The sequence below is a fragment of the Oncorhynchus gorbuscha genome, linkage group LG16 (assembly GCF_021184085.1).
Source record: "Oncorhynchus gorbuscha isolate QuinsamMale2020 ecotype Even-year linkage group LG16, OgorEven_v1.0, whole genome shotgun sequence".
Lineage (NCBI taxonomy): Eukaryota > Metazoa > Chordata > Actinopteri > Salmoniformes > Salmonidae > Oncorhynchus > Oncorhynchus gorbuscha.
Window position 1 is genome coordinate 70,592,457 of NC_060188.1, and position 144,179 is coordinate 70,736,635.

Below are 144,179 nucleotides of genomic sequence, written 5' to 3' on the forward strand. Positions count from 1 at the left end.
CCGGGCTGAGCTTCTTCAAAAAGAACACACAGGGGCAGAGTTTTGGTGGCGTACCCGAGTGCTGAGACAGCACAGCTCCTATCCCAGCATCGGACACGTCCACCTCTACTATGAACTATGAACGCTAAGGAGGGATCAGGATGAGCCAACACAGGAGCCGAGGTAAACAGAGCCTTCAGGTGACCAAAAGCCCTGTCCGCCCCAGCTGACCATTGCAGTCGCACTGGTCCCCCTTAAGCAAAGAGGTAATGGGAGCTGCTACCTGACCAAAGCCCAAGATAAACCTCCGGTAATAGTTGGCAAACCCTAAGAACCGCTGCACCTCCTTTACCATGGTTGGAGTCGGCCAATTACGCAAGGTTGAAATGCGATCATTCTCCATCTCCACCCCTGACAGGCGGTACTCTAGGAAGGAGATGGACTGTTGGAAGAACAGACATTTCTCAGGCTTAACTTACAGGTCATGCTCCAACAGTCGACCAAGCACCTTGTGCCCCGGCGCGTGTAGCGGAGTATATTACAATGTCTTCTATATACACCACTACACCCTGCCCGTGCAGGTCCCTGAAAATCTTGTCTACAAAGGATTGGAAGACGGATGGAGCATTCATCAATCCGACGGCATGACAAGGTACTCATAGTGCCAAGAGGTGGTACTAAATGCCGTCTTCCACTTATCCCTTTGGTGAAGAAGCGTGCACCATGCAATGACTCACACTGGCTATGAGAGGCAGCGGGTAACTATACTTCACCGTGATCTGATTCAAACCTCTATAAGGGAGTAAACCTCCATCCTTCTTCACAAAAAATAAACTTGAGGAGGCAGGTGAAGTGGAAGGCCGAATGTATCCCTGTCCCAGAGATTCGGTGACATATGTTTCCATATACGCCATCTCCTGGGAAGTGCTGTTTCTACCAGGAGATTTATCGCACAATCCCCCTGTCGATGGGGTGATAGTTGAGTCACCTTATTTTTACAGAGAGCCAAATCGGCATATTCGGGGGGGGGATGTGCATGGTGGAGACGTAGTTTGGACTCTCCACCGTAGTTTCACCTATGGAAACACCTATACACCTCTCTGAACACTGACGTGACCATCCCTTGAGAGCCCTGTTGCCACGAAATAGTGGGGTCATGAAGGGCCAACCAGGGAAACCCCAGCACCACAGGAAACGCAGGAGAATCGATTAGGAAGAGACTAAATCTCTCCTCATGACCCTCCTGCATTGTCATACATAGTGGAGTTGTGACCTCCCTAATCAGATGTACAGGGAAGGGCACATCAATAGGAACAATAGGGATCCCTAATCTACGAGCAAACGAACGGTCAATAAAGTTCCCAGCTGCGCCTGAATCTACTAGCGCCTTTTGCTGGGAAAGTGGGGAAAACTCAGGAAATTCTATAGGTACTGTATATGCATGTGCGCAACAGAAAGCTCTGGGTGAGTTGGGTGCATACTCACATGGGATGATCCACCAGTGCCCTGCCTGCTGCCTCGACTTCCTGGGGAACCTCTCCAGCACCGACCAGCAGTGTGTCTTCTGCGGCCAAAGGTAGTGCAGGAAACAACCCCCCCTCCGGTCACCCTTAGAGTAGCACCTCTGAGCTCCATAGGTGTAGGATCGGAGGTGCTGGGGAATAGAATGGACGGACCCCGATCCGGACGTACGCGGGTGGCCAACAGGTTATCCAGCTGGATGGATAAATCCACCAGCTGGTTGAGGGTGGTGTCCCTGCAGGCCAGCTCCCGACGAACGTCCTCACGTAGACAACATCGGTAATAGTCAATCGGGGCCCTCTCATTCCATCCTGCGCTGGCAGCCAGGGTCCTGAAGTCCAGTACAAATTCCTATGCGCTCCTCATCCCCTGTCTGTGATGGAACAAGCATTCCCCCGCCACTCTCTCCTCAGGTAGATGACCAAAGACCTCCCCATTGGCCCACTCAAGCGCCTTCCCCGACAGACTGGAGATGAGGGCGGACACGCTCTCGTATCCCGAGCGAGCCGGGTGGACGGTCGCCAGGTAGAGCTCCAACTAGAGCAGGAACCCCTGGCACCCGGCAGCCGTCTCATCATATGCGCTCGGGAGTGAGAGCCGAATCCCACTGGGTCCAGGTGAAGGAGGGGTGGATAGCAGTGTGGTTTGTGGTGTTGGTGTTGGTTGGAGTGAAGTTGATGGGGTTGTGGGAAATCCGCCTCTTTCCCATCGCTCCATGGTGAGCAGCACGCAATCCATGGCTGTGCCAAGATGTTTGAGCATCTTCGAGTGTTCCTCCGCTGCTGGACATGTTCCTCCACTGGTACCGGAGGACTGGGTGCACCTGCTAACTCCATTAAAAAGGTGCGTGATTCTGTCAAGTGTCAGTTGTGAAGAGGTGAGGACGGAGTCAGGCGCAGGAGACAGAACTGAGTAAAATAATGTAATTTACTCTGAAAAATAATCAGCCAATAAAACCACGCAGGTATAACAAACCCTAACACAAAAGACTAACACAAAACCAGGAACAATCGCGCACAAAACATAATGACAACCAGAGGGTTAAATAGGGAAATAATAATAATGTAATGGGAACCAGGTTTGTACAATCAAGACATAACAAATGGAAAAAGAAACGTGGATCGGTGGCAGCTAGAACATCACCGAACATTCGGACGGAAGTCCCTCCTGGCAGCTGCCCATGTCCTTTAATGCTTCTTGTTATTGACAAGAAGCACAGGATTCCTATTTGACTCAGCCGTGCCTCCTTGCCTGTCTAACATTTCCTCATCACACACCCCTTCTAATGTGACTAGCTCCGATGCTTTTCCACTGCCCCGCTACAGAGTCTTTCTCTGCAGGCAGTCACTGAGTCCGAGGTGCTAAAGGAGCTCCTTAAACTTGACCCCCAAAAAACATCTGGATCAGATGGTTTAGACCAGGCCTAGGCAACTATTTTTCATGGAGGGCCATATTAGAATATATTTTTGCCATCGCGAGCCAGAATTATATTACAGGATTATACATCATGTGTGTGACTGTGTTGACAGATCTATCTACTGTAAATCATATCCAGATACGCTACTTATTTAACTTTTTTAACATGAACAGAAATTAACCACATCCATGTTCCCCTTTTGGTAGGTATTTTCATTATTAAACATGCAATGAACTACACGGAGGCAAAGGTACGCTGTGCATTCAGCACCACGGACAGAACTCTTGTTACTGTATGCACAAAAACACAAGAAAGCGAGAGAGCTCAACATTACATTTAAACTACTCAATCAGTGTGAGGAGTGAAGTCTCTGATGGGTATTAATACATTATTTTTCATCCCCAACAATAACATAAACTTGGTTACAATTTAATAGAGACCACATGGAACCCTCACATAAAAATTACACTCAGTGTAGTCTAGAGCTCAGAACATGCTTCCGTTGGATGGGTTTTTCTCTCCATAATTATTGAAGTTCCCACAAATACCAGAGCCAACCTCTATTAGGCCTATCTGAAACTCCTCTAAGTCCTTGATGGGACTGAAGACCATTACCAACAGAACAGAGACGATATAGCAACTTCATTTATTTCCTATTACCATCTCACCTCCATTATTTAAGTCCACCAAAGCTTTAGAGGCATCTTTGGAAAAATAACTATCTTGGCCCAGGAGGCAACAGTTTGATGTTCTTGTAGAGGAGGAAAAGCCGGTAACATTGCCACTTCCCCTGAGTTGAGAGGTCAGGCTTAACTGCCAGCCTAGCAGACACCTTTTCTATGGTATCTGTCTATCACATCACCCTTTATGAATCTGTTATAACATCTTCAACAAACATTGTTCTAGAAATGTCCCTCAAGCTACACTGTTCTTTTTCTGAGTGTGCATTTACTGGTACAGGTCTGTTCAATTACCAATGAGCTTTTGTATTAGGCCTGTCTCTTATAGCAAGCAACACACATACACATTGTTTGTGTAATGAAAACAAAGACATGTAATGAATGCATGTAGTGCAGAAAAATGCATTGTCAAAAGGCACTGTGATGAATTCCAAGAGGACCTGAAAAATTCTAAGTATGACTGGCATGCAATCCCCACCAGGTCAAGTGTTTTCGCATAGATGGCAATGATTATATTGTTGCCATCCCCACAATATAGGAAAAATCCATTATTGTCATTGTTGACAGCTCGCCATTTATTCTGCATTATGTTTGTCATTCTGCAAGGTGCTTGCTTCTCTATGCATTTGCGATAGTGCCACAAGCAATACATGTGTGTTCTATATTCTGCATCTAGTCAAGAGTGAAAGACATCTGATTGAAGGCCATAAATCACCAGTCATTTCAAATTCAATCAAATGTATTTTATAAAGCACTTACTTCAGCAGTTGTCACATAGTGCTATACAATTCAAGGGTTCTATGAGGACTCTATGACATTGTAACCAAATTTATGTTATTGTTGTGGATAAAACACCAGATTATGCAGTCTTTGAGTTTTGTTGACTTAATACATTGGGAATCCATGAAAATACAAAATATTCAGACACTTGGAAGCCAAAGACACAATGTTGATCGGCATGCTTGCTCTCATCATGACAGGGCTGAATGACAATATTAATCAAGATATGTGTGCTATCCTGGTTAGTGGAACACACTGTATTGTATGTGAGATGGGGCATAGAAATATAACAATATTGGCCATTGTTCTGTTGTAACGCATCACACGGTGCGTGGGTATAGCATGGTTCCAGAGGACATTCCGTGGCCTTTGCACATTGGGACTTCAGTGCATTCTATATCAGTCAACAGTTGTTTATGTGTTCACTCGTCATTGAGGTTCGTAAAATTTTGTATTTTCCATTACTGGGGGCTGGGACGATTATGGTCTTAAATTGCTTAGAACTGTCATGAAATCCCTTCAGTAGTTCTGATACACGATGCTTCCCCTCCTGAACAACAGAGAGAGAGAGACAGATACTGCATGCCGAGCCCCGCCTAAGCTGCAGTGAATCCAGCCATCTATTGGTTTCAGAGCTACATTATACTGTATGCTGTTTTTTGAGGGGCCTTTTTTTTTCCAGTTCCATAGTCCAGTGCTTCAGCCATTGGTATGCATAAAGCATCCTTTGGATCAGGCTTGTGCTACTGCTGTGATTTACTGTCCCAAGCCCTGCCCACTTCCCTCAGCCTGCTTCTCAACATCCTGCCTCCCAGCTCCAGCTCCAACTACAGCGCTGGGCTGTGGTGGATACTGAACAGCCATGCAGGACCCAGCACCTTTGGCCGCCCTGTGACCTCGGATACAGGACCTGGGACCTTTCATAGGACACCTGAACATGGCCTTTTTCAGCTGTTTGTACTCATTGTTTGGAAGAGCAAAAGTAAGAACAAATTTTTTAATGTAAACAAACTTTTAAAAACTTTTAAATATTTTGGTATATTGTTTGAAATGTGTACCGGTAAAGATAAGAATGCATGTGATAAAGATAATCCTTTTTTAAATGTAGATTTAAGTGTTTATCATACTCCAACTGTGTTTTGGTCATGTATGGCTCAGTTGGTAGCTTGCAACGCCAAGATTGTGGGTTCAATTCCTAGGACCATCCATACGTAAAAATTCATGCCCGCAAGCCTGTAAGTTCCTTTGGATAAAAGCGTCTGTTAAATGACACATATTAATACTATATATTTTGTATTTAATGGGTTCCTCTGCTTTTTAAGAAGTCATTCTAACTCCTTGTAATAAGAAACACCTCACTTATTTTTTTAATAAACTACATATGTATATAGTTGTAGTTATATACTATTGTTCGGAAAGAAACGTTAAAATAGGAGAGTTCTCATAACTTGCTACAGTTTCATAGTAGTGGTCTGTTCAGCATGTGACTCCCAAAGTAACGGACATTCCAGGCAGTTGGGAGTGGGTGTAGGAATGGAGTGAAGGCTGGCTTGTTTTCAGTGAGCATGCTCTCAAGGAGGTGTTATCCCAGAGTTACCGCAGCAACGGGATTCAAATGTAGCCTTTCTCAAGCGTCCACTTGGAGCCAATAGTGCTCCTTTTAGAAAGTTCTGACATCATTGAAAATGTAAGATCATAATATACGGCTGGAACTACACAGAATAGTTGATTCTTTGTTGAATAAATGTCACAGTCTACTACATTTCTCAAGTCTTACTTAATTTATCTAATTTTACTTCAAGAATGTTGTGCCTATGACTCATATATAACAAAGTTGTAACTTAAATAATGTTTTCTAACAATGTATTGACAACACATTTCAAATACATATCATATGTTAGAAAATAAATAAAGTGTTAGTGCACTTGATGCTGCAAAACATTCCATGTATGGACATGACATGCTCTACTTTCCTTCTTTCAGGTGATGTCCTCATCATGGGGCTACAAGAGAGCAGGTAAGGATAAGAGACTGACTATCATTCAGAGAAAATTGATTTAAGAGCAAAGCGTTGAGAGCAAAATATGTGCATCTCTTTTGTTATTGTTGGTTAATCAAATTGTCTACTCTATCTAGAAGTGTATAACCATCAGCTGGTCTTCTCAAAGAAAAACATAGCCTGGTATTAAGTAAATTGCAAGTAGCAGCCAATGACTACTTGACTGACAGAGAACGCTGTTTTCAAGTCACCGCACCTCCATCTTGGCACTCCTCCCACTATTGTAAAAAATAGTTTGGATGCTATTGAAATGCATTTACAATTGTCTACATTTGTTTTTGCCATAAGTATTATATTACAGACAGCTTAATGCATACATTCAAATTATATTTGTAAGCTAAACAAAAAAACAAAAATATTATGTACAGTACTAGTCAAAAGTTTGGACACACCTACTCATTCAAGGGTTTTTCTTTATTTATACTATTTTAAACACTGTAGAATAATAGTGAAGACATCAAAACTATCAAAACAAATATTATATATTTGAGATTCTTCAAAGTAGCCACCGTTTGCCTTGATGACAGCTTTGCTAACTCTTGGCATTCTCTCAACCAGCTTCACCTGGAATGCTTTTATAAGTTTCCACATATGCTGAGCACTTGTTGGCTGCTTTTCCTTCACTCTGCAGTCCAACTCATCCCAAACCATCTCAATTGGGTTGAGGTTGGGTGATTGTGGAGGCCAGGTCATTTGAGGCAGCACTCCTTCTTGGTTAAATAGTCCTTACACAGCCTGGAGGTGTGTTGAGTTATTGTCCAGTTTAAGAACAAATGATAGTCCCACTAAGCGCAAACTAGATGGGATGGCGTAGATCATCCGTTCACCTACTCTGCATCTCACAAAGACAGGGTAGTTGGAACCCAAAATCTCAAGTTTGGACTCATCAGACCAAAGGACAGATTTCAACCCGGTCTAATGTCTCTTCTTATTATTGGTGTCCTTTAGTAGTAGTTTCTTCACAGCAATTCGACCATGAAGACCTGATTCACGCAGTCTTCTCTGAACAGTTGATGTTGAGATGTGTCTGTTACTTGTGAAGCATTTATTTGGGCTGCAACCCCCCCCAAAGGTGCGGACTCCCGGCCTCACACCTAAACCCATAGGCTCTGGCGCGGGACGTGGACCCCACTCCAACACAGTCTTAGTCCGCTTACTTAGCATCCCTTGAGTGGCGACCCTCGCCGCCGCCCTTGGCCTAGTAACCTTAACAAAGGGCCCCACTGGACTGAGGGGCAGCTCCGGACTGAGGGACAGCTCGGGACTGAGGGACAGCTCGGGACTGAGGGGTAGCTCAAGACTGAGGGGTAGCTGAAGACTGAGAGGTAGCTCAGGACTGAGAGGTAGCCCAAGACTAAAAGATAGCTCAGGCAGGTTGACGGCTCTGGTAGATCCTGGCTGAATGGCGGCTCTGTGGGATCCTGGCTGAATGGCGGCTCTGGCGTATCCTGGCTGAATGGTGGATCCTGGCAGACTGACGGATCTGGCAGATCCTGGCAGACTGGCGGCTTTGGTGGATCCTGGTAGACTGGCGGCTTTGGTGGATCCTGGCTGACTGGGGGCTTTGGCAGATCCTGGCTGACAGACGGGAGACTCCGGCGGCTCATGACAGACGCGAGACTCCGGCGGCTCATGACAGACGGGAGACTCTGGCGGCTCATGACAGACGGGGGACTCTGGCGGCTCATGACAGACGGGAGACTCTAGCAGCTCTGGACAGACGGGAGACTCTAGCAGCTCTGGACAGACGGGAGACTCTAGCACCTCTGGACAGACAGGCAGCTCAGGTGGCGCTAGGCAGACGGGCAGCTCAGGCAGCGCCGGACAGGCGAGGCGCACTGTAGGCCTGGTGCGTGGTGCTGGCACTGGTGGTACTGGGCCGAGGACACGCACCTCCGGGCGAGTGCAGGGAGCTGACACCGGAGGGCTGATACATGGAGGTGGTACTGGATAGACCGGACCGTGCAGGTGCTCTGGAGCTCTTGAGCACCGAGCCTGCCCAACCTTACCTGGTTGAATGCTCTCAGTCACCCTGCCAGTGCGGCAAGGTGGAATAGCCCGCACTGGGCTGTGCAGGCGAACTGGGGACACCATGCGCAAGGCTGGTGCCATGTACGCCGGCCCAAGGAGACGCACTGGAGACCAGATGCGTAGAGCCGGCTTCATGGCACTTGGCTCGATGCCCTCTCTAGCCCAGCCGATACGAGGAGCTGGTATGTAACGCACCGGGCTATGCACCCGCACTGGGGACACCGTGCGCTCCACAACATAACACGGTGCCTGCCCGGTCTCTCTCGCCCTCCGGTAAACACAGGAAGTTGGCACAGATCTCCTACCTGGCTTCGCCATACTCCCTGTGTGCCACCCCCCAATACATTTTTGGGGCTGACTCTCGGGCTTCCATCCACGCCGCCGTGCTGCCTCCTCATACCAACACCTCTCCACCTTCACTGCCTCCAGCTCTTCTTTGGGGCGGCGATATTCTCCTGGCTGTGCCCAGGGTCCTCTCCCGTCGAGGATTTCCTCCCATGTCCAAAAGTCCTGTGTCTTTGGCCGCTGTTGCTGCTGCCCGTTACCACGCTGCTTGGTCCTGTTGTGGTGGGTGGACAAAATACCCAAAGAATATGGCTGTCTAAATATGGTTCCCAATCAGAGACAATGATAAACACCTGCCTCTGATTGAGAACCACTTTAGGCAACCATAGACTTACCTAGACCACTACACTGAACACAACCCCATAAATCTAATAAACCCCTAGACAAGACGAGACACATAAATCACCCATGTCACACCCTGGCCTAACCAACATAATAAAGAAAAGACAGAATACTAAGACCAGGGCGTGACAGGTGGTCCTCATGAGAGCCAGTTTCATCATAGTTAATGGTTTTTGCGATGCACATAAAAAACGTTCAAGTTCTTGAAATTTCATGTCTTAAAGTAATGATGGACTGTCATTTATCTTTGCGTATTTGAGCTGTTCTTGCTACAATATGGATTTGATCTTTAACCAAATATTGTGTATACCCCCTACCTTGTCACAACACAACTGGTTGGCTCAAACTCATTAAGAAGGAAAGAAATTCCACAATTTAACTTTTAACAAGGCACACCTGTTAATTGAAATGCATTCCAGGTGACTACCTCATGAAGCTGGTTGATAGAATGCCAAGAGTGTGCAAAGCTGTCATCAAGGAAAAGGGTCGCGACTTTGAAGCATCTAAAATATTACATATTTGTCCACCCACCACAAGATAGTGGCTACTATCTTGTCTCCTCGCTACAACATTTACATTTACATTTAAGTCATTTAGCAGACGCTCTTATCCAGAGCGACTTACAACTCCCATACGGGCTCGGGAGAGACGAAGGTTGAAAGTCATGCGTCCTCCGATACACAACCCAACCAAGCCGCACCTTGGTTAGTGCGCACTTACTGGCCCGCCACAGGAGTCGCTGGTGCGCGAATGAGACAAGGATTTCCCTACCGGCCAAACCCTGCCTAACCCGGACGACGCTAGGCCAATTGTGGGTCGCCCCACGGATCTCCCGGTCACGGCCGGTTACGACAGAGCCTGGGCGCGAACCCAGAGTCTCTGGTGGTGCAGCTGGCGCTGCAGTACATTTGGCCGGAAAGTATTCAGACCCCTTGACTTTTTCCTCATTTTGTTACATTACAGCTTTATTCCAAAACGGATTAAATAAATAAAAAGGACAAAGTGAAAACAGGTTTTTAGAAATGTTTGCAAATGTTTTAAAAATAAAAACAGAAATACCTTATTTACATACGTTTTCAGACCCTTTGCTATGAGATTCGAAATTGATCTCAGGTGCATCCTGTTTCCATTAATCATCCTTGAGATGTTTCTACAACTTGATTGGAGTCCACCTGTGGTAAATTCCTCGTATTCTAAAATTGATTAAATAGCTTTTTTCCCCTCATCAATCCACACACAATACCATATAATGACAAAGCAAAAACGGGTTTTTAGAAATATTTGGAAATGTATAACAAATATAAAACTGAAATATCACATTTACATAGGTATTCAGACTTGAGTCTTGTTGGGTATGATGCTACAAGCTTGGCACACCTGTATTTGCGGAGTTTCTCCCAGTCCTCTCTGTAGAGCCTCTCAAGCTATGTCAGTTTGGATGGGGAGCATCAATTCACAGCTATTTTCAGGTCTCTCCAGAGATGTCCGATTAGGTTCAAGTCCGGGCTCTGGCTCGGCCACTCAAGTCCATTCAGAGACTTGTCCCGAAGCCACTCATGCGTTGCCTTGGCTGTGTGCATAGGGTCGTAGTCCTGTTGGAATGTGAACCATCACCCCAGTCTGAGGTCCTGAGTGCTCTGGAGCAGGTTTTCATCAATTACCTCTCTGTTCTTTGCTCCATTCATCTTTGCTTCCATCCTGACTAGTCTCCCCATCCCTGCCGCTGAAAATCATCCCCACAGCCTGATGCTGCCTCCACCGTAAGAATGGTGCCAGGTTTCCACCAGACGTGACAGTTAGTATTCAGGCCAAAGAGTTCAATCTTGGTTTCATCAGACTAGGAATCTTGTTTCTCATGGTTTGAGAGTCCTTTAGGTGCCTTTTGGCAAACTCCAAGCGGCCTGTCATGTGCCTTTTACTGAGGAGTGGCTTCCGTCTGGCCACTCTACCATAAAGGCTTGATTGATGTAGTGCTGCAGAGATGGTTGTCCTTCTGGAATGTTCTCCCATCTCCTCAGATGAACTCTGGTGCTCTGTCAGAGTGACCATTGTGTTCTTGTTTACCTCCCTGACCAAGGCCTTTCTCCCCCGATTGCTCATTTTGAGTGTGTATGATTTAGGTGGTTCCAAACTTCTTCCATGTAAGAATCATGGAGCCCACTATGTTGTTGGGGACCTTCAATGCTGCACATATTTTTTAGTACCCTACCCCAGATCTGTGCCTCAACACAATCATGTCTCGGAGCTCTATGGACAATTCCTTCGATCTCATGGCTTGGTTTTCACTCTGACATGCACTGTCAACTGTGGGACCTTATATAGACAGGTGTGTGCTTTTCCAAATCATGTCCAATCAATTGAATTTACCACAGGTGGACTCCAATCAAGTTGTAGAAACATCTCAAGGATGATTAATGGAAACAGCACGCACCGGAGTTAAATTTCGAGTCTCATAACAAAGGGTCTGAGTACTTATGTAAACAAGGTATTTCTGTTTTTCATTTTTAATGAAAATTCATTTTTAATCTGCAAAAATGTCTAAAACCCTGTTTTTGCTTTGTCATTATGGGGTATTGTGTGTAGATTGATGAGGACATTTTTTTCTTTAACCGATTTTAGAATAAGACTGTAACATAAGAAAGTTTGGAAAAAGGGAAGGGGTCTGAATACTTCCCAAATGCACTGGACAATTTATTGAATTCCAGACATTGGTTATATTAGCTTCTGACTGAACATCACTTGTTGTTCGTCTTCAAAGTAGAAGTCTACACTGCTATTTTAAATCCGCTATGCATCAGGATTTGAAGGACAATTATAGCCATGAACTTAATATCCCACACCACACCAGAGAGTTCTGTAGTAGTCTATGCATTGTGTTTCAAAAGTCAAAAGAATGTTACAACGGACAAGGGTTGCTACTGAGAATGGATAGTGAAACTTGTAATGGTTTTAAATCAAAGTCTCCAACTTTTCAAACTCAAGATTGCACGCATAAAACGAGGGCTTTATTGCAAAGGAATTTAGACCACCAACATGTTGCAGGTAAATTGTAAAAGTAGGCTATGCCTAAGTCTGTAATTGCTTAATCTATTAAATAGGCAACCACCGCAAAACATCAATTATGAGATTTTTTACTGCCAGGCTGTATTCACAGCTACACTTTCCACTCAATTAATGGCTGCAAATCCTGATCAACCTATTCATTTTAGTTTAGTTACTGGGAAAGGATTGCACATCAATTTAAGCTATGATATTGTCGCCTACAACAGAGTGCTGTTGAAGACAGAGCTAAAGGCTATATTAAAATAAGTTTAGGTAGGCTATGGATGCATCCAGATTATCATGTAATAGCTTTAGCTCTGTCTAAAGAAGGCTCACCTTTGATCGACAGCCTCCAAATAGGAAGCTACCCAGGGCACCCAGTCATAATGCAGCATTCACAACACAACTGTCTCTCATGAGCTTGCTGTGTTGTCATGTATGTATTTGCTAATAAACAGAAAGACATGCTTCTCATACTGTGAAATGCAACAAGATGAGCAGTCCCTTTTGTTTCACATTTTTTCATTATATTTGTAATTTCCTCTCATCTTTTTCCTTTGAGCCCATTTGAAATCAGTTCCATAGAAGAGATACGATAGGCTTAATAAAGCAACAGCTGCTCTCCAATCACAGGCTCAGGTTTAAAGGCCATGGTTTCCCTAGAGACAGCCCAGTGCCATTAATAACATGGTGAAGGTCTGAGGGTGGTGCTTTTTCTACTATAAAAGATTCTAGAGATTTAAAAAAAGCATAGATCTAGATGAGATTAGAATTGTCTCCTTTAAATAATACTTCAATGACCATAAAATAGCAATACTACTTTAGGGAAAAAGCTATATGGGTGGATTATGTCCTAGTCTCATGCATAGGACTTGATGTCAGAATGTAAATGTACTGCAAAGCAGGCCTACCTAGCTGTAATTGCAAGGGCTCTGTTCAGTGAACATTATAATTTAAACCTCTTATTTATGGTAATGCTCTTTCTCTGAAAGTTGCACAGGTGATTGCAATCATGTGGAAATGTTGTTGATCATTGTCTCTATTCTATATCCCTCTTGTGAAAGTGTTTCTCCTCTATAATATCACAGACAAAGCATGTTCCACCCTACCAGGCATTGCACAAATTGTCCTATACTATAGTAAGAGGTGGCATGATTCAGGAGTTAGGGCAGGTGATACACTCAGTAAAAAGGAAAAATCCAGTTGAGATGAAACAAGAATGAAAGGGTATATCTGACATATGCACACATGACTGTAAGTCGCTTTGGATAAAAGCGTCTGCTAAATGGCATATATTATTATTATTATTATTATATTATATATAATTTCTTCAGGTGATGAAAAGTTGTGTGGCATTGAGGCCAGCCATGTGTTGGGCACCAGTGCTTGACTTTGACAGAAATAGGAGAAGGTACTTATTTTGGATGCCGGTACTGTTTATTATTTAGGTGCAGGAGTTCCACAATACTTTTGAGCGGATATTCTATAAGAAGTGCAGGAACTCAAGCAGTAGAAGATTTGACGTGCTGGTACTCAGCTCCGGTGAGCTCTTACGCAAGTTAAGCACTAGGTGGGCACACAGCATCACGTGGACTACCCACTCTGAGGAATGACAATGGTGTGAGGTATTGGGCACATGTCATCCTGGTAGAGGAAGAGATATAAACAGTGTATGGTCTGTTATTTTTGATTGATTTATGATTGATTTGTAGTTACTCATTCTATTCCAAAATATACATTTGAGGAGCATGTGCAGGTTCATGACCCATGTGAGAAATGTGAGTGTTTGTCCATATTGAATGTTTGTGTGCTGGAATATTACAGTGGGGTATATACCATGTTTTTAGAACAATTTTCGAAAGTAAGGTTTAATTACACAAAGAAAAAGATCAGAGAAGCAGACTGGTGTTTAGGAAGATTGTGGCATTATGACATGTTCTAGTCTACCAGCCTCCTCTAACAACTCATTTCCTGAGAGGTCAGCTCTTCTGTACCACACCTTTTCCTTTTGCTGTCTGTGTTACATATTCACTGTAGTTTCCCAGAAGGCCATATCTCCCTCTGAACCCATCTGTCGGTATGCAAGGAAATGTCTGTCATGGATTAGTCATAGAAATGGAAAATGAAAAGAGAGAAAGTTCCAAACTGCTTCTGAACTTTGATCTGATCATGAATATCAGGCCCTAATGGCCTTTCCTCGGGTAGATTTAGCTTATCTGGAAATTGTTATGAAGAGTATGCCATCATATAGTGTGCTATTGCAAAGCTTTATGTGGAAGGTTGAAGGTTAAACTTGTGTTGCTCTACAATACGATAACAGCTAGGTCCGCTGGCCTTGAGCTTGACCTCTCAAATGGCAAAGATACTGTACAGACAGGGACAAATCAAGTAGAAGGAAATAGATGTGAAGAAGACCACAGACAGTATTTCAGTATGTCATTTAACCACACAAACACCACACAAACACCCCCAAGAGTGATGTCAAGTATTTGTATTTGTATTTATTATGGAACCCCATTAGCTGCTGCCAAAGCAGCAGATACTCTTTCTGGGGTCCAGCAAAATTAAGGCAGTTTATACAATTGTAAAACATTACAATACACTCACAACACACTATGTGCCCTCAGGCCCAGACTCCACCACTACCACATATCTACAGTACTAAATCCATGTGTATGTATAGTGCTTGTGTTTGTGTGTGTGTGTGTGTGTGTGTGTGTGTGTGTGTGTGTGTGTGTGTGTGTGTGTGTGTGTGTGTGTGTGTGTGTGTGTGTGTGTGTGTGTGTGTGTGTGTGTGTGTGTGTGTGTGTGTGTGTGTGTGTGTGTGTGTGTGTGTGTGTGTGTGTGTGTGTGTGTGTGTGTGTGTGCCTGTGCCTGTGCCTGTGTTGATGTTTGTGTTGCTTTACAGTTTTTTATTCTGTTTTTTTTCAATCAAATTTTACTGCAAATTTTCCTGCTTAGGTCAGTTGCTTGATGTGTAATTGAGTTCCCTGTAGTCATGGCTCTGTGTAGTACTGTGTGTCTCCCATAGTCTGTTCTGGACTCTGGACTGTGAAGAGACCTCTTGTGGCATGTCTTGTGGGGTATGCATGGGTGTCCGAGTTGTGTACCAGTAGTTTCGACAGACAGCTTGGTGCATTCAACATGTCAATACCTCTCATAAATAAAAGTAGTGATGAAGTCAATCTCTCCTCCACTTTCAGCCAGGAGTGATTGACATATTAATATTAGCTCTCGCTGTACACTACCGTTCAAAAGTTTGCGGTCACTTAGAAATGTCCATTCAAATAACATCAAATTGATCAGAAATACAGTGCAGACAATGTTAATGTTGTAAATGACTATTGTAGCTGGAAACGGCAGATTTTTTATGGAATATCTATATAGGCGTATGTAACGGATGTGAAACGGCTAGCTTAGTTAGCGGTGTGCGCTAAATAGCGTTTCAATCGGTTACGTCACTTGCTCTGAGACCTTGAAGTAGTGTTTCCCCTTGCTCTGCAAGGACCGCGGCTCTTGTGGAGCGATGGGTAACGATGCTTCGAGGGTGACTGTTGTCATTGTGCGCAGAAGGTCCCTGGTTCGCGCCCGGGTATGGGTGAGGGGACGGTTTAAAAGTATACTGTTGCATTGATGCTGTTGACCTGGATTACTGGTTGCTGCGGAAAAAGGAGGAAGGTCAAAAGGGGGGTGAGTGTAACGGATGTGAAACGGCTAGCTTAGTTAGCGGTGTGCGCTAAATAGCGTTTCAATCGGTTACGTCACTTGCTCTGAGACCTTGAAGTAGTGTTTCCCCTTGCTCTGTAAGGGCCGCGGATCTTGTGGAGCGATGGTAACGATGCTTCGAGGGTGACTGTTGTCGTTGTGTGCAGAAGGTCCCTGGTTCGCGCCCGGGTATGGGCGAGGGGACGGTTTAAAATTATACTGTTACACGTACAGAGGCCCATTATCAGCAACCATCACTCCTGTGTTCCAAAGGCTAATTGATCAATAGAAAACCCTTTTGCAATTATGTTAACACAGCTGACAACTGTTGTTCTAATTAAAGAAGCAATACAACTCGACTTCTTTAGACTTGTTGAGTATCTGGAGCATCAGCATTTGTGGGTTCGATTACATGCTCAAAATGACCAGAAACAAAGCACTTTCTTCTGAAACTCGTCAGTCTATTCTTGTTTTTAGAAATTAAGGTTATTCCATGCGAGAAATTGCCAAGAATCTAAATATCTCATACAATGGTGTGTACTACTCCCTTCATAGAACAGCGCAAAGTGGCTCTAACCAGAACAGTGGGAGGCCCTGGTAGTGGGAGGCCCCGGTGCACAACTGAGCAAGAGGACAAGTACATTAGAGTGTTTAGTTTAAGAAACAAATGCTTCACAAGTCCTCAACTGGCAGCTTCATTAAATAGTACCTACAAAACACCAGTCTCAACATCAACAGCGAAGAGGCAACTCCGGGAGTTGACCATCTTAATCTTTTATTTTTATTGTTCCAGTCTAAGATATGACTTTTTTTTTGGAACTCTTGTAAAAGGGTTTCCTAATGATCAATTAGCCTTTTAAAATTATAAACTTGGATTTATTACAATATTTAATTGAGGTTCAGGGTTTAGTGACAATGATTTAAATATTAGAAACATTTAGGGCTAACATTCCTTGTCACCCACTCTGAAACTAATTGCAGCTCTTTGTTGAGTGTTGCAGTCATTTTAGTCGCTGTAGTAGCTGACTTGTATGGTGTTGAGTCATCCGCATACATAGACACTCTGGCTTTACTCAAAGTCAGTGTCATGTCGTTAGTAAAAATTTTAAAAAGCAAGGGGCCCAAACAGCTACCCTGGGGAATTCCTGACTCTAACTGGATTGTATTTGAGAGGCTTCCATTAAAGAACACACCCTGTAAGTCTTTATCCACATTATAGCAATGGTTGTACAGCCATAACACATACATTTTTCCAGCAGCAGACTATGATCGATAATGTCAAAAGCTGCACTGAAGTCCAACAAGACAGCCCCCACAATAATTGTATCATCATCCTTTCTCTCAGCCAATCATCAGTCATTTGTGTAAGTGCTATGCTTGTTGAGTGTCCTTCCCTATAAGCACGCCAACATTCTGTTGTCAGTTTGTTTACTGTGAAATAGCACTGTATCTGGTCAAACACACATTTTTCCAGAAGTTTACTAAGGGTTGGTAACAGGCTGATTGGTCGGCTATTTGAGCCAGTAACGTGATGATACAAGTGCTGAAAGCACAATTTTGTCTTGAACAATAGTATGTGTATTTGGTCTTGGTCTTGGTTTTTGTGATTTCCAGATGTTTTCCCAGTCGTACATGACAGGGATGTACAGTGCCTTCAGAAAGTATCCACACCTCTTGAATTTTTCCACATTTTGTTGTGTTATAGCTTGAATTTAAAATTGATAGGGTATTGGCCTACACACAATACCCCATAATGTCAAAGTGGAATTGTGTTTTTGGACATTTTACAAATGAATAAGAAATGAAAAACTGAAATGTCTTGAGTCAACAAGTATTCAACACCATTGTTATGGCAAGCCTAAATATGTTCAGCAGTAAAAATGTACTTAACAGATCACATAGTAAGTTGCATGGACTCTGTGTGCAATAATAGTGTTTAACATGATTTTTGAATGACTACTTAATCTCTGTACACCACACATACTAATGTCTGTGATGGGAGAAAACTGAGGATGGATGAACAACATTGAAGTTACTCCACAATAATAACCTAATTGACAGAGTGAAAAGAACGAAGCCTGTACAGAATACAAATATTCCAAAACTTACATCCTGTTTGCCACAGGGCACTAAAGTAATACTCCTGAGTGGCTCCCGAGTGGCGCAGCAGTCTAAGGCACTGCATCTCAGTGCTTGAGGCGTCACTACAGACACCCTGGTTTGAATTCAGGCTGTATCACAACCGGCCGTGATTGGGAGTTTCATAGGGTGGCGCACAATTGGCCCAGCATCGTCTGAGTTTGGCCGGTGTAGGCCGTCATTGTAAATAAGAATTTGTTCTTAAACTGAATTGCCTAGTTAAAGAAAGGTGACTTTTTTTAAAATACTGCAAAAGAATGTGGGGCAAATACAATACAACACATTACTGAGTACCACACTCCATATTTTCAAGCATAGGTGTGGCTGCATCATGTTATGGGTATGCTTATAATCATTGAGGACTGGGGAGTATTTGAGGGGGAAAAAATACAGAGTGGATCTAAGCACATGCTTTCCACCAGACACTGGGAGATAAATTCACCTTTCAGCAAGACAATAACCTAAATCACAAGGCCAAATCTACACTGGAGTTGCTTACCAAGAATACAGTGAATGTTCCTCAGTGGCCGAGTTACAGGTTTGACTTAAATATACTATGGAACGCCCTAAAAATGGTTGTCTAGCAACAACCAATTTTCAACAACCAATTTGATAGAGCTTCAAGAATTTTGAAATTAAAAAAATAAAATAATGGGCAAATGTTGCACAATCCAGGTGTAGAAAGTTCTTAGAGACTTACAGCTGTAATCACTGCCAAAGATGCTTCTACAAAGTATTGACTCAGGGGTGTGAATAGTTATGTAAATGAGATATTTCTGTGTTTCATTTTCAATAAATGAGCAAAAATGTCTAAACTTGTTTTCACTTCGTCATTATGGGGTATTCTGTGTAGATTGGTGAGAAAATAATATTTAATCCATTTTGAATTCAAGCTGTAACACAACAAAATGTAGAATAAGTCAAGGGGTAGGAATGTTTTCTGAAGGCACTGTATATTGTTTCCTCTCCTCAGATCTGGCTTGTTGGCTTGTTTCAACAAGTCTGCTGTGTGAACAGAGATAGGCACCGACCGTTCTACCCCTTGGTTTGATAACATTTGTGACAGCTTCAGAGATATGTTTAAATAGTTGAAATAAATAACTATTTCAGAGGTGTCATAGATTTTAGAAGTTAAACAAGAAAGTTATTTACTGAAGCTCTGAAAGGACAGACAGGGAAACAGCTGTAGGCCTAAATTAGTTAAGGGTAGTTAAGTAAAAGGGTAGTTAAGTAAAAGTAATAAAACATATTATAATTGTGCAATCAGTTATAGTTTGAAAGGAAGAAATGTAATCATCTTTCTGTATTAAAGTTGTGGTTTTTAAGGCTGTGTTAGAGTTTGCGAAAGCCTGTAATTCACCCCCTCACTAGCTCAAATGGTATGGCCTTCCTGGAGGGGGGTGGGGTGTCTGAGGTGGGACAGTTGTTCAAGAGGAACCAGATGGTTTTCAGCATGAATGGGGTCATGAAGGGCAGGTTCTGTTAGGCTGGTACAGTTGTTCGCAAATAGAAAAGTAGTGATAACTGGAATCCCTGGCTTCAGTTCCCTTGCTTGGTTTCTTTTGCCTGCTTGAAACTGTTCTTCTTGGATTTGTGTAACTAACTCTCAATCATTTATGGAATCTGTAAAGTTTTGACCTCCACCACCAGGCTACTGTTGAGTGTTTTGGGCTTCAATGCCCTTTTTTATTTGTTAATGAGTGGTCGGACTAAGTTTCAGCAACTGCTCGGAAAAAATGGTGAGTATGAGACTTATCCTTTCTGAAAATATGATCTTATTTTTAGTTAGTTTATTTACATGTCAGTATATTATGGAGAACCATGGAGAGAAAAAGAGAGGGACAATTTAGGGCATATTATTGATTTCTTCTTATTAAAAAAAGTTCAGAAAGATCTATTAAGAGTTGACTGATTTAAGAATTAAAAACAGAATGAAAGGTATGATTTAGAAAGCATTATGATGTGCTTTGAAAAACATCACGTTCTGTCTTCTAAAGAAATGGTCTTTTTAGGGTCTTTATACAGCTGTATCTACTTCTAAATACATTCTGATTCATTTTTAAAGCCCATTGTAGTGAACAATTAAGCAGATTTGAACATTATGCTAATTACATATTATAATGTTATATGCCTAACCATAATGTTAAAGCCATCTACTGCGTCGAGAGAATGAGACCTTTGAACTCCTGATGTCACCACACATGCTCAATCCTGCTGGAATTTTAATCAAATGGAAATGTACAGTAAGACTTGTTGATCGTGTGGGCTTTGGACCCTTGGTGATCAATGGCTTGCATTGTGGTAGCTTAGCCGTCCATTGAAAAGTTGGGTATGAAACAATGGCAGCCTTACATCTCCTGCGAACAATACCAATTATTCAGTTTTGAAAGAGAAATGGAAATTCAGGGATTTGTGGTCACTGAGAGAATATCCCCTCTCTATCCTTGCACCACTATGTTTTTCTTGTGTTTATGGTATTGACAATAACATTTGCATTAATTCAGTGAATAATAAAAGTTGTTTGAAATCGAAAGAGATTTTTTTAAAGGTATAAAATGGTATTAAATATAAATGGTATGAAAAAAGGCACAAACATTTCATTCTTCTATTTGTAGATGTTTAGGTAATACATTGAAGAATGTGGACCTCGTACCACAGCAAGGCTTTCTAGGCCAATCACAATGTTGCCTAATTTATTTTCTGGTTTTAATAGTCCTCCGAAATTCCCCTGAGAAGTACAGCAGTCAGAGAAGAACATGATCATTAGATAGCACATAAACGATTGGTTATATAGTAATTGATGCCCTCAGCAGCACAGAGAACACACTATATTATAAAATATGCAGAGCCCCTTAGGACACTGTGGTATAAACGTCTCCCTTTGTGTCAACACTCCCTCCCAGTGCTGGGGATTTCCTGTCAGCCATTAGCCTCCCATCCACCCTACCCCAGTCTGCCCCGCATGGCTCTCTCTCTTCTCCGTGGTGTCAAACCATCTTCTCCTCAGATGAGGGGTTTAAACAGAAGCAACACCTCCACCACCAGAGGCAGACACCTGTACTGATCAATACTCTCTCCCCCAACCCAACCCAGAGATAGGCACAGACCGTTCTGCCCCTTTGCTCACCTCACACCCAGACAGGGAAACAACAGCTCGCTCTGTGGTTAACCTTCACTTCACTCTTGATAAAAAGGCAGCACTCTGCTCCCTCATAGAGAACCAGGTCTTCCCGTCTAACCTTCAAGTCAACTTGACAGGCAGGCAGGAGAAAGATAGGCAGGCAGCCCTTCTGCTCACCTCTCACCCCCAGAATGATAGTCCTCCCTTCTGTTCACCCCCAACCTCTGAAGAGACAGCCACATTTACATTCAGACACAACAGTCATCAAATCTAAAGAACGTGACTGGTCAAAACTCACAGTCTAATCAAGCATAGCAACAAGTCTCATAAAAATGCTTTGCTTTACCTTCTGGCCAACTTTCAAAGTGCTGATGAATGAAAAGACTGTTGTTGAAGTGTCTGTAATATGATTTACACGAATGCAGCAAATCCCCTTATTTGTTTGTAAACATCTGCTAGGAATTTAAGGAATTAAATCATCAATTGTAGAAATTCAGTATGGCATCCATATTATATACTTAATTAAGCTTGTTGATGGCGGCAGTGAAGTGCAGAAGTCAGAGGAGAACATGATCAGTGTTCCCTTGTAAGGAGCTCTGAATGACGACTTGTTAATTCTCCCCAAGTCTCAGCTGTTCAGGTATCTGATGGTGTCAATGCTCAGTGGGCGGCTTCAAGCCTCAGCATGAGGGAAGGGCTAGACTCCAATTGGCAGGCGGCTCAAATGAAAACCGTAGAGAAGGAAAACCAGATGGTAGCGCTGGTCAGGATGCTGCACTTTCCTCAAGGCAAATCTGTTTGAAGTTTCAACAGCTTTCCAGCTGCTTCTCTGACTGATTACAGGGAAGGGACAGTCGATCTTTAGAGATGAGAGGAAGGATATGGAATATTATACTATTTTTGCAGTGAAGGAGCTTTCTGACATACAGTACCAATGGGAGATTCCTCTAAACGTCAGTCACTGTAGTAGTTTCTTTGTTTTTCTTCTTGGGTGTCTTAGGTTTTGACTTTCCTGTTGGAAATGAATCATGTTGCTTACTGACCTCAAAGCAGAGAGGATTCTGCTGGTTTGGCTTAAATACGTAATAGAAACCCATGAACTAAGAAGGCATGAGGCTAACCAAGTCTCAATGGTAGAAGTGTATGTCATGTAGCTATTTTAGTTTCAGTGGGTGGCTTGTACTGTTTCAGTATGTATTCAATGAGTAATCCCAATGAGTCTGCATATAGGCTACAACTGGCCTTTTCCTGGAGCCAGTTTGCTGTAGGGTAGGGCAGTTAGGGAGGAGATATCTGCATGGGAAGGAAGCATGGCTTCCCTGGGGACCCGCACAGCTCACTCTACAGGTCTTTCAGCTTGGAACTCATGAATTAACGAGAGGTTGCTTACAATTATACTCATCATTTCAATGATGATATAGGCCACACAGATTTAGTTCATGTTCCTTTGATATCAATTGTGATGTTCTGAATAACTGAGTAGACTGGTAATTTGGCAATTGTTCAGATACTGCTTTATACCTTCTGAAAATTGGTGTTGCGAAGACCTATTTCACAAATTCTCTTTTACTGCTGGAGTTTCAGGCTTTCCCTGGTGGATAGCACAGTGCTTGAGAACACAGGCCTCAGTTATGATATCCAGTCGGAGCTCTGGGTGTATGGGAGTTAAGGAATGTCATAAGGAGGTGGAGTCTCCCGGAGAGGAAAAGAGAGGGACAATTTAGACATGAGTCAAACATACAGTAGTCTATAGTACAGTAAACTGATGCAAGAGGTCTTTGTGTGAAAGGCTGACTGGTTATTGTATGTCCATTCATTACCTTTTAGATAAACTATCAATTGTCTCTCCATTAAAAATCCAATGCTGTAGGCTACGAGTTAAATATTTACTAAGCAGGATCTTAACCATTTTCAGAATTTTCAAAGCATGGGTTGAATTTCATGATGGGCTTCATTAGTAACCTTCCGAGGATATGCTCTTCACATATTAGAATTTTGTGTTCAGACCTCATAAATATGTTCTATTTACCTCGTATGTCGCCGTGTGGTTATCTGAACCAACCATATTGCTAAAAGACCACATTGACAATCTACCGGAGGCAGTAATGTCAGTGCATCCACATATCCCACCCAGATGAGGTCTTACAGACGTGTTTAGTTTCTATGAATTTTTGCCAGTCATGCCAATGTCATGCACCAGTAGTGATAGTATTGTTAAAGTGTGGAAAGTTGTAAAGCCAAATAAAGTGATAAACCAACTTGATAGATAAGCCTCTGCTTTTCCTCTGTGCATTGGGGTCTTTCATTTGGCCATTATCATTGCCTTCTATCAGGCTCTCCGAATCTGGTTGGAGGAATATGTATAGTGAAACTATTGCGGAACCTGTGGCTTTATGTAACAAGTTAAATCATAGCAACCACCTACATTTTCATTTAGAAGACTTTTTCCTGTGTAGCTCAGTTGGTAGAGCATGGCGCTTGTAACGCCAGGGTAGTGGGTTCGATCCCCGGGACCACCCATACGTATAATGTATGCACACATGACTGTAAGTCGCTTTGGATAAAAGCGTCTGCTAAATGGCATATATTATATTATTATTATTATTATTATATTATTATTATTATTATATCATTATTTATATTTTTATTATTATTATTATTATTATTATTATTATATTATTATTATTATTATTCTTATTATTATTATTATTATTATTATATTATTATTATTATATTATATTATATTATTATTATTTATTATTATTATTATTATTATATTATTATTATTATTATTATTATTACTTAGGTTGTAACTGTAGTACAATACATGTGTCTGTGTATCTTTATGCATTTTATTTTTTCCTTTTCAGAACTGGAGGCTAAAGAAGCTTGTAATTGGCTGCGGGCTGCTGGATTTCCGCAATATGCCCAGCTCTACGAAGGTAATCAATAGATGTCCCTGTGGTTTATGGACTCTAGACTCTATAATGGTCAACCAAGTTAATATGACTACTATGATCCAGAGAGACTCGTTGTGTTTGGTTAGCTCCTACAGTACAGACAGGTTTGCATCCATGAACTTCTAGCTCATCAATGAATGCACAGTCCTATAGTACAATGAAACAAATCACATTTGCTGCTATATACACAATGTAATCATCTCCCATCACCAATTACTGTACTGTGTTAGAGGATGTTAGAGCCAAATTTGGGCACCAAAATATACTTGATTGTAGGCTACATGTCACTTATGATGTAGAAAATGTCAATGAGCAGTGTTATTTGCCTCCACTCAACAGTCTTCTCATCAAGCTATCCCCATGTCTAGCAAACATGATCATTTAACATGCTGCTTTCATCAGGTTGTAAGCTAATTTACAGTGGGTTGCAAAAGTATTCACCCCCCTTAGCATTTTTCCTATTTTGTTGCATTACAACCTGGAATTAAAATGGATTTTATTTGTATAATTTGATTTACACAACATGCCTACCACTTTGAAGATGCTAAATATTTTTTCTTGTGAAACAAACAACAAATAAGAAAACTTAAGCTTACATAACTATTCACCCCCCCCCAAAGTCAATACCTTATAGAGCCACCTTTTGCAGCAATTACAGCTGCAAGTCTCTTGGGGTATGTTTCTATACGCTTGGCACATTAAGACACTGGGATTTTTGCCCATTCTTCAAGGCAAAACTGCTCCAGCTCCTTCAAGTTGGATGGGTTCTGCTGATGTACAGTAATCTTTAAGTTATACCACAGATTCTCAATTGGATTGAGGTCTGGGCTTTGACTAGGCCATTCCAAGACATTTAAATGTTTCCCCTTAAACCACTCAAAGGTGTTGCTTTAGCAGTATACTTAGGGTCATTTTCCTGCTGGAAGGTGAACCTCCGTCCCAGTCTCAAATCTCTGGATGACTGAAACAGGTTTCCCTCATGTATTTCCCTGTATTTAGCGTCATCCTTCAATTCTGACCAGTTTCCCTGTCCCTGCCAATGAAAAACATCCCCACAGAATGATGCTGCCACCGCCATGCTTCACTGTGGGGATGGTACTCTCGGGGTGATGAAAGGTGTTGGGTTTGCTCCAGACATAGCATTTTCCTTGATGGCCAAAAAGCTCAATTATAGTCTCATCTGACCAGAGTACCTTCTTCCATATGTTTGGGGAGTCTCCTACATGCCTTTTGGCGAACACCAACATGTTTGCTTATTTTTTCTTTAAGTAATGTTTTTTTTCTGGACACTCTTCCGTAAAGCCCAGCTCTGTGGAGTGTATGGCTTAAAGTGGTCCTATGGTCCTACAGATACTCCAATCTCCGCTGTGGAGCTTTGCAGCTCCTTCAGGGTTATCGTTGGTCTCTTTGCCTGGTCTGTGAGTTTTGGTGGGCGGCCTTCTCTTGGTAGGTTTGTTGTGGTGCCACAATCTTTCGATTTCTTTTATAATGGATTTAATGGTGCTCTGTGGGATGTTCAAAGTTTCTGATATTTTTTTAGAACCCAACCCTGATCCGTACTTCTCCACAACTTTGTCCCTGACCTGTTTGGAGAGCTCCTTGGTCTTCATGGTGCCGCTTGCTTGGTGGTGTTGCAGACTCTGGGGCCTTTCAGAACGGGTGTATATATACTGAGATCATTTGACAGATCATGTGACACTTAGATTTTACACAGGTGGACTTTATTTAACTAATTATATGACTTCTGAAGGTAATTGGTTGCACCAGACCTTATTTAGGGGCTTCATAGTAAAGGGGTCAATACATATGCACCCACCACTTTTCTGTTTCTATTTTTTTTAGAATTGCTTTGAAACAAGTTGTTTTATTCATTTCACTTTACCAATTTGAACTATTTTGTGCATATCCATTACATGAAATCCAATTAGAAATCTATTTAAATTACCGGTTGTAATGCAATAAAATAGGAAAAACTCCAAGGCGGATGAATACTTTTGCAAGGCACTGTAATTGCAATACCCAATTATTATTGAACGAATCGCATTCTCTCAAGTTGTTGGTTGTGCAATGCATATTCTATGGAGAATGAACTCCACAGGTAAATCATAGATCAAAGTCTGACAAATTTGAATTGCCCAAAGTTCAATGCTGATAATTCACATGAATTAGACATGAAGGAAATGCACCACTGCCAGTCAGAATAAGCTGTAGTGAAAGACAAGAGTGAAAGCATTATGACTAAACTTTGTTTATGCTTGCAGTTGGTTGGTGGTACTGTATATGTTAACAAATAATCTCCTTATTCTCAGCCTTAATATAAACTATCTTAATTGTTTATCAACTTTGTTCTAAATGTAGGAGGTTGTTCTCATCAGATGTAAGGAAAGCACCCTCTCCTAACAGTGTAGCCTCTGCAAAAGGGAAGTAGAGAGAAACAAAAGCTGGAAATGAGAAGCCTCTGGAATGTTGTGTGACGAACAGTTTTCTTTCTCTAATATCCCTACGCACACAAAAATAGCCCCTCGTAAAGCCACAGACTTTTTAACCACTTTTTACAGTTTTAATCAAACTGTTGTAATAAATCCAGGAGATTTGGAGATTAGTCCATAGCATTCAGTCATTGATCAGTAATGTAAAGGCTTGTCAAACAGTACAATTTTGCTGATTTAATCACGAATACATAATACTGTATAAATTGCAAGGACTGCAGGCAGCATGTCTCAAAATAAATGTCTGCACATGCCCGGTTGGCATGAATTCTATATCATAGACATTTACATTTTAGTCATTTAGCAGACACTCTTATCCAGAGCGACTTACAGTCGTGAGTGCATACATTTTGATACTTTTTTCGTACTGGTCCCGCATGGAAATCGAACCCAGGACCCTGCCATTGCAAGCACCATGCTCTACCAACTGAGCTTGGTCATGTTTTCCTAGAACCTGACCAAATCACCCAACAGTATAACCTACCCGCAAAACGTACATTCATACATTTCATGTGGCCATATGCTGTTATTCTGGTGTCTTTGGTGCCGAGAGAGTAAAGTTCCCGTAAATAAAAAGTCTAAACACATCTATTAACATATTCACCTCTCTTGATCTGCAGCGGGACAGTTTCCTTTAGACATCTCCTCTGTGAAAAAAGACCATGGGTTTCTGGACCAGGATTCACTTAAGTCACTATGCAGGTAAGACATTCACATTTCCATTACCTTTCACGTCTGCATCCAAGTCTCATACTATGAGGTATGCTATGCATTGTTGGTAATGATTTTGCAATTCTTAAAAATTAAGTTGAATTAAAATGATTTGTACTTGTTTTCTGGGGAGTATAGGAATCCCACTATAATGATGTGCATGTTATCGTTGCTATTATAAATACAATAGTTTATTTTAAACTTTTTGTTAAGAATATTTACAATAAATATTCATACCCGTACACATATTTTGAGGTGTGATGAAGAGGGTTTTCACTGCTGGTCATTAACTCAAACATCAGTTGCACAAATCTATAAAAACAATTAACTCTGTTGAACAGCGTTCTGGTTGGTGGCAAACTATAACTTGAGTTGATACTTGTGTGTGTGTGTGTGTGTGTGTGTGTGTGTGTGTGTGTGTGTGTGTGTGTGTGTGTGTGTGTGTGTGTGTGTGTGTGTGTGTGTGTGTGTGTGTGTGTGTGTGTGTGTGTGTGCGTGCGTGTGTGCGTGTGTGCGTGTGTGTGTGTGTGTGTGTGTGTGTGTGTGTGTGGGGGGGGGTTCTGTGTGTGTGTGTTTCTGTGTGTGTATTTGTATGTGTAAGAGCTGTAGAGACATGGTGACTGAATTTCGAATCAAATCCCAATAAATCACCTGAGCTCCCAGAGTCACCATGCTGCCAGGTTGTCCTCAGAGGAGTAGCTATGAATCTATGCTCTCAGAATACAAATATACACTTCAAAAAAATCTAGGAAAGCTGGGCATTCCAATAAATATGTAATTGAGAACATGGCACATATGACTAATCAAATGTTTCTCAAGATAGCCCATTTGTTATGAAAAGAAAATCATTGAGTGATATTGTTAAATTGATTAGCCTGAATCAGTGATATGTTTAAGATCAGTCTTTTTTCTCATTAATTATTGGAAAAATATCGTCAATGTCTTAGTTTGTCTTCAACACCAGAATAAATAATGAAGGCAGAGAGAGGCCTTTCGATATGATACGATACGATACAATAATGATGAAGACAAACTTTTTTACTGTCTACCAAGTTCCAACTATGGAAACTTTGAGCTGTAAGAGAAAAGTTGAACTGATGTCTGTCTTCAGAAAAAGGACATGAATCAAGCATAAAATTAAATGTGTTAAAGTTCACTGTAGACTTTCTGACTCTTGAAATTTATGAAATATAATTTGACACATTTTTCCTAAATAAACCTGTTAGTGAAATGCCTCACATACAGACTCATTTAAATCTGTGGTGTAGCAATTGACATGGTGTGAAATTCAGTCTGGGGTGGCGTGATGTAAAAATAAAACAGCCTGGCTCATGGCCTACATATCTGCATACTCTTGCTCTGAAAAAGTAATGCATTTTGAGCTATCAACGATGTGTGAGCCTTCTTGAATTTCATTTTTTCTGGGGCGGGGGGGACGGAGGTTGGCATATGTGTTTTCATTCACTATCAAGTCGTGTGGGACCTAAAATAACCCCTTAAAAATATAAACTAATGCATGAGATGCAAACTGATCTGGAACACAATTATTAAGGGGAGCCATGGGAGTAGATTGAAAATTGAAAATTTTACACATTGACACATTGACATTGACACATTGAAAATATTACACATTGACATGAAAAACAGAATGTTTTGTTTTTGTGAATACTGACAATTCTATTTCTTATCAACTAACAAGCTAAGCAACCTATCTAAACAACAACATGACCCTATTTTTTAATTATTGGTAAGAAATTTGAAACAGAGAATACTGATATTGTCAGATAATTTATAGATAGCTATCTACACTGAACAAAAATATAAACGCAACAGTGTTGTAAAGCTTAACATGTAAAGCTTAATTAAAATATCCAAGAAATGTTCCATATGCACAAAAAAAAAATATTTCTCAAAAATTGTGTGCACAAATTTGTTTACATCCGTGTTAGTGAGAATTTATATTTTGCCAAGATACCAGGTGTGGCATATCAAGAAGCTGATTAAACAGCATGATCATTACACAGGTGCACTTTGTGCTGGGGACAATAAAAGGCCACTCTAAAATGTGCAGTTTTGTCACACATCACAATGCCACATATGTCTCAAGTTTTGAAGGAGAATGCAATTGGCATGCTGACTGCAGGAATATCCACCAAAGCTGTTGCCAGATAATTTAATGTTTATTTCTCTACCATAAACTGCCTGGAACGCCATTTTATAGAATTTGGCAGAACGTCCATCTGGCCTCACAACCGCAGACCACGTGTAACCACGTCAGACCAGGACCTCCACATCTAGCTTCTTCACCTGCGGGATCGTCTTAGACCAGCCACCCGGACACCAGCCACCCGGCTGATGAAACTGTGGAATTGCGCAACCAAAGAATATCTGCACAAACTGTCAGAAACCATCTCAGGGAAGCTCATCTGCATGATTGTCGTTCTCACCAGGGTCTTGACCTGTCTGCAGTTCGGCGTCGTAACTAACTTCAGTGGGAAAATGCTCACCTTCGATGCATATCTAGCAACTTCACACAGCCATTGAAGGGGAATGGGACAACATTCCACAGGCCACAATCAACAGCCTGATCAACTCTATGGAAAGGAGATGTCACGCTGCATGAAGAAAACAATGGTCACTGACTGGTTCTCTGATCCACGCCCCTACCTTTTTTTAAGGTATCCGTGGCCAACAGATGCATATCTGTATTCCCAGTTATGAAATCCATAGATTAGGGCCTCATTTATTTATTTACATTGACTGATTTCCTTATGTGAACTGTAACTCAGTCAAATCTTTGAAATTGTTGCACGTTGCGTTCATATTTTTGTTCAGTGTAATTTGAATTGGCAAATCAAATATTTGGATATTTCCTGTGTTTTTTCATTTGATCTCTTTCATTTCCATGTAGGAGGCTGTCAACCTTGAACAAGTGTGCCTCCATGAGACTGGAGGTCCATTTTCAGTGCAAACAGGTGAGTAGACCTGCACATAAGATCTGTCTGTCTCAAAGTTTGTTGTGTATAGGCCAGCCACTAGATCCACTGCTATAGCTTGTTACATGTCTCTCTGACTTTCACAGTATATCTGAGTTTGCTTGACAGCCTTGTATATTACAATTGTTTTATTTTCCATTGTACATGCACAAATAAGTATATATTTGCTTTGCACTTAGACATAGCCCTTGTCAATGCAAATGATCCTTCCATAACCATGTTATAAAATGGTCTCTAATTTGTCTATCATCTGATGCAGAGTGAAGACTCTGAGGAGGATGACCTGTGTGCCATCAGTGACCGCTGGGCATTCCAGCGAGAGAGTAAGACATGGTCCCGACTGCGTACACTCTCCCCACACGTCTCCACCACCCTGCACCCTTTGAGGGCCTCTGCCAGTAGTGAGAGCATCCTGAGTGACTTCAGCAACCTGGAGGTCACCTCCACCCACAGCAGTAGCAGCCTGAGTGTGAAGAGTGACAGAGGTACCACTTCCAGCAACCCCTCCAGTCAAGTCACCAGCACGGCAGAGCCCTACACCCTTACCTCCCACCATGACTCCCATGGTTCCCACTCTCCCAATGGATCCGCCTGTGAGGACCAGCCTGTGTCTCCAAAAGACCTGCTTACTGTTCCTGTCAGCAGAGAGAAGACCAAGAGGTGTTCCAATACCTTCCTGAAGAGAATGGAGTCGTTCAAGAAAAAGGATAAAGAGAGGGAAGTGACAGATGGCCAAGCTGTGACCTCTCCACTGCAGTTCCCTCTAACCCCTGGCAGTTTGCATTGCACTTCCAATGAAAGTCTACCTGGTTTAAAAAACAACACTACAGAAAAGAGCAGTGTAAATTACAGCAGAAAAGCTCATACTATCTGTCGTACAGGCCGTAGGTCCCCAGTTGTGGACAGAGCTAATGCGAAGAGCAGTTGGCTCTATCTAGAGGACTATGACATGGCAGGGTGGAAGGGGGCTAAACAGGTTATTCAGAAGAGTGGCTATAAAAATGGACTGGATTGTCTGGTTCATCTGCCAATGGACCACAAGCCAGGCACGTTCCCCAAGTCCCTATCCATCGAGAGCCTGTGCACTACTTCCACCTCTCATGAGCTGCGTGAATGGCAGATGGAGGACGTAAACCTCTCCCTGGGCAGCAGTCACGAGTCCCAGGAATTCAACATGTTTCCTATAAGAAGAAACTCGTGTTCCTCAGTGGGGAGCATCTATGACAATGTAAATGAGGCTAGTGGCAGTTCCGACGAGTTGAGAGAGAAGGTCTTTGAGCACCTGGATGATATCCTTCAACATGTCCATGGCCTTCAGCAGAATATAGACCAGTGGTCCAAGAAGGTGTGTCAGGAGCTCAGTGACAAGCATGAGGAAGAGGAGGACACTGACGAGACCAGAGAAACAACATTCTCCTCCAGCCTCCATTTTGAGGAGCAGTCTATGTCAGATGTAGGCACGATGGCCAGTGACTACGACAGCACAGGAAACTCTTTGAATGAGGTGGAGGATGTTGAGACAAGAGAACGAAGGGACTCAGGAGTGGGTGCTTCCTTAACCAGGCCAAGCAGGTAAACATACATTGTTATATATAAAGATGATAACATGTTCAGGTTCATCAATATTTCACCGAATGTCAAATAGCTCTTGACATTTAGACAGTATAATAGTAAAAACACATAAATTAATTGATTTAATCACCTTTAAGATATACCACAAATGGACACTCATAGCATTGCTATAGATCAAAACATTGACCTTTATTCCCAATACATTTCCCCTCTATCTAGGAAGCTACGGTGGCATAGTTTCCAGAACTCCCACAGGCCGAGCCTGACTTCAGCCTCCCAGGAAATTAACCGCCAGTCAGCTGCTCAGCTCAACCTTCTGCAAAAGTTCTCTCTGCTCCGGCTCACTGCTATAATGGAGAAATACTGCGAACCCAACAAACATGGCTGGAGCTGGTGAGTGGAGGGCCCTTGGGTGTGGAGAGTGGAGATTGAAATATAGATAAAAGGCAGAGACGTAGGGAAGTGCACTCCATTATACTGTCCTTTTCATATGCATTTAGTCAGGGCAGTGAGTATTGTATTGTGGTAAGGATATTGCTTTTTAAAAGGCATTGTAAACATTCTTCCATATGGCAAGGCCTTTGATCTGCATTTATGCAGCTAATGTATAGTAGTATAAAAGGAAAACATGTTTTCCATAAAGAAAGCTGTTAAGAAGTTAGATTTGTAAAATTTCGCAACATTCTTATTCAGCCTCGTATTTCTCATGCGGATGACTCTTGCTTCTCAAGAATGAATCACATCATACACAAAGAAACCATTATCTAGAATTGCAGTGGCCATTTTAGCACACGATCAGTTAGCAGGTTTTATTCTCCATCCTAAAAGGTTCAAACTTTCATTTCTCTTGAATAATCAGCCATGTGCTGTCACCCAATTAGGCTTCATCAGACACAATTGAAACCGTTTTGTTCCAATATAGACTGATTAGGATTTGGCAATAGACCAAACAGTTTTCATCCAGAAAAGACATCAGGTGTCCAAGGAGAATATCTAATGTTATCTGTGGTGCTGTTTGGATAGTTTCTGCCTTTTTTCCACTCAGTGGAATGACTACCAATTCACCCACAACTCATCCAAACAGATTTCATCCAAACAGTTCAAACAGTTTTCATCCAAAAAAGACATCAGATGTCCAAGGAAAATATATAATGTTACCTGTGCTGCTGTTTGCATGGTTTCTACCCTTTCCCCACTCTGTTTAGACTACCAAATAACCCACAACACACCCAATTTGACAAGATTACATGTATTTCAGGTAACAAACTTTATGGTGATATCTAAATGAAAAGATTGAATCTAGTCCTCCTTTTCCTCTGTATTGGCAGGTCTATTCCTAAGTTTATGAAGAGGAGTAAGGTCCCTGACTACAGGGACAAACAGGTTTTTGGTGTTCCACCAATAATCAATGTCCAAAGGAGTGGGCAACCCCTACCCCAGAGCATCCAGCAGGCCATGCGCTACCTCCGCAGCCAATGTCTGGAAAAGGTAGTCACTCTCATCCCCTCAACGTGAACGTGTTCCCTCATGCTACAGTGTGTGTATAACCTTATGATTTTAGTATGTGTTCCACTCCAGATATGTTATGTTACTGTATTTCTATTGTAGTGAGATTTCATGTACTTGGTGATACATTATATATGATAATGCATTGAAGTTTATGAATAATGCTAATACACCAATGACAGTATCAACTGTTTTTCACTCCTATTCCTGTCAAGGTTGGCATTTTCCGTAAGTCTGGGGTGAAGTCTCGGATCCAGACTCTGCGGCAGCTGAATGAAAATTCCCCAGACCACGTGAGGTACCAGGGCCAATCAGCCTACGATGTGGCCGACCTGCTGAAACAGTACTTCAGAGACCTGCCTGAGCCTGTCCTCACCACCAAGCTCACTGAAACCTTCCTGCAGATCTACCAATGTGAGTCAGTGGCTCTAAGTGTTCCCCTCTCATCCACTCTGGGAAGCTCTGAACCCGTGTCTGGTTTAAATTGCCCTTCAGCATACACTTATCAGATTGAAATCATTGACTAGATAAAGTCTCCTTTGAGAAGTCAATCAACTAATTGATAGGCACAGTAATCATACTGTACTCTATGATGTCCTCCAGCTTGGATTTTACAGCTAAAGTTAGGGTTTATCAAGGTTTTACAAACATGGCATTAAGTTACTGTCTGTATTTGATGTCTGGTTATGATATACATGGAATGTCTATACTGCTATAATTACCGGGTGCATTCAAATGTCATCAGTTTCGTCCTCAGTATCATGCTAAGATCTTAAAACCAACATAGCAATTCACATTCAGATGTATCTGTCATGTGTGTTTCCCAGGTGTCCCGAAGGACATGCGTCTTCAGGCAGCCCAGGCTGCAGTCATCCTTCTGCCTGACGAGAACCGGGAGGTACTGCAGACCCTGCTCTACTTCCTCAGTGACATCGCCTCTGCCGAGGAGAACCAGATGACAGCTGGGAACCTGGCTGTGTGCCTGGCCCCCTCCATCCTACACCTCAACATCTCCAAGAAAGAGGGCACCTCCCCCAGGTATGTACTGGTATTCGTGTTTCTGTGTATGTTTTCATCATGGCATGTTTTGATTTGTTTTGGCATGTGTTGCCTGGCACTTAGGGGCAGATTCAGACTTAGGACAGTTACACTTTTCCTAGACATGCCTTTCCTATGCACTTCTCAGTAGTTGGTATTCAGACTTACCTATTGCAGACGCAAAATGCGCTCTACAGGTGTGGCTACCTTGCTCACACTAAATAACTGTAAATCAACTCTCTGAAAACCCTCCCACTTGCTGGCCAACAGTTTTTCTCGTGGAGTTTTCATTCAATAGGGTTTTCAGTAAATTGATCTTAAGCCATCCCTTTAATCGTTTTTTCAGTAAATTGATCTTAAGCCTTTAAATATGGTGCAGCTTTAATAAGAATTCTGTAGACAAACTCACTAGAATACATAGAGAGAACAAATTCTGAACATATGGATCGATGAAAGAAAGTGGTCTAAATACAGTATTAAATCAAATTTCACATCAAATCAAATGTATTTATATAGCCCTTCTTAGATCAGCTGATATCTCAAAGTGCTGTACAGAAACCCAGCCTAAAACCCCAAACAGCAAGCAATGCAGGTGTAGAAGCACGGTGGTTAGGAAAAACTCCCGAGAAAGGCCAAAACCTAGGAATAAACCTCGAGAGGAACCAGGCTATGGGGGGTGGCCAGTCCTCTTCTGGCCATGCCGGGTGGAGATTATGACAGAACATGGCCAAGATGTTCAAATGTTCATAAATGACCAGCATGGTCAAATAATAATAATCACAGTAGTTGTCTCTAGAGAGTTGAAAACAGCAGGTTTGGGACAGGTAGCACGTTCCGGTGAACAGGTCAGAGTTCCATAGCTGCAAGCAGAACAGTTGAAACTGGAGCAGCAGCACGGCCAGGTGGACTGGGGACAGCAAGGAGTCATCATGCCAGGTAGTACTGAGGCATGGTCCTAGGGCTCAGGTCCTCCGAGAGAGAGCGAGAGAGAGAATTAGAGAAAGCATACTTAAATTCACACAGGACATTGGATAAGACAGGAGAAATACTCCAGATATAACAGACTGACCTTAGCCCCCCGACACAAACTACTGCAGCATAAATACTTGGGGCTGAGACAGGAGGGGTCAGGAGACACTGTACCAGTCAAAGGTTTGGACACACCTACTCATTCAAGGGTTTTTCTTTATTTTTACTATTTTCTACATTGTAGAATAATAGTGAAGACATCAAAACTATGAAATAACACATATGGCTACTTTGCAGAATGAATACACCACAATCACACGCGAACAGTTCACTTTCATAGCAGCCACATAAAAACAGCATGAACATTTTGCTCATGTCTATATAATTTCTTCTCGCAACTATCTACACGCTCTCCTCCTCTCACCTCTTCCCTTCGCTTGTAGACTTCAGTGCACAACACATCAGCTGTCTGTGACCAGGCAAATAAAACTTCCCATGACAGCTAAATGCTACACACAGCCTACATCGTTGTCAAGTCATAGTCAACTAGAACTGACGTGTTAGTAAACCCACTACAATCATGCAGTACAGTGTAATGTCAAAAAAATGGTTTAGCAGTTACACAGGTGGCAAGAAATTAATTAAACCAAAAGCTTGCATTGACTTGGAAGAGTTCCAGTGTTGGATAGCCATAGCCAGCTGGCTAATATAGCATCCCTCTCTGTTTGAGCCTGGTGTACACTAAACTTGCTAGCTGCATTGGCTAGCTAATTGAACGTTTTAAAAAAATACAACCAAATACAGCTAGCTCTCTCTCTCTCTTGCTTCTCCTAAATTTTGGAAGAAATGAATTTGTACAAAACTGTTCAACTCTTGTCTTTCTCTCTCTTTGACTCAACTACTCACCACATGTCATGCACTGCAGTGGTCGCTAGCTGTAGCTTTCAGTACTAGATGAATTCAGATATGAATTATCTGATCCTTTGATTGGGTGGACAACATGTCAGTTTATGCTGCAAGAGGTCTGATAGGTTGGAGGACATCCTCCGGAAGTTGTCATAATTACTGTGTATATCACGTTTCAGGTAAGACCCAAATGCAGACTGTGTTGAAGTAACAGTGTTTATTACAGTAACAGGGGCAGGCAAACGACAGGTCAAGGCAGGCAGGGGTCGATAATCCAGAGAATGGGCAAAGGCACAGGATGGCAGGCAGGCAGGCTCAGGTTAGGCAGAGGTCGGTAATCCAGAGAATGCACAGAGAAGGCAGGCTCAGGGGCAGGCAGCGTGGTCAGGCAGGCGGGCTCAGAGTCAGGACAGGCAAAGGTCAAAACCAGGAGAGAGAGAAAAAGAGAGACTGGGGAAAAGCATGCAAATACAGTATGTCTTGACAATTAACTCAGTGTAAAGCACCAAGTTCCTGACATCTATCACCACTTTCACTGTAAATTCAAATCCCTCAGAGAGTGATAATTATTCCTTCAAAATTTTGATTTTCAATTGCAGTCATTACCTCGAAATTAAGATTAAGAATGATAATAATCATACAGTATCAAAATACATATATTGCATAGATGTGTATTCCTAAATGTAGGCCTATATATTTTTATATGCATTTTTGTAATGATCTACTTTGTTATTTGACTTCAGGACCAACAGTGGAGGGACATTTCCTTAAATCTTTTTACCCTAAATGGGTTTTGAACTCAACAACTGTCTTATGGTAGTTGGGTGAAAAAAATGCTAACTCTTGACAAGACTACCATCGTCTTTGATTTCGTTTTACGATGCATGTAGCTACAGTGGGGAGAACAAGTATTTGAAACACTGCCGATTTTGCAGGTTTTCCTACTTACAAAGCATGTAGAGGTTTGTAATTGTTTATCATAGGTACACTTCAACTGTGAGAGAGTCTGTTTGATTGAGTGTGTGGACAGGTGTCATTTATACAGGTAACGAGTTCAAACAGGTGTAGTTAATACAGGTAATGAGTGGAGAACAGGAGGGCTTCTTAAAGAAAAACTAACAGGTCTGTGAGAGCCGGAATTCTTACTGGTTGGTAGGTGATCAAATACTTACGTCATGCAATAAAATGCAAATTAATTACTTAAAAATCATACAATGTGATTTTCTGGATTTTTGTTTTAGATTCCGTCTCTCGCAGTTGAAGTGTACCTATGATAAAAATTACAGACATCTACATGCTTTGTAAGTAGGAAAACCTGCAAAATCGGCAGTGTATCAAATACTTGTTCTCCCCACTGTACGTATAATCCTTGTAGATGTTATTTTTTTGTAAAAGCACATAGATGTGTACGAAACGGTAAGCAAAAACATGGAATTCTGTCATATATCCAGAAATGTGTCTTACGGACTTTTGAATTTTGTGTAACATCATTAGCATTGTCAAGGAAGCATCATGCAAAATTAGGGCTGCCAAACAGTTAACATAATTAATCGAGTTAATGATGATATTATGGTTTGTTTCCATATGACTGGTTTCACATTCATCTCTGGGGATCATCTAAAACAATTGCTATGTGTATTTAGAATCCCCTTCTCCAAACGGATTACTCATTTACCTAGCTCTTATCAATAGCTCATCAATTTGAATGTTTTTCATGCAATTTTCTCGATAAACAACACAAAAGTCACTGTAACATACATCTATTAATGCTCCCAATGTTTAAGTAGGCCTACTTCCTCTGATCAATGTTCTTGAAGTTAAACACTTGCGTGCAAACACACACACACACACACACACACACACACACACACACACACACACACACACACACACACACACACACACACACACACACACACACACACACACACACACACACACACACACACACACACACACACACACACACACACACACACACACACACACACACAGACAGTACGTCCAACCGGCCTCACAACTGCAGACCACATGTAACCACACCAGCCCAGGACCTCCACATCCAGCTTTTTCACCTGCGGGATTGTCTTAGAACAGCCACCTCGAAAACTGAGGAGTATTTCTGCCTGTAATAAAGCCCTTTTGTGGGGAAAAACTCAATCTGATTGGCTGGGCAGGGGTGCAGCAATGCCCAGCCAATCAGATTGAGTTTTTCCCCATTGCTGCGCCCCTGGCCAGTCAAGTGAAATCCATAGATTAGAGCTTAATGAATTTATTAGAATTGACTTATTTCCTTATATATACTGTAACTCAGTAAAATTGTTTAAATTGTTGCATGTCACGTTTATATTCTTGTTCAGAATGTTATGAATTCCATAGAAGATATTAACAACAGACCAGCCAGGTCTGAGTTCATGTAAAATATAATAGCTACAGCTTTTAGATCTAGCCTTGGCTACTTATCCATGTTCTTCAACTTGAACTAGTCACAAGCTGCTACTTCTACAATTGGGATAATTTGGTAAATTTTTTGATCTGAGAACTAAAAGTTTTTCTTCAAAATTGTTCTTCAAAATTTGCACTCATCGGGAACCAAAATAGACTAACAGCACTACCTGAAAAGGTATCTATCACTGCCTAAAGGTTTCCACTAGTCACCTAACGGTTTCCACTAGACAAAATTGGCTATATCAAGAGAGAAAATGGGGGAAAAAACGTGCTTTTTGGTCTTAATTTAAGGTTAGGCATAAGGTCAACAGTGTGGTTAAGGTTATATGTAAAAATCTGTTTAGAAGATAATTGGTTTTTAAAATGGGGCTTCTGACTTTGTGGCTGCGGTAACTACTGACGACCCCTCTAACGCCGAGAAAGCCCAGATTCAAACTCACCAGCTCTGCAACCGTTATAATGCCAAAATACGTTCTTTGATCACAAAATATATGTAGTTTCGGTGCGCAACTATCTTAATTTAGTCCCATGACGGACGGTATGTACTTCCAAAATACTGTATGAGCTGAATAGTCATTTCGTTCGGTTGCTTGTAAAAATAAATGTACACCTTTTTTGCAAGTACATACCGGCCGCAACGGGAGTAAATTAAGGTAGTTGCTCACCGAAACTACATATTTGGTGATCAACGAAAGTATTTGACATTATAAAGCTTGCAGAGCAGGTGAAGAGATTGAATCTGAGATTGTGGCGCGTTAGAGAAGGCGTTTTGTGCATTCGAGAAGTCTACTAGATACGTTTAGCGCTACCGAGCCTGTCATGTGCTGTGTTTAAAAGGGTCCGTGCGGAAACACGTGCGCTTAAAAGGGTCAGTGCAACCCGCAATTCGGGGGACACCCCCCCCCAAGGGCAACAAGAACCCCCCCCCCCCCCCAAGGGCAACATCTTCATGCTTGTGTGACACTTTTGATATTCTGTATTTCCCCCGATTGTGTGATTAAAATGTGGGTAAAAAATTGAAATAAAACTATTATCAGAATTGTTTCAGGGACAAATGACACTGTCTACCGCTGTACTAGCTAGCTACCACTGTTGCCCCCAGCTCCTGTGTACCGGAGTCCTTTTTGCTAGTTAGATAGCTAGAACAGTGTCGCCCCCGCCTGCTTTGTAACGGAGACCTCCTACTAGCTTGCTAACCCATAGTGTCTTTCGCTCCTGCCTGGCGAACATCTGCCCTCGCCGTCTTTACCAGAACTGCAGGAATACAGTGCCAGAAAGGCGAAAGCGATGAACACTGCCTACTGGTTTACTAGCTAGAGAGCTACCTCTTCTTTTGTGGGGTTTATCGGCAGTTGGCATCCAACGTTATAGTCCAATCCACCACCTACCGTACTGGAGAGGGGGGGTGCACCGGAGTCTTAGCTTAAAAATTGAAAGGTGTAAAGAGGGGTTCCTGCAGATGCAGAAATGCCCACATGCAGGAACGCCCTGGTTTGCGGGCCGCAGTTACACCCTTCTCATCAATGGCATCCCAAAAAATCCGCCATTAAAAATGTTGCGTGTTATTAACGCGTTAACTTTGACAGCCCTATTCAAAATATATCGGCACACTCCAGCACATTCCACTTATCAAGACCATTGGTAGCAAACTATTCCAAGCAGTTGGATGGTTTAACATTCTCCCCCCTGGTGGCCAAATTGACCTTTAACAAATGCAATCTATGATGGCTCTACCGTTTAAAGTATATGATAGGTTAATTAATTATTTAGTTACCAGATTTAATTTTTCCTATGAGAAAAGCTAGCAGCTATCCATTTAAGTCCAATGGCTTAAACCAATGGTTTTAGCAAAAGCGTTGGACCAGTGGTTTTCCTCTGGGCTAAATAAATGTAGGAACTGCTGCATATTAACATCCTCATGGATGTATCATGTCAAAATAAAGCCCAAACAAAACTACAGAGGACTGACAGTGTTAGACCATTTAATTTCCTATTGACTATTTCCTCATCGAAATGCTGCATACGAACAACATTGTACTGCTGTTGAACTCAAAGCTGAGAGAACGATTGTGATGTGTGTTGACTATGTTCCACCCTTGTGGAAGATTAATCCACCGAAGGGGGGCAGGGGGGGAAACCGGACCACAAGGACCTGAGTGAGAACATGGCTGCCACTCAAGGACTCAGCCACATGATTGTGGAGTGCAAGAAATTATTCCAGGTATTATACATAATATATGCACAGTCCTTGACCTATTTTCTGAATAGAATGATCCCTCAGAACAATGAATCTGTAACGAAACACCACCCACATGCATTGACTATTTATTGTCCAAACAATGTGAGCCATTTGAAGAGTGGTTTATTTTTTAGAAAGCATTTATTTAAGAATAAATGAAATAGACATGGTTTCACAGTTTACAGTGTATAGAGTAAATGCCATGTCGGATATGAACTTGATGTACATTCACAGAGGAATTCAGTAGGCTGCTCTATATGCACTGTACATGACAACTGATATGTATGTATTTTTATTAATAAAAAAAGAACCCAGTTGACCTCTAATTTGGTGCGACAGATCCCTCATGAGATGATGCTGCAGTCGCGGAACTCCTATGTCGCAGCAGATGCCCAGCCACTCCCTCTCCACGGCTTGGGCCTGAACATGAAGGGCGAGCCTGTGGATTACAGAGCCTACCTGGAGGATAATATCCAGGCTCTACTGAGGGAGTCCACAGAGAAGAGCAAAGGATGGCACAGTGCCCTGGGCCCAGAAAACACAGAGCTGACATACAAGAAGGTACTGCTCAGTGACACTGCTGCATACTGATACTATGCTGTCTGTTATCAAACAAAACCAGAATGTACTGCTCAATAACATACTAGTGCAGAGGTCGGCAACAGACAGTAAGCCAAAACCGGCCTGCAAGTAATTTGTTTGGCCTCCAAAATTTGTAGCTATGAGTTTAGTTTTTGGACAACATTTATTTTTCTTTAGGAAGTCTGATCCCAAATATTTCCACAAAAAAAGAGACATATGTGATCATGTTTCAATGTAATCAAGGTATGACATTATTGTTATTTTCAAATACAATCTCTCTTTGGGCTTAGTTGTTGTCAATTTTCAGTGTACAAATGTTATAATTTACCCCCCAGACCATTTGCTCCGACAACAATCAGTCCGCGGCTGGATCTAGTTGCCTGTCCCTGCACTAGTGCATACTAATGTTAGTGTTGTCTGCAGGTCATTCAATCACAGGTCCATGTTTGTCAATGTTGTTATATTGAAGATACATTTTACTTTGATTTTGCCCTCCATTGTCACAACAGTATGGCCTTCAATCATTGTATGATTGGAAAAGGTTCAATTCCCTTTTTCCCTTAAGCCTTCATGGATAATTAAATTTATCATTTGGCATAGCTTCTTTGGCTGTTAGAATGAAGTAAATTCTGTCCATTTGAAGAGTGATGGCATGTTAAAGCTTGTTAAAGCTACAGTATACTTTTCAGTCCTGAGCCACAATCTCACAATCCATTTGTTCTATTCAGGTAGGGGATGGCCATCCCATCCGTCTTTGGAAAGTGACCACCGAGATCGAGGCCCCGCCCCAGACAGTGTTGCACAGAGTTCTGCGTGAGCGCCACCTGTGGGATGATGACCTGCTCCACAGCCGTGTAATCGAGGCTCTTGAGAACAACACAGAGGTGTATCACTATGTGACAGACAGCATGGCACCTCATCCCCGCAGGGACTTCGTAGTGCTTAGGTACACATGGATGACAAGATTAGCTCATCAATAATTGTCTGTCTTGCCTGAGGCTCTATCCAAGGCTTCATTTGGAGACATGGGTGGAAAGGCAGAGTGGCCAGAAGCCGATCATACATATGTCTGCCCTTTTCGCAGGGGTAGTCAAGTTGTCAGTTCAGTAAGGTGTGGTGTTAAAGGCCCAGTGCAGTCAAAAATGGTTGGAATAATACTGTGAAATTGTGAAAATTAGTGTAAGATCTGTGAAAAGACTGCCTCACACTTCTGCCAGTTTTGTTGGGATGGAGTTTTGGTCTTCCATGGGGATATCACTATGTTGTAAAATAGTTAATACACCAAAAGGAAAGAGAGTTCCAAACCTCTCTGCCAATAACAGCAAATGTTTTGTTTTGCCTTTCCCACTCAGACCACTCCTAGAGAGTTCATGGCATTTTCACCATAAACAACACAAAAGTCACTGTAACATACAGCTATTAATGCTGCCAATGTTTAAGGAGGCCTACTTCCTCTGATCAATGTTCTTGAAGTTAAACACTTGTGTGCACACGCGCACACACATTCTCAAGTACTGTTAAAGCTTCAGGCATTCTAAATGAGTGTTCTCCTAATTTCTGATTGGAGGGTTGACTTTAAGAAAAAACAACTGTCTCTTGTTTGAGAAATTGCCCTTTGCTAAGAATCTATTTAGTTTATTTTATTACCATTTTAACTGAAAACAATCACAGTAAGGCACTTAATTGTAACCAAGAAATGATTTCATATTGAGATGAAAACTGCTGCATTGGACCTTTACGTCTTGCCTCAGGCTGTTGATTTAAACCAAAGATGACAGTAATGACCCTTGCTGTATTTTCCTCCTGCTTAGGCGGTGGTGTAGTGACCTTCCTCAGGGCCTGTGTCTGCTGGTGTCCTCCTCTGTGGACCATGACAATGTGCACCTGGAGGCAGGGCTACGGGCAGTGCTGCTCACCTCACGGGTCCTGATTGAGCCCTCAGGGATGGGCCGGTCCAGGCTGACGCATTACTGCAGAGCAGACGTCAGGTAGGGATCCAACTTCTCATCTATGCATTCATTTCCATTGGACTGGACTCATGTATTTCAATGATGATTTAAATGGCTAATTGATTAACTGCCTCTGAACATAGTCTGTGCATAGTTCATCTGTAAATAGGCCACCCAATCTACCTACCTCATCCTCATATTGTTTTTATTTACTTTTCTGCTCTTTTGCACACCAGTATCTCTACTTGCACATCATCATCTACTCATTTATCACTCCAGTGTTAATCTGCTAAATTGTAATTACTTCGCTACTATGGCCTATTTATTGCCTACCTCTTCACGCCACATTCACACACTGTATATAGACTTTAGTTTTTGCTATTGTGTTATTGACTGTACGCTTGTTTATTCCATGTGTAACTCTGTGTTGTTGTTTCTGTCACACTGCTTTGCTTTATCTTGGTCAGGTCGCAGTTGTAAATGAGAAATTGTTCTCAACTAGCCTACCTGGTTAAATTAAGGTGAAAAAAAAACAAAAAACATGCAATTATGCAATTAATTTGGAAGTTTCAAACATTGGCATAATTACCATTCAAATAAGTATGCAACATAAACATGTTGTGTGAAAGAAACTCTAATTGCATTGAAATATCCTTCTGAGGAGTGGGGGTACCTCCCCTGCTATTGAATTGTGTAACTGGATGCGAATTTCTTATTTGACCTTTTGTTGTAATTTTTCAGGGGACGATCACCTGAGTGGTACAACAAAGTGTTTGGCCATCTCTGTGCGGTGGAGGTTGCTAGGATACGGGGCTCCTTCCCTGTGCTGACAGTGAAAGGAACCGAGACAAAGCTTTGAACTTTGAGATGGACCGTCGGCCCACTTGAGACACATGCTGCCTACAGCACACAATGACTCAAATGAAGGGTGCCTATCTGTAGCATTATATTACATCTGCCTGATAAACTCTCCAGTGTCATCAACAGGGTACTGTCAGGATGTGGACTCTCACTCAGATTGCACTGATGCCCCATGAGGAGCCACTGAGGGAATGTCAGTTATATTTACAAATCTAAACCAGCCTATGCATTAACTGACCATAAAACATTAAAACGTACCTTGAAAGAAAGAAAATAGACCGTTTCTTTATGCAAAAGCCATTCTTTTGAAAGATTTATGAGTCCCACCGCGACATCCGTGCAATTTGGACTTCTTACCCGTTTAACATCTTGTGTTTGAGCTACAGATTTCTGGGTTGTACTATTGGATTCATCTTCTGCATCTGTGTGATTAACGGGGCTAAGCTAGAGCGGAGTCTGTGAGACTGGTGGATCCCGAAAGGGCCCGGGGCCGGATCTTTTCACAAAGTAAGAGAGAGTCCGAATGGTTTGAGCTACACTATTAAAAGCTATCTATGAAAAGCTGGGATTCTCACAAATACACACATGTAACATGTTTTACTTTATGACAGACAAGCTACACAACAGGTGTTAGAAGGTAAGGGGTTCTTCTACATAGAAGATCATAGGAAATCCCAGGACATAGTGTCTATAAAACTGTAAGGGGTTCTTCTACATAGAAGATCATAGGGAATCCCAGGACATAGTGTCTATAAAACTATAAGGGGTTCTTCTACATAGAAGATCATAGGAAATCCCAGAACATAGCGTCTATAATGCTGTAATAAGCACACATAGTTGTTGTCACAAACTCCAAACTCCACAAAGTTGTCACTGACTAGTTGGATATTAATTTCCCACTGAGCAAACCATTTCTGTGCTTACAGCATTCATATCAATATCGGTTTTTGCTTTGGCTTTAATTTTTTATTGACTTTTGACAATAAAACACATGAATGCAACTGTTTATGTCACATTGTTGCCTTGGTTGCCCTGAAAATAAAATGGTTAAACACTTATTTGTGAAGCTAAATATAAGGGCTGGACATGCAGATAAATGAAAGCAAAGATACAGTGCCTTGCGAAAGTATTCGGCCCCCTTGAACTTTGCGACCTTTTGTCACATTTCAGGCTTCAAACATAAATATATAAAACTGTATTTTTTTGTGAAGAATCAATAACAAGTGGGACACAATCATGAAATGGAACGACATATATTGCATATGTCAAACTTTTTTAACAAATCAAAAACTGAAAAATTGGGCGTGCAAAATTATTCAGCCCCTTTACTTTCAGTGCAGCAAACTCTCTCCAGAAGTTCAGTGAGGATCTCTGAATGATCAAATGTTGACCTAAATGACTAATGATGATAAATACAATCCACCTGTGTGTAATCAAGTCTCTGTATAAATGCACCTGCACTGTGATAGTCTCAGAGGTCCGTTAAAAGCGCAGAGAGCATCATGAAGAACAAGGAACACACCAGTCAGGTCCGAGATACTGTTGTGAAGAAGTTTAAAGCCGGATTTGGATACAAAAAGATTTCCCAAGCTTTAAACATCCCAAGGAGCACAGTGCAAGCGATAATATTGAAATGGAAGGAGTATCAGACCACTGCAAATCTACCAAGACCTGGCCGTCCCTCTAAACTTTCAGCTCATACAAGGAGAAGACTGATCAGAGATGCAGCCAAGAGGCCCATGCAGAGATCTAGAGCTGAGGTGGGAGACTCTGTCCATAGGACAACAATCCGTCGTATATTGCACAAATCTGGCCTTTATGGAAGAGTGGCAAGAAGAAAGCCATTTCTTAAAGATATCCATAAAAATTGTTGTTTAAAGTTTGCCACAAGCCACCTGGGAGACACACCAAACATGTGGAAGAAGGTGCTCTGGTCAGATGAAACCAAAATTGAACTTTTTGGCAACAATGCAAAACGTTATGTTTGGCATAAAAGCAACACAGCTCATCACCCTGAACACACCATCTCCACTGTCAAACATGGTGGTGGCAACATCATGGTTTGGGCCTGCTTTTCTTCAGCAGGGACAGGGAAGATGGTTAAAATTGATGGGAAGATGGATGGAGCCAAATACAGGACCATTCTGGAAGAAAACCTGATGGAGTCTGCAAAAGACCTGAGACTGGGACGGAGATTTGTCTTCCAACAAGACAATGATCCAAAACATAAAGCAAAATCTACAATGGAATTGTTCAAAAATAAACATATCCAGGTGTTATAATGGCCAAGTCAAAGTCCAGACCTGAATCCAATCGAGAATCTATGGAAAGAACTGAAAACTGCTGTTCACAAATGCTCTCCATCCAACCTCACTGAGCTCGAGCTGTTTTGCAAGGAGGAATGGGAAAAAGTTTCAGTCTCTCGATGTGCAAAACTGATAGAGACATACCCCAAGCGACTTACAGCTGTAATCGCAGCAAAAGGTGGCGCTACAAAGTATTAACTTAAGGGGGCTGAATAATTTTGCACGCCCAATTTTTCAGTTTTTGTTTTGTTAAAAAAGTTTGAAATATCCAATAAATGTTGTTCCACTTCATGATTGTGTCCCACTTGTTGTTGATTCTTCACAAAAAAATACAGTTTTATATCTTTATGTTTGAAGCCTGAAATATGGCAAAAGGTCGCAAAGTTCAAGGGGGCTGAATACTTTCGCAAGGCACTGTAAATGAAAATACAATTTTCGCTGGTGTCTCGGGACTGAAAGGGTTAATGCTGACTTATCAAGACTTATGGCGATGATGCCAAAATGCCATGGAATGTTTTTAGCTGCAACTAGCTTTACACAATAAGCTAGTACACAATCAGGAGAGCTCTATAGAAACCATTCATGCTTGTACTGTATGCTATGCAATCTCTTCATGATAAATTCACAGAGCTAATATATTTGACTATCGTCATTAGATGTGTTTCAAACTTGAGAATGGCACTTTTTTTTTACTTAGATGTTAGAGAGAAAAGTGTTTGTTACTGAGGCTCCTTGGTGGGTGGTAGTGTGTCTTAAAACACTGTGCATTTTCAGGCCTTGCTTCAGCCCTACATTTTCAGTAACTTTTTATTTTACTCAAGTGTTTATCATAAGAGGGGACTCTACTCTGGACTTCCTGTTTTGTCTCTTATTTTTACTCTTCTCTTTAAAAGACTAACTGGTTAACCTCCTCTCACTCTAATTTAGCTATTGCTTAGCTGCTGAGCTATAGGGATCATTCTTCTTCCTCAGATCTTCAGAAGTTTAGAAATGGGAACAGAGCCATTTGTGAAATAGGCAAATATCTGTCCACCAAGCCCCAAACTATAAGATATAAGCATGGGGCGCAAACATGTGCATAATTCACGCTTTGATGTCCGTTTAAGATTTATTCATGAGTAATTGCTTGTGTCAGAATTTGCGATCACGATGAGAAGGGACAAGGATTATGACACACTCAAAAGTAGACGGACAACCTGAGCTTTAGACAGCGTTTGTGTAGATTGCTTACTTAATGTGTGTGTCTGCAGTATTATTGTATTTCATTGTGTCTCAGTAATCCGTGTTTTATTTATGTCTGTATGAATGAGTCTTCGTATGAGTCACAGGAATGTGACTACCTCTGTCTGTACAGAATCGAACCATTGATCTATTATTCTGTTGGGCATTATATACAGGAATGGTTTTTAATTAGATCTCATTTTAATCTGAGTTATGCAATGGGTGGAAGTGCAATGACTGAATGCATGTAACGTTTTTCAGTGTTTTTATAATGCCATATGCTTTAACATACAAACATTAATAGCCCGTACACCTAAATGGGATTACTCCCACTGAATAACTAATGCAATGAACATAATTTAAACAATTGTGGGGAAGTAATAGCCATAAACACAAGTATTACATATCTGTGAACTACAGGGTAGTTTTGAGTGAATACTTTTTGTAACATAACAGGCCATTGTATTGTACTCAATGAAGCAGTTGTAAATAACTTGCATTTTAGCCCACAACAATGTGTTCATCTTATTTGTCTCATCTATTACTATTTACTCTTCCTTTACTACCTATTTGTATTATACAACTCTGACTGTAAAATAGAGTAGAAAATCAATAAACAAATATTGAAAAACGAATGAATGTTATTTTGAGTTCTGGGTTTGTGAAATATGTCATTTTTCTCCCAAAATCCCCCCGGACCTTCTTCACCATCATCATTTGTTTCCAATTGTCACAGTTGAGCTTCAGAGGCAAGTAGTAACATTGCATCTGAATGTCTAATTTATCAAACCCAAGCAAATGTCACACCCTAAAACCCAAAACATCTCACTCATTTACACCTTTTCAATTCCATATATTTTTTCTGTTTTTTTAAATTATACATTTATACAATACAATTTGTGTAATATCAATTGGGTATGCAAAATAATTTGTGATTCTGCACATCTGTGTTTACAATAACTGTATTCACACAAAACATTTGTTAATAAATTGGTTCCCAGAAAGCGTGTTCTCTTGCTGGTAAAGAATAATGACAAGAATACATCTCTCCCCCTATAAAATAAGGACATGGGTAGCCAACCCTCCTCCTGGAGAGCCACTCAGTATGCAGGCTTTGCTCAAGCCCTGCTCAAGCACACTGATCCTACTAATCAGAAGCTTAGCCAGATCTTGATGTTTAAATTTAGTGTTTTCCAGAAGAGCTGGAACAAAAGCCTGCATACCCAGGCAGTAGCTCTCCAAGAGGACGGTTGGCAAGCGCCCTGACTGAGAGGGTCCTTTTATTAAGGGGGAGCGCTGGGGTTCTGGTAGACTTCAGATACTTTTTGGGATGTTTCCCTGAGCCCAGCCTGTTTGCACTTGGCCTTCAAGCAGAGCTTGAGTTTCTCCTGGAAGGAGCTGGCAGTGATGGTGTATAGAATGGGGTTTAGGGCACTATTGATGGGCAGGATGAAGATCACCACCCATAGAATGATCGTTCCTGGAGGACAGGGAGGAAGAGGAGGAGGAGAGGGTGGAGGAGGAGCCGGAGGAAGAGGACGAGGAGTTCACAAAGATTAAACATAATGATAGCAATTTAATTGCAGTAATCATGTAACCACATGTATCTGGTTTACCTGCTATTTCCACTCGTAAAAGGGAGAGGATCTTTAGGATGAATATAGGTGTCCAACACATGGCATCTGTGAAAACGATGAAGAAAAACCTCTTGGCTATAGAGACTTCCTTGTTGTAGACAGACTGTCTTGCTGTCTTGGCTGTTTTCTGTACAGAGTAAAACATGCTGGTGTAGGAGAAGACGATCATGATGAATGCAAAGAGATTCAATCCTGAAAGACAAAATGTGAAAAGCATGCTTTCATTACACTTTACAATATACCCGTCCTAACATATGTATTGAATAAAACTAAATTATGTCAGTAAAACCACAAGTCGCATAAAGATATTGCAAAACTTGCTGAAATTTGGTATCTATTGTTTCTCATGGAGATTTGAACTGATTGGAACTGACTGGAACTAATTGGTATTTAATAAGTCTAGCTGAGATCTAAGATGATGATGATGAGATTATAAACCCTTTTTTTCATGGCAGTTTCATGTCCCCCCAGGGAAATACATGGAACACAATCCAAGGCCTGTGCAATTCCAACTTCATCTTATATTATCCCCATTATCTTGTTGATTCACCACCATCAGAGCTGATTCCTATCCCAGTGAGCACTAGACATTTTCAAACAAAAGGACACATTTTCAGCCAAAAATATGTATTTTCAGCGTATTTTTTTATGTGCTCAGACGAATGTTCCTCTTACCCAGGAATATTCCAGTGGAGTAGCATCGGGCCCCTGGTTTCTCCATGTCGTCTGAGTGAAGTGGAAAACACACTCCATTCCTGCCATAGTAATTCCCGAATGTCTGCTTGTCCCATAAGGGAATGACAGCAATAATGAAGCCCAGGACCCAGATGAGGATGAGATAGCAGAGCGTCTGTTTACGTCCGGCTCTGTAGTTGTGGAAGGGGAACACAATGCACAGGTACTTCTCCAGAGTCATGTATGTCAGAAGCATGACTGACACCTCAGTGGACAGCATGGCCAGGCAGCCAATCAACTGGCACTGCAGGCTCTCCATCCACAGCTGGGCATGTCTGTTGTACTCTCCACAGTACTTGATGTCAAATGCACCGATGAAGAACAGGTAGACTCCCATGAGGCAGTCAGCACCTAACAGGTAACATGGATTTCAGAGATTTTAATAAGTATACTTTGTTATGAGAGGAGTTTTATGAATCTCAATAAATAATGAGTTACCTAAGTACAAGGTAATGAGAAGTGATTGCAGCCCTCGTTGTGGTGAGGTATTCTACTCACAACACAGTGATATGATGGCCATGGTGTGGTGCTGGTTTTCAGATGCAATGCAAGACCTCAGGCAAATCACAAAGATGTTGCCGAAGCAGATGATGAAGGCCACCACCCACACAAAAACACGAAGGATGATGTTCGCAAGAAGATTCTCAAATGTTGAAATTCCGTCAGTGTTTGGCTTGCAACTTCGCACGCTAGGAGAGTAGCCACAGTATTCAAATTTCTTAAAATAACTGGGCCAGGAAAAAGATACAGAAAATATCACAATTAATCACCTTCGAACAAATTTCTGAAGTTGAACTTTTATCTTGATATGTTTGACAGTTGTAAGAATAGAGATTATCTAACAAATGGATACAGTTATACAGAGTCCTAAACTGCCCTCTCACTAGGCTTTGGTGCTTTATATGCAGTGTGGACCTGACCTGTGCTGACTAAACATTATTGTTGATTAAACATTATTTGTAGTAACAATACCTCACTGTACACCAAGCAATACAGCTGTTAGGAGTCAATTTACTGTATAATGGCCCAATGAAGCCTGTATAAGCTGCTAACAAGTCGTTGATCCACTATTTGTAAGTAGCTTATCAAACACTTTTAAAATGTCCTGTATTATGCATGCACAAGAAGCCATGAAATCATTACTAGTTGGTAGGTAATTGGCAATGAATGTTTAGACATTTACGCATGCTATATTTATTCCGTGTTTTTACCCTGCAAAGTAAGCTTATAACACACTATTAAATTAATTAAATCCCAATTAGAAGCTTCTACAGGCTTAGTGCCTTACTGTTTATACAGTATGAAATTAAATGTTGTTGCCATAAGAATAATAAATGAAGACAGAGTATATACTCACATATGGGACAAGTTGCTAAGAGAGCGAAACATCTGAATACTGATGTTTGGTATTTCAATCTCCTCTATACTCCTGAGGGGAGCAAAAACATTACTCTTTCTCCAATTGCCTAAAACTAGTAGACCATGACACATAAGTACTTTATGAAATAAAAACTATTACTTACAGGGATTGCAAATTGACAAACATGTCAAACTGATCCTCATAAATATGAGTTAGAGGGTTATTTGAGATGTTCCTGAGAAAAGAGGGGGGACATCAATACAGGGCAGATAATATCACTTTGATTTATCACCCCTGTCTCTGTGGTCAACATGGCCTCAAGGCCAGGTTGATGGAAGACTCATTGAACAGTGAAGTTAATAAACTTCAACTCAACAATATAAAGTTAGCATTTATCCTACTTGATCATACCAAGTGGATCCAACACTTTCAGGAAATCCATTCTAAGTAACAATAACATCTTTCAAAATAGTATATACACTGAGTACACAAAACATTAAGACACCTGCTCTTTCTATGACAAAAACTGACCAGGGGAATCCAGGTGAAAGCTATGATCCCTTCTTGATGTCACTTGTTAAATCCACAAATCCATCAATCAGTTTAGATGAAGGGGAGGAGACAGGTTAAAGAAGGATTTTTAAGCCTTAAGACAATTGAGAAATGGATTGTGTGTGTGCCATTCAGAGAGTGAATGGGAAAAACAAAAGATTAAAGTGCATTTGAAAGGGTTGGCAGGTAGCCTAAGGGTTAAGAATGTTGGGCAAGTGACTGAAAGGTTGCTGGCTTGAATCCCTGAGACCAAGGCACTTAACCCTAATTCCCCTGGATAAGAGCATCTGCTGAATGACTAAAATGTAAATGGGTATGGTAGTAGGTGTCAGGCGCACCGGTTTATGTCAAGAACTGCAACGCTGCTGGGTTTTTCATGCTCAATAGTTTCCCGTGTGTATCAAGAATGGTCCACCACCCAAAGGACATCCAGCCAACTTGACACAACTGTGGGAAACATTCGAGTCAACATGGGCCAGCATCCCTGTGGAATGCTTTCGACACCTTGTAGAGTCCATGCCCGATGATTTGAGGTTTTTGAGGGTAAAAGCGGGGGGTGCAACTCAATATTTGGAAGGAGTTTTTCATTTTTGGTATACTTAGTGTATATTAGGGCTAGGATTCAAATAGAAATTGGATATACTCACAACTGTTTTAGGTTTAGAAGATTTCTAAACATAGTTGAGGAGAACTCCTCAAATTTGTTTACAGATATGTCCCTGGAATGATAAAAAAAAAAAAAATTCAACAATGAAATATATTACTGTATTTGGACATTTTACAACATTATTTGACCCATATAATGTTGTGTTAAGTACAGTTAACTCACAGGTCTATCAGGTTTGGCATTCCAAAAAATATTCCCTCCTCAATGGTTTGTACTCTGTTTTTTCGAAGAGCCCTGCAAAATAAATGTCCCTATAAGTGGCAATTGTTATTCAAGAACCTACAAACTAGACCAATTACATGACTTGAATAGTAGTAGGGCCTACAATAATTTACATACACTGTTTGTTAGATTTTATTTGGAGTTGAATCTGGATAGTAGGTACAGTGGGGCAAAAAAGTATTTAGTCAGCCACCAATTGTGCAAGTTCTCCCACTTAAAAAGATGAGAGAGGCCTGTAATTTGCATCATAGGTGCACTTCAACTATGACAGACAAAATGAGAAGAAATAAAATCCAGAAAATCACATTGTAGGATTTTTAATGAATTTATTTGCAAATTATGGTGGAAAATAAGTATTTGGTCAATAACAAAAGTTTATCTCAATACTTTGTTATATACCCTTTGTTGGCAATGACAGAGGTCAAACGTTTTCTGTAAGTCTTCACAAGGTTTTCACACACTGTTGCTGGTATTTTGGCCCATTCCTCCATGCAGATCTCCTCTAGAGCAGTGATGTTTTGGGGCTGTTGCTGGGCAACACGGACTTTCAACTCCTTCCAAAGATTTTCCACTCCAGGACCTTGAAATGCTTCTTACGAAGCCACTCCTTCGTTACCTGGGCAGTGTGTTTGGGATCATTGTCATGCTGAAAAACCCAGCCACGTTTCATCTTCAATGCCCTTGCTGATGGTAGGCTTTGTTACATTGGTCCCAGCTCTCTGCAGGTCATTCACTAGGTCCCCCGTGTGGTTCTGGGATTTTTGGTCACCGTTCTTGTGATCATTTTGACCCCACGGGGTGAGATCTTGTGTAGAGCCCCAGATCGAGGGAGATTATCAGTGGTCTTATATGTCTTCCGTTCATCTTTCCCTCGATCCTGACTAGTCTCCCAGTCAGTGCCACTGAAAAACATCCCCACAGCATGATGCTGCCATCACCATGATGTTGCCATCACCATGCTTCACCGTAGGGATGGTATTGGCCAGATGATGAGGGGTGCTCGGTTTCCTCCAGAAGTGATGCTTGGCATTCAGGGCAAAGAGTTCAATCTTGCTTTCGTCAGACCAGAGAATCATGTTTCTCATGGTCTGAGAGTCATTTCGGTGCCTTTTGGCAAACTCCAAGCAGGCTTCCATGTGAGGAGTGGCTTCTGTCTGGCCACTCTACCATAATGGTCTAATTGGTGGAGTGCTGCACAGATAGTTGTCCTTCTGCAAGGTTCTCTCATCTCCACAGAAGAACTCTGTGACAGGGCTCCAGATTGCTGATTGCTCAGTTTGGCCGGGCGTCCAGGTCAAGGAAGAGTCTTTGTGGATCCAAAATCCTCCAATTAAGAATGATGGAGGCCATTGTGTTATTTGCGACCTTCAATGCTGCAGAAATGCTTTGGTACCCTTTCCCAGATCTGTGCCTCAACACATCCTGTCTCGGGAACTCTACGGACAATTCCTTCGGCCCCATGGATTTGTTTTTTCTCTGACATGCGCTGTAAACTGTGGGGCTTTATATAGACAGACGCAATCACACTGCACTAACCCATCTGGACAAGGGGAATACCTATGGAAGAATGCTGTTTATCGACTACAGCTCAGCATTTAACACCATAGCACCCTCCAAACTCGTCATTAAGCTCGAGACCCTGGGTCTCGACCCCGCCCTGTGCAACTGGGTCCTGGACTTTCTGACGGGACACCCCCAGGTGGTGAGGGTAGGAAACAACATCTCCACCCCGCTGATCCTCAACACTGGGGCCCCACAAGGGTGCATTCTCAGCCCTCTCCTGTACTCCCTGTTCACCCATGACTGTGTGGCCATGTGTAACGGATGTGAAACGGCTAGCTTAGTTAGCGGTGGTGCGCGCTAAATAGCGTTTCAATCGGTGACGTCACTTGCTCTGAGACCTTGAAGTAGTTGCTCTGCAAGGGCTGCGACGAGACGGCCTACAGGGAGGAGGTGAGGGCCCTACGAGTGTGGTGTCAGAAAAATAATCTCATACTCAACGTCAACAAAGAAAGGAGATGATCGTGGACTTCAGGAAACAGCAGAGGGAGCACCCCCTATCCACATCGACAGTAGTGGAAAAGGTGGAAAGTTTTAAGTTCCTCAGCGTACACATCACGGACAAAAATGGTCTGAAATGGTCCACCCACACAGACAGCGTGGTGAAGAAGACACAACAGCACAACATTCAGGAGACTGAAGAAATTTGGCTTGTCACCAAAAACACTCACAAACTTTTACAGATGCACAATCGAGAGCATCCTGTCGGGTACGGCAACTGCTCCGCCCATAACCTTAAGGCTCTCCAGAGGCTAGTGAGGTCTGCACAACGCATCACCGGGGGCAAACTACCTGCCTTCCAGGACAGCTACACCACACGATGTCACAGGCAGGCCAAAAATATCATCAAGGACAACAACCACACGAGGCACTGCCTGTTCACCCCGCTATCATCCAGAAGGCGAGGTCAGTACAGGTGCATCAAAGCTGGGACCGAGAGACTGGAAAACAGCTTCTATCTCAAAGCCATCAGACTGTTAAACAGTCATCACTAACATTGAGTGGCTGCTGCCAACATACTGAGTCAAATCTCTAGCCACTTAATAATTCAAAATGGCCAAAACTGCCATTCCTGAGCAAGCTCTGTACTGCTGGTGCCCCGATCCCGCAGCTGAATCAACTTTAGGAGACGGTCCTGGCGCTAGCTGGACTTTCTTGGGTGCCCTGAAGCCTTCTTCACGACAATTGAACCACTCTCCTTGAAGTTCGTGATGATCCGATAAATGGTTGATTTAGGTGCAATCTTACTGGCAGCAATATCCTTGCCTGTGAAGCTATTTTGTGCAAAGCAATGATGATGGCACGTGTTTCCTTGAAGGTAACCATGATCGATGGAGGAAGAACAATGATTCCAAGCACCACCCTCCTTTTGAAGCTTCCAGTCTGTTAATCGAACTCAATCAGCATGACAGAGTGATCTCCAGCCTTGTCCTCGTCAACACTCACACCTGTGTTAATGAGAGAATCACTGACATGATGTCAGCTGGTCCTTTTGTGGCAGGGCTGAAATGCAGTGGAAATGTTTTTGGGGGGGTTCGGTTAATTTGCATGGCAAAGAGGGACTTTGCAATTAATTGCAATTCATCTGATCACTCTTCATAACATTCTGGAGTATATACAAATTGCCATCATACAAACTGAGGCAGCAGACTTTGTGAAAATTAATATTTGTGTCATTCTCAAAACTTTTGGCCACTACTATACATCATTTTGGCATGTTTACCTGCCATCACAAACCCATAATATGTCAATAGTGCAAACTGGATAGGTGCTACAGTTAGCTTGCCAGATAGCCAATAAAGAATTGTCAGCTAGCTAGCTAGCTACCCACAAATAATTGACGTCTACCCATTAGTTTTAGATCATTTATGCCTGTTCATCTGTCTGGTTAGCTACCTTAATACGATTCACATACAGCTAGCTTGAAATCCTGCACGGAGCCTTCACCGTGCTCTGCCACTTTAAGAGGGCATCAGCAGTCAGAAAAGATAACATAAAGATAGCTCTTCCGGCTTTCTGGGAGGGAGCTTTCGGCTTGCGCGGCAGTTTGAACGGGGTGTGCAATGCTGCAGAAGTCTTGTTTATTTTCAGCGTGCAGAGTTTGTAAAGTGTTTAACTCGATCATCGGTGTTAGCGCTCTAGACTGTGGTTGCTATCTTTTGGGTTATTGATCAGTTATTGATCGCATGGATTAGTAGCAACATTGTTTGCAAAGCTTTGACATAAAAACAAACAAACCATCAGACAGACAGACAAACAGTGTAACGGCAAGCCTAAAGTCAATAGCTAAGACCCCCCTCTCTCTCCCCACCCTATATCGCTCCAATGCTTTTCACTGCAGCAGACTTTCTTTTTTTTAATGTGCTTCTCTTTGTTCAGTGTCGCTTTACTATTATTGCCCTATTATTGGGTTGACATTTTACTTAAAAGGGAGGTTACTTGCAAGTTTGTGTATTGTTATTTGAACTGTATTGAGGTGGTGTGGTACTAATTACATGTGGCCGAGAAGGTTTTTGACATTTTATGGCCTTTGTTTTGTCTATGAACACCCACACATTCATAGACTCTGCACTCCTCCACTGGGAGTTAATACAGATTATTGCAAATCCTCCAATGTTGATGACTGGGTTCTGTCTTGTAAATTGTTTATATGAAGTTGCCGTTCAATTGCTCTGCCATTATTGGTTGGGATTGTGTGTTTTGGGATGTGTGTTTTTATATGGTGTTGCTTATCTTTTCTCTCCACTGGCCCTCTGGCAAACAGGCTACACTATAGGCAGTCTCTTCTGCTGATGTGTGTGGGTCTGGTAGTGGTACTCTCTCTATCCTACTCTTTTCCTTTCGGCAGGGTTAATACCTGCCTGGCACCCAAACAAAATCTGTATCTTTACCTCTGTCTAACAATCCCGCTACAGAATTGAACAATCCCACTACAAGCTGATAGTTATGAAGTAAAATGTTTGCTTTGTGTATCTTGTTTTGTCTCTATTGCCATTGTCCTGATTGGAAGAAGGTTCAGTGAATGGAGAGGTGCAGTGTCAGGTAATACAGTAGCGGGAATGCTAGTGCTTCTCAAATGTAGTGTTTTATGAGTTCTCCACACTCTGGTCCTCACAAGAACGTACTCAATGGAACGTCCTCGGAGAATGCACTCGGAGCATGCGAGTGTTAAGCATGGTAGTATGCATATTGAGAAACACCCAAAGAGTCTACCAGAGGATTTCCAGATTCTCGACCCCACATGGCCTCCACCATCACCTTTAATTGAGAGAGCTAAAGCATGAAACACACTAAGAATCTCACTGCCGATGGGTAGGCTGTTCCTTCACTTGCTAGAACTAGCCGCTAGCTAGTTAGCGGTGGTGCGCGCTAATTGCGTTTCAATCGGTGTAGTCACTTGCTTTGAGACCTTGAAGTAGTGGTTCCCCTTGCTCTGCAAGGGACGTGGCTTTTGTGGAGCGATGGGTAATGATGCTTCATGGGTGTCAGTTGTTGACCTGTGCAGAGGGTCCCTGGTTCGAGCCCAGGTTGGGGCGAGGAGAGGGACGGAAGCTATACTGTTACACTTGCTGACCTGATAGGGGCAAACCCGATTCTACTTGTAAAATCGCAATAGAGAGAAATAGTAAAGGAGTATTTTTGTAGGCACTAACTCCGTAATAGTTCGTTAAACAAAGTCTAGGGAGAACATGATTGAAGTTTTTGTATGATTTTTAGATAAATGCCAAAAATAAGGTACGTGGTAAACACAGGTTCAATAGATCTTGTGTTTTGTTCTATGAGAATCTTTATTAGCTTACGTCACTTTTTGTGAATTTGGAAGAATTTCTATCATTTATAAAAGCTTAATAAATTACAATGGTCATGTTAACTGACTGCTATTATCTCTATTATTCTACAATGTAGAAAGTAGTAGAACATCTCATAGAACAAAACTTGTTAACCTCAGATTTTGTTAACCTCAGACCTTATTTTCAGTGTTCATCCCAAAACCATATTCTTTTGCCCCCCCATAATGATGGCTGAACGAACCCAGAGACGAAGAGGAAGAGAGGCCCAATTCGGCAGAAATGTCTCTCTCCAGCAGGTGCCGATTTTTCAAAGACTTTTTGTATGGTCAAGAAAAGCATTTATGGCTTACTTGCTACTTGAGATTCATTTGATCAAATAGAAGTTTGATCAAATGAAGTCATAACGCTTAAGTTGTTACCAGTGTACTGATATACAGTACCAGTGGAAAGTTTGGACACCTACATATTCAAAGGTTTGTCTTTATTTACTATTTTCTACATTGTAGAATAATAGTGATGACATCAAAACTATGAAATATCACACATGTAGTAAACAAAAAAGTGTTAAACAAATGAAATATATTTGAGATTCTTCAAAGTAGTCACCCTTTGCCTTGATGAAAGCCTTGCACACTCTTGCATTCTCTCAAACAGCTTCATGAAGTAGTCAATTGTAATGCATTTCAATTAACAGTTGTGCCTTGTTAAAAGTTAATTTGTGGAATGACATTCCTTAATGCGTTTGAGCCAATCAGTTGTGCTGTGACAGTTTAGGAGTGGTTTACAGAAGAGAGCCCTATTTGGTAAAAGACCAAGTCCATATTATGGCAAGAACAGCTCAAATAAGCATCATTACTTTAAGACATGAAGGTCAGTCAATCCGGAAAATGTCAAGAACTTTGAAAGTTTCTTCAAGTGCAGTCGCAAAAACCATCAAGCGTTATTCTCATGAGGACCGTCACAAGAAAGGAAGACCCAGAGTTACCTCTGCTGCAGAGGATAAGTTCATTAGAGTTAACTGCACCTCAGATTTCAGCCCAAATAAATTCTTCACAGAGTTCAAGTATCACACATCTCAACATCAACTGTTCCGAGACTGCGTGAATCAGGCCTTCATGGTCGAATTGCTGCAAAGAATCCACTACTGAAGGACACCAATAAGAACAGACTTGATTGGGCCTTAGAAACACAACAATGGACATTAGTCCAGTGGAAATCTGTCCTTTGGTCTGATGAGTCCAAATTTCAGTGTTTTTTTTGCTTCCAACCGCTGTGTCTTTGTGACGCAGAGTAAGTGAATGGATGATATTCGCATGTGGGGTTCCCACCAGGAGGCATGGAGGCAATGGTGTGGGGGTGCTTTGCTGGTGACACTCTCAGTGATTTATTTAGAATTCAAGGCACACTTAACCAGCATGGATACCACAGGATTCTGCAATGATGCGCTATCCCATCTGGCTTGCGCTTAGTGGGACTATCATTTTGTTTTTCAACCGGACAATGACCCAAAACACACCTCCAGACTGTGTAAGTGCTATTTGACCAAGGAGAGTGATGGAGTGCTGCAGCAGATGACCTGGCCTCCACATTCACCCGACCTCAACCCAATTGAGATGGTTTGGAATTAAGGAAAAGCAGCCAACAAGTGCTCAGCATATGTGGGAATTCCTTCACGACTGTTGGAAAAGCATTCCTCAAGAAGCTGGTTGAGAGAATGCCAAGAGTGTGCAAAGCTGTCATCACGACAAAGGGTGGCTTCTTTGAAGAATCTCAAATATAAAATATATTTTGATTTGTTAAACACATTTTTGGTTACTACATGATTCTATATGTGTTATTTAAGTTTTGATGTCTTCACTATTATTATACAATGTAGAAAATAGTATAAATGAAGAAATCCCCTTGAATGAGTAGTTGTCCAAACTTTTGACTTGTACTGTATGTAGGACACTTGAACTCCCATGAACTTTGAGAAGAAATCACATTATATTGGAGTTGTCTCGAGATGGCTATACATTTTCATGAAATGAGGCTAGTAGCATAGCATCTCTCACAATTGAATACAGGCGATTGACGTCAACAACCCTAATCGAATATTTTTTAAAGGATTACAATAATGAGATGTATCAACCAATTCAAAGAAACTATAGGCGGAAGCTAGACAGCTCCCCGTGCCACTTTGTGGACAATGACTCCAATTCTTAGGGCAGAGAGAAATGTACGTTGTCAGTATATCCATAATCTTTGACGAACCAGAGGTAACTCGTATTAGGACTACAAGCTGGTGAGCTATCCTCGTCAGTATCCAAAAACTAGACTTTGAGCCAATCGGAGAGCACAAATCCTCACATTGGGGAGCCAACAATTAAAAAAGAAAAATTATTTAAAGGAAAAAAATAGGCAATTTTCCTTTAAACTAGCTAACCACTGTAACTTGATTAATTATAATTAAATCACAATGGATTAGCTAGTTTCCAGGAATCAGATGCCTGCATAAGCTGCTGAGTTAGTGCTTTGTCCTTAGCTAGCCAGCTAGCTATGTTGTGTGAGCTAGCGAATATGCTAATGTTAGCTAGCTAACTAAATATTTGGCTATGGGCTGGCATTATGGGATTATGAGAGAATTAAATTGTTTCTTTGTCATCTTGCAAGGTAGTAATATAGCTGTTGACATCTAGCTAGTATCAACAAGTGCTTTCTATAAAATAGCTAAATGATTACAGATAGCTTCGAATCTAGACCATAAGCAATATGCACAGATATGCATTGCCAAGTAATTCTATTTTAAGGCTGAGTGGCTGACGACTTCCAAGGTCATGGCTGTGTGAACACAAACAGGTTGACTGCTGACACTCTGTTCAGAGGTGTTAAGTACTTTAGGCAGTCAAACCTTTGACAATCCTACCGGTGTCTGAGCTTTAATACACCCCACACATTTCAGAATTTTTCTTCCCTGACTGTACTGATTGCCTCTAAGGCCATGTGTGATGGAGAAAGTAATCACCAATGATAGAAACTGCCAACTTAATGTGTGTGGGCTCCAATGGTCTCTCCCTCAGACTGAATTTCATTACCAGCTGTAATAGTGCTGAGGCTCCAGACTGAAGTACATAGCTTTAGCACCAGCGCCACTTACCAGTCTGGGTTTTACAGCAGGAAATTTTTCCTTAGGGTAGGGCAACATTTATTTTGAAATATAAATCATATGAAAACCAAGCAAGTGTCTTCTTTCATTGCGTTCATCTCTCTAGTGTAGTTGTAATTGTTGTAAAATAAATTAATGACTGTGAAGGCATGTTATGCAGTTGGATTTGCTTCAAAGATTACAAAATATTGTAAAGGAGTTGAGGAATATATCTATTTTTAATTAAACAAAACTCACAATACTGTCAGAGTGGTGCAGTTTTGAAAGCTGGAAACCCACAAAGATGATATCCTGTTCCCCTCCAGTTCTCTGTGAAAAAGATGTCAGGCCATTCTGGCATTAATTCATGATATCAGCATCAGTATCTGGTAGTTGGTAAATACTCAAAGTAGTGTTTGATGAGAAAATGGTACATTTCTGAAAACATATATTGTTGCAGAGTGATTATGGCAAACGTTCATAAATAATAAACATGGTTATGAGCAAACATGATTTAAGCGTTGTCAAATACAATAAAATATGTTATCCATCATAGTGGGTTAGATGTTATTCTGTTACTTACAGCCAGTTTAATCTCGGCATTTCCAGGCAGACCGATTTCTTAGGGATGGATTCTAGGGAATTATTCAGCAAAGACCTGCAGCCAAATTAAATTTAAAAGAGTGTGTTGGTTATATGATGATGCAAATCTCATGAGCTCATAAAGTGAGAAGCACAGTGGCATGATACTTACAGGAAAAATAAAGATTTCAGGCCCTCAAACGATTTCTGTCTCATAGATGTGATTCTATTTTCGTCAAGAATCCTACATCCAGAGGAAACAGAGAAATATATCCATTTGTGTCCTACTCTACCCTTGACATCTATGTTTGTTGACTTTGGTCATGTAATCGTTACGAGTTTCACAGCCGTCACATTAGACTAAATTAATAGAGAGCCTCTGCAGCTATACGTGAGCTATAATCACTGTTGTCAAAGAACAGTCTGAGGATTGTTAGCTACACCATAAATGTCACACTGTATCATACCTTATCCTCATTACTTTCTCTGGAAGATAGTGCAGCACAAACTGAGGCATTCTCTGAGGCAGAGAATGAAGCTGGCTTTAAACAGATCAAGATTTTGGCTAATTGTATGTCTCTGTGCAGGTGTGATGGAAGTTGGCGGTAGTTTCTGGAGCAATTGCTAACTAGCGTAATGAGTGGAATTCAATGGGATCAACTAGCGTTATCGCAATCTAGCTAGCTGATCCCATAGACTACCAGTCATTGAGCTAACGCTAGTTAGATATCGCTCCAGAAACTACCTCCAACTTCCTTCAAACTGCACACAGAGACAACAATGGTGTCCATGAGTTCATCTGTTTCTGGGTATATAGCAAAAAGGGTCTAATTGCAAAAATCTCAAACAATCCCTTTAAGTTCAATGAGAACAACTGCCCAGTACAGCACATTTTCCAACAAGATATACAGGTGTTTTTGTATCAATGAGATAAATACTGTCTACAAATCTCATGAATCCCACTGAGACGTGGAAGCATTTCCTAATGAAGGTGTCTTTAAGGTCACCGAAATAAATTCTCCACACCAGTTCACTTACAGCCACTCCAGGTTCGAGAGGTCTCCAAAAATGCCAGCCTTCAACGATGTAATCCGATTCTGACTGAGAAATCTTAGCACAGCAGACCAGTTTTACAGGGAGGGAAAAACATACATCAAAGGGGATGAGGATGTACATTTTAAGATGAAAAGCCAGATAATAATAATGATAATAATAATATAGTAAAGAAAACAATATTGACAAAGGGACAGTTGTAATTGCAGATCTTACTTCTGCACTTTGAACATTCCACTGCTTGCAAGTAATATGGAATGTGGTAAGGTAGGGTAACACATCCACCTGTTCCTCATGCTAATTCTATCTGAGACTATTAGGACAGAGCACTGACACATTTTCCGTGTCATTGTTTGTTTCCCACAGCCTTACACTGATAACACCCTGGGACCCTCAGGAATGCAGAGGAGAGACACTAAATCAAATCACGTTTTATTTGTCACATGTGCCGAATACAACAGGTGTAGACTTATCTGTGAAATGCTTTCCTTTCCCACTAACATTAAGCTGGATGTGAAAATAGCTGTGACAAGTGAAAAGTAGGAGTAGTTGATTTTGCTGTTAGCTATCCAAGACTATCTGTCAGAGTGACTAGTATATAATCTCCACGATACCCTGTCCTAGATACCCAAATCCTGACAGAGGAGGATGAAAGGTTTTCATGTCTTCCTTTTAATTACAGACCAGCCAGGCTTCATCTGATTTATGTCTACTAGACCTGGGCACTTCACACGTCTTAGGTTTGAATAGCGGAGAAAGACTACAGTATCTGAATCTATTTACACTTCTCAAGGATGCGCCAGTAAATGAGTCAGTGTATTCATTGACTGGTTCTCTTTGATTTCCCTATATATCTTGTTCTCAAGGAGCTTAACATACAGTGTTGGCCCACTTACACATCCTACAGTATTACATACTACAAAACTTACAATACCTTTTCATGAAGTGTGATGTAGGGCAACCTTTAGTGGTGATGTAGGGCAACCTTTAGTGGTGATGTAGGGCAACCTTTAGTGGTGATGTAGGGCAACCTTTAGTGGTGATGTAGGGATGTACACATGGTACCGCAGGTCAGACTGTGGCCCATAATGAATTAGGACTTACAGTCTTCTTAGTGAGTAGAGTCCTGAGAATGCCTGCTTGGAGATTCTTTTGATCCTGTTGTCTTCCAGGTGTCTGTGGAACAGAAACAGATTCAAAGGTTTTAATGACAAAGCCCTGGTATAATAAGAAAGAAAATAAGATCTCGTCAATAATGAAACATAACTACATGACGATTGTCAGAGCGAGGATAAATATATTGAGGATTATGTTAGTATGTGACAAACACCACTTTCTTAAATGGACAACTTTCTTACAACATTGGCTTTATTCAGTTGAATGGAGATACTGGACAATCTGGACAATAATTTATGTAGGACATTCCACAAAACATTCAAAAGGTGTGGCTCTTGAAGGTAAAGGTACCGATACATTCTGCCTTTTCATAAGTATGGATGAATAGAAACGTTTACTGAATTCATAATTTTTTTAACAAACACATTTTTTGGTGGCATTTTATTGTCCAGTGTTTTAAACCCTCTTTGTGATTTGAATGAAGACTAATTCACATTAGACATTGCATGCATTTAAAAAGGTCCTAAACAGTCATCCTATTTCCCAAGTAAAATATCAATATTTGTTCACATTTTAAAATGATGTACACTTTCTCAAATTCGGAGCATCTCTCATTTCCAACTATCAGTAAGGCTGAAGGACCAGGCTGAGTTGGTGGGAAGCTAATAGGCTGAGTGGGTGGGGAGCTCACCTTGACTGACAGTTCTTTGAAACTCCTATGTCAAGCAACTTGGAAACAATGTTGCAGTGAGATCATCTCAAGCAAACAAGATCGATATTGCATGCACATCCTGTCATACATCACATCATGGTTTCACAAATTACTTACTTAAAATTATTGTAACAGCATTGATATAAACAAAATTCTGGTGGTAAAATGTATAGCCAAAATGAAACTGCCAACACTGTTATATCAAGCTAGCTATGTAGCTCAGTTCATGTTGAACAATTTCAGTTGAAATTGGACAGGGAAAGGTCTGGGTTCACTTCGTAAATTATACATCTCAGGTTTGACATATCCCATCTGTTGCAGTTCGCAGAGGCACTGACAGGTGTGTTGACATGACAACTGGGTGGGAGTTCCGAACACAATCATAGCCTACATTTATACCCCTCTTTTTCCATGCAGGATGGATGAAGACCTAGCTAGCCAATAACTAGCCAACACCAGACACTTATAGTTTCCCCCTTTATCTGTATCTTTGACAGAAAGCATAGGCAGCAGCTCTACAGAGATGAGATGATGACTTGGAATGAAATAATACAGTCATCAAATTAAACAGATGTAACATACACAACAACTGAAATATTTGATTTAAGTAAAGTAATGTGAATAAATTATGGTTAACGAGTGATAATCAGTACTGGGCAATCACTACCATCATGGGACTTTTATGAATTGTTGTATTCTGTGTTAACAGAATTCAGCCCACATAATGCATAGTGCATTTTTTATTAATTTTATTTTTACATGAATCAAAACTGTGATTTATTTCATAACTGAACCGAAACCGAACCGACCTCAAAAAGCACAAATCGCTCAGTACTACCTGGAGGCAGATCTGAGCGATTTCCCTTTCGATATTACAGCTGCAAAGTCAAAGTTGGCTATACTGTAAAAAATGATATTTGCTTTTTGGTCTTAATTTAAGGTTAGGGTTAGCAGTGTGGTTAAGGTTAGGTTTAAAATCTGATTTTATGACTGTGTGGCTGTGCTAGCTATTGACCACTGCAGAGCTGCCTCCAGAATAAGATTCATGGCGAAAAATGCTAACCTGCCCAATAATCAATCTTTACCAATATACCAATGTACCATACTTTGGTCCATCCCATTTGATCTGGTTTCACCCAAATATCATCCAAATGGAAGAAAAACATGTTTTGGACTGTTCAGGACCTTTAAACAGATTGAACATAAACACTTGTCAGAGTCAGTGCAGAGAAAGAAGGAAAGGTCAAAAAGGGTTTCACACTCACAGTCTCTCAAGGTGTCTGTAGCGGATGAACTGGTCTGGTTGGAGAGCTGTTATCTGGTTGCTGTTCAGCTCACTGAGGGTAGAGAGAGCTGCTCGTTTGACTGCTAATACAGCATCATAGATGTACACATTTTGTCCAGATGTTACAATAGGAATCTACTCTATCAATCCCAATACCTATAACTGTGCTCTGGTGTTAGACTTCACGAGGGTAGGAATCCAGTATACTCACAGAGCTGTTATATTGGAAGACACAGCTGGGACGCTGAGTAGTCCCTTTTTGTTACAGTTAACTCTCCCGGCCTCACAGAAGCATACCTCTGGGAACACGTCCAGCACTGCAGGAGAGAAGCACAGAAAAAACATGCACACACATGCAGATAGATGCCAGACATACCATTTCCTGGAATTAATGTTTCTTAGGATTGCCCATATTTTCTTAGACTATTTACAGTAACAGAATGATGTGAATGGATGACCTCCATGTATGATTTCAAATGGGTTGATACATTTTCAGCTTTAGTTAATGTATTCATTTAAAGCAGTGCAACATTAGATATGTAAATAATTGCATTTGCTTTTGAAAATGTATACTCACTGCATTCCTTGGACTCTTCAACATTTTTCTTCATAAAGGCATCAAAAAGATGTGGCCACCCGCTGTTGTCCACTGTTCAGGGAAAGATGATAGAGACATATTTATTTTTTGTGCATTTATATACAGGTGTATCTTTGTGCGGAACTTAATTGTGTGAAATAATCAACATGTTTGTTCATATTTTGTGTGACCTTGACCAATTGCTTGATGTACAAATGCATTGAAGCAGAAATTAGTCTTCTAAATGCTATCTTATTTCCCCCACCCCTGCCCTCCCTCCCACTTAAACAACCAGACACTGCACACTAACCATCTGTTTTACCCTCCTGAAGCTGCTGTGGTTCAAGACTCACCACAGTTCTCCTCGTCAGCTCCATTAGCACAGTCCTGGACCCCATTGCAGTGGTAGAGCTGGGGCAGGCACACAGACATGTTGCCACAGGGGAACTGGCCCAGTGGGCAGACATCAGCACCAGAATAGAAGCTGCTGTCTGTGGATGATTCTGGGGGAGACACTCAAACATATCTGATTCAATCCAAAATGACGTTAAACAACTTTCTTATTCAGGTTTCTGAGAGCATGGCCGTATTTTGAGTATCAATGGATAGAAGCAATCAAAATCAAGATAATGAAGTCATATAGGCGATATCAGGCGGTGTCAGAGGAAGTCCCAGAAATTGTCAGTCTCCAGCCACCGAAGCACTAGTTCTCCCTAATACCGCATGACAAATGGTACAATTACACAAAGTCTAGAACCAACAGGACCCTGAACAGCTTCTACCCCTAAATTGTGAGACTGCTAAACAAGACTGGTAAATGGCTAACCGGACTATATGCATTGACCCTTGCTCTAATTCTCTTACACTGATTCTATGCACACACAAAGGACTCTACTCACACATACTTACACTGACTCCCCAACACACATGTGCATACATACATACTGACGCCACGCACACAAGCACACACTTTCACAATTTCCAAATACGCTGCTGCTACTGTCTATCTTGTTGCCTCGTCACTTTACCCTCCAAATGTTGTTGGTACAACCTGAAATAAAAATGTATTAAAGTAGTTTTTTTTCTCTCACTCATCTACAGTGCCTTTAAGTATTCAGACCCCTTGACTTTTACAACATTTTGTTACGTTACAACCATATTATAAAATGGATCAATTAAAAATAAAATCCTCTGTAATCCACTCACAATATCCCATAATGACAAAGTGAAAACAGGTTTTTAGAAATGTTTGCAAATGTATTACAAATCATGGTAATCTATTTTTACACCTGAACTTATTTAGGCTTGCCATAACAAATGGGCTGAATACTTATTCTCTCCTGATACTTCAGCTTTTAATTTGTAAGTCATTATTACACATTTCTAAAAACACAATTCCACTTTGACATTATAGGGTATTTTGTGTGTGTGTGTGTGTGTGTGTGTGTGTGTGTGTGTGTGTGTGTGTGTGTGTGTGTGTGTGTGTGTGTGTGTGTGTGTGTGTGTGTGTGTGTGTGTGTGTGTGTGTGTGTGTGTGTGTGTGTGTGTGTGTGTGTGTGTGTGTGTGTGTGTGTGTGTGTGTGTGTGTGTGTGTAGGCAAGTGACAAACTCTCCGCCCCCAGGTGGTGAGGGTAGGCAACAACATCTCCTCCCCGCTGATCCTCAACACGGGGGCCCCACAAGGGTGCGTTCTGAGCCCTCTCCTGTACTCCCTGTTCACCCACGACTGCGTGGCCACGCACGCCTCCAACTCAATCATCAAGTTTGCGGACGACACAACAGTGGTAGGCTTGATTACCAACAACGACGAGACGGCCTACAGGGAGGAGGTGAGGGCCCTCGGAGTGTGGTGTCAGGAAAATAACCTCACACTCAACGTCAACAAAACCAAGGAGATGATTGTGGACTTCAGGAAACAGCAGAGGGAACACCCCCCTATCCACATCGATGGAACAGTAGTGGAGAGGATAGCAAGTTTTAAGTTCCTCGGCATACACATCACAGACAAACTGAATTGGTCCACTCACACTGACAGCGTCGTGAAGAAGGCGCAGCAGCGCCTCTTCAACCTCAGGAGGCTGAAGAAATTTGGCTTGTCACCAAAAGCACTCACAAACTTCTACAGATGCACAATCGAGAGCATCCTGGCGGGCTATATCACCGCCTGGTACAGCAACTGCTCCGCCCTCAACCGTAAGGTTCTCCAGAGGGTAGTGAGGTCTGCACAACGCTTCACCGGGGGCAAACTACCTGCCCTCCAGGACACCTACACCACCCGATGTTACAGGAAGGCCATAAAGATCATCAAGGACATCAACCACCCGAACCACTGCCTGTTCACCCCGCTATCATCCAGAAGGCAAGGTCAGTACAGGTGCATCAAAGCTGGGACCGAGAGACTGAAAAACAGCTTCTATCTCAAGGCCATCAGACTGTTAAACAGCCACCACTAACATTGAGTGGCCGCTGCCAACACACTGTCATTGACACTGACCCAACTCCAGCCACTTTAATAATGGGAATTGATGGGAAATGATGTAAATATATCACTAGCCACTTTAAACAATGCTACCTTATATAATGTTACTTACCCTACATTATTCATCTCATATGCACACGTATATACTGTACTCTACATCATCGACTGCATCCTTATGTAATACATGTATCACTAGCCACTTTAACTGCCACTTTGTTTACTTTGTCTACATACTCATCTCATATGTATATACTGTACTCGATACCATCTACTGTATGCTGCTCTGTACCATCACTCATTCATATATCCTTATGTACATAATCTTTATCCCCTTACACTGTGTATAAGACAGTAGTTTTGGAATTGTTAGTTAGATTACTTGTTGGTTATCACTGCATTGTCGGAACTAGAAGCACAAGCATTTCGCTACACTCGCATTAACATCTGCTAACCATGTGTATGTGACAAATAAAATTAGATTTGATTTGAGTTGGTTTGAATTGAGCCCATTTTAATTTCATGGCTGTAACACAAAAAAATGTTATTACACAACAAAATGTGGACAAAGTCTTGTTACTCATTGTTATTCACTGTGTATTTTTTCCTTTTATCACTATTTATAAAATACTTTTAAAAAGTTTAATCTTTCTTGTACTTTGCATCTTTGGAAAATAACTTGTAATATTTAATTTGACATAGAAAATACAGAGAAATATGACATGTCAAATTGATTAAAAACTGAAAACATTGTATGAGCATAATGGCTTTGTATATGGCCTGCTTGGAGGTATCAGGAAACAGCTAAGTGCACCTATTTGTTACTGTCAAATTTCCTATAGAGACCATAGGTTTATTCTAAATTATGCATGACATTTATTGAGCGCCCATGGTTAAATACAGTGATTTCAATAAAAACAAATGAACAGCTTTTTGATATATAACAAGTAGACAGTCCAACATCAAAGACCTTGATGATACATGACATCTATGATGGTAGTTTTTGCCTTCTTGTCAAGATGTCTGAGTTCGAGATGCTGTCAGGTCACATGACTGATGGAAGCTGTGCTTAGAACACTGACTGATCTGCCACCCCTCGTGTGACCTCACAGCCTCAAGACGTCATGCAGGTTCCCATTCGTTCCCCCACATTCCCCATAGTAACAGCTCCGGGGGTGGAATGGAGGTTTTTCTTCTACATTATTTAACAGTTTGCCACACGTGTATTAAAAAATGTAAAACTTTTTTCAAGTTCACTTTACTGTTAAATTGTTTGTATTTGTAGAACTGAGATACCCAAAGGAATTAAGACAAACAATGTATTACTGTACATTTAATTTCACACAATGCACATTGATTCTCTGCATAATCACAAGCAACATCCCACTTTGCACAAACTGGTTGACTCAGTCATTTCGTCATAATTTGTCAACCTATTGCTACGTGGAAAATACATTGGATTTGAAAAAAGTAGATAGGATGTGTTGTTTTTAGTGTGACTTTTCAACCACAGCATTATTTCATATTGCTAACCAATAATGCTAACCAATTTCAATATAGACACACCTTGTATAAAATATGTTGAATATATTTGTATATCTAAAACATCAGATCTTCAACGTTATATCCACTATCAGTCTGGGCAGCTCCTCCTACAGAAGAATTGATCAATCTACAGCTAACCTTTGGATTCCCAGCCAATGTTTTAACCAAACCCTGCTTAGCTTTGCTATTTATCACTGACTATTACTAATGTGCTATTGTGAGAATGATTGTTGAGAGAACTCAACTGAAAAACAAGATAGATTCCCTGTTGCTTTTGAAGTCATTCCAAAGGGTAGGTTTAATAAAGCATATGAAATGTGACCATACTTTATCACTCATATCAATGATATTTAGGCCTACAGTATGTAGCATTTAAGTCATCAACAATTGTTGCAATTAAATCCAGAATTCAACTAAAAACTTTTGTTTTGGTAAAAACAGTAGGATAAATACACATGTAGGTGGAATCCGATTTCAAATGTAAGGATATGTAATATTATACAACAGATGCCTCTAATGTTGATTGGTAAAAACTGCATTCTAGCCGGTGTCCATTCCACAAGTTACCACCGGCTTAATGTAATAATCTGTGCAGAATCTTGAACGGCATTGATCACTTGCACCATATACTTTTCATGTAATCTCAACTGCAATCCAGGTCATTTGGTTCTGCTATTAGATGAAGGTCAGTGATAACACTGTTGTATAAATAAGCAACATATCAGACATTGTTTATCCATTGGAATTTGGTTATGCTTTCAGATGGTTGAAAGCATAATGATAACACATTGGAAATTCAACTAATTTTGGCTGTCTTTTTGAGTGGGTGAATTATACACTCAGTAGCTGGTTTATTAGGTACACCGATCCAGTACCGGGTCAGACCTCCCTTTGCTTCCAGAACAGCCTGAATTCTTCAGGGCATGGAAACATTGGTCAATTGGTATAAGGGACCTAATGTGTGCCAGGAAAACATTCCCCACATTATTACACCACCAGCATGTGCCATTGACACCAGGCAGGATAGGGCCATGGACTCATGCTGTTATTTGCCATATCCTGACGATTCAAGAACTGGGATTTGTCAGACCAGGCAATGTTTTTCCACTCTTTAATTGTCTAGTGAAGGTGATCACATGCACACTGGAGCCGCTTCTTCTTGTTTTTAGCTGATAGGAGTGGAACCAGGTGTGGTCATCTGCTGCAATAGCCCACCCGTGACAAGGACTGACGAGTTGTACGTTCCAAGATGCCGTTCTGCTCCCTTATTTGGGGCCCACATGTTAGCTTGCCATTCTCCTTCAACCTCTCATCAACAAGCTGCTTTCACTCACATTATTGCTGCTGACTGGATGATTTTTGTTTGTTGCACCATTCTCTGTAAACCCTAGACACTGTCGTGTGTGAAAATCCCAGGAGGCCAGCCTTTTCTGAGATACTGGAACCAAAAATTTGTTAGCTTGTCAACTCAGGGATTAGAACTTGCAACCTTTTGGTTACTAGCCCAATGCTCTAACCACTAGGCTACCGGCCACCTCCATTACTGCTTTATATAGCAAGCTACGGCCTCATGACTGTCTGTAGTGTACCTAACAACAGGCCACTGATTGTATGTTGTAATCTCATTGATCAATGTCTCTGCCAGACGGTGAGAGCCAAATGAGTGAGCAATATACTTTACTCAATAAAATAAAGGCACAAGGTACAACAAATACACTTGAACAAAAACACAACGGTAAACATTATGCACGGGTGAACACAGCACCCATAAAAAAAACAGCCATCATACCAAACTGAACATAGAAATAAACACGCACAACAAACATGGGGGAAACAGAGGGTTAAATTGGATAATGAAAACCAGGTGTGTAGAAACTAAAGACAAAACCAATGGAAAATGAAAGATGGATCAGAGCTGGCTAGAAAACCGGTGACATCGACCGCCGAATGCCGCCGGTACCAGGAGAGGGACCGACCTCGGCGGAAGTCGTGACAGTCTCAACCAAATGTTACCCAATTATCCACGTTGAAATGACAGGGTGTGCGCAGTGGGATACCACACGAACTCATTCAACAGTTTATTTCCCATAAACATGTGATTCTTTCAATCATACACTGCTTCTGTTCAGTGCAGTTACTAAATGTGGGTCTTACATTAGTGCTTATCTTATCATAAAACAACAGCATGTCCTTCCATGTTTAACACTATTTCACATTCTGCAAACAATCACTGCAGAATACACGACAAGGGGAATCCAAACACAATCTGTATCTAAATGAGGGTATGTCTACTCTATAGAGACACTAATGTATTCAGGAATGCTGTGTGGCATCACACTGATACAATTTCCTCATCACCTTCCAGCCACACTCGTTCTCAGGAGATAGTTGTTTTCCTGTTTGTTTTTAATAATGAATGTGCTTCTGAGTTGAGTTGGATTTAAACATACAATAAGCTAGTTATGATTCTCATCAACTGGAGGAGATGTACTAATAATAATACATATGATGAATACTAATCATTTTTGAGCAGAGGGTTATTCCTTTTGCCAGTGTTTCAAATGATACCCTCTATGGTACATTTGGTTGTTTTGATGCATAAACTAACATTCAGTACTCATACAATAATGATGGTGATGAGAAACCATATAGGTAACAGATATAATTATTATCCAAATACATGATTAATTGTATGATACTCATACTCATATTCAGAATCATAATTATTGTTACCTTAATGTTTAAAAATCTATTTTGAGGGAGATGTCATACTTAATGGACAAACGCAAAACAAGTATAATGTAATGCTGCGTGTCAATGGCCCCATTATACTCAGGAGGGAAACTCCTATATTATTTAGCAGACATTCACAGGCAATTCAAACCATCCGTGTATGTAATCACAAATAAGCTGTAATGACTTTAAGTGCCATGCATTAACAGTTAGATTCAACTTCCTCACTTTTCACTAATGAGAATGAAGTGCACATTATTCATAGATTCAGCCATAATCAAATTATTATTCCGTCTAGACAGTTTTTATCCTATTATTGATACTCAAATGAACTGACTTACCTATGATGTCTGTCAGATAAATATAAATGAGGATGCATAAAGGGTGCATTATAGGAGCAATAACGAGAGGCATCTCTTGCTGTAGTCCTGATCCAAGTGATTGCAAGCGAGGCTGAGGCTCCACTGTCAGGTCTCTCAGACATATAACCACTTGCAGTTAAATGTGTGCAGTGCAGAGCACATACAGTACATACACTCTATCTCGCTCTCTCTCTTACTCACTCACTCTTTCTCTCTCAAACACACAGACACAGACACAGACACACACACACACACACACACACACACACACACACACACACACACACACACACACACACACACACACACACACACACACACACACACACACACACACACACACACACACACACACACACACACACACACACACACACACACACACACACACACACACACACACACACACACACACACACATTGCATTGGCTGAACATTCACTCATATAATTACTCTGCCAATGTGTCAGAAAACAATACAACAACAGCTGGTGATCTCTTGACTACCTACCTGGTACTATACACTGCATGAGTTAACAGGAGCATCTCATATTGAGTCAATAGTATAATTTGTCTGGATGAGGAGCGGTGTCTCATCAATCATAAAAAAGACTGAATTTCTGCCACAGAGTGACATCCAGTTTCAGATTTAACAGTTTTTTCAAAAGGGATTTACAGGGATTTTGTATTTCTCTACTTTTTACCTGCTTTTATTACATTTGTTTTTATCGCGTTGGTACAATTTTCAGAAGTATGTTGTAAAATTTCACAACTCTTAGCACAAAACTCAAAACAAATCATCACAACTTTAAGCACATTTTCAATTAAAATTGTCCACCCACACAGATAGTGTGGAAAAGGTGATGCAACAGCTCCTCTTCATCCTCAGGAGGCTAAAGAAATTACGCTTGGCCGCTAAGACCCTCACAAACTTTTAGAGATGCACAATTGAGAGCATCCTGTTGGGCTGTATCACGGCCTGGTACGGGAACTGCACAGCCCGCAACCGCAGGGCTCTCCAGAGGGTGGTGCAGTCTGACCAACGCATCACCGGTGGCTCGCTGCCTGCACTCCAGGACATCTACAGTACCCAATGTCACAGGAATGCCAAAAGGATAATCAAGGACATCAACCACCTGAGCCACAGCCTGTTCACCCCACTAACATCCAGAAATCGAGGTCAGTACAGGTGCATCAAAGCTGGGAGCGAGAGACTGAAAAACCACTCCTATCTCAAGGCCATCAGACTGTTAAATAGCCATCACTAGCCGGCTACCACCTGGTTACTCAACCCTACACCTTAGAGGCTGCTGCTCCATATACATCAACATGACACTGGTCACTTTAATAATGGGACACTAGTCACTTTTTAATAATGTTTACATACTTCTTTACTCATTTCATATGTACAGTACCAGTCAAAAGTTTTGACACACCTACTCATTCAAGGGTTTTTCTTTGTTTTTTCTATTTTATACATTGTAGAATAACACAAATGGAATCATGTAATAACACAAAAAGTGTTAAATAAATCTAAATATATTTGATATTTGAGATTATTCAATGCAGCCACCCTTTGCCTTGATTTTTCACCAAGCCTAATCAGGGTTTCATCTAGAAATACCTTTCATATAAAGTAATCGACTTTCACAATGCAATGCTCACAATACTTTTCATATGATTCTATTCTTATTTGTTGAAATACATTTGACCATCAATGAAATCAACTGCCCTTAATGGTTAATCACTTAACCGTTTGGTAAACCTATAGATTTTAAACTGGTTTGTCTACTATAATCAGTTGAAGCCGGAAGTTTACATACATCTTAGCCAAATACATTAAAACTCAGTCATTTACAATTCCTGACATTTAATCCTAGTAAAAAATTCCCTGTCCTATGTAAGTTAGGATCACCGCTTTATTTTAAGAATGTGAAATGCCAGAATAATTGTAGAGAGAATTATTTATTTCAGCTTTTATTTCTTTCATCACATTTCCAATGGGTCAGAAGTGTACATACACTCAATTAGTGTTTGGTGCCTCCCGGGTGGCGCACTGGTTAAGGGCGCTGTACTACCAGAGACTCTGGGCTCGCGCCCAGGCTCTGTCGTGACAGGCCGCGACCGGGAGGTCCGTGGGGCAAAGCACAATTGGCCTAGCATCATCCGGGTTAGGGAGGATTTGGCCGGTAAGGGATAACTTTGTCTCATCGCGCACCAGCGACTCCTGTGGTGGGCCGGGCGCAGTGCACGCTAACCAAGGTTGCCAGGTGCAAGGTGTTTCCTCCGACAAATTGGTGCGGCTGGCTTCCGGGTTGGATGCGCACTGTGTTAAGAAGCAGTGCGGCTTGGTTGGGTTGTGTATCGGAGGACGCATAACTTTCAACCTTCGTCTCTCCTGAGCCCGTACGGGAGTTGTAGCAATGAGACAAGATAGTAGCTACTAAACAATTGGATACCATGAAATTGGGGAGAAAAAAAGGAGTAACATTTTAAAAAATACAAAAATTAATTAGTATTTGGTAGCATTGCCTTTAGATTGTTTAACTTAGGTCAAATGTTTCGGGGAGCCTTCCACAAGCTTCCCACAATAAGTTGGTTGAATTTTGTCCCATTCCTCCTGACAGAGCTCGTGTAACTGAGTAAGGTTTGTAGGCCTCCTTGCTCGCACACGCTTTTTCAGTTCTGCCCACACATTTTCTATAGGATTGAGGTCAGGGCTTTGTGATGGCCACTCCAATAGATTGACGTTGTTGTCCTTAAGCCATTTTGCCACAACTTTGGAAGTATGCTTGGGGTCATTGTCCATTTGGGAGACCCATTTGCAACCAAGCTTTAACTTCCTGACTGATGTCTTGAGATGTTGCTTCAATATATCCACATCCTTTTCCTACCTCATGATGCCATCTATTTTGTGAAGTGCACCAGTCCCTCCTGCAGCAGATCACAATCACAATATGATGCTGCCACCCCCGTGCTTCACGGTTGGGATGGTGTTCTTCTGCATGCAAGCATCCCCCTTTTTCCTTCAAACATAACAGTGGTCATTATGGTCAAGCAGTTCTATTTTTGTTTCATCAGACCAGAGAAAATGTATCCAAAAAGTACAATCTTTGTCCCCATGTGCAATAGCAAACCGTACCTTGACTTTTTTATGGTGGTTTTGGAGCAGTGGCTTCTTCCTTGCTGAGCGGCCTTTCAGGTTATGTTGATATAGGACTTGTTTTTACTGTGGATATAGATATTTTTGTACCTGTTTCCTCCAGCATCTTCACAAGGTCTGTTGTTGCTGTTGTTCTGGGTTTGATTTTCACTTTCGCACCAAAGTACGTTCATCTCTATGAACCAGAACCTTGGAGGACTACAATTTTTGGGATAATTGGATTTTTAAAAATTCCCATGATTTCAAGCAAAGAGGCACTGAGTTTGAAGGTAGGCCTTGAAATACATCCACACACACACACCTCCAATTGACTCAAATTATGTAAATTCGCCTATCAGAAGCTTCTAAAACCATGACATAATTTTCTGGAATTTTCCAAGCTGCTTATAGGCACAGTTAACTTAGCTTATGTAAACTTCTGACCCACTGGAATTGTGATACAGTGAATTATAAGTAGTGGAGTCTGCCACTAGCACAGTCAGTGTAGTCAGCTCAGCTATCACCATTGAGACCGTGTCTGTGCCTCGACCTAGGTTGGGCAAAACTAAACATGGCGGTGTTCGCCTTAGCAATCTCACTAGGATAAAGACCACCTCCATTCCTGTCATTACTGAAATAGATCATGATATCTCACATCTCAAAATAGGGCTACTTAATGTTAGATCCCTTACTTCAAAGGCAATTATTGTCATGTTTTGTCATTGATTATCATGTCTTGTCCCTGTGCTTCCCTTCTATTCGTTTCCCTCTGCTGGTCTTATTAGGTTCTTTCCCTCTTTCTATCCCTCTCTCTCCCCCTTCCTCTCTCCCTCTCTCTCTCTATCGTTCCGTTCCTGCTCCCAGCTGTTCCTCATTCTCCTAACTACCTCATTTACTCTTTCACACCTGTCCCCTATTTTGCCCTCTGATTAGAGTCCCTATTTCTCCCTCTGTTTTCCGCTTCTGTCCTTGTCGGATCCTTGTTTGATGTTTGCTGTTCTGTGTCCTTGTTCCGCCCTGTCGTGTTTTTGCCTTCTTCAGATGCTGCGTGTGAGCAGGTGTCTATGTCAGCTACGGCCTGTGCCTTCCCGAAGCGACCTGCAGTCTGTGGTCGCGTCTCCAGTCGTTCCTCTCTACTGACGAGAGGATTTCAGTTTTCCTGTTTTGTATTTACCTAAGATAATATCCAGGATTATCGTTTTTGTTTAAGACTGGAATAAAGACTCTGTTTCTGTTAAGTCGCTTTTGGGTCCTCATTCACCAGCATAACAATTATAGTCAATGAACTAATCACTGATCATAATCTTGATGTGATTGGCCTGACTGAAACATGACTTAAGCCTGATGAATTTACTGTTTTAAATGAGGCCTCACCTCCTGGCTACACTAGTGACCATATCCCCCGTGCATCCCGCAAAGGCGGAGGTGTTGCTAACATTTACGATAGCAAATTTCAATTTACAAAAAAAAAAAGACATTTTCGTCTTTTGAGCTTCTAGTCATGAAATCTATGCAGCCTACTCAATCACTTTTTATAGCTACTGTTTACAGGCCTCCTGGGCCATATACAGCGTTTCTCATTGAGTTCCCTGAATTCCTATCGGACATTGTAGTCATAGCAGATAATATTCTAATCTTTGGTGACTTTAATATTCACATGGAAAAGTCCACAGACCCACTCCAAAAGGCTTTCGGAGCCATCATCGACTCAGTGGGTTTTGTCCAACATGTCTCTGGACCCACTCACTGTCACAGTCATACGCTGGACCTAGTTTTGTCCCATGGAATAAATGTTGTGGATCTTAATGTTTTTCCTCATAATCCTGGACTATCGGAACACCATTTTATTACGTTTGAAATTGCAACAAATAATCTGCTCAGACCCCAACCAAGGACCATCAAAAGTTGTGCTATAAATTCACAGACAACACAAAGATTCCTTGATGCCCTTCCAGACTCCCTCTACCTACCCAAGGACGCCAGAGGACAAAAATCAGTTAACCACCTAACTGAGGATCTCGATTTAACCTTGCTCAATACCCTAGATGCAGCTGCACCCCTAAAAACTAAAAACATTTCTCATAAGAAACTAGCTCCCTGGTACACAGAAAATACCCGAGCTCTGAAGCAAGCTTCCAGAAAATTGGAACGGAAATGGCGCCACACCAAACTGGAAGTCTTCCGACAAGCTTGGAAAGACGGTACCGTGCAGTACCGAAGAGCCCTTACTGCTGCTCGATCATCCTATTTTTATAACTTAATTGAGGAAAATAAGAACAATCCGAAATTCCTTTTTGATACTGTCGCAAAGCTAACTAAAAAGCAGCATTCCCCAAGAGAGGATGACTTTCACTTTAGCAGTGATAAATTCATGAACTTCTTTGAGGAAAAGATTATGATTATTAGAAAGCAAATTACGGACTCCTCTTTAAACCTGCGTATTCCTCCAAACCTCAGTTGTCCTGAGTCTGCACAACTCTGCCAGGACCTAGGATCAAGAGAGACGCTCAAGTGTTTTAGTACTATATCACTTGACACAATGATGAAAATAATCATGGCCTCTAAACCTTCAAGCTGCATACTGGACCCTATTCCAACTAAACTACTGAAAGAGCTGCTTCCTGTCCTTGGCCCTCCTATGTTGGAGATAATAAACGGCTCTCTATCCACTGGATGTGTACCAAACTCACTAAAAGTGGCAGTAATAAAGCCTCTCTTGAAAAAGCCAAACCTTGACCCAGAAAATATAAAAAACTATCGGCCTATATCGAATCTTCCATTCCTCTCAAAATTTTTAGAAAAGGCAGTTGCGCAGCAACTCACTGCCTTCCCGAAGACAAACAATGTATACAAAATGCTTCAGTCTGGTTTTAGATCCCATCATAGCACTGAGACGGCACTTGTGAAGGTGGTAAATGACATTTTAATGGCATCGCACCAAGGCTCAGCATCTGTCCTCGTGCTCCTAGACCTTAGTGCTGCTTTTGATACCATCGATCACCACATTCTTTAGGAGAGATTGGAAACACAAATTGGTCTACACGGACATGTTCTGGCCTGGTTTAGATCTTATCTGTCGGAAAGATATCAGTTTGTCTCTGTGAATGGTTTGTCCTCTGACAAATCAACTGTAAATTTCGGTGTTCCTCAAGGTTTTGTTTTAGGACCACTATTGTTTTCACTATACATTTTACCTCTTGGGGATGTTATTCGAAAACATAATGTTAACTTTCACTGCTATGCGGATGACACACAGCTGTACATTTCAATGAAACATGGTGAAGCCCCAAAATTGCCCTCGCTAGAAGCATGTGTTTCAGACATAAGGAAGTGGATGGCTGCAAACTTTCTACTATTAAACTCAGACAAAACAGAGATGCTTGTTCTAGGTCCCAAGAAACAAAGAGATCTTCTGTTGAATCTGACAATGAATCTTAATGGTTGTACAGTCGTCTCAAATAAAACTGTGAAGGACCTCGGCGTTACTCTGGACCCTGATCTCTCTTTTGAAGAACATATCAAGAACATTTCGAGGACAGCTTTTTTCCATCTACGTAATATTGCAAAAATCAGAAACTTTCTGTCCAAAAATGATGCAGAAAAATTAATCCATGCTTTTGTCACTTCTAGGTTAGACTACTGCAATGCTCTACTTTCCGGCTACCCGGATAAAGCACTAAATAAACTTCAGTTAGTGCTAAATACGGCTGCTAGAATCCTGACTAGAACCAAAAAATTTGATCATATTACTCCAGTGCTAGCCTCTCTACACTGGCTTCCTGTCAAAGCAAGGGCTGATTTCAAGATTTTACTGCTAACCTACAAAGCATTACATGGGCTTGCTCCTACCTATCTCTCTGATTTGGTCCTGCTGTACATACCTACACGTACGCTACGGTCACAAGACGCAGGCCTCCTAATTGTCCCTAGAATATCTAAGCAAACAGCTGGAGGCAGGGCTTTCTCCTATAGAGCTCCATTTTTATGGAACGGTCTGCCTACCAATGTCAGAGACGCAAACTCGGTCTCAACCTTTAAGTCTTTACTGAAGACTCACCTCTTCAGTGGGTCATATGATTGAGTGTAGTCTGGCCCAGGAGTGGGAAGGTGAACGGAAAGGCTCTGGAGCAACGAACCGCCCTTGCTGTCTCTGCCTGGCGGTTCCCCTCTTTCCACTGGGATTCTCTGCCTCTAACGCTATTACAGGGGCTGAGTCACTGGCTTACTGGGGCTCTCTCATGCCGTCCCTGCAGGGGGTGCGTCACCTGAGTGGGTTGATTCACTGTTGTGGTCATCCTGTCTGGGTTGGCGCCCCCCTTGGGTTGTGCCGTGGCGGAGATCTTTGTGGGCTATACTCAGCCTTGTCTCAGGATGGTAAGTTGGTGGTTGAAGATATCCCTCTAGTGGTGTGGGGGCTGTGCTTTGGCAAAGTGGGTGGGGTTATATCCTTCCTGTTTGGCCCTGTCCGGGGGTGTCCTTGGATGGGGCCACAGTGTCTCCTGACCCTCCTGTCTCAGCCTCCAGTATTTATGCTGCAGTAGTTTGTGTCGGGGGGCTAGGGTCAGTTTGTTATATCTGGAGTACTTCTCCTGTCCTATTCGGTGTCCTGTGTGAATCTAAGTGTGCGTTCTCTAATTCTCTCCTTCTTTCTTTCTCTCTCTCGGAGGACCTGAGCCCTAGGACCATGCCCCAGGACTACCTGACATGATGACTCCTTGCTGTCCCCAGTCCACCTGGCCATGCTGCTGCTACAGTTTCAACTGACCTGAGCCCGAGGACCATGCCCCAGGACTACCTGACATGATGACTCCTTGCTGTCCCCAGTCCACCTGGTCATGCTGCTGCTCCAGTTTCAACTGTTCTGCCTTACTATTATTTGACCATGCTGGTCATTTATGAACATTTGAACATCTTGGCCATGTTCTGTTATAATCTCCACCCGGCACAGCCAGAAGAGGACTGGCCACCCCACATATGCTCTCTCTAATTCTCTCTTTCTTTCTCTCTCTCTGAGGACCTGAGCCCAAGGACCGTGCCCCAGGACGACCTGACATGATGACTCCTTGCTGTCCCCAGTCCACCTGACTGTGCTGCCGCTCCAGTTTCAACTGTTCTGCCTTGTTATTATTCTACCATACTGGTCATTTATGAACATTTGAACATCTTGGCCATGTTCTGTTATAATCTCCACCTGGCACAGCCAGAAGAGGACTGGCCACGCCACATAGCCTGGTTCCTCTCTAGGTTTCTTCCTAGGTTTTGGCCTTTCTAGGGAGTTTTTCCTAGTCACCGTGCTTCTACACCTGCATTGCTTGCTGTTTGGGGTTTTAGGCTGGGTTTCTGTACAGCACTTTGAGATATCAGCTGATGTACGAAGGGCTATATAAATACATTTGATGAAATTTGATGATAAGTGAAATAATCTGTCTGTAAACAATTGTTGGAAAAATGACTTGTGCCTTGCACAAAGTAGATGTCCTAACTGACTTGCCAAAACTATAGTTTGTTAGCAAGAAATTTGTGGAGTGTTTGCTAAACGAGTTTTAATGAATCCAACCTAAGTGTATGTAAACTTCCGGCTTCATATGGATTTTTGAAAACTACAGAAATAAAATGTGTTTGTAAAGTATAAACATCTAAATTACATGTATGATAACCATACCCGCATGCCCGTCTAGCATCACCACACTGGATGGCTCCGACCTTGAATATGTGGACACCTATAAATACCTAGGTGTCTGGCTAGACTGCAAACTCTCCTTCCAGACCCATATCAAACATCTCCAATCGAAAATCAAATCAAGAATCGGCTTTCTATTCCGCAACAAAGCCTCCTTCACTCACACTGCCAAGCTTACCCTAGTAAAACTGACTATCCTACCGATCCTCAATTTCGGCGACGTCATCTACAAAATTGCTTCCAACACTCTACTCAGCAAACTGGATGCAGTTTATCAGAGTGCCATCCGTTTTGTCACTAAAGCACCTTATACTACCCACCACTGCGACTTGTATGCTCTAGTCGGCTGGCCCTCGCTACATATTCGTCGCCAGACCCACTGGCTTCAGGTCATCTACAAGGCCATGCTAGGCAAAGCTCCGCCTTATCTCAGCTCACTGGTCACGATGGCAACACCCATCCGTAGCACGCGCTCCAGCAGGTGTATCTCATTGATCATCCCTAAAGCCAACACCTCATTCGGCCGCCTTTCGTTCCAGTACTCTGCTGCCTGTGACTGGAACAAATTGCAAAAATTGCTGAAGTTGGAGACTTTTATCTCCTTCACCAACTTCAAACATCAGCTAGCTGAGCAGCTAACCGATCGCTGCAGCTGTACATAATCTATTGGTAAATAGCACACCCATTTTCACCTACCTCATCCCCACAGTTTTTTATTTATTTACTTTTCTGCTCTTTTGCACACCAATATCTCTACCTGTACATGATCATCTGATCATTTATCACTCCAGTGTTAATCTGCAATATTGTAATTATTCGCCTACCTCCTCATGCCTTTTGCACACATTGTATATAGACTCCCCTTTTTTTCTCTGTGTTATTGACTTGTTAATTGTTTACTCCATGTGTAACTCTGTGTTGTCTGTTCACACTGCTATGCTTTATCTTGGCCAGGTCGCAGTTGCAAATGAGAACCTGTTCTCAACTAGCCTACCTGGTTAAATAAAGGTGAAATAAAATAAAATAAAAAATACATATTGACTACTCATTGTTGCTAATTGAATTCACAATAACAAATGTTATGTTTTATTTTTATTATTTTCATTTGTTTTGTTATTTTTTAAAACATTTGATTACAGACAGTACACCTATGTTGCAATTATATCTGGAATATTATGTTTTTTTCTCGCATGAATGATTGTAGAGACTGTTTTCATTGATCACACCATTGATTACACATTGAATAGATATTATGAAAATTATAGATTTACTGTCAATTGTGTTGGGCAATGTAAGTGTATTGACTAATGGGCTCCTGAGTGGCACAGTGGTCAAAGGCACTACATCTCAGTGTAAGATGCATCACTACAATACCTGGTTTGAATCCAGCCTGTATCACATCTGGCTATGATTGAGAGTCCCATAGGACAGTGCACAATTGGCCCAGGTTTGGCTGGGTAGGCCATCATTGTAAATAAGAATTTGTTTTTAACTGATTTGCCTAGCTAAAACAATTTGAAGAATGTGTAATTTACAGTACTAGCATATTTCAGCACTTCTAAGGAAACACATATCTTGCATTGTTTGCTATTTGATTAACTGGTAGTTAAAACGACGAAATTGTTTGATTAACTGGTAGTTAAAACGACGAAATTGAAGAGATACTATTATGTTGTGTATTGGTTTAATCACCAAAACCAATCATTACATTTCACAATAAACTTATGTTGAATCAATGTGGTGAGAGGTGTTTACAATCCAAATGAATGACAGATTTTGAATGAAAGACTGGCTCTGTTACAAGTGTGACCAGTTTGGAGTTTTATACTAAAAATAGTGAAAATAGTACCAAAGCGATAAAAAATGTTGTTATTTTACTTGAACACCGCCACCTATCGGGAGTGCTGGACAAGAAACCTTTTATACTCGCCTTTATATGACGTACAAGGTATACGTAATCATTAATCGACAAGATAGCAGCATGCTAACTCTGTTAGATAAAGCAAAAGTTTTTTGTCTATTGACTTTTTGCTTACCCCGTTTGCCCAATTTCAAGTAGCTAACTTTAGGAACAATGCCGAAAGTCGTCTCACGAAGTGTTGTTTGTTCAGACACCCGAGATCGAGAGGAATACGATGACGGAGAAAAGCCTCTTCATGTTTATTATTGTCTGTGTGGGCAAATGGTATTGGTTCTCGGTGAGTAGCTAACTAGTTAGCAGTTATCTAGCTAGCTAGCCATGGTAGTTAGCAAACGTTGGCTAGCTCTAATATTCAAATTGTGAAAAGAAAGTTCTGTATTTGATCTATAGCTAGCTAGTTAATCAAGAATAACATATCATAGTGAGCGCTAACGTGGCCCTAGGTAGGTAACGTTAGGTAACTAGCTAGCTTAGCTGCTACCACCACCACAAATGTTAGCTTAGCACTAGCCAACAGTAGCTACCTCGGCCAATGTGTTACACAGGCTGATAAGAGGCAGGGAAGTTAAATTGCGGATTTTCACAGTCAATTAACGTTACCTAGACAGGAGAAAGCTTTCAAATATTTCATCACACCACAGCCTTTAGTGCATCTATTTTCGTTGACCTCAAACCATCAGTATCACGCGCTGTTTACAGGGTGTAATGCTATTTCCCGTGAGTATTGAATAAGCATACAATGTGTCGGGTAATTTAGGATGCGTATTGCCCAGCTATAAAGTGGAGGTGAATTAGAATGTTGTTTCAGGCTTTTTATATTGTCTTGTTTTACCACAGTTCACCTTATGGTTTCACAATATTGAGCTACCTTAGAGAAAATACAGCCTGTTTTTGCAGACTTGTCAAATGTTGTATTAGGACACGAAACTGACATGCCATCATGTTCTTTCCCCTTGATTTTACAGACTGTCAACTGGAGAAACTACCGATGCGGCCACGAGACAAAGCAAGAGTAATAGATGCTGCCAAACATGCACATAAGTTCTGTAATGTAGAAGACGATGAGAATGTTTACATAAAAAGGTACTGAAAGGTTCACTGCTCATCTTGGTCTACTATCTAAATATCATGCTGATGAGCCTTCCACACCACTCATCTATCATTATTCATCAGTTTGATCTCAAATGTGAAAATTGCTTTGTGGTATTTGGCTACTCAATTTCAGTTGGTAAATGTGTTACTGAAAAAATGCCCAAAATATGAAATGTATGCAGATTGGTATTGTTTTTTTTTTCCATCACAGGGCAGAGGGAATTGAAAGGCAGTATCGCAAGAAATGTGGAAAGTAAGTTTGATTTTTACAGTATAATTTAAATATGAGTGATTTTTTAGGTCTCACAGTTGAACTGTAGGCCAAATAGCCTACTCTTAATCAACTTTGAGACTAATATAATTGTTATACGCTGTAATATTACTTATAACTTCCTGCTCTTCTTTTTTCCTCATTCAAAGCCCCTGAGAACCGCTCCTCAGTTCTCATCCACAATTATAAATATAACACATTTAAAAAATATAAAAAATGTAAGAGTAAAACTCGAGTGAACAGAAAATAATACAAATGTTACATTTCAAAATGGACTGGCTGACCTGCTTTTGTTCTCTCTTTCTGAACAGGTGTGGCCTACTTCTTTTCTATCAACACCAAATGAAGAATACTCCAGTTACATTCATCGTTGATGGAGCTGTTGTCAAGTTTGGCCTTGGGATTGGGAATACCAGTGTCTACAGTCAAAAGCCAGAGGCTCCTAAAAAAGTCAGGGTATGTGACACATTTCCACGGATTTTCAGTTTTGTAGTTAAACTAATAATTTGCATTCATTAAACAGTAATACTCGGGAGGCCCAGTAATGGCTTTTTTATTACATAATTGGTCTGAAAAGTGTAAAGGCTTATTAGTGTGTTAAATTTGTCCATTGTGCTGCCAGTCAGTATTTCTGAGCAGACAAAAAGGACATGAAATCCCATTTATGTTCCCAGGTGTCATTGATAGCCCAACAGCTTTAACTTAAATGAGGAAAAATCAGATACAAATGTTCCTTTCCTTGAGTTTAGCATTTTTTAAATTCATCCTTATACCAGGTAATGATGACAAAAAGGACTAAAGACATGGGGAAATTCAGCTCTGTCACCGTGTCTACCGTTGATGAGGAGGAAGAGGAAATTGAGGCGGTAGGTTTGCAGTTATGGTGTTTGTTGTGTGTGGGTTGAAGATTACATTTTGAATTGTTTAATTAAATCTTCGGCCTGAAGCCTAATCTTAAACCTGAAGATTACATGCAAGTCATTTTCTCAACCCTAAAATGATGTTGCTGGCTGGAAGAACATGTGCTCAGAAACAGTAGAAATGATTATACAATACATATTGTTTGGTCTTCTTCAGAGAGAAATTGCTGACTCGTATGCCCAGAATGCTAAAGTGATTGAGAAGCAGTTGGAAAGGAAGGGGATGAGCAAGAAGAGACTACAAGAGCTGGTAAGGATTCCAATTCCATTCCTGTCAAGTGTTTGAGCTTTATCCTGATCCTAGTGTGTGATCTTAATAGGATTTCTGACTCAGTTACCCAGTGTACACAACCATACAACTGTTATGTATTGGTCATACACTTAAGGTATACATGTAACATTTCAACCTGCAACTAGTGCCAAATATCAATTACATACAGTGCATTCGGAAACTATTATGACCCTTTGACTTTTTCTACATTTTGTTACGTTACAGCCTTATTCTAAAATGGATTTTAAATAAAGTGTTACTCATCAATCAACACAATACCCCATAATGACAAAGTGAATACAGGTTTGTTAAAAAAAAAAACTATTTACACAAGTATTCAGACCCTTTACTACGAGACTCAAAATCTCAGGTGCATCCTGTTTCCATTGATCATCCTTGAGATATTTCTACAACTTGATTGGAGTCCACCTGTGGTAAATTCAATTGATTGGACATGATTTGGAAAGGCACACACCTGTCTATATAAGTTCCCACAGTGGACAGTGCAGGTCAGAGCAAAAACCAAGCCATGAGGTCAAAGGAATTGTCCGTAGTGCTCGGCGACAGGATTGCATCGAGGCACCGATCTGGGGAGGGGTACCAAAACATGTCTGCAGCATTGAAAGTCCCCAAGAACACAGTGGCCTCCATCATTCTTAAATGGAAGAAGTTTGGAACCACCTTGACTCTTCCTAGAGCTGGCCGCCCGGCCAAACTGAGCAATCGGGGCAGAAGGGCCTTGTTCAGGTAGGTGAACAATGATAACTCTGACAGAGCTCCAGAGTTCCTCTGTGAAGATGGGAGAACCTTCCAGAAGGACAACCATCTCTGCAGCACTCCACCAATCAGGCCTTTATGGTAGAGTGGCCAGACAGAAGCCACTCCTCAGTAAAAGGCACATGACAACCCACTTGGAGTTTGGCAAAAGGCACCTGAAACAAGATTCTCTGGTCTGATGAAACCAATATTGACCTCTTTCACCTGAATGCCAAGCGTCACATCTGGAGTAAACCTGGCACCATCCCTACGGTGGAGCATGGTGGTGGCAACATCATGCTGTGGGGGTGATTTTCAGCAGCAAGGACTGAGACTAGTCAGGATTGAGGGAAAGATGAATGGAGCAAAGTACAGAGAGATCCTTGATGAAAACCTGCTCATGACCTCAGACTGGGGCGAAGATTCACCTTCCAACAGGACAATAACCCTAAGCACACAGTCAAGACAACGCAGAAGTGGCTTTGGGATAAGTCTCTGAATGTCCTTGAGTGGCCCAGTCAGTGCCCAGACTTGAACCCGATCAAACATCTCTGGAGAGACCTGAAAAAAGCTGTGCAGCGATACTCCCCGTCCAACCTGACAGAGCTTGAGGATCTGCAGAGAAGGAATGGGAGAAACTCTCCAAATACAGGTGTGCCAAGCTTGTTGTGTCATACCAAGAAGCCTCAAAAGCTGGAATTCACTCTCTAAGGTCCTTCAACAAAGTACTGAGTAAAGGATCTGAATACTTATGTATATGTGATATTTACGGTTTGATATATTATACATTTGCAAACATTTCTGAATCAGTTTTTGCTTTGTCATTATAGGGTAGTGTGTGTAGATTGAAGTGGACATTTTATGTTGTCCATTTTAGATTAGGGCTGTAACTAATCAAAGTGGAAAAAGTGAAGGGGTCTGAATATTTTCTGAATATTCTCTACATGCCAGCAGTAACTAAGAAATAGAAATCCACAACTAACATATACGTTTTAGAAAACTGCAAATCAGCTTTTTTTAACCCAACTAGCCTAGTGTGTTTGTGTGTACGCGCGCAACTTCCTGTATCAGAATTTGGTTCTTATTCAAAGTTAACAACAATAGCAGAAACATTAGCCATACAAATCTTCATGTCCTGTCAATGGATGTTTTTTGGATTATGAGAAGGTAAAGAAGCAATACAAAGCCATTCTAACCTTTTTCTAAGCAGTGTTCTTCAAATTTTTTTAAATTAATTGCAAAAATATTGTGTTCCTTTCAAAGGCCCTACTGGCCCAATGCAACTGTTCTGTCACCATCAAATCATTTCTGGGTAACATTTTTGTACCCTACTGTTATAGTTTTCCATTCAAATTGTCAAAAAGAAACCAGTAGCTTGGCAGAGATTCTGAATATTATTATTATTATATTATTGTTAATGGTTTATTTAAGCACTAAGACCCGGGGGGGTGTGGTATATGGCCAATAAACCACAGCTAAGGGCGGTTCTTAAGCACGGCGCAACGCGGGGTGTCTGGGTACCGCCATTAGCCGTGGTATATTAGCCATGTATCACAAACTCCTGAGGTGCCATGCTGCTTTTATTAACTGATTACCAATGTAATTAAAAATGTTTTGTTATACCCGTAATATACCACGGCTAATCAGCATTCACGGCTCAAACCGCCCAGTTTATAATAAATCGTGTACCGCCTGGTGATGTCACCAGCCAAGCAAAATCTCCACCCATGCAAAACCTGCTGATTAGAAGGTCCTGTGTAGAATGTATTATCAGGAAATAACACTGATTACATCTGTTTAGACTTAGTGTTAGTTTCTTCAGCTGTTGTACAATATGATTCAAAACACAGGAAAATATCATTTTGACTGCACTGGCCTTTTTAATATACACAAAGTATTTCTATCAACAGGCTGAACTGGAGGCAAAGACAACCAAGATGAAAGGCACCCTCATCGATAACCAGTTCAAATAGAGGGATGTGGGATGTGAGAGAAGCAAGACAGTTGTACATACTTTAACTCAAATGTACATAGAGATTTGCACTCTATGGTCCCTTTGAAATGTATTATGAAGCATTTTGGCTATGTTTTATATACTGTAAGAAAATTGTGACGTTGATTTAGAATTAAATGTGGAGCAGTGACATACAGTAATGTTATTTTGAATTTGATTTGTCAATTCAGCTGAGAAATAAAATGTGCTTGAATTAAGTATTGATGCTTGAAGTACTATCGCACTATATATGGAAACCATAGCAGAAAAAGTGGTTGTTATGGATTTAACAGGAATGCACACTTACATGAGATGCATTCCAATTTGTATTATTTTGTCACAGCTGTTCTATAATATGTATTTGTATGTTTTATGTGGATCCCAGGAAGAGTAGCTGCTGCACGTGCAGTAGCTAATATGGATCCTAATAAACTAAACTCCTTAGAGAAATTGAAGGTGCTGCTTTGTTTGAAACTTCTGATGGCCCCTTGCCAGGTAGAGTAGCTTGCCTTTGACTGACCCAAACTTCTGTCCGTTTAAGACGATGATAACATACAGTGCCTTGCAAAAGTATTCATCCCCCTTGGCATTTTTCCTATTTTGTTTTAGTACAACCTGTAATTTAAGTTTTTTTTTTTAATGTAATGGACATACACAAAATAGTCCAAATTGGTGAAGTGAAATGAAAAAGATATAATAGAGAAAGTGGTGCGTGCGTATGTACTCACCCCTTTCCTATGAAGCCCCTAAATAAGATATGGTGCAACTAATTACCTTCAGAAGTCACATAATTAGTTAGATTGCACACAGGTAGACTTTAAGTGTCACATGATCTCAGTATATATACACCTGTTCTGAAAGGCCCCAGAGTCTGCAACACCACGAAGCAAGGGGCGCAATGAAGACTGAGTGCTCCAAAAAGGTCAGACAAAGTTGTGGAGAAGTACAGATCAGGGTTGGATTATAAAAAAAAAATTCAAACATCCCACAGAGCCCCATTAAATCCATTATTAAAAAATGGAAAGAATATGGCACCGCAACAAATCTTCCAAGAGAGGGCCGCCCACCAAAACTCATGGACCAGGCAAGTCGGGCATTAATCAGAGACAACAAAGAGATTGGAGAATCTGACCACTGTAGGCCATGCACTCCACAGAGCTGGGCTTTTTGGAAGAGTGGCCAGAAAAAAGCCATTGCTTAAAGAAAAGAATAAGCAAACACATTTAGTATTCGCCAAAAGGCATGTGGGAGACTCCCCAAACATATGGAAGAAGGTCCTCTGGTCAGATGAGACTAAAATGTAGCTTTTTGGCAATCAAGGAAAATGCTATGTCTGGCACAAACCCAACACCTCTCATCACCCCGAGGACAGCATCCCACAGTGAAGCATGGTGGTAGCAGTATCATGCTGTGGGGATGTTTTTCATCGGCAGGGACTGGGAAACTGGTCAGAATTGAAGGGAACGATGAATGGCGCTAAATACAGGGAAATTCTTGAGGGAAACCTGTTTCATTCTTCAAGAGATTTGTGACTGGGATGGAGGATCACCTTCCAGCAGGACAATGACCCTAAGTATACTGCTAGGGGAAATATTTATACAGTGGGGCAAAAAAAGTATTTAGTCAGCCACCAATTGTGCAAGTTCTCCTACTTAAAAAAGATGAGAGAGGCCTGTAATTTTCATCATAGGTACACTTCAACTATGACAGACAAAATGGGGGGAAAAAATCCAGAAAATCACATTGTAGGATTTTTAATGAATTTATTTGCAAATTATGGTAGAAAATAAGTATTTGGTCAATAACAAAAGGTTATCTCAATACTTTGCCATTGCCAACAAAGGGTATATAACAGAGGTGAAACGTTTTCTGTAAGTCTTCACAAGGTTTTCACACACTTGCTGGTATTTTGGCCCATTCCTCCATGCAGATCTCCTCTAGAGCAGTGATGTTTTGGGGCTGTTGCTGGGCAACACGGACTTTCAACTCCCTCCAAAGATTTTCTATGGGGTTGAGATCTGGAGACTGGCTGTCCACTCCAGGACCTTGAAATGCTTCTTACGAAGCCACTCCTTCGTTGCCCGGGCGGTGTGTTTGGGATCATTGTCATGCTGAAAGACCCAGCCACGTTTCATCTTCAATGCCCTTGCTGATGGAAGGAGGTTTTCACTCAAAATCTCACGATACATGACCCCATTCATTCTTTCCTTTACACACATGGTGTTCTTTTGATGCAACTCAGCATTCTTTGTCCTCCAAACACAATGAGTTGAGTTTTTACCAAAAAGTTATATTTTGGTTTCATCTGACCATATGACATTCTCCCAATCTTCTTCTGGATCATCTAAATGCTCTCTAGCAAACTTCAGACGTGCCTGGACATGTACTGGCTTACGCAGGGGGACACGTCTGGCAATGCAGGATTCGAGTCCCTGCGGGCGTAGTGTGTTACTGATGGTAGGCTTTGTTACTTTGGTCCCAGCTCTCTGCAGGTCATTCACTAGGTCCCCCCGTGTGGTTCTGGGATTTTTGCTCACCGTTCTTGTGATCTTCTTGACCCCACGGGGTGAGATCTTGCTTGGCGCCTCAGATCGAGGGATATTATCAGTGGTCTTGAATGTCTTCCATTTCCTAATAATTGCGCCCACAGTTGATTTCTTCAAACCAAGCTGCTTACCTATTGCAGATTCAGTCTTCCCAGCCTGGTGCAGGTCTACAATTTTGTTTCTAATATCTATCTTTGACAGCTCTTGGGTGTTGGCCATAGTGGAGTTTGAGGTGTGACTGTTTGAGGTTGTGGACAGGTGTCTTTTATACTGATAACAAGTTCAAACAGGTGCCATTAATACAGGTAACGAGTGGAGGACAGAGGAGCCTCTTAAAGAAGAAGTTACAGATCTGTGAGAGCCAGAAATCTTGCTTGTTTGTAGGTGACCAAATACTTATTTTCCACCATAATTTGCAAATAAATTCATAAAAAATCCTACAATGTGATTTTTTGGATTTTTTTCTCATTTTGTCTGTCATAGTTGAAGTGTACCTATGATGAAAATTACAGGCCTCTCATCTTTTTAAGTGGGAGAACATGCACAATTGGTGGCTGACGAAATACGTTTTTACCCCAATGTACATGTTTTAATCAAACTATTTTATTAATCTATCAACATTAATCGCATTATTGTGTGCATGTAACAATACTCTGGTTGTAAATAAAACTCAGGAATCAAGTCTAAATTACTCCACTACATGAGCAGCTGTGTTTTAATAAGGGGTTTATACCCTACATTGAATCAATCTTAGGTTTTTTGATTAATCCTTGAAACCACTTAAAGTTGTATGGCTGTGCAAACGAATGCAGTATGATAGGACTCAAAATAGTGGTCCTTCTGTAGCTCAGTTGGTAGAGCATGGCGCTTGTAACGGCAGGGTAGTGGGTTCGATCCCCGGGACCACCCATACGTAGAATGTATGCACACATGACTGTAAGTCGCTTTGGATAAAAGCGTCTGCTAAATGGCATATATTATTATTATTATTATTAAATAATTGCTCAAGGGTTAACCAGAGTATGGATGAAGGAAAATAATCATCCAATTCCCAAGTCACTGCACCCAATTGATGTACAAAATATGTTTTAGAGAATATTGCTTTTGAGGACAGATCTTATCCACTATTTACAGAACAACCACAGGCTTAATCATAGACTGTATTGTATGCCAATTTACAGGACATAGTTACAGTACATGCATGAACTTACTATAGGCCTACAACTATAAATATCCCCGAAGTATAACAAACCTAAAATGTTACAAAACGTTATTATGATTGACAAAATAATCAAACAATATATGCATATTGACAGATTTATAAACTTCTCTCTTTTTTTGTGCAAATGTGTGGATGTTGATGTTTTTTTTTGTTCACTCTGGGATAGGAGATTTCTGGTAGCAACCTGTTTTCATCAGTGGTAGGGTGTTCTCCAAGAGGAAATAGGAGTTTCTACATATAGAGTAAAACTTGTTTATTGCCTGATGTGGTTGATGTGCAAGAACAAATGAACCGTTTACAGAGCTCGATTGCCACCTGGTGGTGTACAGAAGCACATCCATCCATGTAATAAGAGCAATGTGTAGATCAGTATTTATCTAAAGCATTAGCATACATGCTGTACAAATATGTGAAATAACTCAGTTTTTCCTAGAATAAATCATTATTCCAGCAATAATGAGTGCAAGAAGTGTCAGCTGTATAAGGAGGAACAGGGGCATGTTGAAATAAGAACTGTGGTGTTCAATACTGACAAGCTGTCATCCTAACTTAATGGGGTATGTTAAATTGATCTGTTTTTATAGGACATGGGCTTGCTGAGGGGAGGAGAATGCATTATTGTCACCTTATAGCCACTGCAGCTGTAGTGACCAAGCTGGACATCTAAATTAGGCCATTACGATTGAATTACAGCCTACATTTTGTAGAAGTGTTTTACCATTACACTTTTATGTTCTCTAATTATAGATTTTATCTATTGTCTTCGTAGGGTTTTACTATCCTATCAATCAATAACGTTGTTTTTTAAAGCCTTTTTTACATCAGCAGATGTCACAAAGTGCTTATACACAACCCAGCCTAAACCTCCAAAGAGCAAGCAATGCAGGTCTAGAATCGCTGTGGCTAGAGAGGAACCAGGGCTTGAGGGTTGGCCAGTCCTCTCCTGGCTGTGCCCAGTGATGATTATAAGAATACATGGCCATTAAGGCCAGATCGTTCTTCAAGATGTTCAAACGTTCATAGATGACCAGCAGGGTCAAATAATAATCACAGTGGTTGTAGAGGGTGCAACAGGTCAGCACCTCAAGAGTAAATGTCAGTTGGCTTTTCGTAGCCGAGCATTCAGAGGTTGAGACAGCAGGTGTGGTAGAGAGAGGGAGTTGATGATACTATGATGATCCTACTTTACAACTGCTCAGTAGCTGACAAGCAATAGACTTTTATCATATAGTTCCACTTGGTGGCAGCATTAAGTCAAAGTTGTGTTCTGGATATTGACGAGGCTGTTCAAGGAGATGTGGAACTACTCAGTTTGGTTTGATTTTAGTGGTCAAAGGGTTATCCAGCCAAGTAACTAGGCAAAATTATTGAAAGATGTTTGTACATTGAATAATGTACATTGGAATTAAATATGTAAGCCTACTCAGTTTACCAGTGCCCTTTTTTAGTGAGTCTTTGCAATGAAGAAAAACAAAATATCAGTGTTGGAATAGGAAACTTAACACAATTTCAAAAACATCAGAGCTAACTAACAGTGTTGTCAATCCTAAATGACAGGGGGGGGGGGAAAGATCAGGATTGGGTGCAATCAGTACCCAGCACGGTGTCCTATTACAATTACATACCCAAAATTGGCATGCCTGCACATTTCAAAACACAAGTAGGTTATAAACAACATTTAAGCTTGAGTGTTCCCTAATTTGTATTGATTGCTTGGGTAAAAGCGCCAGAGTTTTTGAAGTAATAACTCGACCAATGTTTTGTATTTTCAAGGGGAAACATTTTTGGATCAGCGCCCTCAATTTAACCTTGAAAAGCAAATGTATTTTGGATAGGTTCTAAACTGCAAAAATGTTTCATACGATGGTGTATACCTGGAGTTGATTCATAATTCTACACAATCTGATGATACGAAAATTCAAACGGTTGCATACAGTTTGTGTTTCATTTACAGTACAGTGTTATCGTGTTTGTGATAATTTTGTCTAAAGCCTACTAGCACAACTACTAGCACCACATTTCAGTCAGAAGTTCTCTGCTCTGCTGACTTTCATGTGTTTCTAATTGACCTTTTCTCCCTCCATTATTCCCTGTATCCCTGGGGGAGATCAGCTCTTATTCTATCCATCCTGCATTACAGGAAATAGTCACATCATCGATGTGGAGCGATACTGCAGTGTGTTAATGGTAGGGGGTGATACTTTAGAGAAATCTGACACTACAAGCAATCTTGCCAATATTGGCATGCATTACATATCAGCACCAGAATGTATAGATGAGATTACATGTACACTACATGACCTAGAGGTTGAATATCAGATCAATTCAACAGCGACTAATGAAGTGGGTTAGGCCATTAATATTGGAAATGATGGCATGAAATGCATTATTCACGTTTGGAGAATTGAGTGTGTAACTCAAAACCACGAAAGTGCAAGTCCAGCATGTCAAGTAACAACAGACTGAGACCACAGACGAGGGATTTACCCAGTAAATGAGGAACCTTTTCCCCAGTCTTAGTCTTTGTTGTTTTTAATGGCTCTTAAACTGTGAAGACAATACAGAAATCATACCATAGTGGTACAATGATGTACATTGATGTGTGATTGCCTCAAAATTGGGCCAGTCCAGGTGTATGTCAGTCCTGCGGTTTTCCACTTAGTGTTCAGGTGTAGAAAAAAAGTCACATTGAGATATATTTGGAGAGTCAATAGCACATTTCATGCATCTTGGAATATGGACTAGAGGAGAAATACATAAGCAATGGAATGGCAAGAATCCTTGTTCAATATTTGCAAACATAGTAATATATCTATAATACAATTGTCTAGTACCACACATAAAGTACCACACAACAAGTGAGCGTAACAAGTCTCAATAGAGATGTATGATGCTGTGCTGTCCTTGGTGCTAGCTGGTGATTGAGAAGACGGGAACAGTGGGGTTCTCTCTCATGCTGCCCTGTGGAGATAATGGCTCACTGATGTGGTTAATACAGACGGGCACCAGTCTGCAGCCTTGGTGACATCTCAATCAAGCGAGAAGGGCACCTTGTTGATACACAATTAATCCTCTCATTACTCGTGTGATCAGGCCTGCCTCACCAAGGGGCCACGCATTATGATCCGATTAGAGAGCAGTAATTGGGGGAGGGATCACATGCTCCTTTTGTTTCACTGGGAGGGTGAGTTCCTGGTTATCACTATCACACACTATCTATCTGAACAGTGAGGCTTTGTAAACAGACATGTACGCTCGGTCAGTGAGATGGTAGAAATTAATGTATCAAATCAAATTTTATTTGTCACATGAAATGCTTACTTACAAGCCCTTAACCAACAATGCAGTTCAAGAAATAGAGTTAAGAAAATAAACTAAAGTAAAAAAAATAGAATAGGTTACAAAATAAAATAACAATAACGAGGCTATATACAGGGGGTACCGGTACCGGGTCAATGTGCGCGGATACAGGTTAGTCGAGGTAATTTGTACATGTAGGTAGGGGTAAAGCCATCCACAGTACAGTTACAGTACAACTATTGCAGTAAAATGCAGTACAATTCGGATTAATTGAAGTTGATTCATGTTAAATTAATTTGTAAAGTATAGGCCTACAGTAGGTTTCTTGTCTGAATACCAATATCTATTGCTATACCTATTCCAAAATGAATGGGGGAATTACAATCACAGAGAGTTTTTGTCATTGCATGCAGTAAGTACACTGTACTGTCTTTTGACAGTAACATTTCATCTGTCTGTATATATTGAGCTCTGGTTCATTGCACTGTTGATGAAAATAATTTCATTATCATGTATCTTGTCAAATATAGTGAATTATTTCATGACATGTAAATATGGTGGATGCATATCAAACAACAAACTAAACTATTATGTAAATCAAAACATTATGCACTTCAATTTCTAAATTACCACGAATGTATCATATCAAAAGAGAAGAATGCCTTTGAGATGAAACCAGAGAGAGCCTCAATGGATGCAATGACATATGACTGTTAGACATGGCAGATGTCTCTTCAAGTCCCAATGGAGCATTTACTATTCATTGATTCACACCCTAAAATCAAAAGGGCTTTATTTTACAAGACGATTTGTATCATGTCATTGATGATATTAAATATGTTTCTGGCCCAAAATTAATTCCCTAGTCCAAAGTGATGGGAGCTTCCCCTAAAATTACATTGAAAATCCTGTTTTGCATGGACATTCTCTGTACTCATGACTAAAGCATGGCATCTACTGGCTTGCTTGTCATGTCTTATGATATTTGGCTTGCTGCTGAGATCCCCATAGTCCTTTGAAACCTGCCTTCCAGCCCTCCAGAACCACAACTTAGCTACAGCTTATGGGAGGTTTGGATGGTGGACTGGCTGCACACAACACTATCAATTATCTGCCCATGTAATTAATCAGCCTGCAGTGGATTCTTTATGCCATGAAAAAACCTTGCCTCCTGCAGAACAGATAAGTCAATCAAACAAACAATGCTCTTTAAAAAGCGAGCACAGGCCTACTGCAAAACACTAGCAAACAACAGCTACTAGGCCGATAGCTGTATAAAACAACAAGTGATTCAAATATGGTCATTTGTTACTTAATTGTAATCTATCAACTTTCAACATTTGGTCAGCTTTCCGAGCAAAGTTGCTTCTATGTAGTCTAGTGAAACTGCCAATGAAACAGAAAACATTGGAGAGGACCCTGCTCGGACCCCTTACGTAAGCAAACTGTTTATTTTGAAATAAATAGACAGGCAAGTTTTGGATTACAAGTTCAAGCGGCAGGCCTTTTGTGCTCTCAAATGAGGAGCATTCGTGTGGAAGTGATACTTCCTGACATTGGGCCCACATGAACTAAGTTATGTGAAATGGACCTCATCAGCGCCAATCATATCAGCTCCTCTGAGACAGTGGGAAACTGGGAATGCAAGCTCTGCTTGCGACCTAGTTGGGATCTTAAAGAGACAAGGCACATTTTGTTTAGGAACATTTCTTGACATCATGCTCGGATTAACATTTAGAAAATGAAGAGACCATACAGTGCATGTATACGAAGCTAAGAAGCACCGTGTTTATGCAGTATCAAGTCAAATCAAATGTTATTGTCACATGCTTCATAAACAACAGGTGTAGACTATCAGTGTAATGCTTACGGGTCCTTTTTCAACAATGCAACAATAAATAAAACAAATAAAAAATATATAACTATAAACAGTGACACGAGTAATAAATACAATATAAATACTGCCCTTGTGGAAAACCTTTAGAAGGGACAGCGCTGTCCATGGACTCCCATACTGAAAGCCACAATTATTATATTCTTTCTGACAACGTGTTAGTGAAATCTCAGATTGGGACTGACATATATCAACCTGGCTGTATTGACCTGCAGCAATGTCCCTCGCCGACTCTGTCACATGACATCACCTGTTTTTCTGTTTCAGCTAATAAATAGCATTCTGTCCCCTGCTCCAGACTGCCCCTGTGGCACACTCTGTTAGAGGAGTTGTGTTAGCTACAGTAACTTAAAAACAAAAGGAAAGCGTTGCCAACCCCACCAAGTCTATAGTCTAAAGTGGAAACAAGGCCCCATTTTAAGAATGCTGCTCAACTGTTGCAATTATGACATGCTAATGTATAATGATCAGCTTGGACTCCTGGCACAGGGAGAGAAAAAATATATTGTACTAGTAACTGTATACTTGTCTAGTTTTAAATTTGGTCAGTTTGGTCCTGGAATTTCCATGAAGCTAGGAATGACCATGCACTCATGGCAATCAAAAATAACAAAACTAAAACTAAAAAGTTAATTAAATATTATACATATGCCAAAGAATGCAATATCAAAGTTTTTGATAAATTATTGGACTGAATTACTGATACATTCTAATTTGATGATTTCAGTATTTTTCAATTGTTGCTTTTACAGCTTCTGTGCCATTTTTATAAAGCCTGGTTTGTACCTAAACAGAGAACTATACAAATGTATGTCAACAGATTACTGGCATACTTTACTGTATGTTCCCTGACCCAATCTAACAATGACAGGTTAATAGAGAAGGGAACCAGGCAGCTGCTAGTGGAGCCTAGCTGAGTGCTGCTGATCAGGATGAGGGAATGATTGGATGAGATGGCTCCCCTAATGGAAGTGAAAACATGATCTGCCTCCATATCTACTGTGGGAGCACATAGGAGGAAATTAATCTTTCACAGGAACATGAATTTAAAAGGAAAAGTAATCAAACCCTCACTGCTCAACAGAGGACTCGTTATATAGGTACTACAGAGACATGAAGTGGGTCTCTACGAGCAGACATGAACATTAAATGAGACAGCAATATTAGACAGATAATCTATTTTTACAATGGTATATGTGGGATAGGGAAAAAAGTAGTAACTCAATTACTGTAGGAGGGCTGTATCACTTCAACTGTACATAAAATAAACAGCCTGATCTAACACATTATACTGTATAAACATACATTTACAACAATTTACAGCTATGATTAAACAAAACATATATAGTAAAAATAAAATTACTGCGATTATCTAGATGTTTAGCTACTTTGGGGCATGAAAAGTAGTAGTTAGGGTTGGATTGACAATTACTCACGCTATTTGAAACATTAGTAGGAAGGGAAATTGTTGGGACCAATCCAGTTAGTTTGTGATGCACCAAGTAACAATCACAAAAGCCTTCGTCAATTTAAACTACAGAGAGAGGATTATTTCCCCAGCCTTAGCGGTTGTTTTATTTAGTCCTCAAATGTTAGACGATAACCCTAATAACCCTCATGCCTTGTGTTGTTCCCTTACCACTGCCCTTTCAACAACCTTCAAAAAGGTACCATGTTTTTGGAATCTCGCCCTCAGGGCTAGATTGAACTTGTTGATTAATGGGTGCCATAATTTCTCCTTGTACCTTTTTCTTTTCAAATGCATTTTTTCCCTAGGCAGACGTGTAGCCTGCATGACCTCAGCGCAGGAACCACATCTGCTCAGTGCACTTTACACATGGTAGGGCATGCTCAGAAGTGCACCTCTCACTGCTTTGACCTGAAGGCCTTTTATGTCTCACTCTCACTGTGTCATGCCGCTCAACAGAACAGGGGTCCGGGGCACTGCTGTGGCTGCACCATGACACTAAACACCAGTAAAGGATTTGTTACACCTTATAATAATTTTAATGAATACGCCAATATACATTTTTATAAAATGTGAATAAATTAGTAAATATTTTATAAATAATTATACATTTTATAAATTAATTTGAATGCTTTTAACATGATTTAATACAAATATTTATACATAATGAAATACACAACATGAAAATTATTATTTATAAACAATTTGTTAGTGCTTATTCATGACAGTTATTACATTTTACCAAGGTTTTTTTGGGATGGGGAAGACCTTTTGTTACACATGGTGATTATTTTCACACACACCCCAAAAGCAAAACAATCTTACGAAGAACTTCTCATCTCACTTCATTTTTCTCCCTCAGGTTAACTTGAGCATTCATACTCTCATTTAAAAAAATGTTATATTACAATGTACTTTTAAAATATCTTAATAACTTGTACACCAATAAATGCACAAAGGAATATAAACATGTTAAAGTGATTTTTTTTTTTGTATTATCATTTTTTAGAGTGATTGGAATTCACATCGCTCCATTAAATAGGGTTGTTTTTCCTTTACCTTTATTTTACTAGGCAAGTCAGTTAAGAACAAATTCTTATTTTCAATGACAGCCTAGGAACAGTGGGTTAACTGCCTGTTTCAGGGGCAGAATGACAGATTTGTACCTTGTCAGCTCGGGGATTTGAACTTGCAACCTTCCGGTTACTAGTCCAACGCTCTAACCACTAGGCTACCCTGCCGTTGTGTTCAGTTCAATTTGGTTGTAAACTGTCATTGTAAATAAGAATTTGTTCTTAACTGACTTGCCTAGTTAAATAAAGGTGAAATAAAATTAAAATAAATAAATACAATTTTCAAGGATATCTGCACAGGGAATAATTTTTCTTCTTCTTTTCCGTTGTCTCTTCTAATCATATTCCCTAATTTCTGCCATCTACAGGGAAAGCAGAGGACGCGCCACAACCTAATGAATTCCACCTGGCCTTTCTTTATCTGCTTGGCATTATAAGTTTGAGAGTTGTGTTTAAATTTGTATTGAATAAACAATATGGGATTGTATATGCAATAATGCTATAATTATACCCGCGGGTTGTATTTCCTCAAAGGAAATTAAGCGGGCATGTCATCCTAAATCCCAAAATGCAATGGAAATGACTTCCAGATTTCACTGCATCTTAGAGTTCATGGTCTCGGACCATGCTGCACAGTTTTCTCAAAGGCTTCGCATCACCCTCTGCGGATTTATTCTAACCTCTTATAGGGGCACAGAGAGGTTGCATGGAAAACTGTAAAAACAGAATGCCATATTGCCATGAATTTGCATACGCAGTGTAAAAATGGTTCTCTGGATCTCATTAATTCAGCTGACCCTATCAGCCTGTGGAGCAAGTCAAGGCGTGGCAGTCGTCTCAGGATTGTGAGCTCCCCTGTTAGTATTGGCATGCGTGTGAAGACCACAGAGAATGGGCTTGAAGCATATTTATTTTCTTTTAGCTGTCCCATCCCTCCCACTAAAGCTCTCTGGATTTTATGAGCTATACTCCCGCAGAATGTACTGTATTCTGGTGATGTAAATAATGTTTTCATGTGATTTGTTGTTCTTTTGTTTGAATAACAAAGCATAATGTTAGAGCCAGCTAACTTTATATTAGGGGAGTTTTGTATCACTATCGCAGAACATAGTGCCGTCCGAAAGTATTCATACACCTTGACTTATTTCACATTTTGTTTTATTACAGACTGAATTCTTAACTGATTAAATATTTTTTTCAATTTCACCCATCTTACACACAATACCCCATAATGACAAAGTGAAAGCACGTTTTTAGACATTTTTGAAAATGTCTTGAAATTGAGATATAAGTATGTATTCACACCACTGAGTCAGTACTTTGCGGAAGCACCTTTGCTCTCTAAGAGCCTTCCAAACCTGGATTGTGCAACATTTAACCATTATTATTTGAAAGATGCTTCAAGCGCTGCCAAATTGGTGTTGATCATTGCGAGACAACCATTTTCAGGTTTTGCCATAGATTTGTGTAGATTTATGTCAAAACTATATCTCAGCCACTCAGGAGCATTCACTGTTTTCTTGTTAAAGTAACTCCAGTGTAGATTTGGTCTTGTGTTTTAAGTTATTGTCCTGCTGAAAGGTGAATTCATCTCCAAGTGTCTGTTAGAAAGCAGACTGAACCAGGTTTTCCTCTAGGATTTTGCTTGTGCTAAGCTCCATTCTGTGTCTTTTTATCCTGCAAAACTCCCGTCATTAACGATTACAAGCAAACCTGTAACATGATGCAGCCACCACTATGCTTGAAAATATGGAGGGTGGTACTCAGTAATGTGTTGTATTTGTATTTTCCCCAAACATGACACTTTGTATTCAGGACATAAGGTGTATTACTTTACCACATTTTTTGCAACATTACTTTAGTGCCTTGTTGCAAACAGGATGCAATTTTTGGAATATTTGTATTCGGTACAGGCTTCCTTATATTCCTTGAAGAGTAACTACAATGTTGTTGCTCCATCCTCAGTTTTCTCATATCACAGCCATTAAACTCTACATCTTTTAAAGTTACCATAGGCCTCATGGTGAAATACCAAAGCGGTTTCCTTCCTCTCCGGTCACTGAGTTAGCAAGGACGCCTATATCTTTGTAGCGACTGGGTGTATTGATACACCATTCAAAGTGTAATTAATAACTTCACCATGCTCAAAGGGGTATACAATGTCTGCTTTTTTATTTTTACCCATCTACCATTAAGTGATATTCTTTGCAAGACATTTGAAAACCTCCCTGGTCTTTGTGATTGAATCTGTGTTTGAAATGCACTGCTCGACTTTACAGATATTTGATACAGAGATGAGGTAGTCATTCAAAAATCATGTCACACACTATTGAACACAGAGTGAGTCAATGCAACTTTACCCATCTACCATTAAGTGATATTCTTTGCAAGACATTTGAAAACCTCCCTGGTCTTTGTGATTGAATCTGTGTTTGAAATGCACTGCTCGACTGAGGGACCTTACAGATATTTGTATGTGTGGTGTACAGAGATGAGGTAGTCATTCAAAAATCATGTCACACACTATTGAACACAGAGTGAGTCAATGCAACTTATGTCACTTGTAAAGCACATTTTTACTCCTGAACGTATTTAGGTTTGGCATAACAAAGGGGTTGAATGCTTATTGATTCAAGAAATTTCAGGGTTTAATTTTTTATTAAATGTGTTAAATATATACAGTACCAGTCAAAAGTTTGTAACACCTACTCATTCAAGGGTTTTTCTTTCTTTTTACTATTTTCTACATTGTAGAATAATAGTGAAGACATCAAAACTATGAAATAACACATATGGAATCATGTAGTAACCATAAAGTGTTAAACAAATCAAAATATAATCTTCAAAGTAGCCACCCTTTTCCTTTGCACACTCTGGCATTCTCTCAACCAGCTTCACCTGGAATACTTTTCCAATAGTCTTGAAGGAATTCCCACATATGCTGAGCACTTGTTGGCTGCTTTTCCTCCACTCTGCGGTCCGACTCATCCCAAACCATCTCAATTGGGTTGAGGTCGGGTGATTGTGAAGGCCAGATCATCTGATGCACCACTCCATCACTCTCCTTCTTGGTCAAATAGCCCTTACACAGCCTGGAGGTGTGTTGGGTCATTGTCCCGTTGAAAAACAAATGATAGTCCCACTAAGCGCAAACCGATGGGATGGAATATCACTGCAGAATGCTGTGGTAGCCTTGATGGTTAAGTGTAGTTGAAATTTAAATAAATCACTGAGAGTGTCACCAGCAAAGCACCCTCACACCTTAACACCTCCTCCTCCATACTTTACTGTGGGAATCACACATGCGGAGATCATCCGTTCACCTACTCCACATCTCACAAAAAACAAAAATCTCTATTTGGACTGTTACTGATGTGTCTGATGTGTCTGTTACTTGAACTCTGTGAAGCATTTATTTGGGCAGCAATTTCTTAAGCCGGTAACTCTAATGAACTTATCCTCTGCAGCAGAGGTAACTCTGGGGCTTCCTTTCCTGTTGCGGTCCTCATGAGAGCCAGTTTCATAGCGCTTGATGGTTTTACCGACTGCACTTGAAGAAACTTTAAAAGTTCTTGAAATTTTCCATATTGACTGACCTTCATGTCTTAAATCAACCTCTTAAGGATTAGCCCCTTTAACATTTTTTTGCCTAAAATAACATACCCAAGTCTAACTGCCTGTAGCTCAGGCCCTGAAGCAAGGATATGTATATTATTGGTACCATTTGAAGGGAAACACTTTAAAGTTTATGGAAATGTGATAGGAATGTAGTAGAATATAACACAATCGATCTGGTAAAAGATAATGCAAAGAAAAAAATAACCATTCTTTTGTATTTTTGTTGTACCATCAGCTTTGAAATGCAAGAGAAAGGCCATAATGTATTATTCCAGCCCAGCTGCAATTTAGATTTTGGCCACTGCATGTGCAAAGTTTTAGACTGATCCAATTAACCATTGCATTTCTGTTCAAAATGTTGTATCAAGACTGCCCGAATGTGCCTAATTTGTTTATTAATAACTTTTCATGTTCAAAATTGTGCACTCTCCTCAAACAATAGCTTGGTATTTTTTCACTGTACTAGCTACTGTAAATTGGACAGTGCAGTTAGATTAACAAGAATTTAAGCTTTCTGCCAATATCAGATATGTCTATGTCCTGGGAAATTTTCTTGTTACTTACAACCTCATGCTAATTGCATTAGCCTATGTTAGCTCAACCATCCCATGGAATGGACACCGATCCCGTTATTTTAATGACGCTATTTAGAAAAAGACCTAGTCTTTTACCAAATAGGGCTGTCTTCTGTATACCAACCGTACCTTGTCACAACACAACTGATTGGCTCAAAGGCATTACGAAGGATATAAATTCCACAAATGAACTTTTAACAAAGCACACCTGTTAATTGAAATGCATTCCATGTGACTACCTCGTGAACCTGGTTGAGAGAATGCCAAGAGTCTACAAAGCTGTCATCAAGGCAAAGGGTGGCTACTTTAAAGAATCTCAAATGTAAAAAAATATTTAGATTTGTTTAACACTTTTTTGGTTACTACATGATTCCATGTGTTATTTCATAGTTTGATGTCATAGTTATTCTACAATGTTGAAAACGAGTACAAATAAAAACTCTTGAATGAGTAGGTGTGTCCAAACCTTTGACTGGTACTGTATGCATAATTCCACTTTGACATTATGAGGTGTTGTGTGTAGGCCAGTGACAAAAACATCTCAATTGAATACTTTTTAAATGCATGCTGTAACACAACATGTGGAAAATGTCAAGGGCTGTGAATACTTTCTGAAGGCACTGTATGGCTGTAGAATCCAACCCTTTCACAATGATCAAATATGCTGAAGCTCGTCCAAGGTCTTTTCCATTTGAAATCACTGAGGAGGGGTCACTGCTGTTGTCCAAGCCAACTCCCACTGGGCACACACTGGTTGAAACAACATTGTTTCCAAATAATTTAAAGGAAATTATGTTGAACCAAATACATGTCCCTTTAAAAGAATATCATTAATTAACAGGCTTACTTTTTAAAATCCTGATTTGCTCTACTGTATGAGCACACACCTCTAGTGCAGGAATACATTGCCAGTAATGTGTGTTACTGTTGGTTCTTGCCCTAACTGTTGTACATGGTTCCTGCCACAAGGGGTAGATGTGGTCATGTCATCGGGCTTGCAAGCCTCCCCGTTATGTCATTAACTGTCTTTCACAAAGCGTTTTAGGTAGCAACAAAATACTCTTTCAAAGTCTAATCTGAAGGATTTGCAGATCAATTTGTAGATGCTCCTATAATCTGTATCACACCAGATGGGATCTCTTTCTCTTTTTACATAAATCTCCTTCTTTATGAGCCCATAAGTGGGAAATAATGTCTGAATACTTGGCCCTGCGATTACACCACAGGTGAGCCAAACAGACTAATATCATTTGCATGTGAATGAATTACATTAACACAGAGAGCCATCAATAGGAAATGGGGAATCCTTATCAGCTTTCATGGTTATTAGTATGTTAATGTGGGTGGGCTCATTAATGAGTGTTGCCATTTTCTTTTTGTACTCAGTATTAATAGAGTAAAGAAAAGGAGCAGACAGAACCATGCATTCAGGCTTTTATCTCTGTAGAGTAGGTTGTCTGTCTCTTAGCTAGTGAAGCTGTCTCACAGTGACTTGCTTTTAGTCTTTTCGAAGTGCTCATCATATTTGAGGGTGAAGCCGCATGGGTTGCTCTCAGACTTAAAGAACATATTCCATGATATTTTTAGTTTTATGTAATGATACTACTCCCTTTTACATCAGTGGGACTCCTATCATAGACACATATACATAGCTTACCACTACAGAGCAGCCTGCAGGGGAAAGTTAATGCAGTTACACTACCACTCTTAATCAGTTAATTCTTATATATAAAGGGAAAAGTGTTTGATCATATCCACTAGACACATAAACAGGGTCCTTTAAATACAAATGCTTTGTCCACATACTGTACATTATCTATGTCCGGCCTCTCCTGATGCCACATAGATACAAATTTGAAACATTATGAAATACCAGTTGCATGTTTCCCTGTTACTGTAGACATAAACCTTACAGGAAAGAGCCTAGCTCTTTATGAGAATAACTCAAACTCATACCCTAAATTGATCAGGGACATGCTGCGATGGCTTTTTACGAAGGTGTATGCAAAGCTCTTAGTCACATCTTCCTGAGTGCACATTTCAAGTTGTCAGTTTACAGAGGTGTTGGGCTCTCCACTGCTATTTATTGGACCAAGTAACCTGTGACCTGTTAAAGGGGTCAGCCACATGTATATATTCTAAATAATTAATGCTAAGGCTGACACCAGACATGAATTTGCTATTTATCATCCTTCACTTTAGATATTCTGGGCAAAGATGGGCTTTTTTTAAGGGAATGAGATGGAATAGACAGATATGTTTGTGTGATGTACATGCTTCCCCAAACAAACGTTTCCCAAGGGAGGGGATTTCTGTTGAAAGTATCAAAGTCCTTCTACTTAAGGACTTAAACTCAAGCTTTTACCTCCTTCACAGTACTGGAATTGTAATCAAAACATGCCTGTTTACATATAAATCTTTAAAATGTCAAAACCTTTAACATACGATACAAATGGCACCTTTAACGTGAAGTGACAAACGTGCAGGACCTGGGCAACAGCCATTTCTTGGTTCTTGATACGTATAAGCTAATAATACTTTCATCTGGGTTTTTTAATTTAGGAGGATACAAAAAGACTACTGCATACTCATTTACATATTCATTACTGTGCCAGCTAATTGATAAAAAGCTTATGAAAGCATGCTCTTTCTCATTTAAGAGAAGGGATTTAATTTACTCAATGTTTTTTCTCCATTTCAGCCCGTCTCTATAACAGGATTAGCCTGGGAGTTAAGAACATTAGGGAATACCTTTGACATGTGTGAGCATTGGGCTGATACTGTCTACTGTGAGAATAATGTAAATTCAACTATATAAATATGTCCATTCAAATAATCATACAAACAGTACACTGAACAGTTAAATTGCCATAGATGTTATTTTTCTCAGGACCACCTAAAGCTGCAATATTGCCTTCATAGTTTTCCAGTACAGGTGCTCTCAATTAAGTCATTATCAGATTTAGTTGATCTGTGATGACCATTAAGTTTGACTGCATCAGATGAGAATTGAGAGCCATCACTGACAGTTTTAAAGTGCCATAGCCCCAAAGGAAGGCAAAGCCACTCTGACAAAATCATGACTGCACGTTCAAAATGTACATTTCCAGGACGTTGAGGCAAGGGTGATGTGAGCACTTATGTATTTTTATCACACTGTACAGGTCTAACCTTCACCTCCATTGGAAAGTGTCACAGAGCATCCCTGGCTCCTCAGAGACATTTCCTGAAATTCTCCTCCATGTAAAATTCATGGCAATTGTGCATAAAAAATGACTTTTGTAAAAAAATGTAGTACTTTTAAATTAAGGGAGGCATAGTTTCAGAATGAGTTGGAGCCCATTGAGAGTTGTGCATGTTTCCATGTCCTCTCATCATATTGGTTTCAAGCAGTGTTTGTATATTGCAAATGCTCCAGATGTGCTAGTTTTTGTCTTAGGGTTTTTGGCATTGTGTCAGCGTCAGTCATTATGTGTTAAGCTGTCCCTGTGGTAAAGCATCAATGTATAAGCACCTGGAGGTATGTGTCAGAGCTGGTCTGTGATGCATTGCACTGCTCGTATGCTCACCCAAAATATCACATCAGATATGCTAACCATGGCACCCAAAGATCAAGGAGGTTTTCCAATGCCTCGCAAAGAAGGGCACCTATCGGTACAGTAGATGGGTAAAAAGAAAAAGCAGACATTGAAAATCCCTTTAAGCATCGTGAAGTTATTAATAACATTTTGGATGGTGTAGCAATTAGAGGTCGACCAATTAATCGGAATGGCCGATTAATTAGAACCGATTTCAAGTTTTCATGACAATCGGAAATTGGTATTTTGCTCGCCAATTATTTTTAAATATTTTTTTTACACCTTTATTTAATCTTTATTTAACTAGGCAAGTCAGTTAAGAACACATTCTTATTTTCAATGACGGCCTAGGAACGGTGGGTAAACTGCTTTGTTCAGGGCAGCGTAGCCTAGTGGTTAGAGTGTTGGACTAGTAACCGGAAGGTTGCAAGTTCAAACCCCTGAGCTGACAAGGTACAAATCTGTCGCTCTCTCCCTGAACAGGCAGTTAACCCACTGTTCCTAGGCCGTCATTGAAAATAAGAATTTGTTCTTAACTGACTTGCCTAGTTAAAAAAAAGAAGACCTTGTCAGCTCGGGTAACAATCTTGCAACCTTACAGTTAACTAGTCCAACGCAATAACGACCTCTCTTTGCACTCCACAAGGAGTGCATTTGCCTGTTATGCAGTAAGCCAAGGTAAGTTGCTAGCTAGCATTAAACTTATCTTATACAAATCAATCAATCACTAGTTAACTACACATGGTTGATGATATTACTAGATATTATCTATTATTTATTTAAACCAAATTGAACATGTTTCATTATCTACTTGAGGCTAAAATGATTTCATTTATGTATTATATTAAGTTAAAATAAGTGTTATAATTCAGTATTGTTGCAATTGTCATTATTTTATTATTTTATTTTAAATCGGGCGATTAATCGGTAGCTGCTTTTTTGGTCCTCCAATAATCGGTATCGGTATCAGCGTTGAAAAATCATAATCGGTCAACATCTAGTAGCAATACACCCAGTCACTACAAAGATACAGGCGCCCTTCCTAACTCAGTTGCCGGAGAGGAAGGAAACCGCTCCGGGATTTCACCATGAGGCCAATGGTGACTTTAAAACAGTTAGAGTTTAATGGTTGTAATAGGAGAAAACTGAGGATGAATCAACAACATTGTAGTTACTCCAAAATACTAATCTAATTGACAGAGTGAAAAGAAGGGAGCCTGTCCATACATATATTCCAAAACATGCATCCTGTTTGCAACAAGGCACAAAGTAATGTTGCAAAACATGTGGCAATTCACTTTTTGTCGTGAATATGTTATACCCCTGTTATACCCCTCACACAAAGATGTAGCTTTGGCTTCAAGTCACTTGTAAATTACTGTTTTTCATATAAAATCAACAATTTACATATCAAATCAAATCAAATCAAATCAAATTTATTTATATAGCCCTTCGTACATCAGCTGATATCTCAAAGTGCTGTACAGAAACCCAGCCTAAAACCCCAAACAGCAAACAATGCAGGTGTAAAAGCACGGTGGCTAGGAAAAACTCCCTAGAAAGGCCAAAACCTAGGAAGAAACCTAGAGAGGAACCGGGCTATGTGGGGTGGCCAGTCCTCTTCTGGCTGTGCCGGGTAGAGATTATAACAGAACATGACCAAGATGTTCAAATGTTCATAAATGACCAGCATGGTCAAATAATAATAAGGCAGAACAGTTGAAACTGGAGCAGCAGCACAGTCAGGTGGACTGGGGACAGCAAGGAGCCATCATGTCAGGTAGTCCTGGGGCACGGTCCTAGGGCTCAGGTCCTCCGAGAGAGAGAAAGAAAGAGAGAATTAGAGAGAGCATATGTGGGGTGGCCAGTCCTCTTCTGGCTGTGCCGGGTGGAGATTATAACAGAACGTGGCCAAGATGTTCAAATGTTCATAAATGACCAGCATGGTTGAATAATAGTAAGGCAGAACAGTTGAAACTGGAGCAGGAGCATGGCCAGGTGGACTGGGGACAGCAAGGAGTCCTCATGTCAGGTAGTCCTGGGACATGGTCCTAGGGCCCAGGCCAGTTGAAACTGGAGCAGCAGCATGGCCAGGTGGACTGGGGACAGCAAGGAGTCATCATGTCAGGTAGTCCTGGGGCATGGTTCTAGGGCTCAGGTCCTCCGAGAGAGAGAAAGAAAGAGAGAAGGAGAGAATTAGAGAACGCACACTTAGATTTACACAGGACACCGAATAGGACAGGAGAAGTACTCCAGATAAACAAACTGACCCTAGCCCCCGACACATAAACTACTGCAGCATAAATACTGGAGGCTGAGACAGGAGGGGTCAGGAGACATGTGGCCCCATCCGAGGACACCCCGGACAGGGCCAAACAGGAAGGATATAACCCCACCCACTTTGCCAAAGCACAGCCCCCACACCACTAGAGGGAAATCTTCAACCACCAACTTACCATCCTGAGACAAGGCCGAGTATAGCCCACAAAGATCTCCGACACGGTACAACCCAAGGGGGGGGACCCAGACAGGCCGACCACAACAGTGAATCAACCCACCCAGGTGACGCACCCCCCCCAGGGACGGCACGAGAGAGCCCCAGCAAGCCAGTGACTCAGCCCCCGTAACAGGGTTAGAGGCAGAGAATCCCAGTGGAAAAGGGGGAACCGGCCAGGCAGAGACAGCAAGGGCGGTTCGTTGCTCCAGCCTTTCCGTTCACCTTCCCACTCCTGGGCCAGACTACACTCAATCATATGACCCACTGAAGAGATGAGTCTTCAGTAAAGACTTAAAGGTTGAGACCGAGTTTGCGTCTCTGACATGGGTAGGCAGACCGTTCCATAAAAATGGAGCTCTATAGGAGAAAGCCCTGCCTCCAGCTGTTTGCTTAGAAATTCTAGGGACAATTAGGAGGCCTGCGTCTTGTGACCGTAGCGTACGTATAGGTATGTACGGCAGGACCAAATCAGAGAGGTAGGTAGGAGCAAGCCCATGTAATGCTTTGTAGGTTAGCAGTAAAACCTTGAAATCAGCCCTTGCTTTGACAGGAAGCCAGTGTAGAGAGGCTAGCACTGGAGTAATATGATCAAATTTTTTGGTTCTAGTCAGGATTCTAGCAGCCGTATTTAGCACTAACTGAAGTTTATTTAGTGCTTTATCCGGGTAGCCGGAAAATAGAGCATTGCAGTAGTCTAACCTAGAAGTGACAAAAGCATGGATTAATTTTTCTGCATCATTTTTGGACAGAAAGTTTCTGATTTTTGCAATGTTACGTAGATGGAAAAAAGCTGTCCTCGAAATGGTCTTGATATGTTCTTCAAAAGAGAGATCAGGGTCCAGAGTAACGCCGAGGTCCTTCACAGTTTTATTTGAGACGACTGTACAACCATTAAGATTAATTGTCAGATTCAACAGAAGATCTCTTTGTTTCTTGGGACCTAGAACAAGCATCTCTGTTTGTATAGAATGTTTCACAAATGCACAAAATATCTTCATGTAAACATGTATAAACTTGTATTAATTTGTATTTAGTGCTTTAGATTACATTACATTATTATTAAAGTTTTTTATTGCTCCCATTCAACCACACACACAGGAGCTGTGAGCACAGTCTCTCTCTCTCTCTCTCTCTCTCTCTCTCTCTCTCTCTCTCTCTCTCTCTCTCTCTCTCTCTCTCTCTCTCGAGCACGCTCTGATCACGAAGTCACCTCGCAGAAGTGGGCAGCCTTCTAGCAAGCTAGCAAAATGGCTAATGGCTAATTTCCAAGTGATTTAAACATACATATAACACATTTATATTGTTTTACACATGTCTGCTGCTGACTAAATAACACACAGTTAACATCTGTAACATTCTGACGAACTAATACATTCAAAATTGCATTCACACCTGAAAGGGGGAAATATAGAAGAGCTGGGACCTCTTCCTTGAGTAAGTTCACAGGTAAGTCAATTGTCTTTTCTGGCAGATGCATCTCAGTTCACTGGTCACCCACCCACACCCACCCATAGCATGCGCTCCAGCAGGTATATTGCACTGGTCATCCCCAAAGCCAACACTTCCTATGGCCGCCTTTGCTTCCAGTTCTCTGCTGCCAATGACTGGAACGAATTGCAAAAATCCCTGAAGCTGGAGTCTTATATCTCCCTCTCTAACTTTAAGCATCAGCTGTCTGAGCAGTTTACCGATCACTGTACCTGTACACAGCCAATCTGTAAATAGCACACCCAACTACCTCATCCCTATATTATTACTTACCCTCTTGCTCTTTTGCACCCCAGTATCTCTACTTGCACATCATCTGCACATCTATCACTCCAGTATTAGTGCTAAATTGTAATTATTTTGGCCTATAGGACCTATTTATTGCCTACCTCCATACTCTTCTACATTTGCACACACTGTACATAGATTTTTCTATTTTTCTTTTGTGTTATTGACTGTACGTTTGTTTATGTGTAACTGTTGTTTTTTTTCATTTGCTTTGCATTGTCTTGGCCAGGTCACAGTTGTAACTGAGAACTTGTTCTCAACTGGCCTACCTGGTTAAATAAAGGTGAAATAAAAATAAATAACTAAAATTGGGTTGTCCACAGGTTTGTCCTGTTTGGGGTCAACTGCGTGTACTTTAGCTTCTTTCTGGGTACGCCCAAGACGGTATTTCATATCTGTAGTATTCATCATAGTCATCGTCGTCCTGTTCGAGTTCTTCCATTTGTCCACTACTTTGGTTTGTTCCTCTTTTTTTTGGCTTAGAGCTTTGCTGTTTGAACTTTCAGGGGCAGGTAGTCACATGGTAAGAGTAGTTTACAATGCATGACTCACCTGGACCGTCCTTTTCCTTGTTCAGGTTTCAGTTTGTAGATCAGAATGTCTTCTCCAACCTGACGTACAACTGTATGAATGTTTTTTTATTTTAATTTGATTGAATATCGGAAAAGGACAATATACTTGCAGTGAAGCCGCTCAACAACTGCATCATACCAGTCATTCAACAGACCCCCATTCAGAGCGACACACAGAAGCATCCAGGGTCAATGCCCTGCTCAAGGGCACGTTGACAGATCTCCCACCAGGCCAAAAAACCCTCCAAGATCCCCCACAGTTCCCCAATAGCTGTCCCTCAACCATTTGAAATGTTAGATCAATGCTATGCATTTTCAGCCATTCCTGAACCTGAGACCAGAAGCAGGCTACCTGTCTATTGATTATTTTGATTCTGTATCCTCACAACAACATTTTCAGAGCTTCAATGATTTTATGCCCCACATATCCAACATTTTGATTATTGTGTTGTTTTATATATCAACTCATACACCCTGTACCATGGAATTGGTACATCAAAAATCTCTCCCAAAATATTTTGCAATCTGTATGGCAACATCCTGGTCCTCAAATGAAACTGGTATACTTTCCTATTTATGGTATTTTTATTCCTTTGCCAGTTTTGATCCTATATATTGGGCAAACAGACCAGTTCCCTACCTCCTCCCGCTGCCACCTGCCTCCTCCATTTTTGGGGTAATGCTGTATTCAATTAGTTGTACTCTTGGATTGAGCAGACCTTCCCGTACATTTCTGATAACTCCATGAAGGACATAACTCTACCATTCCAATTTACAATATCATTTAAGAACAAAATAACCTTTTCAAACATATTTCCCATAAATACAGGTATTTTATCAACCAGCACATTTGAGTTCAGCCATACTGTTTGTTGTATCTTTTCAAGGGGATGAAATTGAAATTGTAGCCAGCTCTGCAATGCTTGTTTGAAAAAGGGAGATACTTTGAAAAAGTATAATTTTCAATTAGTCAAAAATGAGACATGGCAATCTGCACAAAGGCAAAAAAGCAATTTTTATACAATGGATGAGCTTTTCTTAGTAATCTACTTGAGAACCATTTAGGTTTAACTTTTGAATAAGTGACGCTTTTAGAGAGAGTTTTAGTGCTTTTATATATGTTTTATATATTTATTTTGTCTGGTTTAGCGTCCCAGATAAAGCAAAATATTTTTTGCTCATATGATTTGAAAAATGAATTATCAGGAGTAGGCAGCTCCATAAGTAAGTGAGTAAACTGAGATATGACTAAGGAGTTAATCAGGGATTTTTTTCTCCATAAATAGACATGTATTTACCTCTCCATGGTTGCAGGATCTTGTCTATTTTTACAAGTTTTCTATTGAAATTCATTGTGGAGAGCTATGTGATATGAATACCAAGTATGTCTACTTCACCATCAGCACATGTGTATTTTTCAAAGATCCAATATGTAATGTTGTACACTTATCATAATAAGGTTTTAGTCCAGAAAGTACAGAAAAGTTGACTCGAACTTCAATGAGACATTGCAAAATCAAATCAAATCAAATTGTATTTGTCACATACACATGGTTAGCAGATGTTAATGCGAGTGTAGCGAAATGCTTGTGCTTCTAGTTCCGACAATGCAGTGATAACCAACAAGTAATCTAACTAACAATTCCAAAACTACTGTCTTATACACAGTGTAAGGGGATAAAGAATATGTACATAAGGATATATGAATGAGTGATGGTACAGGGCAGCATACAGTAGATGGTATCGAGTACAGTATATACATATGAGATGAGTATGTAGACAAAGTAAACAAAGTGGCATAGTTAAAGTGGCTAGTGATACATGTAATTCATAAGGATGCAGTCGATGATTTAGAGCACAGTATATACGTATGCATATGAGATTAATAATGTAGGGTAAGTAACATTATATAAGGTGGCATTGTTTAAAGTGGCTAGTGATATATTTACATAATTTCCCATCAATTCCCATGATTAAAGTGGCTGGAGTTGGGTCAGTGTCAATGACAGTGTGTTGGCAGCAGCCACTCAATGTTAGTGGTGGCTGTTTAACAGTCTGATGGCCTTGAGATAGAAGCTGTTTTTCAGTCTCTCGGTCCCAGCTTTGATGCACCTGTACTGACCTCGCCTTCTGGATGATAGCGGGGTGAACAGGCAGTGGCTCGGGTGGTTGATGTCCTTGATGATCTTTATGGCCTTCCTGTAACATCGGGTGGTGTAGGTGTCCTGGAGGGCAGGTAGTTTGCCCCCGGTGATGCGTTGTGCAGACCTCACTACCCTCTGGAGAGCCTTACGGTTGAGGGCGGAGCAGTTGCCGTACCAGGCGGTGATACAGCCCGCCAGGATGCTCTCGATTGTGCATCTGTAGAAGTTTGTGAGTGCTTTTGGTGACAAGCCAAATTTCTTCAGCCTCCTGAGGTTGAAGAGGCGCTGCTGCGCCTTCTTCACGACGCTGTCAGTGTGAGTGGACCAATTCAGTTTGTCTGTGATGTGTATGCCGAGGAACTTAAAACTTGCTACCCTCTCCACTACTGTTCCATCGATGTGGATAGGGGGGTGTTCCCTCTGCTGTTTCCTGAAGTCCACAATCATCTCCTTGGTTTTGTTGACGTTGATGGTGAGGTCATTTTCCTGACACCACACTCCGAGGGCCCTCACCTCCTCCCTGTAGGCCGTCTCGTCGTTGTTGGTAATCAAGCCTACCACTGTTGTGTCATCCGCAAACTTGATGATTGAGTTGGAGGCGTGCGTGGCCACGCAGTCGTGGGTGAACAGGGAGTACAGAAGAGGGCTCAGAACGCACTTGTGGGGCCCCTGTTTTGAGGATCAGCGGGGAGGAGATGTTGTTGCCTACCCTCACCACCTGGGGGCGGCCCGTCAGGAAGTCCAGTACCCAGTTGCACAGGGCGGGGTCGAGACCCAGGGTCTCGAGCTTGATGACGAGCTTGGAGGGTACTATGGTGTTGAATGCCGAGCTGTAGTCGATAAACAGCATTCTCACATAGGTATTCCTCTTGTCCAGGTGGGTTAGGGCAGTGTGCAGTGTGGTTGAGATTGCGTCGTCTGTGGACCTATTTGGGCGGTAAGCAAATTGGAGTGGGTCTAGGGTGTCAGGTAGGGTGGAGGTGATATGGTCCTTGACTAGTCTCTCAAAGCACTTCATGATGACAGAAGTGAGTGCTACGGGGCGGTAGTCATTTAGCTTAGTTACCTTAGCTTTCTTGGGAACAGGAACAATGGTGGCCCTCTTGAAGCATGTGGGAACAGCAGACTGGTATAGGGATTGATTGAATATGTCTGTAAACACACCGGCCAGCTGGTCTGCGCATGCTCTGAGGGCGCGGCTGGGGATGCCGTCTGGGCCTGCAGGCTTGCGAGGGTTAACACGTTTAAATGTCTTACTCACCTCGGCTGCAGTGAAGGAGAGACCGCATGTTTTCGTTGCAGGCCGTGTCAGTGGCACTGTATTGTCCTCAAAGCGGGCAAAAAAGTTATTTAGTCTGCCTGGGAGCAAGACATCCTGGTCCGTGACTGGGCTGAGTTTCTTCTTGTAGTCCGTGATTGACTGTAGACCCTGCCACATGCCTCTTGTGTCTGAGCCGTTGAATTGAGATTCTACTTTGTCTCTGTACTGACGTTTAGCTTGTTTAATAGCCTTGCGGAGGGAATAGCTGCATTGTTTATATTCGGTCATGTTACCAAACACCTTGCCCTGATTAAAAGCAGTGGTTCGCGCTTTCAGTTTCACGCGAATGCTGCCATCAATCCACGGTTTCTGGTTAGGGAATGTTTTTATCGTTGCTATGGGAACGACATCTTCAACGCACGTTCTAATGAACTCGCACACCGAATCAGCGTATTCGTCAATATTTTTATCTGACGCAATACGAAACATGTCCCAGTCCACGTGATGGAAGTAGTCTTGGAGTGTGGAGTCAGCTTGGTCGGACCAGAGTTGGACAGACCTCAGCGTTTGAGCCTCTTGTTTAAGTTTCTGTCTGTAGGCAGGGATCAATAAAATGGAGTCGTGGTCAGCTTTTCCGAAAGGGGGGCGGGGCAGGGCCTTATATGCGTCGCGGAAGTTAGAGTAACAATGATCCAAGGTTTTACCACCCCTGGTTGCGCAATCGATATGCTGATAAAATTTAGGGAGTCTTGTTTTCAGATTAGCTTTGTTAAAATCCCCAGCTACAATGAATGCAGCCTCCGGATAAATGGTTTCCAGTTTGCAAAGAGTTAAATAAAGTTAGTTCAGAGCCATCGATGTGTCTGCTTGGGGGGGGATATATACAGCTGTGATTATAATCGAAGAGAATTCTCTTGGTAGATAATGCGGTCTACATTTGATTGTGAGGAATTCTAAATCAGGTGAACAGAAGGATTTGAGTTCCTGTATGATTCTTTCATCACACCATGTCTCGTTAGTCATGAGGCATACGCCCCCGCCACTCTTCTTACCAGAAATATGTTTGTTTCTGTCGGCGCGATGCGTGGAGAAACCCGTTGGCTGCACCGCCCCGGATAGCGTCTTCCCAGTGAGCCATGTTTCCGTGAAGCAGAGGACGTTACAGTCTCTGATGTCCCTCTGGAATGCTACCCTTGCTCGGATTTCATCAACCTTGTTGTCAAGAGACTGGACATTGGCAAGAAGAATGCTAGGGAGTGGTGCGCGATGTGCCCATGTCCTGAGTCTGACCAGAAGACCGCTACGTTTCGCTCTTTTACGAAGTCATTTTTTGGGGGGGTCGCTGCATGGAATCAGTTCCGTTGACCTGTTTGTAAGGCAGAACACAGGATCCGCGTCGCGGAAAACATATTCTTGGTCGTACTGATGGTGAGTTGACGCTGATCTTATATTCAGTAGTTCTTCTCGACTGTATGTAATGAAACCTAAGATGACGTGGTGTACTAATGAAAGAAATAACACGTAAAAAAAAAAAAAACTGCATAGTTTCCTAGGAACGCGAAGCGAGGCGGCCATCTCTGTCGGCGCCGGAATCTAGCTTGCGGACTTAATATAAAACTTGAGTCAACTGCATATATGGACACCTTGGATTTCTAATTATCTAATGTTGCTATTGGATCTGATTTAAATAGCTAGCATTTCGATGGCCATAACGAATAGATATGGTGACAGTGAACACCCATGTTTAACTCCTCTTGACAGTAGCCGTTATTTACTGTATTACACCTGGGGTTGCTATACATTATTTTTTTACCCATTTTATATGAGAATTACCATAAATTTAAAAATCCAGGCATTTATAAATAAAATCTAGTCTAACTTAATCAAATTCCTTTTCAAAATTTTATATAAATACCAGGCCTGGCTTCTTAGATGTTTCATGATCTTCTATTATTTCTAGTAGTTGTCGTATATTATCTCCATGTAACGGCTGTTGGTGGAAGAAGGTGAGGACCAACGTGCAGCGTGGTACGTGTTCATCTTTTTTATTTGAACTGAACACTGAATAACAAAACAACAAAGAGAATGAACGAAACCGAAACAGTTCTGTCTGGTGCAGACACAAAAACAAAAAACAACTACCCACAAAACCCACGTGGGGAAAAGCTACCTAAGTATGGTTCTCAATCAGAGACAACGATAGACAGCTGCCTCTGATTGAGAACCACACCCGGCCAACCAACAAAGAAATACAAAGCATAGAAACTGAACATAGAATGCCCACCCTAGTCACACCCTGGCCTAACCAAAATAGAGAATAAAAGCCTCTCTATGGCCAGGGCGTGACACTCCAATGTATTGTCTATGTTAAAAACCTGTCTGATCAGGATGAACAATACCTGGTAAAACCATTTTAATTCTGAGTGCTATGCATTTCGCTAGTATTTTTGCATCAAAACATTGAAGTGTCAGGGGCCTCCAGTTTTTTAGACAGAGCTTACCATCTGGGTTTTGTTTTAATAATAGAGAAATCAGACATTCCTGCTGTGTACCTGACATACTACAATTTCTATAGGAGTAGTTAAAACAATCTAACAATGGAGCTTTTAGTATATCAAAAAAGGCTCGATATACCTCTACCGGTATGCCACCAAGCCCTTGGGTTTTTCCAGACTGAAAGGATTTAATAGACTCAAAAGGTTCATCCTCTGTAATTTGGCCTTTGCACTGATCTTTCTGTACATTTGTTAATTTTCAATGTTTTATAGTATATGGAAATTCCTTACCATAATATTCATTCAGTGGGAGAGGATGAGACAGAAAAGAGAACATCTGCCTAAAATAATTAGCTTCCTCTTTTAAAATATAATTTGGAGAATCATAGATGACTCCGTCTTCGGCAACGAGTTTCTGCAAATTCTTTTTGTTAGCGTTCCTGTTTTGGAGATTCAGGAAGAATTTTGTGCATTTTCTCCATATTCCAGGCAGTTTTCTTTATTTTTGTAATAGATGACATTAGATAGTTCTTGAATAATAAGTTCCTTCTCTAACTTATTTTGTATCTCTGTAGTATTGTTTTTGTTTATCTACCTGTACTATTAGTTAATGGATTTCCCTTGTTAGTCTTGTCTTTTTAGCTAGATACTTATTTTTTATTATTATTGATGAATATTGAATTGAATGACCTCTGAAGGTACATTTAAAGGTATACCCAAACAATAAGGGGATTTGCTGAACCTATATTATAATGTAAAAATTCAGTTCTAAATTATTTTGTCTTAGTTAAAAATAAGTTGTCCTCCAGTAAACTTTGATTAAATTCCAATATCCCCGTCCACGTGGAAAAACTATAAGTTATGTGAATGCCAATAAGATGATGATCCAATCGCATTCTGTCTCCTATTAAAACTTTTTAAACCTTTGATGCAAGAGAGAAAGAGACAACAAAGTAGTCAAGACGACTAGCTTGATTAAGTCTCCTCCGTTTATATTTCACTAGTTTGGGGGTTTTTAGTCTCTAAATATCCACTACTTCTAATTGTGTCCATAATATTTGTGATTTCCTTAAGGGTATGGTGAGGATAGTTCGTAGAGTGATTACATTTATGGTCCATTGAGGCACTCTTAACACTGTATTATAGTCTCCGACCATAATGATTTGATCATTTGTTGCCTGTAAGTTCAATTAATTGAAAAAATGTTTTCAAAGAAGTATCGATCATCCTGATCTGGACCATGTAGATTAATGAGCCAAATCTCCTTTTTGTCCACTTTCATAATCAAAATGATCCACCTTCCTTGCAAATTATTCCTGACTATTGGCCCATCCAGATCGAAATTTTTGTGAACTAATATCACACCTTTCGAGGTCCTTCATCAAGGATGTAGAGCGAGTTTCCTGTAAACAATATACAATTGAAGTCGGAAGTTTACATACACTTAGGTTGGAGTCATTAAAACTCATTTTTCAACCACTCCACAAGTTTCTTGATAACAAATGATAGTTTTGGCAAGTCGGATATGAAAACTACTTTGTACATGACACAATAAGTTTTTCCAACAATTGTTTACAGACAGATTATTTCACTTATTATTCACTGTATCACAATTCCAGTGGGTCAGAAGTTTACATACACTAAATTGATTGTGCCTTTAAACAACTTGGAAAATGAGGTAATTGACATCATTTGATTCAATTGGAGGTGTACCTGTGGATGCATTTCAAGACCTGCCTTCAAACTCAGTGCCTCTTTGCTTGACATCATGGGAAAATCAAAAGAAATCATCCAAGAAAAATTGTAGACCTCCACAAGTCTGGTTCATCATTGGGAGCAATTTCCAAACGCCTGAAGGTATCACGTTCATCTGTACAAACAGTACGCAAGTATAAACACCATGGGACAACGCAGCCGTCATAGTGCTCAGGAAGGAAATGTGTTCTTTCTCCTAGAGATGAACATACTTTAGTGCAAAAAAGTGCAAATCAATCCCAGAACAACAGCAAAGGACCTTGTGAAGATGCTGGAGGAAACAGTTTACAAAAGTATCTATATCCACAGTAAAACGAGTCCTATATCGACATAACCTGAAAGGCCACTCAGCAAGGAAGAAGCCACTGCTCCAAAACCACCACAAAAAAGCCAGACTATGGTTTGCAACTGCATGATCGTACTTTTTGGGGAAATGTCCTCTGGTCTGATGAAACAAATATAGAACTGTTTGGCCATAATGACCATCATTATGTTTGGAGAAAAAAGGGGGAGGCCTGCAAGCCGAAGAACACCATCCCAACTGTGAAGCATGGGAGTGGCAGCATCATGTTGTGGGGGTGCTTTGCTGCAGGAGGGACTAATGCACTTCACAAAATAGATGGCATCATGAGGAGGGAAAATTAGGTGGATATATTGAAGCAACATCTCAAGACATCAGTCAGGAAGTTAAAGCTTGGTCGCAAATGGGTCTTCCAAATGGACAATGACCCCAAGCATACTTCCAAAGTTGTGGCAAAAGGCCTTAAAACCTCTCTACGCTAGGTTGGACGAAAAGTCCAAAAAGTTCCATTACAGTTCGTAGAAACATGTCAAACGATGTATATAATCAATCTTTAGGATGCTTTTATCATAAATCTTCAATAATCCAAGCGGACAATTCCTTTGTCATTAGAAAGGAAAGGGAACAGAGCTCGTGCTCACGGCAGTGCGCGATCAACTATTAAAGGCTTTCAGCTGAGCAATCTACTGTGAGTGGTCTTATTCTCTCCCCTTTCACAATAGAAGCCTGAAACAACTTTCTAAAGACTGTTGACATCTAGTGGAAGCCTTAGGAATTGCAATCTGACCCCATTTACACTGTGTATTGAATAGACAATCACTTGAAAAACTACTATCCTCAGATTTCCCACTTCCTGGTTGGATTTTTCTCAGGTTTTCACCTGCCATATGAGTTCTGTTATACTCACAGACATCATTCACAACAGTTTTAAAAACTTCAGAGTGTTTTCTATCCAAATCTACTGATAATATGCATATCCTAGATTCTGGGCCTGAGTAGCAGGCAGTTTACTCTGGGCACGCTTTTCATCCGGACATGATAAATACTGCCCCCTATCCCAAAGAAGTTAAGATATTGTAGACAAAGTCAAGATATTGGAGTGGCCATCACAATGCCCTGACCTCAATCCCATAGAGAATGTGTGGGCAGAACTGAAATAGTGTGTGTGAGCAAGGAGGCCTATAAATCTGACTCAGTTACACCAGCTCTGTCAGGAGGAATGGGCCAAAATTCACCCAACTTATTGTGGGAAGCTTGTGGAAGGCTACACGAAACGTTTGACCCAAGTTAAACAATTTAGGCAATGCTATCAAATACTAATTGAGTGTATGTAAACTTCTGATCCACTGGGAATGTGATGAAAGAAATAAAAGTTGAAATAAATCATTCTCTCTACTATTATTCTGACATTTCACATTCTTAAAATAAAGTGGTGATCCTAACTGACCTCAGACAGGGATTTTTTTACCGGGATTAAATGTCAGGAATTGTGAAGAACTGAGTTTAAATATATTTGGCTAAGTGTATGTAAACTTCTGACTTCAATTGTATGTTATATTCCTTTTCTTTTAGCCATTTTCTTTTAGCCATGTAAAGACGGATCTTTTTTTATAATCTGCTAAACCGTTACAATTATAACTGTCTATACTTATTTCTCCCCTGACCATAACTAGATACTATTCTCAGTCTAAATTGACCATAATTAGCGCTTGTAAAGTTAATGCCATCAGAGGTATTATGACTTTCAATATAAGAGCTTTCCAATGTCTGATATTTAGAATTCAAGAAACAGGTTCTAGCAATATTTGTTTTATTCCCTTGCCTGTTTGCCTGTGAGCCAATGCCACAGATGTTAGAAAATTGAGACAAGATGTTATGTGTGTAGAAAATCTGAGTAGGTTGATGTGTATGATATTGGATGTGATTTAGTGAGAGTGTGTACGATGTCTGTATAAGAGTAAGACTATAATGTGTGATGTCCAAATAAAGAATTACTCCGCCTATTTGCATGGTTGAGTGTCTATGTGTGTAACATGTAGTGAGTATAGCCTTAATATTCATTAAGATTAATTGTAATCCATATCGTATCACTGTCATAGTTGCATTATCATTACCTTTAACATCATTGAAAAACACATCCCAGCATTTCCATAGCAATTCACGTTTCACATGATCAGGGGAGAGACCTTGCATTACTCTAGAGACAACTTCACTACAGTCCACATGTATACCGTACAATATGTTATTGGTGTACAACTGTGGGAATGTTGTCTTCCCAGTGATTCCGAAGTTTGCCTGTACCTACACATGGTGTCATGTTTCTGATGAGGACATGATTACCTGGTTGCAACACTGAGGTTCTGACTTTGCTGTCGTAGTTCCTGTTACCTTTCTGATGACTTTTTAACGTTCTCCCTTGCAATTCCGGTATGCTTCCTGCATTCGTTGTTTCTGTTTCTTTCAGTACTTTTGAGGATTGCTGTTTCCTGACCCTGGGTTCAAGGTAAAGTGCATGCCAATGTGTAAAATGGAGAGAGTCCTGTCCCTTCACAGTGAGTACAGTTATATGCATACAGCAGCTTGTTCATGTACTCAGTCTTGAGTATCTGTAATACCATTCTATTAAAGCGTTCAACCTGTCCATACCCCTGCGGATGGTAGGGAGTTGTATGGTCGACTATCACTAGTACAGTGCATTCAGAAAATATTCAGACAAAATCATATTGTAGGATTTTTAATGAATTTATTTGCAAATTATGGTGGAAAATAAGTATTTGGTCAATAACAAAAGTTTATCTCAATACTTTGTTATATACCCTTTGTTGGCCCTTTGTCTTCACAAGGTTTTCACACACTGTTGCTGGTATTTTGGCCCATTCCTCCATGCAGATCTCCTATAGAGCAGTGATGTTTTGGGGCTGTTGCTGGGCAACACAGACTTTCAACTCCCTCCAAAGATTTTCTATGGGGTTGAGATCTGGAGACTGGCTAGGCCACTCCAGGACCTTGAAATGCTTCTAACGAAGCCACTCCTTCGTTGTCCGGGCGGTGTGTCTGGGATCATTGTCATGCTGAAAGACCCAGCCACGTTTCATCTTCAATGCCCTAGCTGATGGAAGGAGGTTTTCACTCAAAATCTCACGATACATGGCCCCATTCATTCTTTCCTTTACACAGATCAGTCGTCCTGGTCCCTTTGCAGAAAAACAGCCCCAAAGCATAATGTTTCCACCCCCATGCTTCACAGTAGCTATGGTGTTCTTTGGATGTAACTCAACATTATTTGTCCTCCAAACACGACGAGTTGAGATTTTACCAAAAAGTTATATTTTGGTTTCATCTGACCATATGACATTCTCCCAATCTTCTTCTGGATCATCCAAATGCTCTCTAGCAAACTTCAGACGGGCCTGGACATGTCCTGGCTTAAGCAGGGGGACACGTTTGGCACTGCAGGATTTGAGTCCCTGGCGGCGTAGTGTGTTACTGATGGTAGGCTTTGTTACTTTGGTCCCAGCTTTCTGCAGGTCATTCACTAGGTCCCCCCGTGTGGTTCTGGGATTTTTGCTCACCGTTCTTGTGATCATTTTGACCCCACGGGATGAGATTTTGCATGGAACCCCAGATCGAGGGAGATTATCAGTGGTCTTGTATGTCTTCCATTTGCTAATAATTGCTCTCACAGTTGATTTCTTCAAACCAAGCTGCTTACCTATTGCAGATTCAGTGTTCCCAGCCTGGTGCAGGTCTACAATTTTGTTTCTGGTGTCCGCTGACAGCTCTTGGGTCTTGGCCATAGTGGAGTTTGGAGTGTGACTGTTTGAGGTTGTGGACAGGTGTATTTTATACTGATAACAAGTTCAAACAGGTGCCATTAATACAGGTAGCGAGTGGAGGACAGAGGAGCTTCTTAACAAAAGTTGTGTCTTAACAAAAGACTCCACTATGCAAGTAATTCAGTCTCGCCATCTACTCCGATTTCAGAGCACTCTCATCTGAGTGCGCCAGAGCGCAGAATCACTGATTAATTTACTAATGCTCAACAACCACTGAATATGGCTGATGTCAGTAAACGTCAGCAAAAAAGCATAATTAAATTGTTGCCAGCAGCACAGTTACAGTCACCAACGCTCTGGATAACATGAAAACTGCCTAACCAGCTCTGCTAGGGTCAAGTAAAATGGTCAGAGTGGGGTGTTCTCTCATTTGTGTCTGGAAGTAGCTAGCAAGCTAGCAAGCCAATGTTAGCCAGTTAGCTTGGGTGCTTGACTGCTGTTGTGAGGTCTGAACGCTCCGATCAACCCTACTCATTGGCCAGAGCGTCCAGCGTGCACTCTGAATGCTCCAAGAGTGAAACGCTCAGAATTTATGAACAGACAATCTGACAGCACAGTTTATTGCCTTTTGGAGGGCATAACTGCACTGTTTTTATTCAACCATATTCCCAGTCAATTTACCGTGGTCAAATGTGGTGGTTTGGGCTTTCAGTTTTGCGCGAATGCTGCCATCAAAACACGGTTTTTGGTTTGGGTAGGTTTTAATAGTCACAGTGGGAACAAAATCCCCTTCCTGATGAACTCAGGCACGGTGTCAGTGTATATGTCAATGTGATTCTCAGAGGCAACCCGGAACGGCTCCAAGTCTGCGTGATCAAAACAATCTTCAAGCGTGAATTCCAATTGGTCAGACCAGCGTTGAATAGACCTTAGCATGGTTCTTCCTTTTTGAGTTTCTGCCTATAAGAAGGAAGGAGCAGAATCTGATCTGATTTGCTGAATGGAGGGCAGGAGAAGGCCTTGTAGCCTTCCAGGAAGGGAGAATAACAATGGTCAAGAGTTTTTGAAGCGCGAGTACTACAGGCAATGTGTTGATAGGATTTCGGTACCTTTGTCCTCCTTTGTATTCTTAAAGTCCTCAGCTACAATAAATGCGGCCTCAGGATATGTGGTTTCCATTTTGCACAAAGTCCAGTGTACAGTCGTGGCCAAAAGTTTTGAGAATGACACAAATATAAATTATCACAAAGTCTGCTGTCTCAGTGTATTTAGATATTTTTGTCAGATGTTACTATGGAATACTGAAGTATAGTTACAATAATTTCATAAGTGTCAAAGGCTTTTATTGAAAATTACATGAAGTTGATGCAAAGAGTCAATATTTGCAGTGTTGACCCTTCTTTTCCAAGACCTCTGCAATCCACCCTGCATGCTGTCAATTAACTTCTGGGCCACTTCCTGACTGATGGCAGCCCATTCTTTTATAGTCAATGCTTGGAGTTTGTCAGAATTTGTGGGTTTTTGTATGTCCACCCGCCTCTTGAGGATTGACCACAAGTTCTCAATGGGATTAAGGTCTGAGGAGTTTCCTGGCCATGGACACAAAATATTGATGTTTTGTCCCCGAGCCACTTAGTTGTCACTTTTACCTTATGGAAATGTGCTCCATCATGCTGGAAAAGGCATTGTTGGGAGAAATTTCTCTCAGAGAGAGAAGAGAGAAGTTTCTCTCAGAGGATGTGTTGGTACCATTCTTTATTCATGGCTGTGTTCTTAGGCAAAATTGAGAGTGAGCCCATTCCCTTGGCTGAGAAGCAACCCCACACATGAATGGTCTCAGGATGCTTTATTGTTGGCAAGACACAGGACTGATTGTAGCGCTCACCTTGTCTTCTCCGGACAAGCTTTTTTCCGGATGCCCTAAACAATCAGAAAGGGGATTCATCAGAGAAAATGACTTTACCCCAGTCCTCAGCAGTCTAATCCCTGTACCTTTTGCAGAATATCAGTCTGTCCCTGATGTTTGTCCTGAGAGTAGTTTTTTTCTTTGCTGCACTTCTTGACACCAGGCCATCCTCCAAAAGTATTTGCCTCACTGTGCGTGCCGATGCACTCACACCTGCCTGCTGCCGTTCCAGAGCAAGCTCTGTAATGGTGGTGCCCCGATCCCGCAGCTGAATCAACTTTAGGAGACGTCCTGGCACTTGCTGGACTTTCTTGGGTGCCCTGAAGCCTTCTTCACAACAATTGAACCGCTCTCCTTGAAGTTCTTGATGATCCGATAAATGGTTGATTTAGGTGAAATCTTACTGGCAGCAATATCCTTGCCTGTGAAGCCCTTTTTGTGCAAAGAAATGATGGCAAGCGTTTCCTGGCAGTTAACCAAGGTGACAGAGGAAGAACAATGATTCCAAGCACCGCCCTTCATTTTAAGCTTTCAGTCTGTTATTCGAACTCAATCAGCATGACAGAGTGATCTCCAGCCCTGTCCTCGTCAACACTGTTAACGAGAGAATCACTGACATGATGTCAGCTGGTCCTTTTGTGGCAGGGCTGAAATGCAGTGGAAATGTTTTGGGGGGATTCAGTTCATTTGCATGCAAAGAGGGACTTTGCAATTAATTGCAATTCATCTGATCCCTCTTCATAACATTCTGGAGTATATGCAAATTGCCATCATACAAACTGAGGCAGCAGACTTTGTGAAAATTCATATTTGTTTCATTCTCAAAACTTTAGGCCACAACTGTAGTTCCTTGAGGGCCGTCGTGGTATCGGCTTGAGGGGGAATATACACGGCTGTGACTATAACTGAAGAGAATTCTCTTGCGAGGTTATATGGTCTGCATTTATTTTGTAAGGTATTCTAGTTCGGGTGAACCAAACCACTTGAGTTCCTGTATGTTATCACAATCACACCATGAATCTTTAATCATACACCTTTCTTCCAGTACTTTATTCCTGTCTGTACGATATACTGAGAACCCAGCTGGCTGTATGGATGGGGACAGTATATTCGGAGAGAGCCATGACTCTGTGAAACAGAATATGTTGCAGTCCCTGATATAATTTTGTTCAGGGACTGAACATTAGCAAGTAAAATACTCTGAAGCGGTGGATGAGTTGGACTAGAAGTCCACTTAGAATACCTCTTCTCCGAACTGGGGTGTCTTGGAGCAGCCTCTGGGATAAGTTCAATTGAATTTGGGGGTAAGAAAAAAAGGGTCCAATTTGGGAAAGTCATATTTTAATGTTTTCTGATTCTGAAAAATATTTCTGGTTAGAATGCTGCTTAGTTACCACTGCTGAAAAATCAAAAAGTTATTTCCATCTGTATGTAATAAAACAACTTTATAGGCAAATAATGTAAGCAATAACAAACAAAAATACTGCAAAGTTGCTTAGGAGCTAGAAGCACTGCTGCCATGTCTATTTGGTGCCATCTTACTCATGGTGCTAATAATTAGTGGGATATGTGATGCATTTTAAAAGGTTTGTCATTGCATTTCATAGTGTGAATTGAAAATGAGGGCTAACAAAAACAATTGAGCCAATGTAATGTATAAATGAGACAATACTGGTTTATTGAACAATTGTAACAGTTATGTCATTTGAAATAAAATATTTTGTGCATTTGTGACATTCTATTTTGGTTGGTGGATGATTTTATATGAAAAAGTCATTACAAGTGACTTGAGTGAATACACTTAAGATAGTCTCCACAAAATAGGAAAAATATATTAATCTTCAAAACCGACTTAAGAGTGTGACAGAGGTCTAAGTAAGTTTGACAGACACTGTATAAAGAGTGCTTGCAAACTGAGGTCAGAGAAAACATCAGGGAGCAGCAAGGTGCATTTAGTAAAAGAGAACCATCATTAAAAGCGTTAGGTCTTTCATTAGAAGAGAAAGTAGAAGTGAAAGGAGCATTGTATAAACTGACTAAAGACAATCTCATTTAAATAAGTTACTTTGAAAATATCAGGGCCAAACCAAGAGAATCTAACTGGTAAAACTCGCATTCTTCCCATATGTTGAATGGGAAGTAGTGAAAGACCTAGAGGATGATGGTATGTCTGAACTGTTGAACCTTAAAGACATGATAAATGAGATTAATCTCAAAAGACAAAGCAAATAACAAAGAACTATACATAGAGCTAGAGCAATTAAGGCTTTCACTAAAACAGAAGGATAGTGAGATGCAGGAGCTTGTTAACTAAAATGTAATTGACACTGACACAAATCGGGCCCCCTCAAAACGCAGTGTAAATGCAGGGACACACCACAATATGGTGTAAAGAGTTCAAGATACCCGTCAAATAGGTGAACCAGGCCAAAAAGACTCACGCTCTCCAGCCTCGCTCACCAAATTGAAAACTGACTAAATAAAGGGTATCCAGACATAGCGCTTACCACTGCACGTACTAGTTCTATTGCACCAGGTTTGCAAATGCAGAGCTATCTGGAAGGGAAGTCAGAGTTGACCCTACCCACACTGCAGTCTCACTACATAGAAAAGGGTGCAACAGAACTGTTTCGCCAACTCACATCAGAAGAACAGAGCAGCAAAGACAATCCACAAATCTTCCTAATCCGTTCCTTAGATCTGAGACAGAAAATCCTGTTTGCCTCACAGGAAGCAAAGGCTGGCCTTAAGTATGACCCAGCACAGGTCCAGAGCATGTTCATACATACTGTCCTTAATGGTCTATAAAATGACAACATAAGCAAGTACATGCAGCCATATCTCCTAGACACAAAAACTACAGGTGAGCTGTTTCTAGAGAAATGAAACACTGCATGTGCATAATGAGACAGAAACAGAACAAAGGAAAATGGCTATGCCACAGCGGCCCACCACTCAAATTAATTCAGACTTATGAGGTCACTGTTAAAAAGAAAGGCCTGCCCCAACAGAATACACTAAAACTTACCCCTGGCCTGGTATAAGAGTTAAAATAACTGAGGTCTGATATGAGGGTGTTAATGAACGTCAGTGCTGAAGTCACACATCAGAGAATCCATTCAACAACCTGTGTTTATACTGGAGCCATTAACAATTATCCACCACCACCAAGAAGAGAGCAAGATGACAATGCATTATCAAGCACAAGGCCCACTGCAGCAGCACTGGGCAGCTCGTGGCCTAGGACAGATGAGAGAAACTGTCCAGTTCCATCAACAGCTATATGAACCAGCGGTGAGAGCACAGTTCCAGCAGAGATATGCACAACACTGATACTATGCACCCCCAAACCGTGCCCGTATGAGAAGGTGCTCCCACTGTCAACAGAGCGGATCAGAGGAGCACTGCTACAGATGTAGGTGCAGCGACCACTTCCTGGCAGACTGCCGGTTCAAAAGAACAAGACCAATCAGAGAGGTTTCTTTAAATTAGGGGGGGGGGTCAATTCCAGTCCTTGAGGACCTGATTGGTGTCACAGTTTTGCCCCAGCTAACACACCTGACTCCAATAATCACCTAATCATGATGTTCAGTTTAGAATGCAATTTGATTAATCAGTTGTGTTTGCTAGGGATGGAGAAAAAGTGTGACACCAATCGGGCCCTCGAGCACTAGAGTTTCCAACCCTTGCTTTAAATGAAGACAGGTTGCCCCCTTTGGACAGGGAGTAACCAGTCACATAAACACGTCCCGACACTATACAACCTGTGGAATGAGAGAAAAGGGCCATGGACCGAAACAGTGCTCTTCCTGTAAGAAAACACCACTGTCCGAGAGAATGTCAAAATGAACACTGGGCTGAACACCGAAAACACTGCACACAGAGATCGAATTCCTGTATGAAGACAAATGTAACAAAGATTACTTCTGCTAATGTAAACCATCCTTCTATTGTAACTGCCTGCGCGTTCAACAATGTACTGTTTTCCTACTATCTACAGCGTCAGTGGGACACTGGCTCACAGGTGTGGATTGATGAACTGTGGAAAGATGAAAACTTGAGAATGTTTCAGATATAATTTACTCACCTGACTCACTACAGATAGTAGTTGCCAATGGAATAAACATGCCTTATGTAGGTTGGATAGAAGTGACTTTCAAACTGGCCTCAGAGGCAGCTAAAATATGTTTTTAAACGAGTCATCCCAGTGCTCGTAATGAAGGGCAGACATCTTCTCCCATTATTGGCTTTAATGTGATTGAGCAAATTGTCAACAACAGTGAAGAGTCAGGAGGCACATGTACAGGACAGAAGGCCTGGAGTTCAGTGAGGCTATAGTAAAGCTGAGAAAAGATGCCTCTCCACATGTCATCATTGATGTTTACAACTTCACCGACCATGGCATCATGTTAACAGGGTGAACAGTAATTGGCACTGTGCAGGAAATAAAGTCAGATTATCCCGCCACCATGCTTGAGAACTGTCATCAACCTCACCCTGTTGCTGTCAACAGAGTTCAGACACAGAGTGAAAATACTGAAGACTTATGGGATCCTCTTGTTGATCTAAGCCACCCAACAGCAACAAATCATTCACCAAATGTTGAGAGAGGAATGAAGATCATTTTCCAAATCAGACAGTGACATTGGCTGCATTGAGAATCTGGATCTGAGCATTTCATTGAAAGACAGTGATCCTGTTGCATGAACCTACCTGTTCGTGCCGATGCCATTATACAAAGAGATGAAATACTACTTACATGACCTGATAGCACAGGGCAGGGTGGAGACGTCCAACTCTCTTCACTCCTCCCCAGTTGTACAGTACGTGTATAAGGAAAAAATATGGCAGCTTACGACTGTGCATAGACTACTGGGAGCTGAACAGGAAGACTCACCCTGACCGCCAGCCAATACCCAGAGTACAGGATATCATGGTTCATGTCAAAGAAAAGCAAGCCCATGACAGCCTTTGTGATCCCCTGGAGCCTGTATGAGTAGGTTTAGATTCTATTTGGACTCAGAGCTGTATGGAGGAACGTTTGGATCGTCTTCAGTAATAGCTTTGGGGACCATGTCAATGATTTTAGAAAAGTACTACAGAGACAGACTATATGGGATAAAGCTGAAGCCCAGCAAGTGTGAGATATTAAAAGTGGCGATTCGCTATTTATGGAGAATAGTGTCTGCCGAGGGAAGCTAAATTGATCCAGCTGATACTGCAGCAGTCAGTGCTCTGAAGGACCGAAGACCAAGTACAGTAGGAAAGCTCAGAGGAATCATCAGGTTGCTGTGCTACTATAGGCAATACATCAAAGACTTCTCACACATTGCTAGCCCGCTCTACAACCTGCTCAAAAGGTCTCTTGACAAAGTTACACGTACACATAACGAGGGCTGTGGCAGTCACAAAATTTTGTCAGCCGGTGATTGTTAAGCAGATAAACTGTCGGTCTCGTGGTAATTGACCGATTTGAGGGAGTGCCCACACGCGGCTATTCTGTGTTGAGCGGTAAACAAAGAAATGGGTACTCCTTTAGGCTTAATTTAGAGTTATTAATGTAACTTTAGTTGTTCTACAAACATTCCACAAACTTCTCAGAGATGTTTATTCTTCACACAGATGCACCAGACAAAGGTTAAGGAGATGTGTTGTATCAGAAAACTGTGTGTGATAGCCTATGCGTCTTTGACCTTGACCGCACCAGAGAAAAACTACAATCTCCAGGAAAATTAGAGTTTCTAGCCCTGTACTGGTCAATCACAGTAAAGTTCTGCGACAACTTATACTATGCACTGACCTTTACAGTGTACAGTGGCAACAAATCAATCAAATTGTATTTGTCACATGCACCGAGGTGTAGACCTTATCGTGAAATGCTTTCTTAGAAGCCCTTAACCAACAATGCAGTTCAAGAAGTAGAGTCTGGCAGACATATCAGTGTGGATGACGGATCACCACCTCAAGCTGAACTTCGGCAAGACGGAGCTGCTCTTCCTCCCGGGGAAGGACTGCCCGTTCCATGATCTCGCCATCACGGTTGACAACTCCATTGTGTCCTCCTCCCAGAGCGCTAAGAACCTTGGCGTGATCCTGGACAACAAACTGTCGTTCTCAACTAACATCAAGGCGGTGGCCCGTTCCTGTAGGTTCATGCTCTACAACATCCGCAGAGTACGACCCTGCCTCACACAGGAAGCGGCGCAGGTCCTAATCCAGGCACTTGTCATCTCCCGTCTGGATTACTGCAACTCGCTGTTGGCTGGGCTCCCTGCCTGTGCCATTAAACCCCTACAACTCATCCAGAACGCCGCAGCCCGTCTAGTGTTCAACCTTCCCAAGTTCTCTCACGTCACCCCGCTCCTCCGCTCTCTCCACTGGCTTCCAGTTGAAGCTCGCATCCGCTACAAGACCATGGTGCTTGCCTACGGAGCTGTGAGGGGAACGGCACCTCAGTACCTCCAGGCTCTGATCAGGCCCTACACCCAAATAAGGGCACTGCGTTCATCCACCTCTGGCCTGCTCGCCTCCCTACCACTGAGGAAGTACAGTTCCCGCTCAGCTCAGTCAAAACTGTTCGCTGCTCTGGCTCCCCAATGGTGGAACAAACTCCCTCACGACGCCAGGACAGCGGAGTCAATCACCACCTTCCGGAGACACCTGAAACCCCACCTCTTTAAGGAATACCTAGGATAGGATAAAGTAATCCTTCTCACCCCCTCCCCCCTTAAAATATTTAGATGCACTATTGTAAAGTGGTTGTTCCACTGGATGTCATAAGGTGAATGCACCAATTTGTAAGTCGCTCTGGATAAGAGCGTCTGCTAAATGACTTAAATGTAAATGTAAATGTAGAGTTAAGAAAGTATTTACTAAATAAACTAAAGTGAAAAAAACAAGAAAATCAAAAAGTAACACAAGAAAATCACATAACAATAACGATGCTATATACAGGAGGTACAGGTACTGAGTCAATGTGCAGGGGTACAGGTTAGTCAAGGTAATTTGTAAAGTGACTATGCATAGATAATAAACAGCGAGTAGCAACAGTCTACCGCTTGCCTTGCAGTAGTAGAGAGAACAGTCTTTGACTTGGGTGACTGGAGTCTTTCTCTGACACCGCCTAGTATATAGGTCCTGGATGTCAGGAAGCTTGGCCCAAGTGATTTACCTTTGCCGTACGCACTGCCCTCTGTAGCACCTTAATTTCAGATGCCGAGCAGTTGCCAAACCAGGGGGTGATGAAACCGGGCAGGATGCTCTCGATGGTGCAGCTGTAGAACTTTTCGAGGATCTGGGGACCCATGCCAAATCTTTTCAGTCTCCTGAGGGGGAAAAGCGGATGTCCTGCTTTCTTTGTCATGTTTTGTCATTTATTATCTTGTCTTGTCCCTGTGCTTCCCATTCTATTCGTTTCCCTCTGCTGGTCTTATTAGGTTCTTTCCCTCTTTCTATCCCTCTCTCTCCCCCTCCCTCTCTCACTCTCTCGCTCTCTCTTCTCTCTATCGTTCCGTTCCTGCTCCCAGCTGTTCCTATTCCCCTAATCAATCATTTAGTCTTCCCACACCTGTTCCCGATCCTTTCCCCTGATTAGAGTCCCTATTTCTTCCTTTGTGTTCCGTTCCTGTCCTGTCGGTTCCTTGTCTAGAATTCACCGTGCTGTGTTTGTGTATCGCCCTGTCGTGTCGTGTTTTCCTCAGATGCTGCGTGGTGAGCAGGTGTCTGAGTCTGTCTGGTTCAAGTGCCTTCCCGAGGCAACCTGCTGTTCACCTGCTGTTCAAGATCGAGTCTCCAGTTTGTCCTCGTCATTTCGAGTGAAAGTTGTGTTTTTTGTTTGTATTTACTTTACTGGATTAAAGACTCTGTTTTCGCCAAGTCGCTTTTGGGTCCTCTTTCACCTGCATGATATTCTTCACAACTGTCTTGGTGTGTTTGGACCATGATAGTTTGTTGGTGATGTGGACACCAAGGAACTTGAAAATCCCCTTACCTACGTCTTGTCTACTGCCAAACTGAACGCAACAGGGTGCAGATGGATTGCAGAACTTTCCGATTTCCACTTCACTATCAGATATCATCAAGGCAAAGAGAACATTGACGCTGACAGTTTGTCCAGAATGCCGATAGACATGGAAACCCTGAGGAGAGAATGGTCAGAGGAGTTTACATCGGACTCAATAGGAGCAACTGCACTGGCCGTCGACGCACAACAAGACTTTAACATATCCTGGTCAATGACAGTCTCTGCTATGTATGCAGCAACAACAGAAACCAGACAGCACCGGGCCTTGCTCAAAAGCAGAGATACGACAGACACAGAGAGAAGATGAGCGCATCAGACCAGTGATGGAACACAAACTGTCAAGTTCAAAACCAACAGGGCAAGAACTGAAAACATTCAACATGAGAAGCAGATGTCGTCTTCGAGAGTGGGACAAGCTCAACTTGGATGAGGATGGTATCCTCTATTGCAAGGCAGTAGTCAGAAAGCAACTGGTGTTGCCAGAGAAGTACAAGGCTACAGTCTTGAAGGAACTACATGACGAAATGTGCCATCAAGGTAGATAGCACAACATCGCTGATATGAGACAGGTTCTTCTGGCCGCACATGCAAAGTGCATCATATAATAAGAAGCTGCACTTGCCTGAAACAGAAAAAACCTGGCCGTGAAACGAGAGCACCAATGACCAACATAGTGACAACTCAGCCATTTGAACTTGTATCCATAGACTTCCTACACTTAGACAAATGCAAGGACAGTTATGAGTATATACAGTGCATTCGGAAAGTATTCAGACCCCTTGACTTTTTTCACGTTTTACCTTACAGTCCTATTCTAAAATTGATTTAAATTGTTTTGTTTCCACATCAATCTACACACAGTACCCCATAATTACACAGCAAAAACAGGTTTTAAGAAATTTTTGGAACTGTATTTAAAATTTAAAAAACTGAAACACATAAGTACTCAGAACCTTTGGCAGCGATTACAGCCTTGAGTCTTCTTGGGTATGACACTACAAGCTTGGCACACCTGTATTTGGGAAGTTTCTCCCATTATTCTGTGCAGATCCTCTCAAGCTCTGTAAGGTTGGATAAGGAGTGCCAATGCACAGCTATTTTCAGGATTCTCCAGAGATGTTAGATCGGGTTCAAGTCCGTGCTCTGGCTGGGTCACCCAAGGACAATCAGAGACATGTCCCGAAGCCACTCCTGCGTTGTCTTGGCTGTGTGCTTAGGGTTGTTGAAAGGTGAACCTTTGGCCCAGTCTGAGGTCCTTAGTGCTCTGGAGCAGGTTTTCCTCCATTAATCTTTCCCTTAATCCTGACTAGTCTCCCAGTTACTTCTGCTGAAAAACATCCCCACAGCATGATGGTGTCACCACCATGCTTCACTGTAGGGATGGTGCCAGGTTTCCTCCAGACGTTATGCTTGGCATTCAGGCCAGTTTCATCAGACCAGAGAATCTTGTTTCTCATGGTCTGATAGTCCTTCAGGTGCCTTTTGCCAAACTCCAAGCGGGCTGCCATGTGCATTTTACTGAGGAGTGGCTTCTGTCTGGCCACTCTACCATAAAGGCCTGATTGGTGTAGTGCTGCAGAGATGGTTGTCCTTCTCCCATCTCCACAGAGGAACTCTTCTGCTCAGATTGCTCAGTATGGCCGGGCTGCCAGCTCTAGGAAGAGTCTTGGTGGTTCCAAACTTTTTCCATTGAAGAATAATGGAGGCCAGATACAGTGGGGCAAAAGAGTATTTAGTCAGCCACCAATTGTGTAAGTTCTCCCTCTTAGGAAGATGAGAGTGGCCTGTAATTTTCATCATAGGTACACTTCAACTATGATAGACAAAATGACAAAATTTCAGAAAATCCCATTGTAGGATTTTTCATGAATTTATTTGCAAATTATGGTTGGAAAAAAAGTATTTGGTCACCTACAAACAAGCAAGAATTCTGGCTCTCACAGACCTGTAACTGCTTCTTTAACTTGTTATGGCTGCTATTCCGGTAACGGAATTGATATGACAACTACCAGTGAAAATAGAGGGCGCAAAATTCAAACCACAGAAATCTCATAATTATAATTCCTAAAACATACATGTGTCTTATATCATTTTAAATTTATATGGTTGTTAATCCCACCAAAGTGTCCGATTTAAAATAGGCTTTTCAGCGAAAGCACTACAAACGATTATGTAGGGTCTCCACCAAACCATAATAAGCACAGCCATTTTCCAGCGAAATATAGCATTCACAAAAAGCAGAAATAGAGATAAAATTCATCACTAACCTTGAATTATCTTCATCAGATGACACTCATAGGACTTCATACATGCATGTTTTGCATGTTTTGTTGGATAATGTTCATATTTATTTCAAAAGATCTGAGTTTACATTGGCGTATTAGATTCACTAGTTCCAAAAACATCAAGTGATTTTGCATAGCCACATCGTTCCAACAGAAATACTCATCATAAATGTAGATGATAATACACATGGAGTTATAGATATACCTCTCCTTAATGCAACCGCTGTGTCAGATTTCAAAAAAAGTTTATGGAAAAAGCAACACGTAATAATCTGAGACGGTGCTCAGAACAGAAGCCAAATTAGCCGCTATGTTGGAGTCAACAGAAACCAGAAAATACATGATAAATGTTTCCTTACCTTTGATGAACATCATCAGAATGCAGTCCTAGGAATCACAGGTCCACAATAAATGTTTGATTTGTTCGAAAATGTCTGTTATTTATGTCCAATTAGCTACTTTGGTTAGCGTGTTTTGTAAACAATTCCAAAGTCACAAAGCGCGTCCACTATAACGTGAGGAAATGTCCAAGAGTTCAGTAACAGTCAGTAGAAACATGTCAAACGATGTACTGAATCAATCTTTAGAATGTTGTTTACATATATCTTGAATAACGTTCCAACCGGAGGATTAGAATGACTTCAAATGAGCGGTGGAACGCAGGTGCTTCCCCTGTGAACGCGCATAGTGAATGCATGGTCAACTCGTGGCAGTGGTGACTATTTCCTGTTTCATTCTACCCCCCTTCACATTAGAGTCATCAGACAAAGTTCTATTGACTGCTGACATCTAGTGGAAGGCGTAGGAAGTGAAAACTCATCCATATCTTGCTGTAATTTCAATGAGAGTTTGGTTGTAAATCTGCCATCCACAGAAAAAATACAAACAGGAAGTGGAACTTCTCAGGTTTTTGCCTGCAATATGAGTTCTGTTATACTCACAGACATAATTCAAACAGTTTTAGAAACTTCAGAGTGTTTTCTATCCAATAGTACTAATAATAAAGCTGCTCAATACTGCCCCTGCAGCCATAAAAAGTTAACAATGAACCATATTCCCAACTCATGACAATACAATCCTGCATGAATCTGCAGGTAGCTAACAAACCAGGTTCAAGTTTAGCTAGCTAACATTAGGCTATAACTAGCAGAGCAAATTACTCTGAGATATGAATAATAAGATCATACATGTAACGTGACATTAGCCAGCGAGCCAGTCAGTTAACAGTACACTTTAACTAGAAATGAAACAACTTTCTGTTAAAATTAGAAACATGTAATATCTGAAAATGTAGCTTGCTAGACTATCTTACCCATATACATCATGGATGGACACGTCTCCCTGTCACCGATGCCAGGGCTGCCCTTAGCTTGAAGATGTTTTCTCCATCTCCTTAGCTATCATACTCTAATTCCACTGATTTCAAAATTCGTCCCTCCAGAAAGTGGAGAGCAACACTTATGCAGTTTTACTATGTGATCCATTTAAGAAAAAAACTCTTATGGCTGCAATCCCATTAACGGGATAATTTTCATCAACAACCGCTGAATTGCATAGCGCCACATTCAAATAATGTTACTAAACATATACATATTTATATTCATGAAATCACAAGTGCAATATAGCAAAACACAGCTTAGCCGTTTGTTAATCCACCTGTCGTGTTAGATTTTGAAAATATGCTTTACAGCGAAAGCAATCCAAGCGTTTGTAAGTTTATCGATCGCTTGACAAAACATTATGACCACCTAGCATCAAGTAGCTTGGTCACGAAAATCAGAAAAGCAATCAAATTAATCGTTTACCTTTGTTCATCGGATGTTTTCACTCACAAGACTCCCAGTTACACAATAAATGTTCCTTTTGTTCCATAAAGATTAATTTTATATCCAAAATACCTCCATTTGTTTGGCGCATTATGTTCAGAAATCCACAGGTAAGAGCGGTCACGACATCGCAGACAAATTCCAAGTAGGTTCCGTAATGTCCACAGAAACATGTCAAACGTTTTTTATAATCAATCCTCAGTTGTTTTTAAAATATATAATCGATAATATATCAACCGCAACTGTCTTTTTCAGTCAGAGAGGGAAAGGCAATGGCTGCCCAAACTCTCTTGCGTATATAAAATGCTGCTGGCACCCGGCCATACAATGACGCGATATTATCTTTCTCGCTCATTTTTCAAAATTAAATCCTGAAACTATGTCTAAAGACTGTTGATACCTTGATGAAGCGATAGGAAAAGGAATCTGGTTGATATCCCTGGAGCAAAGGGAGGCTATGGAACATGGAGTTTTCAAAATAGAAGCCAATTCCTGGTTTGATTTTCTCCAGGCTTTCGCCTGCAATATCAGTTCTGTTATACCCAGAGACAATATTTTGACAGTTTTGGAAACTTTAGAGTTTTCTATCCAATACTAATATTAATATGCATATATTAGCAACTGAGACTGAGGAGCAGGCCGTTACCTTTGGGCAACTTATTCATCCAAGCTACTTTTTATTTTTCCTTTATTTAACCAGGCAAGTCAGTTAAGAACAAATTCTTATTTTCAACGACAGCCTAGGAACAGTGGGTTAACTGCCTGTTCAGGGGCAGAACGACAGATTTGTACCTTGTCAGCTCGTGGGTTTGAACTCGCAACCTTCAGGTTACTAGTCCAACACTCTAACCACTAGGCTACCCTGCCCCCCAGCCATAATAAGTTAAAGCAGAGTTAGACAGGATTACCTAAACATAGTGACCAGCTCAAATAGACAGAAGCGTGCTTTATGGCAGACCAGTCCGAATATATCTCTCAGCATGTCCAACCCAAGCATTATCTCAGCCAATCATGGGTAGCGGGAAGATTGCTGTCTTTTCTGTGGCTATGCATATTATTTTGTAGATTTGGATAGAAAACACTCTGACATTTCTAAAACTGTTTGAATGGTGTCTGTGAGTATAACAGAACGTATTTGGCAGGTGAAACCCCGAGGACAAACCATCCAGGAATTTATTTTTGAGGCACTCTCTTTTCAATGGGTTTTCTATGTGGATCTAGCTTTCTAAGGCACTTGCAGTTCCTATCGCTTCCACTGGATGTCAACAGTCTTTAGAAATTGGTTGATGTTTTTCCTTTGAGAAATGAAGAAGTTGGGCTGTTCAGAACGAGGGCCGAATCTAGTGTACTGTTGTGGTTGGGGCGCGCGACCTGAAAACTCGCTCCACTTTGTTTTTATCCGCTATTGAAAGCAGTTTATCCCGCCTTAAATGTTATCAATTATTTACGTAAAAAAAGACCTGAAGTTGTATTAGGAAAGTTGCTTGAAATGTTTGGACAAAGATTACAGGTAACTAATTAGATATTTTGTAGTCATGTTGCGCGAGTTGGAACTGATGTTTTTCTGGATCAAACGGGTCAAATAAATGGACATTTTGGAGATATAACGATGGAATTAATCTAACAAAAAAGGACCATTTGATGCTTATGGGACATATTGGAGTGCCAACAGAAGAAGCTCTTCAACGGTAAGGCATGAATTATATAGTTATTTCTGAGTTCTGTGTCGCACCTGGCGGGATGAAATATGTGTGTTTGTTTGTTGGGGTGCTGTCCTCAGACAATTGCATGGTTTGCTTTCGCTGTAATGCCTTTTTGAAATCTGACACCGTGGCTGGATTAAAAAGAAGTTAAGCTTTATTTTGACATATTGCATGTGTATTGTCAAGAATGCTAAATATTTACAATTCTGTAGTTTGAATTTGGAGCCCTGCACTTTCACTGGATGAAGGTCAGGTGGGACGGTAGCTTCCCATCTAGCCTAGAGAGGTTAACTTCCTGTGGTATAGGGGACGCTTGCGTCGCACTAGGTCAAAAGCCAGGGAAAAAGCAGTGTGGCAAATTCAAATAAAATGATATAAAAATCCAACTTTCCTTAAATCACACATGTAAGATACTAAATTAAAGCTACACTCGTTGTGAATCCAGCCAACATGTCAGATTTTAAAAAGGCTTTCAGGCGAAAGCATAAGAAGCTATTATCTTATGATAGCACAACAGTAAACAAAGAGCAGCATATTTCAAACCTGCAGGCGCTACACCAAACGCAGAAATAAAATATAAAACATGCCTTACCTTTGACAAGCTTCTTTTGTTGGCACTCCAATATGTGCCATAAACATCACAATGGTTCTTTTGTTCGATTAATTCCGTCCATATATATCCAAAATGTAAATTTATTTGGCGTGTTTGATCCAGAAAAAAACATCTTCCAAATTGCGCAACGTCACTACAAAATATCTCGAAAGTTCTCCAAAACATTTCAAACAACTTTTTTCATACAACTTTAGGTATTTTTAAACGTTAATAATCGATCAAATTGAAGACGGGTCTATCAGTTTTCAATAGAGGACGAGAGGAAACTAACGCTACTTTTCAAGTCTTGCGCAACTCTCAACAGTGTTACCCATTTTCTAGATGGCCGTACTTCTTCATTGCACAAAGGAATAACCTCAACCAAATTCCAAAGACTGGTGACACCCAGTGGAAGCAGTAGGAACTGAAAACAAGTGCCTAAGAAATATCGTTTCCCAATGAGAGCACACTGAACAGACAGAGGCCTCAAAAAAAACAAATTCTTAACGGTTAGTCCTCGGGGTTTTGTCTGCTACATAAATTCTGCCATACTCACAGACATGATTCAAACAGTTTTAGAAACTTCAGAGTGTTTTCTATCCAAATCTACTAATAATATGCATTACCTATATTCTTGGCATGAGTAGCAGGAAGTTGAAATTGGGCACGCTATTTATCCAAAAGTGAAAATGCTGCCCCCTATACCTTAAGAAGTTAACAATGTTATTCATATTTACAGATGGCATAGAAGTTTGTTATTAAGCCACTTGAAAGTTCACATGTTCCAGAAGGCATTTCTGCCAAAAAACGCATTTGATTAAAACGGTTTCTGTTTAAACATCTCTCCTGTGAAGTAGTGATCCTCGACATACACCTAGTTTCCTGAAACTAGTCACATTTATTTCTAACAACATTTCAACCCTTCATCAGGTCTTCATCAGGCATCCATATCCCAGGTGGGGGTGGAAGGTGCTATGTATAAGTGACATCACTTCCTGAAACAGGAGGTAAAAAATGTATAACAAAGTTTCACAATATTAACATTCAATGTATCAAAGTATATGATCAGGAATGTGATCAATATATACAGTAATATACATATGCATATTTGCATATGTAATTTGGACATATTGGACAATTTGGACATATTGAAACTATAAAAACGGTTTCAAGTCAAGGATATATTGAAACTTTTTTATAAAAAGTTTAACGTTAAGGCCAAGACAAGACAGTGTGTTGAGTCTGTGGATCCAGAAAGATTAATTTTGAAGAAGTTTCCTCTCAATGTCCCCTACAGACAATCACAGATGACAAAGGGTAAACCAGCCATGTCGCGGACACCGACGTCTTGCTCCCAGACAAGCTAAACACCTTCTTCACCCGCTTTGAGGATAACACAGTGCCCCCGACGTGGGCCGCTTCCGAGGACTGTTGGCTCTTGTTCTCATTGGCCGACGTAAGACATTTAAGCGTGTTAACGCTTGCAAGGTTGCCTGCCCAGATGGCATCCCTAGCCGGGTCCACAGAGCAAGCACAGACCAGCTGGTTGTGGTGTTTACGAACATATTCAAACTCTCCCTATCCCAGTCTGCTTTCCCGACTTGCTTCAAGATGTCCACCAAGTTACCTGAACTAAATTACTATCGCCCTGTAGCACTCACTTCTGTCAGCATGAAGTGTTTTAAGTGACTAATTAAGGATCATATCACCTCCACCTTACCTGACACCCTAGACCCACTTAAATTTGCATACCGCACAAATAGATCCACAGACGATCCCCATCACACTGCACACTGCCCTATCCCATCTGAAGGTAGGAAACAACACCTGCACCACGCTGATCCTCAACGCAGGGGCCCGACAACGGTGCATGCTCTTCAACCTCAGGAGGCTGTGGCTTGTCCCCTAAGACACAAATCTGCACCATTGAGAGAATCCTGTCAGG

At 41.1% G+C, this 144,179-nt stretch overlaps 3 protein-coding genes across 3 annotated transcripts; 2 read left to right on the forward strand and 1 right to left on the reverse strand.

Annotated features, from left to right (window-relative positions):
* Nucleotides 1–5,046: 5,046 nt before the first annotated feature.
* stard8 (StAR-related lipid transfer (START) domain containing 8) lies at nt 5,047–45,445 on the forward strand. The gene is made up of 16 exons (XM_046305676.1): nt 5,047–5,359; nt 6,361–6,394; nt 24,032–24,103; nt 27,231–27,312; nt 30,233–30,296; nt 30,577–31,889; nt 32,109–32,282; nt 33,218–33,377; nt 33,611–33,809; nt 34,223–34,443; nt 40,605–40,611; nt 40,877–40,977; nt 41,335–41,556; nt 42,306–42,523; nt 43,389–43,565; nt 44,268–45,445. The coding sequence occupies exons 1-16, from the start codon at nt 5,315–5,317 to the stop codon at nt 44,383–44,385; spliced, it is 3,207 nt and encodes a 1,068-aa protein (XP_046161632.1). The 5' UTR covers nt 5,047–5,314; the 3' UTR covers nt 44,386–45,445.
* Nucleotides 45,446–47,436: 1,991 nt separating this feature from the next.
* Nucleotides 47,437–67,319, reverse strand: LOC123999810 (relaxin receptor 1-like). The gene is made up of 16 exons (XM_046305832.1): nt 67,241–67,319; nt 66,522–66,627; nt 66,291–66,362; nt 64,302–64,373; nt 63,183–63,254; nt 62,317–62,388; nt 62,146–62,220; nt 61,821–61,892; nt 53,028–53,099; nt 52,846–52,917; nt 51,810–51,881; nt 51,644–51,715; nt 50,785–51,014; nt 50,227–50,637; nt 49,531–49,743; nt 47,437–49,394 (listed from the first exon to the last, which is right to left on the reverse strand). Exons 1-16 carry the CDS (start codon nt 67,317–67,319, stop codon nt 49,198–49,200), a joined length of 1,959 nt encoding a protein of 652 aa, XP_046161788.1. The 3' UTR covers nt 47,437–49,197.
* Nucleotides 67,320–84,770: 17,451 nt separating this feature from the next.
* Nucleotides 84,771–90,267, forward strand: steep1 (STING1 ER exit protein 1). The gene is made up of 7 exons (XM_046306152.1): nt 84,771–85,022; nt 85,711–85,828; nt 86,049–86,090; nt 86,420–86,564; nt 86,885–86,974; nt 87,186–87,278; nt 89,966–90,267. Exons 1-7 carry the CDS (start codon nt 84,899–84,901, stop codon nt 90,026–90,028), a joined length of 675 nt encoding a protein of 224 aa, XP_046162108.1. The 5' UTR covers nt 84,771–84,898; the 3' UTR covers nt 90,029–90,267.
* Nucleotides 90,268–144,179: the final 53,912 nt, after the last annotated feature.

Excerpts from the sequence above, each read along its gene's own strand:
- steep1 (XM_046306152.1), top strand. The coding sequence starts at position 84,899 with ATGCCGAAAGTCGTCTCACGAAGTGTTGTTTGTTCAGACACCCGAGAT. Across the intron at positions 85,023-85,710 it reads GCAAATGGTATTGGTTCTCG|ACTGTCAACTGGAGAAACTA; the intron begins GTGAGTAGCTAA and ends TTGATTTTACAG. Across the intron at positions 86,975-87,185 it reads AGGAAGAGGAAATTGAGGCG|AGAGAAATTGCTGACTCGTA; the intron begins GTAGGTTTGCAG and ends GGTCTTCTTCAG.
- LOC123999810 (XM_046305832.1), bottom strand. The coding sequence starts at position 67,319 with ATGTCTGTGTGCCTGCCCCAGCTCTACCACTGCAATGGGGTCCAGGAC. Across the intron at positions 66,363-66,521 it reads TCTTCCAATATAACAGCTCT|TGAGCTGAACAGCAACCAGA; the intron begins GTGAGTATACTG and ends CTCTACCCTCAG. Across the intron at positions 53,100-61,820 it reads TGCACCACTCTGACAGTATT|GGCTCTTCGAAAAAACAGAG; the intron begins GTGAGTTTTGTT and ends TTTATTTTGCAG.
- stard8 (XM_046305676.1), top strand. The coding sequence starts at position 5,315 with ATGGCCTTTTTCAGCTGTTTGTACTCATTGTTTGGAAGAGCAAAA. Across the intron at positions 30,297-30,576 it reads TCCATTTTCAGTGCAAACAG|AGTGAAGACTCTGAGGAGGA; the intron begins GTGAGTAGACCT and ends CATCTGATGCAG. Across the intron at positions 43,566-44,267 it reads TACTGCAGAGCAGACGTCAG|GGGACGATCACCTGAGTGGT; the intron begins GTAGGGATCCAA and ends GTAATTTTTCAG.